General features: G+C 37.8%; 2 protein-coding genes across 2 annotated transcripts; both read left to right on the top strand.

The window, feature by feature from the left end:
- Nucleotides 1–38,062: 38,062 nt before the first annotated feature.
- Nucleotides 38,063–126,834, top strand: LOC131044075 (dehydrogenase/reductase SDR family member FEY). Its single transcript, XM_057977346.2, has 8 exons — nucleotides 38,063–38,509; nucleotides 38,657–38,777; nucleotides 42,823–42,940; nucleotides 71,070–71,206; nucleotides 125,339–125,440; nucleotides 125,619–125,711; nucleotides 125,806–125,878; nucleotides 126,159–126,834. Exons 1-8 carry the CDS (start codon nucleotides 38,280–38,282, stop codon nucleotides 126,437–126,439), a joined length of 1,155 nt encoding a protein of 384 aa, XP_057833329.2. The 5' UTR covers nucleotides 38,063–38,279; the 3' UTR covers nucleotides 126,440–126,834.
- Nucleotides 82,365–91,196, top strand: LOC131874570 (uncharacterized). Its single transcript, XM_059218076.1, has 2 exons — nucleotides 82,365–90,939; nucleotides 91,042–91,196. Exon 1 carries the CDS (start codon nucleotides 86,422–86,424, stop codon nucleotides 87,367–87,369), a length of 948 nt encoding a protein of 315 aa, XP_059074059.1. The 5' UTR covers nucleotides 82,365–86,421; the 3' UTR covers nucleotides 87,370–90,939; nucleotides 91,042–91,196.
- Nucleotides 126,835–144,179: the final 17,345 nt, after the last annotated feature.

Raw genomic sequence — 144,179 nt, 5'->3', positions numbered from 1 at the left:
GACAAGACAGACCAATAAATGCAACCTCGTTTATTTAAAATAGCTAAAAGCCACGTTGCTCGAAAGGACAAGCCATTTAAAATTTATGATTATTATAACACTAAGATATAATAATTAAATAAATAAAATATTTATTTATATGAACATGACATTCTTAGCCGTCTACAATTGATAGTATCTTTTGATATAAATTAGATCTTTGTTCCTATTTCATATCAAAGATGTCACATGTGTTCAGAGCTATGTTCAAAGAAGTTACTGCTACTACTTCACCTCTCTCTGAACCGGATGACACACCAAGAGTTGGTCACATTGCCCGGTTGGTTGTGCCATATGACACCTGCTTGAATGTAAGTGCAACAAATTCAATTGATGAGTCAACATGTATTTTTTCTTGATTTTTTCATCATTTTTAAGTCTTGTGATTGGGAGGTCACATTTGTATACTTATGAGGGAGCTAAGGCTTCAAATCTGAAGCAGGTGCCAGTTGGTCGTTCGATTTTGAAGCCATCAACAGGTGGTCTTAAAATTGACAGCACGGCCATATCAATAATCATGTCTCTTGTTTGTATTACAATTTATTTCCACATGTGTGTGTTGTGATTACTGGAAGTAGGGCTTCATAAATGGAAAAAATAGATTATTGTGTGGAGTTAAAAGCATTGTTAATGTCTTCTTTTTTATTCAATAGGAGCATGATAGTGTGTCTGTTGGTGGGGAAGATGAGGCCATTGAGAATGTAGAGGAGTACGAGAATATGGTTGAGGATCGTGGTGATAGTGAAAAAGAGGATGTCTGTAGCAATTACGAGGCTACAACTAAGGACAACGAAGGGCAGGGTGTTGATGGTCATGAACAGGGACAACGAGGGTGCAGTATTGTGGTGTATTATTTGTTATTATATTTTGTATCATCTCTATAATACTTTATTCCAGCAAAATTGAACATTATGTTTTATCATGTACGGTCTGTGTAGCAAAAGTCCAACCACAAAAGAGATTATGTCAATGGCAGGTTGCTCTACTTTTGTCTCTTCGGTGAATGTTCGTATAATGGAGGTCGTAGATTTTGGGATCTAGGGAGGTTGAACCTGCATAGATTGTCAATGCACAACCTCCCGTTATTGGAGGCCCTAAGATGCGGTCGTGCACTACGTGCTACCAATAGATGTAGCCAGTGTCGCATAGAGACAACACGAAGATGCATGAATAAGAAGGTGGGCGATATCGGGTACCATATGACAGTATGGTAAATATGCAAAAAAAGTGTCATTGATCGGGTGTGCATAGATTACGGGACGGAAACATTTGATGAGCTTCTTGTCGAAGGGAAGGAAGACATAAACGAAGCAATGTGGGTGTACAATAGCAGTCCATTAAGGGAGGAGAGATTGAAGAAGGTTTTGCATTAATGAAAAGAAATAAACTTGGAAGAGAGGTAATTCCTAGTGATTGTTTTATTTTATACTTCACTATAATGGATGCAATTTTCCAAAGTACGTATAATTCAGCTATCCTAGGCTACTGGGTAGGTGGTTTATAATAGCGGAGGTGATATTGAAGTGAATATGGGATTGTATGCACTTCTTGCAACAAATATGCGACTGAACGACCATGCACCTTCTTCATTGGGTAGGCAAAAGAAGATGAAGGCTGCCACGAAAAAAAGGATGACTTCAATTGAGGTCAAATATTTGTCATCAAAGGTGAATGTTTGTTCATATATGTGTTTGAATTGCATATTATTTTTTCTACTCCATAGGCTTTTGTGTTGATTGTTCCATCCCTATGATGTTAGGCTGATGTTAACGGGGTTAGTGGAGGGAGCCCGCAGTTGTCCGGAGCTCTGGCTGACACTGTATGTAGTGGGCCAGAAAAAGTATCCCACAAACCTCGGACGTCCATTAGGAAGAAGTGATAGAAGGAGATGATGAATGAAAAGTTGAGTGCACTCAGAGATGAGAAGAATGAAGGGTAGTCTCCTGATTTGGGGCAGACGTTGGAGGATACCAACAAACATCAACAAGTAATACAGGCAGTTTTACGTGGCTAAACCGGTTGCAAAAGGAGTTATAAATCTCTTGTTATTCACTTTTCCAAAAAAATTCAAAAAAAAAAAGTCGTTAAATTTTCCCATCTCGATCAAGGATCTCTAATTTTTGAATTTTTTTGTGTTTTTGAATTTTTCGTGTTCTTGATGGGCAGTTTTGCAGCCAGTTTTCCCTCATATGGTTTAATTTTGTAGTTACACTCCTTTTGAATGTGCACTCTTTTGCAGCATACTATCGCAAAAGGAAACGTTGATGGGAAGAAACGTTCCACGGGAAACAGTAGTGACTTTGCCACTACAAACCGCAATGGAGATGAAGGGGATAATGTGTGTTAGCCACCTATTTTGGTATTGTTCTATTGCATTGATGTGAATTGATTTAGTTATGTTGATGGCCAGCTATACAAAAATGTTATTTATGCTAGCACATGGATACGTTACTCATGCAACCAACTGTGCAAGACGAGGAAGATTGTATCGATGAAGATGGGCATGCTCTTGCTATTGGAGATGAAGTACACCTTCGACTCGATGGGAAAGTTGTCGGTAAAGGTATTGTTGATGGGGTTGGGAGGAGTGTGTGATGTCACGACAATCAGCTCCCACAAGGTTGTGCTAAAGTCTGAATCGTGGATGTCTTTGATGGCAATGCCTCGCTGCCTTATCTGCATTCCTTCTCTGAGTCATTATCGGGCTCCCTTAAGTCATGGGAGGTGGGGGATATCAAAGACCTCATCTATGTCCCATCTACAGTAAGATTGCAAGATCCTTTCCTTTGTTCTCTCATGCAACCATTTAACTTTTTTGAATGCAACAATATTGGTAGCATTCATTTGATGTCATTTTTTATGTGATAGGTTATAGTTGTTGAAACTGTTGAGCAAGAAAATTGGGATACTAAATGCAATACTGCGATCAGACAGACAAGTGTGAGGCAAGGAACACTTGGCATCACCCCTCCTGAGTTACATAAGAACCCGAAGAAGCGTCAAGTCTTCTACTCTAGTGTCAACTCCATTGCGCAAAATAGGCAGAGGAGGCGATAAATATATTTTTGTTGTGTTTGTCCCCCTTATGGGAGTCAAAATAGAAGCTTGAAAGCTCAGACAAAAGACAGTAATAATTATAGTCAGATACTCTAGTGGAAGGATACTCTTCATAAACCATTTGCACCCTATCTCACCTGCTTGGAAGCTAAAATTTGTTTAAACATTGTGTGTATCTGTGAATAATTATTTCTGCATTTATTCTTTGTTTGTGTGTACATGCGAATAATTATTTGTGCATTTTTTCATTGTTTGTGTGTATATTGTAATGCATCCCAGGGGATACCGTGTTGCAGCATCCTAATCTTCCTTGTAATATAATGCAACATAGCCTTTTTCTCAATTTATCGTACTTGACAAATTTCTCTATGTTGCTATAATTTGTTTTCATATATGTTACTGCCATGTTTTCTATGTCTCTTCTTTTATCCAAGTGTATGCTGAATTTATTTGTTATAATTGTCGAACATGTTCCGTTTCCATTGTAAGTTATGATAGTTGAATAAAATTTTCTTGTCAACTGTTTATTAAACATACCATCTAAAATGAATTAATAATTTAAAAATAATATAAACACACAAAATTATGATACCAACACAAAACTTTCGTGAAAAAGATGTTTAATGATTCGATTGAAAACAATGGGTGGAGGAATAGTGAGTGATGGGGTTAGTTTCTGTATAAGTGTATTCCCAATTGCAAGGTACCATACACTGCCCCCTCCCCCCGACAACTATTCTACATCTAAAATGTTAAAATCTTACATCGTGTTATTGACATTTTCGCGCGTTATTACCAGTTGATTTTGTGTGTAAGTATTGTGATTTTCCAAAATTCCAATAACACAATGTACGATTTTAAGATTTTGGAGACAGAGTAGCTGCAACCCCGATTGTTGGGCCACTAAGCATCACATCTTTAGTTCAGAATTGTAGTTTCTCATTTTCAGACAAAAATGAAAGACAAACTTGGTCATTTCATGTTCGTCTACACTTTTATTTCATGCATCTTTCATTGTCTTTTACATTTTCTTTCTTTGTTGTCTACTAATATGCCTTCTTTTGTTAATGTTTGCAGGGATGACAATGGGAAAAGCAAGGGTGGGCAAAAGAAAGGTCATTGAAACACATCTTGAGGTGGATGGAAATCCTACAAAGAGTTCACCCAAGCTCGGGGCCTTGGATGTTTGCACCTCTGACGGGAAAGGGAAGACGACAACAAAAGCAACACCCAAGCATGGGGCCTCCAATGTTCTCACCTCTCACGGCTTAGGGAAGATGACAACAAAAGCAACACTCCCTCGCCAGAGTCAAAGGATCACCAGAGCCCTCATTGCATGGCCAATCTGAAGTTTGACGCCCTGCATGTATAACTGCTAATGGACAAGGTTCAAATTACCGAGGCTGAAAGCGAAAGGCTGAAAAAACTGGTTACTGATCTCGAAAGAAGATGCAGTGAACTCACAAAGAATCTCATGGAGTTGACCAATAGCAATGTCGAGTTGGAGATGGAAGTGCATAAACACCAGATGTTGATGGAGAAAGTGGAGGTAGCGGGTGAGGCGATAATGAAACAAAACAAATTTTTGGCTGATCAATTTAATAACATGTTCGATGCATGTGAGACAAACATTGAACACTGGAAACGGAGGTTCAAGGAGGTAGTTGGTCTAGAATGCGATGAAGTTGATGAAAAGGGTGTGCCTCCCGTTACAACAAGGGGTGGGGGACTAAATTTTTTTTATTAATTAGTTGTCGTTTGCCTTCATAAGAGGCTTGTTCTGCTATAAAACTTATCTAGATTATATGGTTGGCTTCTCTTCAATAAGATGTTAGAAATGATGCAGACTATTTTTCAAAAAATAAAAAGATGTTTTGAATTGAAATGGGAATGTTATATTTTAATAATTCCCATGTTTATTGTATCATGTATGGTTATTCTATGTAAATCACATTGAAGTTAACTTAAACAAATTGAATGGTTATTTTCAACATCACAGATTGATTTCATTCAAACACATTCAACGGTAATTTTGAATAAATCAGATTGAGTTCTTTTGAACTCCTTAACTGGTGTTCTATATGCTTATTTTCAATAAAACAGATTGTTTGATTTGAACATTTTCAATTGTTAAAAATAAATATGATAGATTGCATTTACACATCTTCACTAGTTACAAATCTGATTGAGTTCATTTAAACACCTTGAATGGCTACAATATTCAATGCATCAAATTGAGTTGATTTATACATTTTGAATGTTTTATCGTATTCAGGAAATTTAAACATCTTTCATGGATATTTATACTTCCTTTTTATATTACATCATGATGCAGATCATCCACACACAGTGATCATCTGACACACACGTTGACACCAAACCCTCTCAACATTGCTCTTTCACTGACTGAGAGATGAAACGATCATCTAATATCTTCAAACCCATGTGCAATCTATTTGCAACACCCCTGCAATGTTATTGACTCATAATGTTATTGACTCGTCGAGTTATTGACACATCATGTTATTAATCCATCATGTTATTGACTCGTCGAGTTATTGACACGTCATGTTATTGACACATCATGTTTTTGACTCGTCGAGTTATTGACACGTCATGTTATTGACTCGTCGAGTTATTGACACGTCATGTTTGTTGGTGTTGAAATCAGCAGGTTCCTCTACTCTAGAGAAATAGCCACTGACTCATGGTTAAGCAATAGGACTGGATTTGGCCAATGAACAAAGTGTAGCGCCCTGACTACAACTTTCTACTCTTTAGGCTCTGCAAAACCTAGGCGGGTATCCCTATAACAGTGTTGCTTTGATATTCTCACTCTTTTGACAAGACATTGTACTTTAAGCAAATATTTCAATAAAAATATACCAAGGAAAGAACAAAAAAATCATACTCTTCACTCAGACCTTAGCTTATGTTATCTTTTGGTACATTACAACTAGTTCTAATCTATGCTACTCCTAAACTAATCCTTATACTGAAAGCAAATACATTTTAATGATTGATTCTGAAACTTGGGAAACATGATCGGTGCTTATGTCTTAGGGATTATAGAGTCAGAGCAAGGTCACTACACTCACAACAATGTGCACTTTAGCTTTTAAGATTTAGATCTTTGAACATAAATGCCTTATGTAAACATTCAACTTGAAAAACACACTCTCAACTCATCTTGTACCAACTCATACTATGTTACTGTACTCCTGATAGAATTTAATTCATTTGCTGCAAATGAAACCTATCAAAATATACACATTCTCACTTTGAGAAGACAAGCTTAAAACACACTTAGTTTTTAAAACTCATATAATACATGAACCAACAGTATGAGATCATATCAGAAAATGTATTCTTATTGATCTTTAAAGTAAAATAAGTACCTTCACAAAATTGTAGTGCAACTTTCTACGATAACTATGTCTTTCTATTAAGCTCTTCTCCTAGTACATATGATCACAAAAATTTCAGAACAATACTCAAGGCCCTGAATTCCCTTTTATAACACAAGGGAGAAAAACAAGCTTCAGGCCAATGAGTAGACAAAAATGAAACCCTAACTAGGAAGAAGTACAATCAAAAAGTGTCCTTGTAGGCATGCCCTTCTCTTGTTGAGTCATTCATCCCTTGTTGTTGGGAAGTCCTTGTTTGAGGTTGCAGGGCTATAGATGACTGTTACTAGCGGTCCTTGTGTGTTGTATCCTCCTCAGCCGCATTTCTCAATTTCTCTTTGATCCAAAAATATTTGAATTCAGGGGAGTTCACAAAATTGTCATCAAACATGAACTCCCTTAAGGCAGCCATTCTTTCATCATCCACCTCATGTGTAGGGACGACACTGAATACCAAAGCTCTGTCTATGTCATCCAGTTGCTCTGCTGCTTCATCCTCACTGAAAAAATCTCTAGGAGGGGAAGGAGGGGGCACATTGGGGTCGTCAATCTCAGGGATGTCTACAAATTTGAGATCTTTTTTTTCCTCTCTCCACCCTTCTTATTTCTCCCACCACTGGCCCTTTATCTTTGGTTGTTGATTTGGAAGACTTAAGTTCCCCTTCTTATATGATAATCACCCCTTTTTTGGAGAATGTGGGGATATCAACAACAGGCTTCTTCTATTAAAAAAATCCCTTATCCCCAACTTCCTTCCTCCGAATGTCATTCTTGATTATATCATCAGCATGCAAGAGGCGAATGATCATTTTGGCAAAGTCATATTGGAATTCCTCTCTGAGAAGCCCTTTGTAGTTTTTGTCTTTTGACATTCTCTCCTGCTTTATCTTTTTCAGCAACTGCCACTTCTTCTTCCTTTGGATGGCTTCACCTAGCAGAGCATTGCTCAACAGGTCTTCTATCTCATAGAATTGATGTTGGTAGCTTCTTTCTTTGAGCTTATTCAACCTTAAGTCCCCTATGTACCCCTCGGGATCATAATTTTTGGCTATAGCCACCTTAAACATGTAGTTTTTTATTAAAATATCTTGTATCTTCTCCAAATTATCACATCAAATGGTGAATTCTTTGAAGCTAGGGCCTTTGGGGAGATGCTTCCCCTTTCTTTCTGGGATTTGGTCATTATCTACCCACATCATTTGCCAAATGAATTCCAAGAATGAAAGCCTAGGAGATACAAAAATTCGTAGCCTATGAGGAGCCTTCTCAAAACCATAACACCTTATAATTGTTTAGTCATCATAATAGAAGAAGTCTCCAAAGTTATGGCTAGAATCCCCCTCTGCATACTGTACATATGGAGCTTTGTAGGCTTTTATTCTTAATACCTTAATTATATTTGTAGGTAGCCTTGTTATCACTACACCCAGCATATCCAAAACCCTTTTGACAAAATAATCAAATAATAAACAATAATCCCCAAAGTGAGAGCCCTTATCCCATAGTTGTGTCCATCTTTGAACAGGCCATGGTAACCCTGTCTGTGGATCTAGCATTATGATGTTTAGCTTTGGTGACCATGTTAACCTGTTATTTTGGCCTTTTGACAAAATAATCAAATAATAAACAATAATCCCCAAAGTGAGAGCCCTTATCCCATAGTTGTGTCCATCTCTGAACAGGCCATGGTAACCCTGTTTGTGGATCTAGCATTCTGATGTTTAGCTTTGGTGACCATGTTAACCTGTTCTGATACAAAATGAGATGGCACACCAAAGAATAGTGCTTGAAATCCAATGGAATTATTTCAACCTTTTCCTTTATTAGGCTCTCCTGTAACTTGGCTTGGAGAATTGTAGCAAAATCAAAAAGTTCATTGGTGGCAGGGTGTTGAATGGATACTGTCAGCATCATGTTATCTACTGGCAACAGAGTACGCCCACAATCTTCTCCTAAGAATAGGCACGGGGCATAGTATGTCCTTATAAAATAAGTCTCAAACTTATCTAATGCAAAAGGATTAGTCTCAGAGGGCAAGATGGGCTGGATATACCTTGGGGCAAACTTGGAGAGCTTTCTAAAAAACATGGGCAGATAGTCCCTCTTGATTTTCATTTTGTTCTTTTCATACATCCTCAACAAGGCCTGCTTGTTGATCCCCTTAATGGCTGACCCATCCAGCCCAAAGCATTGATTGATAGCCTTCTGAGAGATATCCAAAATAACTCATCCTTGAAGGTCTTTGATAGCAAAGCTTGGGGGGTCAAATTTATTGGGCAATTCCCTAATTAACATTAGTTCAATAAATACATTTGGGACCACTAGTCTTCCTAAGTTTAATTTCAAGGGGTTGGATATTGGGCTAGGTTGGTCCCTATTTCCATAAACAATGTGGAAGATATCCCAGCCCCTATGTCCCATGATGGCATCCTTGCATCCAGCCTTTGTGTCGCCCCACACTTTCCTGATCAAACCCAATGAGATTGAGCCAGGGAATAGGTCTAGTAAATCCTAGCTCAAGACTCGGGTTGCTCTGGTTTGCCTCCTGGCCAATTTGTCCAATTTAATCACTATTTCCCTATCCACTTTAGCAGCTATCTTCGGATCTCAGCTGGTGCTATTGGTTTCTCTCAAGTTTATGGGGATTCCTCTGCAATGGAGGAAGACTCAACCTTCCTTTTGGGAGGGGTTCTCTTCTTTGCTTCCCTATTTTTTGGTGGCTCCTTTGCATTTTCTGTAACTTCTTCCAATTCAATCATAGGAGGGGTCTATTGGGCAGGTATTTCTTCTGCAGGAGCTCTAGACTCTCCATCCTTCTTTGATTTCCTTTTCTTGGGAGTGGGCTTCCTTGTGTTTGGGGTCGAGGCTTCCTCCTTTGTTTTCTCCTCTGAAACCATAGTTGCAACCTTCTTTGCTTCCCTCTTCCTCTTTTTTTTCTTGGGGGAGCATTAGCTTTAGCGTCCTCAGTTTGTGTAGGAGTTGATTTAGGGTTTAGCTCAATAGCAGGGGCATCCTATAATTCTTGTAATGGGGCTACCATGCTCAAAGGGATGACATAGGTAACACTAGGGACACTTGAGCTAGTTTCGGTTTCTTGGGTTTTCTCACCAGCAGGGCTTGTGGTTTTTTGAATGGGGGAGGCCATAGCTAATTTACGAAGAGCGGGAAATAAAAAACCTAGGGCTCTGAAACACCTACAACTTTACACAGGCAATTCAACCAAATTTACACAGAGGGTGCTTAAAGTTTACTTACTGTGTTGTTGCTTGTGTTTGGACGCCTTAATATTGCTTGAATTCACTTTCTTTTCGCTCTGCAACTGCTCTTCAATCGCCTGAAAGCTTGGTAAAGATGAACGTAGCAGAGTTTCTTCATTTATTGTCATGCAAAGAAAACCCTCTCTATTTCTTTGTAAAATTATCCCAGGGTTGTTCAAAGCCAACTTGAAACCTCCCCGAGGTAACTTTTCTATAGTGATTTAACTCTTCGGAAGTTACCTCAAGATACAACTTTATCCCCTTCCAACTCTTTGTTAGGAGTTATCCCAAGCGGCCTTTGGATGCTGCCTTGTGCTTCCCAGGATAACTCTTCGTCCTTTTTCTCCACCGTTTATATTATTGGGACGTCATGTTATTGACTTGTCAAGTTATGGACACATCATGTTATTGACATGTCATGTTATTGACACGTCATGTTATTGACATGTCATGTTATTGACCCGTCATGTTATTGACACTAATAGCTTTAAAAATTGATTGCATGAAAATTTCAAATTTTGAGCTCAAAACATTAATTTTCAGGTTTTACTTGTATCCTATGTGAACGATCCAAGGTCCAGGGTTTAGGGTTTAACAAAATTTCTTATATTTTGTGAAGAAAACCCTAGCAATGATATATTTTGTTGTTCATTTTTCCCACTTAAGGTCGAGGGTACCCTTTCTATGAGTGGGGTCATCCTATTCCCTAAACATTAAGTGATGATAAACCGAGTTGTGAAATAATGATTTCCTTAAGTCATGCACATAACATTCCTATTACCGGTCTCCTTTTAAATATTTATGCCCACGCTTGTACTTTCTTAAGTCCGAAGAGTCCCAAGTACTCTGACTATTTGCTAAATACAAGACAGATCCAATGGTTAGCGCTTCCCTGTGATCAAAGATGCGAGGATTTCAATGACAGTGACATCGCGAGATTGTGTCGCGTGATATCGAGGGAAACCGATAGGGTTAGCAGTGTAACTGGTCGAAAGCATTGTGTTACAGTTCGCATGCGGTAAAGGTCGTTCTACTAACAGTCCCATCAATTTGCACGTGCTCAGAATGAACGAGGATATTTTATCCTAAGGTAAAAGGTGCTCAACTTTTAAATCCTGGAAGAGTTAACAGACAGTATGCAAAGCGGCAAAGATTGAACAAATTAGACGACCCTCATATTCCCGCGATGGAAGTTGTAGGTAAATTACGAACTGCGGCATCATGAGATGATGCCACGTGTCCTAGGCTGATCAGGAAGACCTACGGTGAGGTCGCTGACAAAGTTTGGTCAAAGGATGATATGGCACTATTTATTCAGGATTTTGTGGGTCCATGGATACAGATGGAAAGTCAAAGTGCTAAGTCAGAAAGAAATGACCGTTAGATTTGCCAAGCTGGATGAGATCTACGGTTGAGTTTCAAATGAGAAGTTAGGAGGGATTTTGAAGGCACCGGTCGCAGCTCACGGGAAAAGGCAGAATGAATGGGATTCAGACTTGTCGATTTAGGATTGATTAGACAGTCAAACATGATAGCCCGAAGATGTGAAAAGATTTGGATAAGCTTCCAGTTCAAGTGTGATGAATCACGAGTTCTCTAATGAATTCTGAGGTTTGTCTGTTGGCAGATATCCCAAAGCAAGAGACTGTACGCTGAGAAAGGAATAAGATCAGAATAAAATCATTCGCGTAAGGTGAACACATGCAGGTGGTAATGGAGTGATTACCTAGAAGATGGCGGTGTATTGAGTTATAGGCATGATTGCTTAAATCCATAGCTGACAAGATGAGCAGAAGATATCAGGATGATAATTTTTCACATGGATTAGCACCGCCATATTAAAAGGAATTCTGATTATAAATTCACTAGGTAGATGATAAAATGGGTAGAGACAGATACAAGCTTTTTTATTTTCTGAAAGCAATTCTTCATTAGTGAGAGGATGTTGTTCGAATAGATTTATGAATAGAGTCGTTGCATATTTTGTGACACTAGATGGATGATCTTTCTCTGGTATGATGTTGTTCATTTCTAGAGGGGTTGTGAAAGATCAAGGGATTGCCAAAGGGGGTGTGAAATCATTTTCTTTTCAAGAAAAGTCACCCTGGGCATATTCCCCGCTCTTACTCTGCATTTCATTGGCAAAGTGTTCCAAGAGGGAGCTCATGGGGGACTAAAAGAAGGATTTGTTCGAGGGAGGATTGGTAACCAGTCATCTTTGCAGCAACATGGAATTTGCAATGCCTTCTCAACAAATCATGTTTACCCCCGAGTTCCTCTTTCCATTTTCTCTTATTCGGGGCATAAAGGCTAGAGATTTTCCTCCATCTTGGTGTGAAAATTTTGTTTCATGACAAGATCTATTTTCCATTTCAGGAAGAGAAATTCTATGGAACAGACTGAGCATCTAAGGGTCCATCAGGACGTGTCAGGGTGATATCAATGCGGCTCAAGTGTTTTTGTTTCTACCAATAATCCGTTGAAGATTTTGGTTCCACCTCATCACGAGCACCAACATGTGGATAAGGAGTATTTTGTAACAGAATTGTGTACAACCTCTAAGGATTGGTTTTGATGACAAGTGCCTTTTGGCCTAAAGCTTATTGCTCCTTTACTTTCTATATAAGGGAATTCAAGGCCATTTGTTAGGGTTCTGAATTTTCTAAGAAGGATCTCTGTAAAATAAAACTTTTCTGCAAGGTTAGGTTCCAGGTAGTTCTGGAGAGTCATAGGAAATAACAAGGACTGTAATGTTATTTTGCATAGCATAAAAGTAATAGAACAGTTGCAAGTTCTCTTTTTCAAGTAGGTTATTCTATATTTGAATTTGTTGGCTATCATCTGATAAAAGATAGCTTATGATGTTAATGCAAATATGTTTTTCCTAATCTTTACTCTCTTGTGTGCAATTTTATCTTCTTTTAAGCAAATGGGATCAAGGGTTTCATTTATTTGTTGTATTGTTATGATGTATGTATTGTTCCATTCAATGCTTTAGTACCAAGGGGTTAATTAAAATGCTTGAATGAGATTACAGAGAAAATAAGGCTTGCCATAGGATTTGATAAGTAGTTCAGGTGAAGGATTGTAAGCAGAACAATATTGTAAGGCAATATTGTTTTAGGCTAGACCAACTGTTAGATGAATTTTTATCAGATTTTCAATAAAAAATTTCATAGACTTTGTAACCCAAATGAATAATGCACTAGTATTTGCTAGCAAATGTCATTAGGTTTTAAGTTTCTAGTTTATCTTCTTTATGATTTCTTAGAACGAATCTTATAAATATCAGAATATCATTTGTTAAGTTTTATGTTTTTTTTGAAAGTCGCCCACCCTCTCTCATACTCCAGCTTAAGGTTGAGGATCACTAGAGGATTTTCCATCCTTGATCATTCTCCCTTTTTGTTGAGTCTTTTCATGAGAAAATCTGCTTTGTTTTCAGTACGTTCCTGAATATCATTGCAGAGAGCAGGATATCTTACTGAAGGGATCGCCCTCCCTGGTTTTGCAGAACCTAAAGTGCAGAAGGACTTTTTGTCCTTGTTATTGTTGGTCCAAGCCTAACATATATTGATAGTTAGAGGTGGCTCTCCATAGATACTCGAAGGAAATCATCTTGGTCTCTACCCTGTAGTAGTGTAAACCCGTCGTCCATTTTGGGAACCAACAAAAATTGGTGACTCTGTTGGGGAATAATATGAATTGTAAATAATCTCTAGTTAGGAAAGATTTACCAAATATATAGTGGAGATTTTTCCAATAGAGTGAAAAAGCTTCTTAAACTTTCCCTTGTTGGTTTGAGTCAATTCTCATAAATGTCACTGAGAAACCTGTTTTAGTTCTTTTTCTATAAAGAGTTTGGTCCAGATCTGTTCGTTTTTCAAGATTATATGTAATACCTCGTAGCTGTGAGTGGCGACTCTGAGACTTTGAGATCTATGCACCAGTGTGTCTCTGCTTGAAGAAGAACCAAGAAATTTGCAGGAGAGAAGTAGATTTGAGCTCTTATGATGAAGTACCCTGACAAGTTGAGGATAGAATCAATAATGCCATTTGATGATAAGGAAGTGTTCTAGTGCTATGTCGAAACAAATCCGACTTGTGAATAAATTCCAGTTGTTTGAGTCTTTGTCCTCTGCAAGGAGGTGGAGACTCTGTCAAAAGATTAGTGTTAAAGATTTGAAGGATTGAAGGTGAGTTTGCAAGTCTGAGGTTAAAGAAGGCAGCAGCAGCTTCAGCATTTCCAGGTATTTAGATTTTCATGAGTCAAGTGTATTTTCATGAAAATTGTAAAAAAAATGTTCCCTAAAGAGTGAAATAAGCACTAAGGAAGGGAATGGTAGTGATTATTTTACATGCTCCTGTGATTCAGTTTCCATTTTCTGTATAAGATTAGATGGAGTATGTTTTGGGCTTTACAATGTAATAATTTAAAGTTTTGTGGAAAAGGGAAAGAAATAGGGAAATGAATGAAAATATGTATCATGTGCCTATGTTTCCTTCTAAAATGTCAAATACAAATGTGCAACCTATGTCGAGTCATCATAAATATTTCTTTAGGGAAAGATATAAGCCATTGAATTTTGACGGTATCCAAGGTTTCCCAAATCCTATTCCTGTAGGGGTTAGGGATCAATTACCAGGACTCAATGGGAAAAGGTCAGAATTATCACGACAACATTTGCAGGAGTTTTCTGAATTAATGAAAGATTTTGAAATAAATCAGGAAGATGTTTTCATGAAGTTGTTTGTTTAGTCTTTGAAGGAAAATGCCAGAGACTAGTTCTCCTACGTGCCAGTATGCTCTATTTCATCATGGGATGAGTTGAAGGTGGCATTCATGGAACAGTTTGGTGAAACAATTAATCCAAGCTCTATTATGAAAACATTCATGAACATTTGGAAAAAAGAAGATGAGTTAGTACCTGCTTTTAATCTCAGGTTTGTTAGGGCATTGGATGACATTCCTAGCAGTTATAGACCAAATGATGCAGTATGCTTAGTTGTTTATTTGGCTGCATTTGAAGAGGAAGAGAGTTATTTGCTAAGAGATAAGGATCCTTAAACCTTACATCAGGCTTATAGGATAGCAATGGATATTGAGAACAACTTGAAGTATGGAATCTCTAGGGGTTATCTATCTACAAGGGTATATTTGTTGGATACAATTGTTTAATTGTGTATTGTCTTTGACGTTACACAAATGTCATATCAGTCTACCGAGTTCAGAATGTTCGGCAAAGCAGTTAGACAGAGTCTACCGAGTTCAGAATGTTCGGCAAAGCAATTAGACAGAGTCTACCGAGTTCAGAATGTTCGGCAAAGCAGTTAGACAGAGTCTACCAAGTTCAGACGGTAAGAGAAGCAAGTTACAGAGTCTACCTAGCACTCCAGTATGCTATACCGAGTTCACAGTATTTACCGAGTTAAGTCGGTCTTCGAAGAATATGTGAAGGAAAGTCAGTCTATACCGAGTTCGCAGTACTTACCGAGTTCAGTCGGTTACCGAAGAATCAGCAATGTTCACCGAGCATCAGTGAAATGTTTATGCAGCCGACTGAAGCAATATTTATTTATTGAAATTTGTATATGTAGCCGACCTATGTAATATTCATCTTAACTTGTAATTGGGCTGACTTGGTAACCTGAATGGTATATATGAGAGAACAAGTTGCGATTTCGAAGTGTGGAAAAATATGAAAAGTATGGAAATGTGAAGGAGCAGAAATGTGCGAATTCTGATGAAGGATCAGTGTTATCCTTGAGGTGCAGAAAAGATATATGTGATCAGTAAGGATCTGTTGGCGCAGAACAGAGATCTGTATCAGCAAGATAAGTTGTATTTAATTCAGATCACTTCATTGTTTCTTTCTAACCATTGTAGCAGTGATACCGAAATCTCTTAACAGAGTTGGTCTAACAACCATTTTGTAAATCCTCTGACAAGGTGACAATTCGGTTGAATTGTTCTTAAGACCTTTCACAAGGCCACTCCTAGCAGGGTGATCAAATCCTCTAACAGGGTCACACCTAACAGTGTGTTTTGTAACCTTTAACAGGGTTGGCTCCTAACAGGGCTCACTTCAGAAGAGTGAAAATAAGTAACTAGTTACATTGGTGGTTTTCCCAAAATTGGGTTTCCATGTTATATCTGGTGTTACTTGTGTTCATGTTACTTGTTTTATGCATGTTAATGTTTAATAAACACTAATAAGTTAATTTACTGAGTTTCAGCAGTTTATATTTAAGACATCTAAGGGACTTGTGGATTTATTTTTGTGGTAACTGATTCACCCCTCCCCTCTCAGTTACTCCATCCATATTTCCAACAATACATCAGGCTCCTTAAACCTTACATCAGGCTTATAGGATAGCAATGGATATTGAGAACAACTTGAAGTATGGAATCTCTAGGGGTTATCTATCTACAAGGGTATATTATCCTAAGATGTTAGGGTTAGAAGCAAAGCATGAACCTAAAACTAAAGAACCATGTCAAGACCCTTATATCCCTACTGATTACATTAGCCCTGTTGTTGATTATGATTTGAAAAAAAGTATGAGTGAAGAGAACTTGTCCCAGACAGTGGTTATTCCTCATATTGATGAAGAAGAGGCTAATGAGAAAGTACTTGACATATTAGATGTAGAGATAGATATGGTGTCAATCACTTTACTGAAAAACAACAACAATGATTTCTCCAGGAAGAATACCTCGCAGGAAATTGGTTTGCAGTCTTGTGTTTTAGATAGATCTGATAGTGAGTATGAAGAATTAGAAAGTTTTATGTCTGAAATGGATGTAAAGTCTGCATGATTTTGATGATATGAATTCAGTCTCCCAGGAAATAGTTGTATATGACAATGAAAACTCAGATAATGAGATACCATCAGTTTTAGTTGATGAGATCAGTGAGAGACAATTGTGTGGTATGTGTAAATAATAAGGAAGTCATATTAAACCAGTTTAGGGATTAGCCTTATAATGAACTGGTTTTATGCAAAGAGTTAACCTCATTTGAAGAGTGGGAGTTTGAAAAAGATGAAAAATATTATGCAAAAAGCAGTTGTCTTGATCTTCTGAGGGATTTCTATGAAATGGACATGGAAACATTTATTACTAGTATATGTGAGGATGATTTCCTCTTTGATGATACAAATACCATCATTGAATATGAGAGTGTGGAGTTTGTTGATATTGACCAAGGTTCTGAAATAAATGAAGGAGATTGTTGTCTTGTTGCTCCACATGAAATTTTGATGTCAGAATTGGAATGTTTTATGTTACATGAAGATACCATTATTGAAAGGGTAAATGATGATGTTTTTTCATCATGTAATGATCTGAATGTACACAAAGTTGATCAAGACACACTGGCCGCAACAATAAAAAATGGAAATGAATTAGAATGGTTTTCAGGTATTGACAGTTCTGGTATGGATGTTTGTAAAATTGTTACTATATTGGATGAGCCAACATATGAGAGATTTCCTTTTGACCTTTGCAATAAGTTTGCACCATGTTCGCAAATTTTTTTTAATAATAAGTATGATATAAGGGTGCAGGCAGATGAAGAAAGCGATTTCTATGATGGCAGTTGCATAATAGAGTATGAAGTTTTTAACTTCTCTTTTCAGCTTATTGAGGCAGACATGAGACATGTTGAATGTTGTTATCAACTCATCTCTATTTTGGATAATGAGTTTGGATTATGTATATGTCATGCAAAGCTAGATGGCAAGGTTCGGGTGAATGGACATTGTACTCAAATTCAGGTTTTTTATAATATGTAGAGTAAGAAAAAATATAGTTATGATATCTCTAAATTGTTCAAAATGCAGCGTGATCATAACTATATTTTTTACAGAGGAAAATATTGATTGACATTGGCTGATGGCATTGGGCCATCATATGTGGTTTGATCATGTAGCCCACAAACATTTTGGGGTAAAGTTTTTTTGACTCTATGCCCAATGGAATTTAAATAAATCCCCTCTTAAATTGCTTGTTCATAGACAATTTTTGAGGTTCTACTTTTCTTAAAGTAGTTGTTATCCATGAGCATTAGTTAGGTTTGCTTTGTTAGTGTAGTTTCCTTTCTATTGAAGTTACCTTGTCCAGGTAATTTCTTTTTGGTCTGCCCTATAGTTGGTCTGCTTCGCTCAAAGATTCTAGTCTCTCGCTTCATTCTTGTGAAATGAGCGTCCCCAACTAGAGCCACTGATAGCTATAAAAATTGATTGCATGAAATTTTCAAATTTTGAGCTCAAAACATTGATTTTCAGGTTTTACTTGTATCCTCTGTGAACGATCCAAGGTCTAGGGTTTAGGGTATATCAAAATTTCTTACATTTTGTGAATAAAACCCTAGCAATGATATATTTTGTTGTTCCTTTTTCCCACTTAAGGTCGAGGGTACCCTTTCCATGAGCGGGGTCATCCTATTCCCTAAACATTATGTGATGATCAACCGGGTTGTGAAATAATGATTTGCTTAAGTCATACACATAACATTCCTATTATTGGTCTCCTTTTAAATATTTATGTTCACGCTTGTATTTTCTTAAGTCTGAAGAGTCCCAAGTACTCCGACCGTTTGTTAAAGACAGGATGGATCCAATGGTTAGCACTTCCCTATGATCAAAGATGCGAGGATTTTAATGACAATGACATTGTGAGATTGTGTCGCGTGTTATCAATGGAAACCGGTAGGGTTAGCAGTGTAACCGGTCAAAAGCATTGTGTTACCGGTTTGTAGGTGGTAAAGGTAAATCTACTAACAGTCTCATCAATTTACACGTGCTCAGAATGAACGGGGATGTTTTATCCTGAGGTAAAAGGTGCTCGACTTTTAAATCCTAGAAGAGTTAACAGGCAGTATGCAAAGCAATAAAGATTGAACAGATCAGATGACCCTTATATTCCCGCAATGGAAGTCACAGGGAGATTATAGACTGTGACATCACAAGATGATGCCACGTGTCCAAGGCTGATCAGGAAGACCTACGGTGAGGTCGTTGATGGAGTTTGGTCGAAGGATGATATGGCACTATTCAGTCAGGATTTTATGGGTTCACAAATACAGATGGAAAGTCAAAGTGCTCAGTTGGCAAGAAATGACCGTTAGATTTGCCAAGTTGGATGAGATCTGCGATTGAGTTTCAAATGAGAAGTTGGGAGGGATTTTGAAGGCACTGGTCGCAGCTCGAGGGAAAAGGCAGAATGAATGGGATTCAAGATTGATTAGAAAGTCAAAGATGATAGCTCGAAGATGTGAAAGGATTTGGATAAGCTTCCAGTTCAAGTGTGATGGATCACAAGTTCTCTGATGAATTCAGAGATTTGTTTGTTGGCAGAGATCCTAAAGCAGGAGACTGTACACTGAGAAAGGAATAAGATTAGAATAAAATTATTCACGTAAGGTGAACACATGCAGGTGGCAATGGAGTGATGGCCTAGAAGATGGCGACATATTGAGTTATAGGTATGATTGCTTAAATCCATAGCTAACAAGATGAGAAGAAGATATCAAGATGATGATTTTTGACATGGATTAGCACCGCCATATTTAAAGGAATTCTAATTATAAATTCACTAGGTAGATGATAAAATAGGTAGAAACAAATACAAGCTTTTTCATTTTCTGAGAGCAATTCTTCATCAGTGAGAGGATGTTGTTGGAACATATTTATGAATGGAGTTGTTGCATATTTTGTGACACTGGATGGATGATCTTTCTCTGGTATGATGTTGTTCATTTCTAGAGGGGTTGTGAAAGATCAAGGGATTGCTAGAGGGGGTGTGAAATCCTTTTCTTTTCAAGAAAATTCACCCTGGGCATATTCCTTGCTCTTACTCTGCATTTTGTTGGCAGAGTGTTCCAACAGGGAGCTCACGAGGGACTGAAAGAAGGATTTATTTGAGGGAGGATTGGCAACCAGTCATCTCTGCAGCAACATGGAAGTTGCAATGCCTTCTCAACAAATCATGTTTACCCCCAAGTTCCTCTTTCCATTTTCTTTGGTCCAGGGCATAAAGGCTGGAGATTTTCCTCCATTTTGGTGGGAAAATTTTGTTTCATGTCGGGATCTATTTTCCTTTTCAGGAAGAGAAATGCTATGGAACAAACTGAGCATCTAAGTGTCCATCCGAAAGTGTCAGGGTGATATCGACGTGACTCGAGTGTTTTTTTTTCTACCAATAATTGGTTGAAGATTTTGGTTCCACCTCATCACGAGCACCAACATGTGGATAAGGAATATTTTGTAACAAAATTGCATACAACCTCTAAGGCTTGGTTTTGATGACAAGTGTCTTTTGGCCTGAAGCTTGTTGCTCCCTTACTTTCTATAAAAGGGAATTCAAGGCCATTAGTTAGGGTTCCAAATTTTCAGAGAAGGATCTCTGTAAAATAGATTTTTTTTGTAGGGTTAGGCTCCAGGTAGTTCTGGAGAGTCATAGGAAATAACAAGGATTGTAATGTTATTTTGCATAGCATAAAAGTAATAGAATAGTTGCAAGTTCTCTTTTTCAAGTGGGTTATTCTATCTTTGAATTTGTTGGCTATCATCTGATAAAAGATAGCTTATGATGTTAATGCAAATATGTTTCTCCTAATCTTTACAAAACAATATTGTAAGTAGTTCAGGTGAAGGATTGTAAGCATAACAATATTGTAAGGCAGTATTGTTTTAGGCTAGAACAACTGTTAGACAAATTTTTATCAGATTTTCAGTAACACTTTTCATAGACTCTATAACCCAAATGAATAAGGCACTGGTATTTGCTAGAAAATGTCATTAGGTTTTTAGTTTCTGGTTTATCTTCTTTATGATTTCTTAGGAACAAATCTTATAAATATCATAATATAATTTGTTAAGTTTTATGTTTTTTTTTAAAAGTTGCCCACCCTCTCTCATACTCCAGCTTAAGGTTGAGGATCACTTAATGATTTGTCATCCTTGAGCATTCTCCCTTTTTGTTGAGTCTTTTCATGAGAAAATCTGCTTTGTTTTCAATAAGTTCCTGAATATCATTGCAAAGAGAAGGATATCTTACTAAAGGGATCACCCTCCCTGGTTTTGTAGAGCCTAAAGTGTAGAAGGACTTTCTATCCTTGTTATTGTTGGTCCAAGCTTGATAGATATTGATAGTTGGAGGTGGCTCTCCATAGATATTTGGAGGAAATCAGCTTGGTGTCTGCCCTGTAGCAGTGTAAACTCATCGCCCATTTTGGGAACCAACAGACACGTCATGTTATTGACTCATCATGTTATTGACTCATCTTGCTATTGACTAGTCGAGCTATGGACACGTCATGTTATTGAATCGTCATGTTATTGACACGTCGTGTTATTGATCCATCATGTTATTGATGCGTCATGTTATTGACGCGTTATGTTATTGACTCGTCGAGTTATGGACACGTCATATATTTGAGTCGTCATGTTATTGACCTGTCATGTTATTGACTCATCATGTTATTGACTTGTCAAGTTATTGACACGTCATGTTATTGACACATTGATTTTTACAAAGAGATGTTGAGTGCTTTCCTTGCCCTGGGCGACTTTTCAAGGATAAAGATTGTGCTTTGGGCGATCTTTCAAAGGATAAGGACTTGCCCTGGGATAAGAAAATATAAAGGGAAGAGTTATCCCGGAAGGTTCCAGAGGAAAAGAAAGCGGGGTGCGAGGTAAAAAATGTAAAGCGAGAGACAAGGAGAATTTTATCCCAGAGTGGTTAGCAAAGCATTTCTGGTGGACCCGAGATAATAATATAAAGGAAAACCAAGCAAAAGTTACCCCGAAGAGAGAGAGAATACACAGAGCCAAACTTTGGATTTTAGTGAGAATATGCATATGGTAATTGGGGCTCCAGGATAAGAGAGTTAGTAAATAAGCAGTGAAATCTTTATCCCAGAGGGTAGCGTAGATCAAAGAAAGATGGCCCGGGATAAAGAAGTGAAGAGAAATACAAAAGGAGGCTTATCTTGGGGGGCAGAGAAAGGCTTCATGAGAAGCTCAGGGATAAAAATAACAAACAGAAGCGAAGTGAAAATTTATCTCGAGAGGCACAAGGTGTAGCGGCGATTGGATTTTAGGTTTCAGTGAGAATAAATAAAAGAAAGACAAAGCTCTACTCCACGAGAAGAAACTAATGAAACTCAATATAAATTTTATCCTGGAGAGATGCAAAAGACAAAGAGAAGAGCCGCAGGATTAAAAAACAAAGTCGGAGATAGTGAAATTTTATCCCGAAGCAATGAGTAAAGTTGCAAAAGATCGCACAGGATAAGTAAACACAATAATTTCAAGGCTTTTATTGCCCCACGTGGTGATTGACACGACATGAAAAGGTGGTGAAAGAGGATGGGGGAAACTCCATAGTATAGAGGGAGTCAAGGGATGATCGTGGTCGTTCGATTGATCATCAACGGTGGAAATTCAAACTTATGAGCTAACGACTACTTTGCTTCGCAAGGAGGAATTAAATGGCGCCGCAATAAAATAAATAACTTTGTCGCATTCGTATTTGTGAAGCATTCAGGTGATCAGAGAGAATTTTCAGAGTGAGTAGAGGGAGAATTCAACCAATTCAAAGGCGTCCAATCATGAGAAACAAACCAGTAAGTGCAATTCAAGCTTTTTCTCTGTGTGTTTTTAGTTGAAGTACTTGTAGGAATTGCAAGTGTTTTCAGAGTCTTAGGTTTTATTTTCTGCTCTCTACAAGTTTAAACATAGCCTCCCCAATTGGGAAAGCCGCTAGCCCCATTACTAAGAAAGCCTAGGAAGATGAAGCTAGTTCTAGTGACCCAAAAATTACCCCGATCGTTCCTATAAGAATGGTTGCCCCGTTGTAAGAGTTGCAAGATACCCCCACTGTAGAATCAAACCCTGAGCCCAATCTTGAAGCAACTCCTACCCAAACTAAGGAGGGTGAGGCTAGTGCTCCCCCAAATCAAGCCAAAAGGAAGAGGGGTTCGAGGAAGGTGATAATTGAGGTGTCGGAGGGATCAGAGGAGGAAACACCAAAGAAAAAGGATGTGAAGAAGAAGACCCCTCCCAAAAAGAAGGCAGAGTCTACCTCCGTTGCAGAGGAAACCCTAGCCTCAAAGGTAAGAAACCAACTCCAAAGAAGAGAAAATCAAATAAAGATGGTGAGGCAAAGGCTCCAATTATTGAGAAGGAGGAAGTTGCAGAGAAGCCAACTAAGGTGGTGGAGAAGGCAGAAGAAACACTAAAGAGAAAGGAGGTGAAGAAGAAGACCCCTCCCAAAAAGAAGGCCGAGTCTACCTCTATTGCAAAAGAAACCTCGTAGTCCCATGAAGAAACAATTGCCTTAGTTGAGCCTCCCAAAACAATTGTTGAGGTTGAGAGGGACACTGTGATAAGATCAGAGGAATTAGCCCGGAAGCAAACCAGAGAAACCCAGGTCTTAAGCTAAGATTTGCTGGAGTTGTTCCCCGACTTGAGCATATTAGAGTCGACAAAGATAAGATGGGGAGACAAGGAGACTGGGTGCAAAGATGCCATCATAGGGCACAAGGGGTAGGATGTTTTTCATGCCTTCTATGAAAATAAAGACCAACCAAGCCCAATCTGCAACCCATGGAAGCTAAACATAGGGAGGCTGGTGGTCCCAAATGTGTTTATGAAGCTAATGATGATCAGGTAATTGGCCAAGAAGTTTGACACCCCAAGCCTCTCTGTTAGAAACCTCTAGGGGTAGATTATTTTGGACATATCTCAGAAAGCTATCACAAAATGTTTTGGACTGGATGGGACAACCATTAAGGGGATCAACAAGCAGGTCTTGTTGAAAATGTATGAAAAGAGAAAGGGAAGGATAAGAAGAAAATATCTGCCAATTTTTTTAAGAAAGCTCTCCAAGTTCACACCTAGCTAAATTTTGCGATCCGAGATAGAGCCATTTGCACAGGATAAATTTGAAACATATTTTATAAGAACATATTATGCCCTGTGCCAAGTCTTGGGAGAGGATTGCAGGCTCACATTGTTGCCAGTAGATTACATGATGCTAGCAGTATTCATTCAACACTCGGCTACTAATGTGCTTTATGACTTTGCAACCATTCTTTAGACCAAGTTATGTGAGAGACTGGTTAAAGCAAAAGATGAAAACACTGCACTAAATTTCAAGCACTATTCTTTGGTGTGCCATCTCGTTTTGTATCGAACCAACCCTCATTCTGGTCCCCAAAGTTGAACATCAGGATGTTGGATCCACAGACAAGGTTGCCATGGTTGGTTTAGAGATGGACACAAGTGCCAGGACAAGGGCGCTAAAGTGTTGAGAATTTAGGCATGTAGAGCTCCAAATGTACACACCATCATTAGGTGCTATGGTTTTGAAAAGGCTCCCCACAGGTTGCTCATTTTCATTTCTCCTAGGGTTGCATTCTTAAAATTCATGTGGCAAATAATGTGGGTTGACAAGGATCAAATCCTGGAGAGGAAGGGGAGGCATCTCCCTAAAGCCATTGTATTCAGAGAATTTGAAATTGGTTGTGATAACTTGGAAAAGATCCAAGATTTTTTGGTCACAAATTACAGATTCAAGGTGGGAATTGCCAGGAATTATGACCCTGAGGGGTATATAGGGGACTTAAGGATAAATAAGTTCAAGGAGAGGAACTATCATCATTAATTTTATGAAATTAAAGATTTTTTGAGGAATGCTCTACCTAGGGAAGTCGTCCAAAGAAAGAAAAAATGGTATGTGCTAAAGAAAATTGAAACAGAGAGGATGGAAGAAGATAAGAATTACATAGGGCTACTCAGGACATAGTTCCAATCTGATATTACAAGGATGATTATCCTTCTCTGGTCTACATATAAGATCATCGAAGATGAAATCAAAAGGAGAGAGACCAAAGTAAAAGGGTAGAAATTTGAAGAGCGTCCTATTGAAGACATCCCCATATTTTTCAAGAAGGGGGTGGTCATCAGGGAAGAGGTGCAACCTAATTCTTCAAAGATAATAGCTAAGGGTAAAGGGTCAGTGGTGGGAGAATAGGGATAAAAGATAGAGGGGCAACCAAAGGCTTCAAGGTCAAGCGCCAAGGGTAAAGGAATGGAGGTGGGAGAGATCAGAAGGGTGGAGAAAGGTAAAAATAGGATCTTAGATTTTGTTGATATCCTTGAGACCGATGATCCAAATGTGCCCCCTCCTTCCCCTCCAAAGGATTTTTTTCTTGAAGAGGCACCTGCCGAGCAATTGGATGAAAATGACAAATCTCTAGTCCCAAGTGTTATTCTGTTTGAGGAAGTGGATGATGAAAGGGCGACTCCTGCAAGGGAATTCATGTTAGGTGACAATTTTGTGAATTCCCCAGAGTTTAAGTCTTTTTGGCTTAAAGAAAAACTAAAAAATGCAACTACGGGGGAAGAAGTAAATATTGACCCCAATAACATTCAATGCACCCTCGAGGAAGTCAGAGAAATGGTGGCCAATAGTGGCATGATTCTAGTTCCTGGATGGGATCATCTGAAACTTTTTTTATTAGACCAAGTTGTTAGGCATAATGACCCAAGGTATGTGAAAGAATATGAAAACTATGGGTCCGAAGTTAATGTAAATATAAAAGCCTTTGTTGTTTGGGCCAGGGGATCAAGTGTAAATAGGCTAATTATTCCTTTTGGGCTAGAGCAACAATGGGGAGAAGCAATCCTAATGACAACCAATGACACCACAACAGGAGAGGTTGTTTCTCTGAGTTCCCATGCAATACAATTTGCTTAGTTGGTAGTCAAGGACTTAGAAGCAAAACATAATGCTTTGAGGAATAGTTTGGCCAAGAAGTATCATGATTATAATTTGTTATTCATTGAGAATTATAAACTAAAGGAGAAATTGAATAAAGTAGAGGTAGGGACCTCGGGGGGAATAAGGCCTGAGGAATTGGAAAGGACAACCAAAGAGCTTCAGGAGGCTAAGGAAGAAGCCTCCAGGACATATTTTAAAATCAGGAGAGATACAATTTTGAAGGTATCTGGCAGAGTCATGGATAGATTAGAGGAGGTCCATGCCAGTTATTCCTCCCTAGGAAAAATTGACATTGATTTATATTTCATTCTTTCATTCTTTTTGCCCATTAAAGCTACTTGGATTCTTAAAGGGCAATAGCTAAAGGAGGTTCTCTTGGCTACTTCACAAAGGAAAGGGAGTGAAGCTAAAGAGATAAAAGTCATATGGAAGAATTATAATACATTAATCAAAGATCTCCCTGTCATTGAGAAAGAGAAGCAAGTAATGAATGATAGATTTGAATCATTCAAAGGATTGCACCGATGGGATATCCCTTCAATTTTGACACCCATGCAACACATTAAGGACTTGGTCTCCTGGTGTGTAGAATTTGAAAAGGCTATTTCAGGGGTTTTAGAAGCCTTGGAATCAGACCCGAACTAGGAGGACTCATAAAGTATAGTTTTGGATAGAATCATGGATGTTGAGGGGTTGTACCACAAGTTTGTTGTGGAAGCAGCAGGGGTACCAACACAGGCGACTAGGACATCTATGAATAGGCTAGAAGGCCTAAAAAAAATTGAATGGCCAATTGACAAGATGGAGGGGTGGTACAACAAGTACTGTGTTGTCCTTCAACAAGTCTTAGAAGAAGAAGAAGAAGAGGACTAGTCTTTGTTTTTGCCAAAATGTCTCCCTTCCTTGCAGGCCTGCTACACCAGATAGTGAATTCTCAAGCAACAAGGAATGAATGACTAACAAGGAGGGTACCATGCTATCAACAAGGACACCTTTTGATGTACTTCTTCCTAGTCAGGGTCTTTTGACATCTATGCTCATTGGCCTGAAGCTTGTTTCGGTCCCTTGTGTCATAAAAGGGATTTTGGGGCCTTGAGTACTGTGATCATATGTACTAAAGAAAGGCTTACAAGTAATAGAAGGACATAGTTCTGCAAGAGTATCGCACCACAATTCTGTAAATGTACTTGTTTCGACTTGAAGATCAATAAAGAATACATTCTCTCTTCTAGTTTCCTATTGTGTCCATGTGTTGTATGAGTTTCAAATGCTTGGAGTGTTCTAAACTTGTCTATTCTAAATTATTATGTGTATGATTTGATGGGTTGCATTTGCAGCAAATGAATTAAATTCTATGAAAAAATATTGCAACATAGGATGAACTAGTGTGAGATCGAGTTAAGGTTTTGTTTCTTGAGTTGAATGTTTATGCAAGGCATTTATGTTCAAAGATATTTGGGGGATTAAAACCTAAATCTAGTCCTACCACTTAACCATGAGTCAGTGGCTATTTCTCTAGAGTGTGGGAATCTGTTGATTTGAGTACCAACACTCAGTTTATTGAAGATCAATAAAAGATATCATTTTTTGTTCTGATCTCATTTTGTTGTCCATTTGTTATGAGTTTCATATGCTTACAACATTTTCAACTTGTCTTTTCAAATGAAAATGTATGTGTGTTGATGGGTTTGATTTGCAATAAATGAACTAAATTTTGTTAATAACATAGAAACATAATGTAAATGAATAAATGCAACATAATGTGTATGAGTTAATTAATCATTCTATTGATAAATTGAATTGTTTTAACACTTAATTATTGTTGCAATATCAATTGTATAAGAAAATGATTATTACTTCTATGTTTAATTAACTTTTCCTTCTTTGTGTATGAGTTTAATGTTCATTTGTCTGAAACCCAATATCCTCCCGAGAAGAAGTCATGGTCTTATAGATTCATACATGTAACATCTGACATTTTCAATGAGTTTTGTTATGGTTACAATGAACGTACTTTGCAAGTCAGTGGGCATTCAAATTTTTAAGAACAAAGCATCCTCATTTTTATTAATTAATATGCATTAGTAATGGCATTGTATCACATACATAAAATCTTATTTCAAGGATATCAATGTCTCATCAAGTTTGTTGACGACACCACACTTCATCAAAATTTTCATTATAACATGTTGGTGTAAAGGAAAGATAGAAAGAAATAATATAACATGTCACGTTATTGTGATTTATGTAGTTTAACATATCGTGTTAGTGTAATGTATGTAATATAGCATATTGTGTTACTCTGATGTATGCAATATAGGGACCAGTGATGTGGTCTCTCTATTGATATTATTTTTGATATACATGGAGTGATTTTTAAATTCTTATTAATAATGCAGGAAACATTGAAGTTTGATATGTAGGTTGCACATGCAAGAAAACAAAATAAAAATGGACCAATCTCACTATAAATAAATATTCATTCACAAAAAATGTAGGAGGATACCAAAAATATAATTTTTGTCCACGAAAATATACCATCATGTCCCTCTGTAAACATAAATTTCAATGGTTTTATTAAAAACCACAGTCATATAACCAAGAAAGACAATACAATTTTATGGGAGAGACCTCTGTGATGATAATCTTCTTTCAATCCTTGCAAACCTCATCGGTGGGCGGGGACTATTATGTCCTGTGAAGAGGTGCGTATAATCTAGAACCACCAGATTGGTGGGAAAAAGGGCATTGGCGGCAGCAACGTCATCATCAGGGTGTGGCAGTCAGACCCGCCCCCTCCGTGGATCTGAATCTTTGCTAACGGTACACATTATGTGCACCCTCGAGAGAGCCACGAGCTAGTTGACAAAAGGCCTAAAAACGGGCCATAGCACCCTATATATTTCAATTTGTCTCCAAAGATGGAACAAAAAATAAGAGGTATGTTATGTGGATAGTACAATATGTTTGGCCATTGTCATTTCCATGTACGTCGAACCACCATCCAATGCTAAGGCGAGCACACATCCTCAACCATGTAGCCTCTTGGGTGCACTCTTCCATATATCGGTGTAACCTGCACATTCATCCAACAAGAGTGCTTGTTATTTAACAATGGAATTCAATCAATGCAACAAATATTCCTACAATAAGTGTGACATTTATTTAAATAAACCATTCAATAATTGTAAGACGTATTAATATAATAAGATTCTTACTTATTTAACCACAACATTCAATAAATGTGATTCATAAAGGCGCAATACGAAAAATAAAGTGGTTGAATCAAAATTACAACCTCCTCCTATCGTCGTTGGTGTATGTGGTTGGCATTTCTTTCTAGAAGGCGAATAAATATCTAAAAGGCACATGCTGAGAAAGATACGATGTGTAAAAATATTGGGGACAATAATACAAAGCATTAGAACAATATCACAACAAACAAATCCAGTCCATATTACTAAACATATTGAAAGATAAAAAGCTAAACATGGAGCTAAGAAAAATGTAGTACGAAGGTAATGACTAACACATGGTTTAAAATATGATACAAATAAAATAGCGATCACCACCTCCCACGCAAAGAGAAACAAAAAAGTTTCATGATCAAAGCAGCATAACATGACGTGTTGTTCATTGAAAAAAAATATACCGAGTGACCTCTATAACATATCTTAGTTGTTGACACGAATGTGAAAACATCATGTAGTTACCCATAGATATGGAAGTTATACATAAACAATGTATATCCAAATTTGAACCAATAATACCAATGTTGTGTTAGCGAGGGACATCTTATGATCCTTGTCCGGATTGAGCAAAGTCAAAAGCCAATCGTCAGCGAGGACTCCTCTGCCCAAATGTTGAGGGTGTAGTGAACATTGTCATGCCTGTTTGTGGTCCACTTTCACCAATTGTGAAACAAAACTACTAAGTAAGCATGCACACCATTGACATGTTTTGAAACCACTTAAATGTGACACACTTGTGTACCAGCCTATATTGACCATTTTTTCTTAAACATCGCAGATTATTGACCATTTTATCTTTAACATGGTAGATTGTTGAACTTTTTCGTCTTAAACATGGAAGATTATTGACCATTTTGTGTTTAACATGGTAAATTATTGACCATTTTCGTATTAAACATGGTAGATTATTAACCTTTTCGTCTTCAACATAGCAAATTATTGACCATTTTGTCTTACACATGGAAGATTATTGACATGTTTGGAAACCACTTAAATGTGACACAGTTGTGTACCAGCCTGTATTAGATACTACAAAAAATCTTGTGGCAAGGGCGTGCGGTTCCGGTGCTTCGTCGAATAGCCTCTTGCCCTTCCGCTTCCTATTAGTCTCTGAGGGGAACTCAAAGGCCTCATTCGAATAGTACTTGTAGCGACTGGATCGATATGGGGACTGAAATCAAATGCCATGGCACCTGAATTGTCAAGATCAACCATGACCCTCTCCACACAACCTACAAATACCATTATTTTTTCACGTGATTGTGGCATTATTCGCGACACCATATTCAACTTTGTGCTCACTTCATTCCACGTCATGATGTCAGCATCCTCTATATGTGCTTCTGCACTGGAAATGGTATTGACAACCAGTAGAGGTGTTGGGTGTTCATTAATGTTATTATATGTTGCAGTTGACATAGGAATAGGTTCTGTATGAAACAATATCTTAGAGTGAAGTGCAAATCTTTTAAGTCACCATACATAAACATTGACAAACCAAACAAGTTGAGTTGCACTTGACATCGACTTACCTGGGATATGTGAATCATTAAATGAGTTGTCCACCATTGCAACAACCTTCAAAGCATGCTTGCATGTGTTTCCTTGCAAACTCCATGGATAGTCACATATGTACAAGTGATCACCACATTTTGTAACTAGGTACCAATTGCAAGAGGACCGACTTTTCACTTGGTACGAACCAGGATTTGTGTGATTTGGAATAAAATCAGCATCAAGAATTTCCTTTACCCTCTCCATCCCAGTCTGCAAATGTGACAACCTATAGTTTCTAATGAATCCATAATGTAGAAACAATCGCTTTTTCTTGTAGAATGGTTCCACTTTATAGGCAAGCTTGTGATACAGATTGTCCATCCTCCTTGTGCACATCTTCTTATTATCTCTTAGGTGCAACACTTTCAATTTTCCATGGTATGATTCGATGGCATTATTTGTGTCCTGGTTAGTGTGAGGGAAATTCCTGAAGTTTTTCGCCCACATTGCTATCCAAAAGACGAAAAAAAAGGAAGATGTCAATGAACAAACGAATGCAACAACTGCCGCAACGAAAGACTTAACAAGTTGGGGAGGGCAAATCTAAGGTAATGCAAAACTCACTAATGCAGCCATCTCGACACCATGTGTTGTAGAAGTACTCTAGAAAACATTGTTGATCAACAAATTCAACAAAGAAATTGTGCACTTGCTGAGTAGTGCACTCTTCACTTTCATGCATTGCCATCATTATCTACCCTAAACGGCAAAAAAAATTCCATTGCTCTTTCCTTTGTCACATACTTGTAGACATTCTTCAACCATTCTCGGTGCACGTGCTAAATACAAAGTATCACACGACATTGAAAAACGGTCCTGTTTTGAAGTCAACAATTAATCGTGCCTAACGAATATACAAAAAATGATAGAGCAACATATCTTATTGTTTAATTTGAAGTAGACTAACAATTGAAACATGCACGCACTGTATCACTTGAATCTTTGCACTCGCATCATCTGTGATGAATGCATTGATCCTCCAATTAGGCCTTTTTTTCCTTTGCTCATCTTTGCAACTCCACAAACCACACCTCAAGGGCGTTAATGTCACTGTCCATGCAAAGGACACCTCTAATTGCTCCTCATTAAACACGAGCAACGAATACAGTTGATACTGTTTTCAACAACAAACGCAATAATTATTTCCATCTATAATTAAATGCAATAGGCAACTTCAAAATATAAGGAAGACTCATTACAAGGAGTTTAAGGAGACTCACCCTATATTTATTCGTTGCAAATGTGGAATCCATCAGGATGATTGACTCGTGTGAGTGCCAAACCATTATGTCGAGCATCCAAGGTGTTTGTATTCCCATAATGAAAGGTGTGTCGGAACCTTCTAGCTGTTTGTTTTTTCCATTTTAATATGCTCATGGCATCATTCGTGTGAGATTTTGCCAAGATCAAGAGCTCAATGAAAAGTACAAAATAGAGAGACAAAATATAGGACAAGAATAAACTGTATTCTCATCAATAGATAGATCATCAAAAGTTCTTACATACAATGTTGGATAAGCCTGCTTATAAAGACAAGGCTAAGAGACAAGAGAGCATACAATGATGACATGTGGCTCAATTAGATGCAAGGGTAGGTAGGGGTAGGTAGAAGAAATAGTAAAATATTCCACATGAGGTGGATCACCTACCAAAGGTGGAATTATCACTCCACAATAAGTGGATACGATAAAGTAATAACAAGATCACACCATAAAAGGTGGAAATTCTCCTACACACACACTCCCAATCTATGCAAATCTCCCCAAGTCTCATATGAAAACTACTATAATATGCATGTGCCTAAGTAAACTTAAGTAAGGTGCAATAATATCCAACATGAATAAATAATTACACCAACAGTTCGCATGCTTTCGTGATGGAATGGAGCAGACACTTGCCGCTGCATTCATAACGTCCTTTTGTGTTAGGAATGAATCTCTCTTCCTCAACATGCTACAAAAAATAGGATCATCAAGGTGTTTGTCCATTATAGAGTCGGCACTGACGTCCATCACCAACAAGCTCTCTATATACGCTTTGCATTTGTCGGACATATTTGGTGCAAATTGCGAGCGCAACTCTTTGCTGGTATCATGCACACCATGACAATATGCACCATTGCTGTCTACATACAACATTTGCTTGTATATCAAGATGGCCAATGAAATGGCACGTACAACCTCATTTTTTCTAATGCACATGATTCTGCTTCGGAGGCGACGACTTATTCCTATTGTCTTTTGGTCCGTAAGAACACCAATACCTCAAACATAACAAACTGTCATATTTTTAACAAGAGTCGATATGTCATTAAACATAGACAAAGAAAACCAAAGAATGTGACTACTAACCGACTGTACATCTTTGTCGTATGGTTGTTGTGCACACTACCATTATCATCTTTAGTATGCCTCTTTCAGAAAAAACTTGGTTTCAAAACCTTCAACCAGTGATTCCCCCTTGAGGAATGCATCCAATCTAGCAAGTGGAATCGCCGCACAAAATTCTTTAGTCGAATCATCATCAACGCAAATTTCGGTCCACCAAATATCCCGTGAAGAGAAGTGATGGAGACCTTCACTGCCATCTTGCACTTCCAATCCCAACATCTGCTGCCATTTTCGGTGAATCGACATCCTAGTGAACTACATATCGACCAATATCGTTGAATTACACACCAATTGCCAAATAATTGCAAGTACACAAAGCATACAAATAGTCGGTTCATACTCAGAGTCATAGACACCGTAACAACTGTAAAGAGCCAAATTTGGTCCATGGCAACATACAACATGGATGCACATACAATGCAAACAAAAACCTCTCAAAATAATATTGAATTTTGATGTCGACATCATTGTGTTTGTGACTAATCACAAACCATTTATACACAAATAATTCATGCAAAGTCTTTCAGTTTATAAGAGGCTTGGGGGATAAAGCACGATGGACAATATAGTAAAAAAAAAGCACAATTTTCTCCTAATTTACGCTTCTATCAACATAACTTTGAATGAGATAATTGTAATTTGTTGAATTTTAGGATCAGATTAGGGTAAGCATATAATTTTTTTTTTTTATTTCACTATTTGCACTTAGATATAACTTAGATATTAACTCAATTATGAGAGGTATGAATTCAATCTGCAGTGTGTATATTGAATTCACAGTGAGTGTATATAATGAATTGTTGTATGTTTATTTAGTATGCCATAAAATACATAGATGATCTAATCTGCAGAGTTCATGTATGTCCACGACTTCTTCATTAAGACAGACCGTTGTATTTAATTGACTTCCTCCAAGTTTGTGGTAATCAACTAACTGCTATATGTGCACAGACTGTAGTATATTTTTCTCTATCTTATTATATCTACCGACTGCTGTATATACTTGCCAATCCTTCCCAATTTGTAATAATTATGGATTCCTTATACACAAATTGCTATACATAAATTTCCTATATTATCACTATTACTTATCAACCTTCCAAGAGATGCACATTGCTAATATACAACAACCAATAGCAAAGTATACAACGTGACTCTAGATAACCGAAAGGTGTCTTATAACCTTAATCGGTCACAAACCGATTCATAGCACAAATTGTATTATAAGCAAAATGAAAACAATATGATTGGTTATGTAGAACTGATAAACTAAATCAATCATGCCATAATAGTCAATGATTAATACAATCAGTTTCATAACCGATATTAACAAATCATATTTAGTTGTTCATGAAGCGACTCAAATATAAACGAACGAACCGAAAAGAAAATACTATCTGATGCACTGCATAAAGGACTCGAGAAACACAAGATTCAAACGTTAGTGCTGTTAGTATCAATCAGAAACGAAATAGAAATGAAACTACAATCCTAAGCATGCATATCAAGAGAGATATCAAACAGATTATAGAAAACATACAAAAATGGAGGAAAGACACTAAACCCTCCCAAATGCTCTCAAAAATGCTCATAGTTGTTCCTCCCTTGTCCCTCTCCTCTCCAAGTTCCACATGAGTGTAGCCCTCAACTTTTTGCACTATTATGGATGTCTTATGGAGATTCAAGATTATGAAAATGTAACAAGCTAAATATGAAAAAGCCTAATTAATCTATGTTAATTTTATCCAAAATAACAAAGAAAATTGCTTCTAAATGCTCTCTCAAATTTGGTATAAGTTTGATGCATACAAGATTTCTGGATTTGGATTAAGAAGGAATGGGCTCTATTTATAGGAAAAATAGAGAAATGGATGGTTGAGATTGAGGAATCTCAACAAGGGCCAGGATTGAGGGGTTTATGATCCATGTGGGGGCTTTCAACCCAATCCCAGGATGACAAATGTGAACATGAGATGGCTTGAGAGGAGAGGGAAGAAGCATTAAATGCTTGAAATGACTTGAAGGTTACCTTAGGAGGTAAGGTTAGTGTTGAGTTGAATGAATAAAACTTTTATCCAATGAATAATGCCTTTATCCAATGGACAAACTCTTTTGCAAGAGTTAGTGGGGATAACCATGGTCAAAGCAATAAATGCTTGAAGAGACCCATGAGTTAAATGGGGGTTGAGTTGGAGGGAAACCCTCTGACCATGTGGGCAAGTTGAATTAACCATTAATGGTTATGCAAGAGCCATTAATGGTTTGGAAGACTTTAGGGGTTAACTTGTTGAAGACATAAAGCTTTTAATGCTTTTCAAAGACTTTGAGGCTTTGTGAAGTGACTCAAAGTTGCTTAGGAATGTGACAATAATTAGGGGATGGGATTAGGCTAATTTAGAATGGTTTAGAAGAATCTAGAATGGGTTAGAAGAGTCTAGTGGGTTTGGTGGGTGAGAGAAAATATGATTTTAATTAAAATAAAATTCATTATTTCAACTAAATAGATGCAACTTGCATTTGCAGGAGAATGCAAGTGGGGGGTAGTTTAGGGATTTAAATAAATATTTTATTATTTATTTAAAGGAGGAAAGGGGGTTAAATTAAATAAATGTGCTTTATTCATTTAATTGATTTAGAGTGTAGCTTAATGAATTAATTTAAATAAATTGAATAATTTATTTAGTTATCAGGAGAAGAGGTTGAGGATGAAATTAATTAAATATTAAATTTAATTAACTATTATTGATGGTTAATCAAATAAATAGTAAATATTCATTTAATTAAGTGGACAGATTTGTGTGACTACACTATTGATTATGTATAATCAATGATAACAAACAAACATTAACATATCAAAATACAGATGTTAACGTTGGGTATAAAAAATGTTATAATTAATAACCATGACAAGTACTCTGCTTCGATTTCAGTAAATAACATGCAATCCAAAAAGGTGCTATAAAACACGTGTTATTGAGTTTTCCAATTTTTTTTGAAAAATCACATTTGTAGCTAAATCTGGGTTGTAGCTAAAGTGGTTCCCAAAAGGTGCGTCAATAACATACAAAGTCAATAAACACAAAAAATTTCAAAAATTACAGATCACTGATCATGACCATCAGATTTAGCTGTGGCTTTGATTTTTATCACGATCTGTAATTTTTGAAAAATTATTGACATTGCGTGCATTTTGTGTTATTGACATACCTTTATGGAGCCACTTTGCGTGTAGCTGTTATTGACTATGCGTGTTATTTCGTGTTATTGAGTTTGCATGTATTTCATGTTATTGCATTTGTTTATCTGTTGACATCTTCTTGTTTTTTTTCAATAATGCCATTAACCAAATGGAAGACGGGAATTTGGTTAATGGCAACTAGTGCTCTAGTTTTGGTAGCCATTCATTTGTTTCAATGATCCAAAAGCGTTCCTTGCAAGTATTGTATGATGATTGGCTTTTGAAATCAGTGATCATTCAATTCTTTTATGTTAATACCAACCTATTAACTTAATTTTAATAGATTATAACATAAATACGTCAAAACACACACTATCTAATCCAAGCTGTACGCGGCATAGACAATGCCTGTTAATCACAGACGCATCTAAACTAGCTCCAAATCATAACCCATGTTATTGACTTTCAATAACACGAGTTTCATAACCCCATTTTGGAGCCCGTTTAGCAGCGACCATGGAAAGAAACTTGAACGACCGTGAAGAAAATAATCACAACACTTTAATTTCTTTATATTTTCACCGAAAACTGCTCCATAGAAAACTTTGAAAGATGTGGCCTCATAAAATTAACCCGAGGTTTATTAAGGTGGGGTAAAACTATTTCTTGTAGGTCGAGATGAGGAATTTGGACTTTTGGCTAGTATTAATGGTGTTTTTTAATAGTATATCTACCCCGTAATGATACATGTTATATGAAAATCCTCTAGGTAAAAGACAATAGTGTTACTGTTGTAGTAGTGAGAACAATAAGAGTATGGGAATTTAACCATTTTTCTACCAAAATTCAACCAAGAATAGACAAAAACTAGAGCCGACCATGAGAACACATAACTTTCACAGATCCAACACAACCCTAGCTCGCGTTGCTGTCGTCGCTCCTATAATTGAGGTTTTTAACTTCCTCTTCAGACCCTCCCCCTTGCTCCTGCCGCTCCTATAACACACGTCTAGTCTTTGATTTCCAACCCTCTACAAGAAAAAGCCAAAGGAAAAATGTATGAACAAAAGTTGCAAAGGAAAATCGTATGAACACATAAGGAAAAGGAAAATCCTATGAACAATTCTCTTAGCATACCTGGCAACTTCAATAGCATCCAAGTCCTCACCCACGCTGCTGCTGCTGATCACAATCGTATAACGCGCGTTTAACCTTCCCAGATATCTGCTCTGCTCCTGTTTTTCTCTTCCTTGCCTTGCAAGTTAATGACTTTGCATGTTATTGACCACAATTATATGACTGCTCTTTCTTGTGTTCCGAGTTAATGGCTTGGCATGCTATTGACCACAACATATGAAGAGATATATTAAATGCATTGTTATTGACCTGACCTAGCTCTCTAAGTTAATTACCTGCCTGTTATAGTATGATATCAGCCGTGGGAGACAACTGTCTCCCACTACTTTCCTACCTGCCCAACAAAGCACTCTGCGGTCTCCTGGTGGTTTGACCAATTGTGTGTTATACGCCCCTCCAAAGTCGACGACATGACGTGCTCTGTGGATGTCCTTTCCGACGAGTCCACGTCGTCACAACCCCAACCCATGCGATGCCCCGCTATGTCCACATCGTCATAGCCCGTGTGAGGGCCTACTTGCAACTGGGCATGGGTATGCATGTATGTTATGCATGCCATCGATACGATGCTAACGTTTTGGAGCCACAATAGCTACGTCCCTACTAATTGACCTCATGCACTACATAAACATATGCAAAAAAATAAACTAATTTTCTCCCTAATTGACCTTCAACACCTTTTTGATGTACCCAATGCACACCAAAATGCAAATGCTAGTTTTAGTAATGTTTGGATCTCTAAAATGGATGCGTAGTTGATTTAAAGCTATCACTTCCCTACTAAGACTTTTGTTGCACATATAAAGATCATTTGTTAAATGACCAACCAATTTAAATCATATATGACACAAAAATGTGTAAAAAAATATACCAAATTTTTTCATAATTGCCTTCGACGGCTCTTCGGTATACCAATTGTACACCAAGGTGTAGTTTATGTCACGTGATAGATAGTGCAGGGGAGCATAAGTCACGGCCATGGTGCAGGATAGCGTAAGTCACGGCAACCGTCGATTACAGGAAAAAGAACAAATCACAGTCAAAAGAAAAAGGAAAAAAAAACCGTGGGAAAAAGACAATTTTATGAACACTGAAGCTGTTCTGAGTCATTCGTCATATACTCCCATTAAAATAAGCGCTCTACTATATTGGTAGAGTTTATTGATGGATTGATCGATTCATTTGCATATCTGGGTTTATATTTGTATTGTATATGCAGTCTAGCAAGGAGTTAAAGAGAGATTTAGTTCATATGGCAATAAAGAAGCAGAGCTCGCTGGGATGGATCGAATGGATAAGGGGTCTGCTTGTTGTTTTATATGATATTATTTTTCAGAGAATTTTGGCGTGCCACCTTAAAAACCCTTTGCAATTACCACCTATGAATGGTCTAACCTGCATTGTAACTGGTGCTACAAGTGGAATAGGTTTAGAAATGGCAAAGTAAGCTATACCACTTTTATGTGCAGTAAGATTTTATTTATTTATTTAGTTAGATCCATGTACCTAAAAGAAAGCGCACACCTTGGTCAGAATCTAACATTTTTTTTGGATTTTTACTGTTGTTATGGTGAATTGTTGTTGTTATAGGCAACTGGCAGAAGCAGGGGCACATGTTGTAATGGGATGCAGGAATACTAAGGCTGCACATGATTTGATACAGAAATGGCAGAAGGACTGGTGTGGGATGGGAAGTCCTCTTGATATAGAAGTGTGTATACTTTTCCCTTGTAGATTTTCAAAGTTGGCTCTTTTTTGGCTTGGATATCATGTTTTCAGTGAGAAGATTTGGGTTGGATTGATGGTTCCTCCTGATTAAAGAATTAAATTGGTGGAAAATATTCTTCTCTTAATTTCCCAACATGATGTAAAAACAGCATAACCATTTTTTCTAGAAGCTTCATCTCTTATACAATGGTCTGATCTGTTAAAACATTTTTTTTCTGAAGTTTTAAGTAGAGTAAAGTTTCCAACATACCATTTTGGACATACGACATCGTCTACTACCTTTTTTTTTCTCCCCTTCCTTGAAAACCGTTGTGATCCTTTTAAAGCGACAGTTAATAATTTCGAGCGGATCCAAATTCTTTAGATGCCAAACTTTACCACTTGTTTGCTGGGGTTAGTGGCCACCTTACCCAGTAAGAGGATTTTGGACCCGACTCATGCTCTTATGAGTATTTCATCATTATGAATGCACCGGAAACCCTTAGACATGAGGACTAGCACTAAGCCAGAGAGTTCCCTTTTATCAACTAAGCTGTTGTTTCTGTTAGAATTTTAATTGTTGTAAATCCAACTGAAAAAATCAAATTTTTGTGCTATTTTTTTGATGGAGCAGTTATTTCTCAGGGGTCTCACTTGATTGGAAAGTGACTAATGGTCCGCTACAGACTCCACAACGCTACTAGGGTCAATACAACAACAAACTAACATTCAGATTAGTAGCTATGGATTCCCCTAAAGGCACGAAAGGGTCAACTACCCACAAACGTCAGTTTCACATTGAGCTTAGGAATTCCACGACATGGTGTTTACAAAACCAAATGTGGGTATGGTGCCACAGTAGATTGATCTATGGAATAGATCTTAATTATAGCTAAACCAGTCACTGAAATAACTAGCAAAAGTTTACAAAAGGGATTTGTTAGTGATGCAATATATGAGGTGAAGTGGTAGCATTATCACTATGCATAGCGTGGGGAAGGAAGAATAAATTTCATAAGATTATTTAATAGAGGAGTACAATAAAACCCTAGACATAATAATCAATACATTGTCAAGTGAAGGGTACGTACAGCATACACTATTATAATATAATGGGTTTAGTTAGGCACATTATGAGGGATTGAAAAATCATTTGATTCTAATCGTCACTTGATTTGGCAATCCAAACATGTGCCTTGGTACTGGAAGAGCACAATTTATGATGGGTTGAAGTATGCTGGAGATGAAGAGTTAGTGTTGCATGGCTTTGTAAATTTAGACTGGACAGGTAATGATAGTGCAAGGAAGAGCACTTCAAATTTTTGTTTCAGCTTGGGGTTAGGAATAATGTCGTGGTTAGGCAGGAAATAGGTAGTGGTAACATTAAGTTTATTTGAAGCAAATTACATATCAGATTCTTTGCTAGTTGTGAAACTATTTGGTTTCTCAAGTTGATAGCAGAACTTACTGATCAAATTTTGGAGCTTTCATTAATGTACTGCAACAAAAATAGTTTCATCAAGCTCTTTAAAAATCCAGGGTGTTATGATTGCTCCCAGCATATTGATATTTGTTATCATTTTCATAGAGAGTTCAAAAGGGAACTACAATTCTTCAGCATTTTCCTTTAGATGAGCAGGTTATAGACATTTTGACAAAGCCTCTATCGAATGGGAAGTTTAAACTATTGAAAGTAAAGTTGGGGTATATGGAAAACACCTTCCTCATAAAAATGGATTGTTAGATTTTATAGGGCTCACTCAGAAGGCATTCTAGTGGCACATAAGTTAGGAGAAATCAGACCTTAATGTTGGTGATTAATTGTGCCTATTGGGTGCTAGAAAATCAAATCCATTTGTCAGTTTTTTGTAACTGTTGTTTTTGGTGCAGATTTTGTTCTAACTTAGGTGCTTTTGTTAGTTTACTTGAGGCATTGATTTAAGACCATTCTTAGGTGCTGCTTCTTTATTTTAGGCAGACAACGGTCATATATTTTTATTTTTCTGCGTTTTCCCGGGTGGATAACAGATATACTTTTAGTTTTCTGATTTACTCTGGGGAACAGCAAACATACATTTGCAGTGTTCTTTTGGATAAAGACATTGTCTTTGGTAATTTGATCGATGAAGTTGGAGCCTATTTAAATTTTAGGACTCTGGGCATTTGCTAGTTTGTATTAGAACTGCAAAATTAAAACTCAAAAAATATAAAATATTCAGACAACAAGTGTTACATGTTGATTTCAGTTTTTTTCTTGTAATTTTTCTGTATGCAGTTTATAGCACTCAGAATTGCAGGTTTGATTGAATTTTAATTGAGAGAATTATGTAAATCCCTAGAGTATAGAACCTGCATACCATGTGTTGAATTTGAATAGGAATGATCTAAATCCAGAGAGATATTAACTTTACTCTTATATTCCTAAGTAGTTCATGCAAGAATGTTCATTTGGGGCTGAAGTTTAAGGGGTTTGAAGAGAATGGACAGCTGGGCGTGCTGGATGAGTGAATAGATTGGTAGAGTTTGGGAGCCTTTCCATATGATCAGTTGGACCCACATGTTGTCGAGTCATATCTGAAGTTTTGGAAGGGTTGTTAGATGATCATTGCCATAGGGCTGAAAGCTGCAGCAAATAGGCTGATTTCAGCACACAATAACGACAAAATCTTTGTAAAGTTGAGGCATTCTTTTCTTCTAGTGTAATGCTACGAAGGTCCTACTTTTTAAGGTAAGACACATGAAACGACTTTCTGCAGTTGATTAATGAGACTGCACATCAATACCTAGACCCACTTCACAGGATTGCACCTGATTGGAGCAAGGACACAAAAATGAGTTAACAAATATATCATTCCACTTGGTTTGAGGATTAATCGACTCAAGGAGAGAGTTAATCACGATTCTCATACTCAATTACAATTTTATCTTATGCTATTTTATATGGTCAGGTCTGGCTGAAATGTTTCAGAGAAGTTGAATGCTTTATGTTGCTTGAAACATTGAATGTTGTGTTGAAATCGGGTTATGAATGATTTACCGTATTTTGATTTTTTCATCTTCCTTTAGGCTTAGAGTTCTTATCTGGCAAGAACCGTACTTCATGTTCAATATGGAAAGTCTATCATAACATATTTTGTCAAATATCAAAATTTATGGAAACTGTGGCTGTAGATTGGATAGATATTTAAAAATTCTTTCTTAGATCCATTCATTGGAGAGCAATCCTTAATTATGTTGCAATGGTTTGTACTTCATCTTACAACACCTCTTTTCAGAAGGTAAGATGTAAAGATGTTCTTGAAGGAGCTAAAAAGAATTTGGTAAAATGGATTTCCATATCTGTTTGGATGACTTAGCGATTTGGTTTGCTCTAAAGCTCCAGCTTCATAGAAAATGTATTAGCGCTGCCAATGCTGGAGCCCAGCATGGTACATTAGCTTGTCTTTCATGGGAAGCAGAATCACAACTAGTTAGGCATTGTATGTACTCGATTTTCTTGCATGTAGAATGATTGAAAGTATGTTGCTATCTGATTTCACACCAGAAATGTTTTTACTTTCAATGCTAAAGGGTAGAGTGCATGGGAAATTTAATCAACTTAGGCTTCTCTGAGAGCATTTTTGAAGAACATCATACTGTATAACATTTGTTTTCTATTCATCAACATTACTCACTGGTATCCAAAGAACAGTTATATCATCTCTTACAATGATATTATTTGAAGACCATTCATTTGTATTCATGTTTTCTTTGTGCACGTGTTATGTTCCTTGTTCTCACTCGATTGTAGCTTTTTATGAATTTTGACTTGATGGATTTTCTGTTGTCTTTTTTGTCAACATGGCTTTCTGTCTGATCCTACCCGAGTAATATATTTTACGTACATTTTCCGCCAATTATCTACAACTTACTGGTGTTTTTGAAATTTTCTTTGGTCCTCTCATTTCGAGTTCTTACTTTTCACTATGTTTTGTGTTTTCAGCTATCAAAGACTCACATAAATTGACATTTTATCTGATTTACTGATTTTATTAACTGCGTTTGTACAGGTGATGGAATTGGATCTCCTTTCCCTTGAATCTGTTAGGAAGTTTGCATCGTCATGGAATGCTCAACAAGGTAGTTTAAATGTTCTCATCAACAATGCCGGCATTTTCTCTATTGGAGGTAATTATCTATAACATTTTCCAACTGCTAAAGTTATGTTTTTCTTCTTGGTGCATTGTCCAATCTGTAATGTCCCCTTTTGGGATTACCCTAGAATTTGCTCTAGAATCACAAATTCCATTCAAATAAGAAATGTAAGATAGTCAGGGTTACAACTTTACCCTAAAAAATGCCCTTTTAATAAGATAAACCCTGATTAAGTCCTGAAATCATATCAAACAATATTTTATATATATATTTACATATTCATAAATCTTGATTATTTCCATTAAGGTTAGTAATCACATACATAAGTATAAATACATATAAATTTATAATTACCATAATTCATTAGCTAGGTCTAATCGCAATAGAGTTTGAATGAAGGAGCATGATGGGATTAGCTCGAAGCACTCTTCACACTAAGCCCAAGAGTGGACATTCACCCTTTTGGCTCCAAGTGGTAGGCACATTGGAACATTCAACATGGAGTGGTCTACCTAGTGGAACGCTTGTATCTGCACCCCCTATCCATGTTTCCTTATTCATCCTCTTATGACTGCGAGCATGAGGATTTCAATAAGACTTTTCCTAACAACCCATCCACATTATGGAGTCCCTTGGGAGATCATACAAGGCGCCTTGAGCCTATCCATCAAGCCCAGGAGCATAGAATCACAAAAAATAAATTCAGAGTTAATATATACAATTTCTCCAATTCTGTAGTAGGGCTTATATCATTTATCAACTTCATTGTAGTAAAAGTAATTATCTTAACATGCATTGGTTACAAATCAGACATTATGTATGTACTTACTGCATAGGGAGACGTGCATGGAAAGATATTACTAGGCCAAAATTATACATTTAGTTCAAGCTTATTTTTCAAGATGTATTAATGTGATTCTTCTCTAACTTCTCACACAAACCTGTCAGCAAACCAAGGAACAGGAAGCTGCCGGACAGCAGCAAATCAGCCTACAGATTTGTCATATTTTCCGTAGACTAAAAGTGGATCAGTTAGTGCCTGTTTGAATTTTGTGGATTAGTTTGGGGGTTTTGCATTTTATACACAGAATGTCTACATGACATGCAAAATGAAAGGATAAATGGTCAAAACTGGGTACATAAACCAGTGGTTGGCAGTGGCAGTCGAAGTGCGATATTCAAAGTGAATAAACAATCCAATTCTGATAAATATGTTAATTTCAAAAGTTTACTTTGTAGGTCCTTTTGGCCACTTTTAGGCAGATAGAGTATTGGAACTCTGTTTTTCCAAGAAGAAAAATGCCGGTGTTACAGGTTCCTGTTGATGTGAGTTTTATGCACATACGAACACATGATAAAATACTAAAGTATTTTACCCTCTCTTGAACAAAATCACCTCAGATGCTAAATATCTGATCAACTAAGACGATTCCAAGGTTTCTACGGTCAGTTCTTGACATGTGGCTAACTCAATGGCTTGATGTGATATGCTGTTTTCACTTGGGGACTTACATAATTGTTCGGGTTTGCTGAGCTTATCATGGATTTAGAATAGGTTATGCCTATGACTTAGGATTTTGCAATATAGCTCTTGATCTAATCTATCAAAGATTTTAAAAAAAATGACAAAAGGAATAAGGGTTTTAGGAATTCTAATCTAAAACCTAGAATGCAAGAGGCAATGAACAATTCAATGGAATCTTACTAGGCGAGGTCTCATCATCAATGAACAATTTGACACAAGCTTAGTGCAATCATGTAAGGTTAATTTCATAGATGTTCAAATTATCACCATCAACATCAATACCATCAAGGCAATGCATACCAATGGATGTGCAACATTTGAAGTTAAGTTCAATTCTAAATTCCAGTTGACCACGCAAGGCAAACAGCAAGAAGCTAGTGGTATGGATTAAATGGATTCCACACATATGCACTCAACACTTCTTTCATTCAATCTAAGAAACTTGAAACAAATTCTAATCTAACTTGGAGGCAATGAGAACTACATATGCATACAACACTTAAACAAAATCACCAAACTTCAATGATTGTATTCAAATCTGCAGCATATAGGTGACAATTCTCAAAAATCTCTCTCTTACAAATGAGAGGCAATGGGGTATACATAGTCTCAAAAGGAATGAATGGCCAAGATTCATTTAGAATCAAGGGCCAAGATTATGCCAACACAACCCTAAATTTGCCCTAATAGGGTTTACATCAAAATTTGGAATCACCAACATGTGATCCAATGGAATGATGCTTAGTCATCAAATAAGGAATCTTCTAGAAGATTTTGGCCTGCATTCCTCTCTCTAGCAGCATATTCCAATAATCTAGCTCTTGCATGGCGATGCTTGGCAAAGCCTCCTGTTGTGCATCCATTACATCCAATGCATCCGAACAAGCATCCAAAACATTCTCCCATCTTTTCTAAATCATCAATCTGATTATTCTTCAAATAATCCAACTGGCTGAAGTACATGAACTTCATCTTTTATCTCAACTCTTCTAAGTGTAGACCGCTGAAAGCACTGACATCTACCCCTAACAATTCTTCAATGGATGAAAGGATTTTGGGTTGAATCTCATGGATTGATCCTTCCATCTCTGCACAATCTTTCCTAGCATGCTCATATGAGACTGTAAATGTTTTTCAAATTCCAATTCAATGATCAAGGTATATATATAATGTTGTTGTATTTAAATGTAAATGTTTATCACAATATAATTGTTCTGGTGATTAATTATATTCTGTGTATTGCAGGTGGAGATAGAGCATTAATATATTAATGCTCTATCTCCACCTGCAATATAAAAAAATAGGGACGATCAAGTGACACCTCGATCGGACATGTCTATTAGACATGGCCGATCAAGATGCCACTTGATCGTGCCTTTTTGTTTGCAATACGTAACCAATCTAATGCTGATATTAATCGGTGTCAATGCGTAACAATGAAGTCCGATAACTAATCGGTGACATTAACAATGAAGCCCGATAACAATTGGGATATCAAGGTTACTGTTTATTGTTAGATTGCAATGTTTATATATTAACACAGATCGTGAAATACGATCCTAGCATGATCGTAAATTTAACATCAGTTTGTATGATTATAATCGGTAAAACCGATAGTGCACCATATGTATAAGGAGAGCAATTATAATATTAATATCAGATGATAGAACAAAGGAATTATAAGTGAAGTCTATTATAGTCTATCGATGAGATAGATGATTGAATGAGAGACTTCATTTATCGCTCATTCAATCATTTATCTTACCGAAGCTATCATGTATCAACAGAGACTTCCGCATGGCCAATGAACAATACCATCCATGGAATTCATAAATATACCCCTCGCGTACAACTCCCTCATGGATCAATTTGGGCATCAGAATTCGCTTCAACACCTTGAGGCAGGGAATTGTCTTCTATTGTATCGGTTGGAAATCATCCCAATCTCCTTCCAAATATTGTATCCTAAATGTGAGCATAGACGATTTGTCAAATGCTTGGACAAGTTGAGGTAGGAAATCATCCACCTGTTTTGTAACATCTTCAATCCACTTTCCAAATTTTGTATGCGTATTCCTCGCTGCCTCATGATCAAAGTGAAATCCACGATCAACTGCAATAGGTGAGACAAAAGTGGGATCCTCATGCCTATGGGAACTCATCCCTGCAATATATTCCTTAAGTCTCCTATTCTCATCCTTATACATATTCTTCTTCTCAATCGCCCTATCCAATCATGCTCTGATTGCCTGGACCGTGTCATCAAGTTCTTGGAACTCCTGCTTCTTTGTGGTTCGTCCAAGGTCAATTGTAGTGATTTGATAATCCATGGGAGTGGCCGCATCCTTGGTCACATCACCCATTGGGATAGCCACTTGTGCAATTCGCACACTTGTTTCATCTTTAGCCACATTGGAAAATATCTTATTCTTCTTTTGCTCTTTCTCTTTGTTTGTCCTTGCTAAGACATCATCAATATTCTCAATAGGCTGCGTCCCTATCATCTTGCTTTTCTCCATGCTCTGTAGTAACCAATCGGGAATGGTGGAAATGCCCATCCCATCATCAAGGCACATCTCTCGATCTAGTCCTCTTAGTGCTAAGATGACATCATCATCTTCCTCCCTATCCCTAGTCAAATCAAATACATTGTTGCCCAAACTAACATTCAAATGGACTGTGGGAGATTTGGGTTGCTCTTCATCCTCATTCAACGGTGCCGACTGTGCTGTAGCTTGTAATTCTTGATTATTTTTCGGCAAGATCTCCATATTGGAACATTGTTCAACTCTTTGCTCCTCTTTGGCATTCCTACTTCTTTCACCGATGAAGAACTGGTGGTGGATAAAGGAGCGATAGGCTTATGCTTCTTCTTCTTTGATTGTTGATTGGCTGTCTCCTTGCCCTTCATTTTAGATTCTCCAGGCATAGCCTTCCTTCTTTTGGGAGCATGACTCTCCTCATCTGCATGTATCCTTATATTTGTAGGTGTTCTTTCATCATCATCAAGAGAAGGCTCTACTTGTCTCATTTTTTCATAGTTGAGGGTGACACCCATTTCTATCAATTTGTTCACATTTTTGTCCACCCATTCCCTGGAGAAATCATTAACTTCTCTCATAAGTTCATTCAAGTCCACACCTTAGGCTGCGTCCAACTAGGCAATAAGATAGGCTGGCTTACTTCATTTTCATACCGCTGATGAGTATGATCACTATCATCAACTACCTGATTAGGAATGGAAAAGAGTTCACATTTCCTTATGAAATCCATTGACGGGACTACATTCTTTTCTTTATTGCTTGCTCATCCATGAGATTAGCATAGTAATCCTCAATGTCAATCTTATGTATGAACTTTTCTCCTCTAATCTTCACAACATTATTATGCGGATCAAATCGATCCTTGCTCTTGTAAGTTCCAAGGCGATAAAACTCAAGTTCCTCAATGATTGAATTAGCTGCAGCCGCATTGTGGCACACCTACAAAGTCTTTCCTAATGCAATAGGGAGAGTTATCCCTATTCTGTGCTTCTCCTTTCGGATAAAATCAAACTCCAAAAGTTGTCTCACCACCTCGAGTATGATCATTCTATTTGTCGGATACCTAGGAAGTTTGTAAGGTTTGGATCTGAATCCCTGAATCCATAGGTATGTGAAGGTGGGAAACTGAATGTACCACGATCCATGTTGTTCAATAAGATCTGTCGCCGCCTTGGACAATCGTTTGTGGACTCCGCCTTGTAGCAGTCTTGTGACGTACATGGTGAAAGCATCATTCACCCTTTTATAGTGTTCAATCTTGTACGTATGTTGTTGTGGATAGCATTCGTAAGCTTTGTACTGTCTCGGTCCATTTTCGACTTCACCTTTGCATATCAATCCCTTGTATGTGACAAATCTTGCAAGTAAGTACACAAAGTAGGAAGTCATTCCAAATGACTTTGTTTTCTCCGCATTTCTCAACCAAAAGTCGAGGTTATCACTTATAATCTTGGCCCGATTGACCACTATCTCTCTTATAAAATCCTGGATAAAGTAGAACATTGTTGTGACCATTTCACACATCGCCCCATCGCAAATGGGGACCCCCTCTTTTCGCTTGTTTTTCGCTCGTTTTCGCTTTCGTTTTTTTTAGGGTTTTGTTAGTCAGTTAGTTGTCTGGATTTAGGGCCAAGCCTTAGGGTTTTAAATTTTGCCTTTTCAAGCCAAAATCCAGTCGTTTTTGAGAGCTTTTGAGCTTCTTTTCTAGAATGCAAATTTTGAATGCAATGAATTCGCCAAATTGGTCTAATTTTCAATTAGAATGTTCATGCAGAGCTTAAACTTGTCTAAGTGTTGACCGTCAATATGAATTTTTGTCTGATTGAATATTTTGACCAAATTTTGACTTTTTTGAATTTTGATCTTGGGCATTGAAATTGATTTGTTTTCGCCTCGTGAAGTGTTAAAATGTGAAAAATCTTGTTATTTTGGCCTGTAGGAGCAAAATCGCTCTTGTCCCTCAGTGAAGGACGGGAGCTCATTTTCAAATATCTCATCATCCTTGCAGAGTCCAGACAAATTTTACGTTTGAAGTGATGGAGAACGACGAGATCTTTCCATTGAATATAAATTGAAGATTTTCATGAGCACAGAAAGGACTCCAGGAGGAAAATCGCTCCTGTCCCTCAGTGAAGGACCGGAGCTACGATTCAAATTTCGTTTCGTCCTTGCAAGATTTTGATAACTTAACAATTTGAGGACGTCCAAGGGAAGATGCTTTGCCAAATGAATATAATTTGAGATGCAAAAACGAAGGAAAATGACCTATATTGACTAAATCGCTCCTGTCCCTCTCCAAGGGACCAGGGCGAAGTACCTTGTAGCTCTCGTCCCTCTCCCAGGGACCAGAGCGATTTCCTTCATTTTGCAAAATCCAGACAAGGGTCAAGGCAAGTTTACGTTCAAAAACGAAGGAGAACATGAGATGAATGCATTGAATATAAATTGAAGATTTTTGGGACGTCCATAACAGTATTAAATGCCTAGTTCGCTCCTGTCCCTCAGGAAGGGACCAGAGCGATTTTCGATATAATTGCTTTTCTTGCAAAGTTACAAATGATGTCAAGGCATGGACGGATAGAGTGAAGAAGGACGAGCCCGTTGAATATGAATTTGGAAGGTAACAAAGTGAAATGAAGGCCACAAGAGCAAGTTCGCTCCTGTCCCTCAGGAAGGGACCAGGGCGATACAATGATTATTTTGCTCCTCACTCAAGTTAAAACCGATCTAAGTCAAGACAAAGGGTGGCGAAGACATTTTAGGGCATTTCCATCAAGCGCAAGGTTGTAAAGGTCATCACATGGAAGGAATGTGCACTCTAAGACCCATATCGCTCCTGTCCCTCTCCAAGGGACCAGAGCGATATTTCTATTAAAGCATCGATTTCAAAAGACAAGCAAGTGTTAAGCTACCAAGAGGATCGAAAGGACGTTATTACACGCATTGAAGATAATTGTAAGTTGAAATAAACAAGAACAAGCTCGCAATGATAAACTTCGCTCCTGTCCCTCTCCAAGGGACCAGAGCGATATTGGATATATTGGCCAATTCATGCGAGATTTACGTAAGGTCAAGGTTTCGCAACGTCTTGGAGGATCCATGGTATGATAGGAAGATGATACACGAAGATTTCAAACGTAAAATAATCACCAAAATGAACATAGAGCTCACATCGCTCCTGTCCTTTGGACAAGGACCAAGGCGATCTCATCAAAGGCACTCATGTTCCTTCAAAACGAGGCAAGGCGAGGACAAGCAAGGCAAGGGACGACGTTTTGAAGGACATTGCAAAGGAGATCGAAGTTTAAAAGTCGCCAAGATCAAGGAGAAATAATGGATCGCTCCTGTCCCTCTCCAAGGGACAAGGGCGATGATCCTTATAACATCGAAGGTACCTTGCAAAAGCGAGTGGGACGTGCGCAAAGGACACAAGCAATGATATTATTCGCCTTACAATGGAGGTACGAAGGTCAAAGATACAAGATGAACATGAAGACATGGAGATCGCTCCTGTCCCTCTCCAAGGGACAAGGGCGATGTTAGACAAAACACATGACATTCTTTGAAAGTCACGTTAAGACAAGGACGCACAAGGTTTTAAATGGCATCTGGAAGATGACACAAGGAAAGGATCGTACCAAAATGGAGAATTTCAAGCAAAAACCTTAGGATCGCTCCTGTCCCTCTCCAAGGGACCAGGGCGATGATGGTCATAAGATGCACTTGCTCGCACAAGAAAGAGATTCAAATTCGAAGGACCACCATATGATCGATTTGGGACGTGGAAATGAAGGAGTTGAACGTTGAAAACGCAAGAATCATGCCAAAGATGGTGAATCGCTCCTGTCCCTCTCCAAGGGACCAGAGCGATGAGGTACGTCCCTTTCATTTTCATAATTTTGGCGCCAAATTAAACAATTCGAATTTCTTTAAATGCTAAATCAATTTAAAAAATTGAAAATTCATTTCTATTTGGCATTTAATATGGCGTTATCTCTTATTAATTATTTTTTGCCTTTATTTAAAATCGAAATTTGCAAATTAAAAAACGCAAGGCATTAATAGTTAATTAATTACTTAATGAAAATCGATTTCAAGCGCTCATATATGGAAGTCGGCCTTGTTATGTCATTGCAAATCATTTAAAAATCGTTTGAAATTGTTATATTTTATCAAGTCGGCTTAAGGGATAAATCGATGAGAGCGCTATATATATAGGGGGGGTGAAAACTATTATTTTCACATCATTATTTTACCTCTCTACATGCGAATTAAGGAAGACGAAGGAAAGTGTTAAGTGTGTTCAAAGATAGTGCGAATATTATCCAAGGTGGCGCGAGTTTCATTCATCCAAAGGTGGCGCTAGTATCATCTTGTGTGGAGTGCGAAGTGTGTTTGAAGAGGTGCGATTTCATACCAAAGGTGGCGCTAATATAGAGTGCGAATTACATTGAAGACAAAGGGTGGTGCGAACTTGAAGACCACGCCAAAGTACGAATTTGAAGACCCATTTGAGACCACGTCCAAGGCGATAATTGAAGATCACGTTCTATCCAGAGGTGGCGAAGTCAATTTTGAGGGGATCATATTGAAGATTACTTCATACCTCAAATTTTGCCTAGGCAAATTTTGTTTTTGCATTCTAGAGTTAGCTCTCTATCGAGGTATGGCGATTTAATTATTATTGTTTTATTTATTCATCGTCATATTTCAAATTTTGAAATTTTGATCCTTGAATTTCTCTTAGCTCAATCGTTGTATTTTAGGAAATGATAACTCTAGAGACTTATCATGAGGTTTCCTAAAATTTATCTCTCTTATTTACGTAATTTATTGCAAAATCTATTTCTTATAATGAAATGTTGTGTAGGTATGGCGACCCCAAAGGCGGGAGCATCCACCAGTCGCTCGGCTCTCATGAAAGAAGATCAGAAGACCGAAGAAGTGGAGACCAAGATCGTGTCCAAGTGGAGCAACATTGGAGATACCAACTTGGGGAACTTTAGTACGAAGAAGTTCCGAGAGGTCCCTTACATCGGCAAGCCATCACCTGTCGCCCGGAGAATAATAGAGAGTGGCATCATTAAGGCGGCCGGTTTTCCTCCAGCCATTCAGTGCCACGAGTTGATGATCGAGTGTGCCCGTCATTACAATCCACAGTCCAGGACAATTGTGTCCAACGAAGGAAACACTTTGGCGTACCTTTCAGAGGAAGCCATAAGTGAAGCCTTCCATCTTCCAGAGCACAGGGACATGATATACAAGAGCATTGAAGGAGCCAGATCAGTGTACGATGATGATCCAGATGCTTGCCTAAGCATAATCAACAAGAACTGGCTACTTAAGAGTCGTCCCCGTCTGAGCAAAGTACCGAACACACCACACAGGATTGATTTCCAAGAGGAGTACAGAGATTTGATCACCATGCTCAACAGAGTTACAGGAGCACCTCATGCCTTCTATTTTGAGAAATGGATGTTTTACTTCATCCAGGTGATTGTTCAAGGAAAAGGTACAATACATTGGGCTAGGATAATTAGCCATTGCTTAGACGTACAGTTGAGAAGACTCAGGGCTACTAAGTCCTTCCACATGAGTTCATACGTCATCTATGCCTTAATCAGGAGCGTTGAGTACGCAGGACTACCTCACAGAGGAGTGATTGGAAGAGGACCCGGCGAGGTCAGAGTTTGTGAATCCTATACCTACTTGCATCATCCACCAGGGAAGAACTACAAGTTAATCAATGATACTTTCACGATGAACATCACAAGGACGTTGCAAGGAGGGATTCACAACAGATTATCTCAAGATGCCCAGGAGTTGATCAAGAGGTACGGTGCTTGGTTCATTCAGTTTCCCAAGTTCACTTACATTAGAGTGTATGGATGTCCTTTACCTTCATACATTTTGCCGAGGTACCCGACAGACAGAATTGTGTTACTTGAAGTAACAAGGCAGTTGGCAGCATATGTGAAGGCATTCAGACACAGACATCAGAATGGAGTTCAGGTACCTATTATTTTGGGTAATTCAGTTGAGGTATGTCCTAATGTCTTAGCCATGGATGACGCAGAGAAGGAATTAGCCTTGTATCCTTTTTCATCTTTTGCTTGGAGGAATAGTTTTGATCCACATGGACATTTAGAGGAGACGGTCGGTAGAAGATTTAGACATGAGTACCAGATTGAAGATTTTATGATGAATCTCCTAGATGATCTCGAAGTGAAACGTAAGATACATTCTAGATTGCCTTTGGATTTCATCAGGAAATGTAAGATTTACAGAGTGGCCGACTGTTGACGTGTATTTTGTACACAATCATACACAGAATAAAATACCATTAGGCATCTTATCCTCTCTTGAGAAAATAGTCTCTAACTGCTGAAGATCTGCAAAAAGGATCAGTTAGGTGGACTCCAAGGTTCTTTTAGTGGGGTCTCCACGTGTGGACAAGCTTTTTTAGTGGTATGATGTGATTTGCTGTTTCCTTCAAGGCTTCTTACGGATTCAATAGTTCGAAGGTTTTACTAATCTAAAAGGAACTTTCAAAAAAAAAGGAAAAAGGACAGGGTTTGAGTAAATCTAATCTAGTTTAATCCTATGAACGACTTAGCATGAATGAGACTTGGCAAGACTCAACCAATTTCAATTTTGCCATAAGATAACAACTCAACTGAAATTAGTGCGATCTTCTAAGGTAATAATGGTGTTCAATGCATCAAAGACCAAGGACACTACTACGAAGGTACATATCCTAGATGCGAAAATGCTTGAAGGTTAAGGACTCAAAACGTTTTCCAGTCGACCACGCAAGGCGTTCCTACAATCAGCAAGAAGCTAGTGGTTTGGATAGCGAATCCTACCAAATATCAAACCTCACACTTAGCCTTTCAAATTAACAAACTACTTTGATTGAGCATGATTCAAGTACATCCAACAACCATGAAGATAACTCAAGAAACTTGCAACAAAACACCATAACTTCAATATTTTATTGATTTCCAAGTCATCATATACAACAATTGCTTGAACTTCTCTCTTCAAGACTCAATCTTGCTACAAAATAAAAATTGCTTACAATTCTAATCTCTCAACTCTATTCTCTATTTTCTATTGACTATTCTATATCAATGAAATGAAAAATGGGGGTATAAATAGCATCCCCAATTACAATGAAAGGTCCAGATTGAAAGTAAATCAACGGACAAGATCATGACACCTAAACCCTAATTAGGGTTTGTTACAAATGACCTCCTTTTTACTGAACAACATTAAATACATAGCCAAATATTAAATTTGGCACAAAAATCTAGGAGGTATCAGCCAATGAGAAATAAGATGTCATGTCATCTGTAACAACCTTTCATCTAGAATCTTATTCCCTTTCCAATTCTCTTTCTTAGCATATGCAATGAATTTTGTCACAATTCCTTCGATTTCTGTGCTTGGAATCTCGGGAAGATTCTTGATACTCTCTTCTAAGTGGATAACCTGATCAAATGCATCTAGAAGAGCTGTGTCCCAAGTGGGTTCAAGTTCCTTAGTTCTATCAATTAGGAGCATGGTGGCATACATCTGATCATACTGCTCATCTGTAACATCTGCGTCCTTGCGAAAGATGATCTTGATTCTATCTTCAAATTCTTGTAAATCCACATCTGTCTCGACCTCGATCCTTCTGCCAAGAATGGTACGAAGTACCTCAAATACTCTGTCCTGGATCGGATTGATCACCTCCTCAACTTGACCACATCTAATACTGATGTCCTCAAAGAGAACACTCTTTATATGGAGTAAGGTTGACCACTGAAACAAACTGTGAGAATCGCCTTCCAAGATCTTCTCTTGTGCTAAGATTCTTCTGGATGTATGTCTTATAACCTTCAAGACAGGAATGACAACGTCCTTGGTATGGGCAAATGCAGCTACTGTTGCCATCAGTCTGTGGATTATCTCAAGGACTTGGATAGCCTGGTGGGTGATCTTCGACATCCTTGTAATAAACTCAATGGCCACCGTGTGAGATCTATCCATCCAATTACATGTACGCTGGACCATATTCCTGAATCTTTCCGCTTCATTGATTGATTGAAGGGGCAATGCCTGCAATGGTGATCTAACTGGATCCTGACGTCCCAAAGGTTCATTGATGTGACTGAAATATGTCCTCCATGCACCGACCTCTTTCTCAAGCTTTCTATTCTTTTCTACTTCTTCTCTGAACTTGTCCTTCAATGCCTCAAATGTGTCGGTGGCATCATCTAAAGTCTGCTCTGCTGTGGATGGTCCTAACTCAATAGTCTGTATATGATAGTCCTCTGCTAGGATCTCACCCTCATATTTGTCTGCTGCCGGTGTAGCTATCTGCAGTTTTCTAGATCCAGTCTCATCTCGAATCATCTTGGACATCTTTGTAGCCTTCTTCTTCTCTGTTGTCATATGTGAACGTCCAACAAGGCTCTCTAGATCGATTTCACTGTCCTCGTCCTCAATTACGATCACCTTAGTCAATCTTTCCTTCAACCAATCTGGGATATTTGATCTTGTCTCTTGAACTTGAATTTCTTTGTGTACTACTTCTTCTTGTCTGGGAGGAGACGTTACTTCATTATCATTATCTAAATCATAGTCTTGGAGAGATCCATCGGATGAAACATGCTGTGCCTGTTCTTCCTCCTGTCTGTCATTCTGTACCATCGATTCCATGGATTCTTCCACTCGAACTGTTCTATCTTCTGGCCTGGAAGAAGTACCTGGTGTTTGATCTTTGTTAGCACCTTGCTTTTTCTTGGAAGGCTCTTTCTTTTCTGATCTTTCCTTTCTCTTTGAACCTCTCGAATGGAGATTGCCCTCACTGGCACATCGAAGGTTACCTTCACCTGAATTCCTAGGATTAGGATTGCCTTCACTAACACTGGCTCCTCCTTCGGCTGGCTTTTCTTCCAAAGTAAAAGACATGGCTATGCCTTGTTCTCTCAACTTCTGATGTTGAATGTCTACCCATTTGCGAGTACAAGACAAGACTGGTGCCATCAATTCATCTAAATCCACGGCCTCGGGCTCATTCCAATTCAAACTTATTGTTTTGCTTTCTCTATCATATGAAGATTGGATGTGCCTGCCGTTGTCCTAAGCTTGGTCGGCCACTCTGTAAATCTTACATTTCCTGATGAAATCCAAAGGCAATCTAGAATGTATCTTACGTTTCACTTCGAGATCATCTAGGAGATTCATCATAAAATCTTCAATCTGGTACTCATGTCTAAATCTTCTACCGACTGTCTCCTCTAAATGTCCATGAGGATCAAAACTATTCCTCCAAGCAAAAGATGAAAAAGGATACAAGGCTAACTCCCTCTCTGCATCATCCATGGCTGAGACATTGGGACATACCTCAACTGAATTACCCAAAATAATAGGTACCTGAACTCCATTCTGATGTCTGTGTCTGAATGCCTTCACATATGCTGCCAACTGCCTTGTTACTTCAAGTAACACAATTCTGTCTGTCGGGTATCTCGGCAACATGTATGGAGGTAAAGGACATCCATACACTCTAATGTAAGTGAACTTGGGAAACTGAATGAACCAAGCACCGTACCTCTTGATCAACTCCTGGGCATCTTGAGATAATCTGTTGTGAATCCCTCCTTGCAACGTCCTTGTGATGTTCATCGTGAAAGTATCATTGATTAACTTGTAGTTCTTCCCTGGTGGATGATGCAAGTAGGTATAGGATTCGCAAACTCTGACCTCACCGGGTCCTCTTCCAATCACTCCTCTGTGAGGTAGTCCTGCGTACTCAACGCTCCTGATTAAGGCATAGATGACATATGAACTCATGTGGAAGGACTTAGTAGCCCTGAGTCTTCTCAACTGTACGTCTAAGCAATGGCTAATTATCCTAGCCCAATGTATTGTACCCTTCCCTTGAACAATCACCTGGATGAAATAAAACATCCATTTTTCAAAATAGAAGGCATGAGGTGCTCCTGTAACTCTGTTGAGCATGGTAATCAAATCTCTGTACTCTTCTTGGAAATCGATCCGGTGTGGTGTGTTCGGTACTTTGCTCAGACGGGGACGACTCTTGAGTAGCCAGTTCTTGTTGATTATGCTTAGACAAGCATCTGGATCATCATCGTACACTGATCTGGCTCCTTCAATGCTCTTGTATATCATGTCCCTGTGCTCTGGAAGATGGAAGGCTTCACTTATGGCCTCCTCTGAAAGGTACGCCAAAATGTTTCCCTCATTGGACACAATTGTCCTGGACTGTGGATTGTAATGACGGGCACACTCGATCATCAACTCGTGACACTGAATGGCTGGAGGAAAACCGGCCGCCTTAATGATGCCACTTTCTATTATTCTCCGGGCGACAGGTGATGGCTTGCCGATGTAAGGGACCTCTCGGAACTTCCTCGTGCTAAAGTTCCCCAAGTTTGTATCTCTAATGTTGCTCCACTTGGACACGATCTTGGTCTCCACTTCTTCAGTCTTCTGATCTTCTTTCATGAGGGCCGAGCGACTGGTGGATGCTCCCGCCTTTGGGGTCGCCATACCTACACAACATTTCATTATAAGAAATAGATTTTGCAATAAATAACGTAGATAAGAGAGATAGATTTTAGGAAACCTCATGATAAGTCCCTAGAGTTATCATTTCCTAAAATACAACGATTGAGCTAAGAGATTTAAAATTCAAAATTTGAAATATGACGATGAATGAATAAAACAATAAAAATTAAATCGCCATACCTCGATAAAGCGCTAACTCTAGAATGCAAAAAACAAAATTTGCCTAGGCAAAATTGAGGTATAAAGATAATCTTCAATACGATCCCCTCAAATTTGATTTCGCCACCTCTGGAGAGAATGTGATCTTCAATTTCGCACTTGGTGTGGTCTTCAAATTCGCACCTCTTTTGATCTTCAATGCAATTCGCAACTCTTTAAACACACCTCGCACGCCTCACACCACCTTGGGAATGTCTTCGCCACCTTTGGTTTGAAGTCGCACCACCTTTGGAATGTCTAAGCGCGCCACCCTTGATCTTCAATGCAATTCGCACCACCTTTGGAGTGTCTTCGCCACCTTGGATAGATGAAACTCGCACTATATTCGCCTCTTGTCAACTCGCATAAAGGAAGGTAAAATAATGATGTAGAAAATGATAATTCCACCCCCCTTATATAGCGCTTGCATCCTTTACCCCTTAGGCCGACTTAATAAAAAATAAAATCATTTTTTAAATGATTTGCAATGAAATGACAAGGCCGACCCCCATATATGAGCGCTCAAATCGATTTTTTTATTAATTAATTAATTAATTATTAATGCCTTGCGTTTTTAAATTGCAAATTTCGATTTTTAAATAAGGCAAAAATAATTAATAAATGTTAACGCCATATTAAATGCCAATAAAAATGGATTTTCAATTTTTTAAATTGATTTAGCATTTAAGGAAAATTTGAATTGTTTAATTTGGCGCCAAAACTGGAAAACAAAGGGACGTACCTCATCGCTCTGGTCCCTTGGAGAGGGACAGGAGCGATCCATTATTTTGTCTTGGTTTTGCATTTTTTCACGATCAACTTCTTCATCTCCACGTTAAAAATCGATCATCTTGATAGGTTCTTTGCATTTGATCCTCTTGCATGTGTGTTTAAGTGCCTTTTGAGTGTACATCGCCCTGGTCCTTGTACAAAGGACAGGAGCGATCTTCTTGTTTCCATGTCCATCTTGCATCTTTTAACTTCGATCTTTTATTGTGGGCGAATAACATCCTTTGTTCGTGTCTTTTGCGCTTATTCCATTTGCTCGCATGAAGTTTTGAGCGTATTAAAGGGATCATCGCCCTTGTCCCTTGGAGAGGGACAGGAGCGATCCATGTCCTTTCCTTGACCTTGTCAACTTTGCACTTCGATCTTCATTGTAATGTCCTTCAAACGTCGTCCTTCACCTTACCTAACCTTGCTTCGCTTTGATCTTGAAGGAACGTGCGTGCTTTTGATGATATCGCCTTGGTCCTTGTCCAAAGGACAGGAGCGATGTGAGGCTTTTACATTATTTGGCGATGTTTGGACGTTCAAAACCCTTGCGAATTATCTTCAAACGATGCCTTGGACCATATGCTATCTTAAGACGTTTTGACTTAGCCTAATCTTGAAGCAAAACAAGGAATCCAAAGCAAATCGCCCTGGTCCCTTGGAAAGGGACAGGAGCGATCTAGTCTCCATGCTCAAAATAATGATCATTTCACGTTCAAAACTCTCATTTATCATCTTTTACCATACCATGGACCCTCTAAAACATTGCAATGTCTTGTCCTTACGTAAATTTTGCATGAAATGGCCAATGCATCTAACATCGCCCTGGTCCCTTCCTGAGGGACAGGAGCGATCTATGTTATAGGGTGTCAATTTCTTTATTTTAACGTCCTTTAAGTGTTTGCGCATGATGAAAGCGCCTTGAAATGTCCTCGCCACCTTTTGTCCTGGCTTGGATCGGCCTTGAACCTTGGAGGGACGACCTTGAACTTGAGAGGGACGTATCTTCACCATTGTATCGCCCTGGTCCCTTGGAGAGGGACAGGAGCGATCCTTCCCTTGTGGCTTTCATCTTACTTTGCCATGTGCTAAGTTTATATTCAACGGATTCGTCCTTCTTTACTCTATCCGTCCATGCCTTGACATTGTTTGGAATTTTGCAAAAAAGGCAATTATATCAAAAATCGCTCTGGTCCCTTCCTAAGGGACAGGAGCGAACTAGGCATTTAGCATTGGTATGGACGTCCCAAAAATCTTCAATTTATATTCAATGCATTCATCTCATGTTCTCCTTCGTTTTTGAACGTAAACTTGCCTTGACCCCTGTCTGGATTTTGCAAAATGGAGGAAATCGCTCTGGTCCCTGGGAGAGGGACGAGGGCTACAAGGTACCTCGCCCTGGTCCCTGGGAGAGGGACAGGAGCGATTTAGTCAATATAGGTCATTTTCCTTCATTTTTTGCATCTCAAATTATATTCATTTGGCAAAGTATCTTCCTTCGGACGTCCTCCAATTGCTAAGTCATCAAAATCTTACACGGACAAGGTGAAATTTGAATTGTAGCTCCGGTCCTTCACTGAGGGACAGGAGCGATTTTGCTCCTACAGGCCAAAATATCAAGATTTTTCACATTTTAACACTTCACGAGGCGAAAACAAATCAATTCCAATGCCCAGGATCAAACTTCAAAAATTTGGTCAAAATATTCAATCAGACAAAAATTCACATTGACGGTCATCATTTAGACAAGTTTAAGCTCTGCATGAACATTCCAATTGAAAATTAGACCATTTTGGCGAATTCATTGCATTCAAAATTTGCATTCTAGAAAAGAAGCTCAAAAAGCTCTCAAAAGTGACTGGATTTTGGCTTGAAAAGGCAAAATTTAAAACCCTAAGGCTTGGCCCTAAATCCAGACAACTAACTAACTAACAAAACCCTAAAAACGAAAGCGAAAACGAACGAAAAACAAGCAAAAAGAGGGGGTCCCCATTTGCGATGGGGCGATGTGTGAAATGGTCACAACATCTGGCGACACCACTGAGAAATGTTGCAAAACATTTGGGAATCAATCTTTCTAAAAGAAGACCCAGAAAACCTCTCTCAACAAATCCAGGAGTTAAGAAACACTTACAAGAAGAGACCATCATATTGAGACAAAGTATCAAGTCCACAGTTACCCATGTGTGTGCAAATGCGTTAATTCCCCTCAACAAGACAATCATGATCTTCAGGTTCCCCTGTGATAAGCTACGTAGTTGGTCTAAACTCCAAAAGCATCCTGGATAGAGCCTCGCTGCCAGTCAGACGTCTATAGTCCCGACGAGGTTATCGCCACAAGCTCACGAATATTGCTCCATTGCCAGTCAGGCGTCTATAGCCCCGATGGAGTTATTCGCATATTCCCTTTAGCCAATTTGATATTTCCTCTTAGCTCATTTCTTTTCTTTTGATTTTTTCATTTTTCTATCTTTTCTTTTGATACTGCTTTTCAGTTCTGTCGATTCTTTGGCTCGTGAGTAATGAAACTCACTAGGGTTTGAGGATTGTGGTGGCGCTGAAGCTAGACTTTAGATTTTTCACTGATCACAGCTTCGCCTGTAAACCATAATGACTCGGAGATTATAAGTATGTGAAAATATAATAACTGAAGGACAGAATACGTGAGTTCAATAAGCTAACCTACTTCAATGCAAATACGTCCTGACTCAAAGCTTCATTAAAAGAAACTCCCTTAGTAATTCCAAAAGACCTCATGATTTTCCAAATGCATCCAACAATCCAGCAGGAAGTCAGAGCGTTATATAACAAAATCACCCAATGTCAAATGGATACCCCTCAGGACAAAACAAACTAACCTAAAAGCAAAAGCACCTAAACTACAACAAAACGGGAACAAAACAAAACAAAAAACAACGAAAGCGAACTAAACTAACTATGTACAAGGGAAGGCCTTGGCATTTTAGGATTGAAAATAATGTTTGAGATATCTCCCATTGACAGGCAACGGGATGTCCTCTCCAGTTAAAGTCTGCAATCTAAATGCGTTTTCTCCCAAGTCTGCAATCTAAATGCGTTTTCTCCCAATATCTCTGAAATTTGATAAGGACCTTTCCAAAGCTTATCAAACTTATCATGTTCTCCCCTTTTCTCATGAGCTTTGTCCCAATACAGGACGAGATCCGAAATTCGGAACGCCTTGACTCTTGCTTGTCGATCAAACCATCTCTTCACCACTCCTTGGTGTTTAGCAAAGTTATCCAGTGCTTGATCTCTTTTCTCTTCTAGGTTCATCAACTGTGTCAACCTGGCCTGCACTGCATCAGTGTCTTCCATGTACTCCTGAATGAATCTCAAGGTTGGAATCCTGAGTTGCATGGGGAAGACTGGGTCCTGACCATAGACTAGAAAATAAGGCGAAATGCCTAATGCGTTCTTTGTTCTGATTCTGTCTGCCCATAAAGCAAATCTCAACTGGGTGTGCCATTCTCTGGGGCTTCTCTCTATTAATTTCTTGATAACACTGAGCAAATTTTTGTTTGTAGATTCTGCTAATCCATTACCCTGAGGATAATAGTTTGATGAAAACTTGAGGGTTATCCCGTACTCAAAAGCCCAATTTGAGAATCTCAATGATGTGAATGCCGATCCATTGTCGCAAACCAACGCATAGGGACATCCAAACCTTGTGATTATGTTCTCCTCTAGAAACTTGATTACAACTTCAGTTGAACAAACCTTAAGTGCCTGTGCCTCTGACCATCTGGTACAATAATCTGTAGCTGTAATGATGTACTTGTGTTGTGCTGAGGATGCGGGGTTGATAACACCAATAAAGTCCATTCCCCATTTCGCAAATGGTCTGGCTTCAATCACGGGATTCAGTGGCATGGCCGGATTTCTCTCTCTTATAGCTGCGACTTGACATGTGTGGCAAGTCTTAATGTGATTGAATGTATCTTTAAAAAGCGTAGGCCAGTAATATCCTGCTCTTAGGATCTGGTGAGCTGTGGCGAGGTTGGCTCCATGTCCGGTTCCAAACTTGGAATTGAGGAAAGCCAACCACCTGGTATATGTCACTTCATAATATATCGGAAAGTGTGGAAGGAAGTTGATTCTTCACTCCGAACATCCGTTGCCGCATCCGCTCCATGTCCAGGAATTCCATGTTTGTGTCCATAATTTTCTTCCATTGAGATGGCAACTGTGAATTTGGATAGAAACCTTCTTGCACAATCCTTAATTGTTCCTTCCTCGCAGCGATCCCGGCCTTTGACATGGTACTTGTATGAAACTTGAAGTCAATATCATGGAAAAATACTTAAAACAATGTGTTTCCAGAATTATCTAAGTTCTGATTTTTAATGATTTTGACAAATTTAGCATCAAAAATCAGAAATTCTAACAATGTTTATCACGAATTATAGAAACAGCATAAGATTTGATCAAAAGTAGGGTCTAAAATCCTCATAAATTTTACATTTTCAGATTTGCATAAAGTCTGATCATAAAAACAAAGTCTGAAGACAAGCTGGTATACTCAAAAAGTTGACAAAAATGAGGTCCGGAAGTATACCACAAGTCTGAATACACTTGGAAAAAGGTGTGTGTAAGTCTGATTTTCAGTTCCAAAGTCTGAATACACCTTCCAAGGTCAAAATTTTGACTCCAAAAGTTTGAAGACAATCTGCATATGACGAAAATCAGTGACTGAAAGTAGTCACAGCCATGTAAAGTGTTTGCATTTGAATGGTTTTACTTCTCCAAGGTAAAAAATGGCTATTTTTGGGCAAGACTATGTGGCTGGAATTGAAAAATCAGTCTGAAGACAACTCAGAAAACTAAAGCTTCAGACTGTAACAACAATGGCTTCCACACAAAGTTCCCCAAAAATCTCCAAAATTGACATCCAAATGAAATCGCCTAAGTGTGAGGATGACTAGAGATGAAAATCAAGTCTGAAGATACGAAGTTCCAGCCAACCATGGTGTCAAAACAACCTCCAGCTATGATGCCAAACTCAGATCAGAATGTAGTTGCAGCCCCTTGTCAACAATGGCGCCCAAAATTAGTCACAAAATTAGCCCAAATGTGGGGCGATCAGCCACACACAAAGTTCTGGCTTCCCCAACAATGACGCCACACCTCCAAATGGCCTAATGTGGCTCAATCAGCAACAAAAGTGGCTGTAGCTTCCTCTCTAAGGGTGGCACCCAGGTCTAATTGGACAGATAACTCTCTTCAATTTGCAATTTCAACTTCAACTTCAATGATGGTGTCAATAATGACATGTAGACAAATTCGCCCAGCTGGGAACTCCAATCAGCCTCCAATGGTGTCTTCAATCAGTCACATCAGCGAAATATAATAATATTATATTGCTGGCTGGGTCTCTTTATTCATGTTTTCACCTTGAAACTTCACCGCACAAGCAATGTGGAATTAAAAAACTTGCTTTTATACTTGCCTGGGGAAAATCGATTTGCCTTGGGATAATTGATTTGTCATTAAATAAATGTTTCCAAACATTAAATAATTTGCAATAAGGCAACAATAATTAAATGGGAGCACACTTGTCATTAGAATTATCCACTTTCATTAAATTTGAGCCAGTTGGGGAAAATCGATCCATGTTTGGATAACTTTTTGCATTAAAATTCCTCATAACCCATCACAAATGGTCATTTGGGGAAAATCGATCTCCATCAGGAACATTAAATTGTTTCATTTCATTCACTAAGTCCCAAAAAATCCACTTTGGGGGAAAACGACCCCCATTCGGACAATTAAATTTTGTCATTTTACTTGCATTGTCTGGAAAAAATCACCTTGGGCAAAACGTAGGTCATTTGGACACTAAAATCATGTTCATTTCGTCATTTTTGTCCATATAAATCACCTTGGGGAAAATCGATCCCCATTTGGACACTTTATTCTCATCAATTTCCTTAAATTTGTCCAGAAATTGGATTCGGGGAAAATCAACCCCCATCAGGACAAGGAATTTTGTCCACATTTGAGTTCATCATTCATACTTGGGGAAATTTGCACCTCATCGGGAAAGTTTCCAACACTTAGTGAAATTTTAGGCCTCCCAGTGGAAAAACGTGGTCCATTAGGACAATTATTAGGATACTTGGGGAAAAACACCCCTCATTAGGAAAATGAGTGGGGAAAATCATGACTCATCAGGAAAAAGTCTATTCATGCCTTAAAACTCAGGAAGAGATGTCCTTTCATTTGGAAAACTCATTTTTAGACCTTGATTTCATGTTTCCCATCAGGACTTTGATGATTTTCGCACCACTAAGTATCCAGACATGCCAATTTTCATCGTAATGCATCATGACATGCACCATTTAACTAGATTTTGAGCAAGAAAATTAGGATTCCATTGGGACAAAGTGCAAAAATGACTTAATTTACCTATTAGGAGTGAAAAACAACTCCTAAAGGATTTGTTGACGCTTAGGCACAAAAATATCACCGACTTAGATTCATCTAAACTCATTGACGCTCAAAATCTAGACTTAGGCAAAATCAAGATCACATTAACAATTTGACATTTTAAACACCTGATCCTACTCAAAAGTCAAAAACCTGATGACACCTTAGGCATGATCATATCAAAACTTGAGACTCGATTGAAAAGCTCAAAATTTGCCACCTGATTGCCAAAACCCTAGACTAACACGATGCATAAAGAGGAAAGAGGGGGTCCTCGTTTGCAATGGGGTGATGTGTGAAAAGGTCGCAACAGGTCCATGATGGAACAATAACACTACAATGCACGCATTGTTAATTCCATTGTGGTACAAAAATAATAAAGCATAACTCTTCTCTGCTGCTGTCATGTGAGGTTCTTCTATAGGGTGTATTTGGTTTTCTTGCGTGGATGCCATTGTTATGTCTTTACAGTCCTTTACCATTTCTATCATTTTCATCTTTTCATCTTGAAATGATATTCTAATTGGATCTTCTACCATGGTAATAAAACAAGTACTTTCTGTTTGTGGTGGCACAGAACATATTTTCAGTATGCATAGCTTGTAAGATACTCACCTTTGCATAGAGTTCTTTTCAGCATAGAGCTATAGATTATCTGATTTTTGGAAGTGAAGTGATGCATTGATTCATGAACATTGGATTTGATCATGGGGATGTAGAAATCAGCATGCAGCTATAGATATATTTAATTTTCAGTTGATTTGTTTGTTGATCACCAGTAACTTTTAAATTGGATAAGCAACATAACCATATCGGCACATGTATGAGGGATTGTAGCAGTTAGAAGTTGTGCTATTATATATCAGTTATCACTTGTTTATTATATTTCTTAAATATTTGTCATGTCCCCTTTTGTTGAAAATTGGATTTTGGCCAATATCAACCCATTTTATTCTTCCATGGGTTAATTGGACAAGTTTAGGGAAAATAATTAATTTAATATTTATGAATGTCCAAATATTTTCAAATATCAAAAGGACATTTAAATATTAAAATTAAAATATTTGAAAACACTTAGTGGGTGTTGGATTTTGTGCCATAATGGCAAGTTTGAAATATTTCTAATTAATGAATTTCCCACCAAGAATGGAGTGGGAATTGACATATTTCTAATTAATGAATTTACCACCAAGAGAAAATTTGGCAAGATTGGAGTGGGAAATTGAAATATTTCTAATTAATAACTTTCCCACCAAGAGAAAATTTTGCAAGAGTGGTAGGAAATTGAAGTATTTCTAATTAATGATTTTACCACCAAGAGCAAATTTGGCAAGCAAGAGTGTGTTGAGACATTTTCACACTTCGCCCCATTGCAAATGGGGGACCCCCACTTATTTCACTTTCTAGGGTGGGTGTCTTAGCTTAGTTGTTGGTAGTTTTAGCCTTTTGCTGTTAGCCCTTTGCTTGAGAAAGTACAGTATCTCAGGTTGGTGGGAGGTAATTAAGTCTCTCTCTTTGAGTTGGAGTGAGGTCAGTTAGCTCTCAAAATTTAGGAAATGAATGATTTCATGATGATCATCCCATTTGATCATCTTCATTGGCTTGCAAAATCAGAGATGAGGTGCTGAAATTTGGCTAAGGCAAATTGTTTTAGAGTGAAAGGATAGGCTGAGGTCCAAGTAATCATGAAGAGGCTTGGGGCAAGGTGATTGAGTAAGCAAAATGGGCATTTTAAGGTCACTTCCTTTGATCCCCCAAAGTTGCGATCTAGCTTGAGTCATTTCCTTTGACCCCCCAAAGTTGCAATCTAGCTTGGAGAGCTCTAATTTTGACTGAGGTGGAGCATTTGATGTACTTTTAGTGATTCGGGAAGATGACAAACTCAAGCTTGACGCCTTTGAGGCATTTCCTTTGCCTCCGAAAATCAGCAAACTGCATGAGTCACTTCCTTTGCTCCACTCAACCTGTGACCTGCATTGGAGTCACTTCCTTTGAACCCCAAGATTCATTATCTGCCTTGAGACATTTCCTTTGGGGTGTCAAAACTGCGATCTTTCTCTCAAGCTCTTCCTTTGACACCTCAAATCCGCAATCCTTTCTTAGACATTTCCTTTGCTAGGTGATGATTGTGACCATGCTAGAATGCTTCTAGGAGGCTATCAAAAGTCTGATCCATGACAAGCAAAGGGAGCGAATGGAGTAACAAGTTAATCAACAAGTGATGAATCGCTGCCAATGCTCCTTCAAACATTGACCTTAGCATTTCCTTTGGGGTCCCAAAGGTGCGAACTTCCTTTGATGCTCTAAAAGTGTGAACTTTTACCATGGAACTTCCTTTGCCTCCCCAAATCAGCGAACTTCCTTTGGGGTCTCAAAATCAGCGAACTTCCTTTGCCTCCCCAAATCAGCGAACTTCCTTTGGGGTCTCAAATCAGCGAACTTCCTTTGACCCCCTAAATCAGTGAACATCCTTTGGGGTGTCAAAATTGCGAGCTTTTACTTAGCACTTCTTTCGCTTACCTAAAAACGTGAACCTTCTCCTTCCTCTTCTAATGCCTATGCTAAAACGCAAACTTTCACTTCCTTTGACCATTTAAAAACGCGACCCATCCACCCTTCACTTCCTTTGCCTTGGCAAAAGTGCGACCTTTCCTTTGATGCTTATTACCCACGATGAAAGGGAAGACATAAGTTTTTAGCAACAGCTTGTAAGAGGGGGCCCATGTAGGAAGAGAGGTATTACATGTTAAATTTTAAAGAACAAGAACAGGTCGGCTTTTGTATGAAAATTTAATTAGATGAAGCAAGTCGTCCTTGTTACCTCTTTAGAAGCTTATAAGATTGAGTTGATGATCACTTTGATTGATCATCAACTCAAATGAATTTCGATTCTCATTCATAGCTAACGATTCTGCATTAAGCAAATTCACATCCTTTCTGTGCCTATAATCAGCGAATTTCTCCACCAGCACAGGTGAAGTTCTATCAAACATCAGGAGCAGGGTGAACTCAGCGAGCTTCCTGTCAACAAGTTATAGACCTAAAGCAACCATTTGCGTACCATAGATTCAAATCACCCGGAGATGGCATTAATGAAACTCTAAAACTGGGAATTTTATATCAAAATCAAGGGTAAAGAAAGTTAAGGTTTGATTTCCTACAGGTCTTAAGTATCTTTCCATCAATTCATAGACATAATTTAGACCAAGTATTTGCAACTTGTGCAATTCCAACATCTGATTTTCAGAATTTATCTCAGAAATTGTATTATCATTGGTCGGATTTTGAAACCTCAGCCACTGTTCAACAGAAATTTAGCCACCAGACCTGATTTTGACAAATTCCTCCAGCTAGGGCATTCTGATTTGAGTATGATTTGATCAGATCACAAGTCAAGCAGCGTCAATTTCAACTTTGGAGACTAATGACCAGTTTGAAAAGATTTTGGGAAACATAAGTTTTGTGTAATGTTGTTTTCATTTCTGGTGTTTTGATTAAAGTTGTATTCTCTTTTCAGATCTAATGCAAGAAGAAATGTGTGGAATGATCAAAGATTGAGAGAGAGAGAGAGATATCCGAGCAACTTGAAAGGTCAGGGCATTAGCATGGTCAGTGATGAGGATCAGCTCCAAGATGAAGGCTCATTAGCTCACATACAACATCAAGATTTTACGGTTACCACATAAGCAAAGACAAAAGCCTAGGGAAGACATTGCAGCACTTTAAGTCTCAAGCTCGTACAAGGCAGCTGATGGGATCATCATCATGAACTCCAAGCAATATCAATGAACTAAATCAAGCACTCAAGGAAGAAATTCGCACAATCTTGAATTTCCTTCGGAAATCCAAGAATCATTGCTAGTATAGCAAGATGGAAGCTCTAGGGTGGAGGTGATCAGGACAGTAGATAGTTTTAGAAGAGCTAATCAAAGTTAGAGGATCGACTAGAGCAAAGAGATATGCCTCCATCACCTACCTTTGTGATGAGTTACAAAGATCAAGCAAGTTAAGGTGGCACCCATTCATCACTTATCCGATCACATCATTCAAAGTTGAGGCGTCTAGGTTCAATGTACCTGACTCATCCATCAAAGAGGACAACTACCACATGGGCACAAATTTCGATGCACCTATCCTCACCATCTATCGACCGATAATTTAAAGAAATGTGTCCATTTTATTGTAAGTCTATCATTTGTCAAGCATTAAATGCTTTGTAATGGGTATAACAAACCCTAATTAGGGTTTCTATCTTTCGATCTTGGCTATTGATTGTGAATCAATCTAAGCCACTCATTGTAATGAGAGCACTATATAAGGCTCCATTTCTTCATGTGTAAAGTTTAAGGGTGAATAGTTTAGCAATAGTGAATAAAAGTTAGATAGCAAGTAGTTAGAATAGAGTAGGAGGAGAAGGCAAAGATTGTTGCGAAGACTTTGTTGTAAGCAACATATTAATTTCATTGAAGATATGGTGAACATTATGTGTTGATTCAAAATTTGCATGGTCTCTACTTCTCATTTAATTTTCATGTTGTTTAGATGAATGGAAGAACTTTGTGCATGATCAATGGTGAAATTCGTACATCCATACTACTAACACCTTGCTGATTGTAAAGTCTTGCATAGTTAATTGGATCCATCTTAGCCAAGCTTAACTTCAATTGCTACTTCTTCATTGATATGCATCATCTTGATGGTGTCCATGCTCGTGGTAGTGATTTGAACATCATACACTTACCTTAGGAGATTGCACTAAACTTTGTGGAGTTGTTGCTTTGAGCCTTTGCATGACAAAGCAGAGTCTAATTGAGTTTCACCAAAGATTGTCTATCTCTCTTACATTCCTAGGATTATACTAGCTTCCTAAATCCTTTCCATTTTTTATCATTTTTAAGCTAAGATAATTTCCACGTTCGAACGACATTCAAGCATTCAAGATTCAATGTAAGTCCACCTTGTGATTCCAGCAAAATCATATCACAATCACCGAGTCTATCCAAGAATACATCAAGACCTGACATTCAGAACCTTGGAGTCATCGCATTTGATCATGTAGTTTAGCACTTGGTAGGATTTTGTTCAAGAGAGGATAGAATACTTAGTATTTTATTCTGTGTTGCATAGTGCATAAAAAACACATCAATAGAGTGGAGCTGTAATTTGTAATGTTTCTAATTAATGATTGTCCCACCAAATTGGCCAAGGACAAGATAAATACAAAGCATATTTGGGGGAATGGATCTTTTATGCCATTTTCTACTTATCAATTTCTCATTGTATGAACTTCATGCTCTACAAAATTCCTCATCGGATGGAAACCCATTGGAGATTGGACGCTTGTGGACTGAAAACCTTGAGTTTCAGGTGGATAATGGATGAAACCCCATTGTTCATATAGAGCAACTTCATCCAAAGGTTGCATTGAAGCTTCGAGATTTCAGTAGTTTCAGCCATTTTCCATTGTTTGTGTTTGGGGCTTTATTGATGCTGTTGCAGTGATTTGAGATGTGTTTTGAGGGGTTTGTTGATGTTATTAATTTTGTATCAAATCATATGCTATGCATTTTCAATTTGGAAATCAAACAATATCAACGTGTGGTGTTACAGTGACATTGGTGGTATTCAGTTGTAATAGTTTTTTATGTGTTTTGGTTCTAAATTGGAGTTTGAAGATTCTATTTTGCTTATGTTGTAAGTCAGGTTTCAGCCCTGATAATATGCTTTTGGATATCATAAAATACATTCCAGTGGTATTCTATGACGTTTCATTCAATTTAATGTCCTTTTATGCAAGACTAGCTGACTAGTTTTGGTGTTCTAGGATAAATTTGGTATAATATTTGTGAATCTATTTTCCAGATCTGAAAGTAATATTAAATTTTGGGTTGAGGACATTACAATATTTGTACTAGTTGTTACAGATTATTCTAGTGTTATTACGCTATAAATGCCAACGAAGTTACTTTATTTCTCCTGAATGATTATGCTTACTTTTAAAAAAGTTTTCCTATCTTTTGTTATGCTCGTGGAAGATGTTTAACTGTTACAAATGAATGAGTAAAGTCTGACCTTTTGATGTATACACCAGCACCTCAGAAATTTTCTAAAGATGGCTTTGAAGAACATCTGCAAGTGAATCATCTGTCACCAGCACTACTTACGCTTTTGTTGCTACCCTCTCTAATCAGAGGTTCTCCTTCACGAGTAGTAAATGTCAACTCTAATGTAAGTTTCTCATCACCTATGCAATGTATGCTGCACTAAAAATATGAAATACAACATGTCTATATGGTTTTTTCATTTTATATTGGGGAATGGTTACAAATGTGGCTCACAACAGCATTGAAGTGTCAAATCCCAGAACAGCAAATATCCACAAAACATACAAAAATTCAGAAGCCTCATGGGCAGCAAAACAAAGCATCCTTATACAACCAAAATGCGGGACTTACCAGCCCTTCACATGGCAGCAGTTACACCATACTTAATAAAAAGAATTCCATCTTCTAAGACAGCTAGCATATATCATATCAGAGCCAATAAGGTCATAATCAACAGCATCAGTTAGACACACTAATAATGTAAGTTAACTTCAGAATTTCTGCTCGAAGAAGAATTACCAGTTTTTACAATATGTATAAGAGTGAAATTGGTTTGCACATCATTCAATTCCTGGATCGTCCATACAAAGTCATCATTATGATCATAATCCTGTACCTTGGATTTATGTAATGTCCCCTGTTGGATTACCCTATATTCTGCCCCGGAATCACAAATTCAATAAATCAGGGAACATAATATAGTTAGAGATATAACTTTACCCAAAGGATATAAAAGCAAGATAGATCCTTGTTGAGATCCTGCAAGCATGTTAGACAAATATTGAAGATACAATTCATAAGATCAACCAATACTAGGGTTAAAGAGTATATATTCATAATAATCTAATCATATACATAGCTAATTTATTACATGGGTACAATCATAACGGAGCTCAGACAAGGAAACATGATAGAGTGCTTGAAGCGATCCTCTACCCTAGGCCTAAGAGTGGATATACCATCCCTTTTGGCCTCATGTGGCCTTCTGCCATCCATATGAGGTGGTGTACCTAGTGAGGAATCCTATAGCCATTCTCCCTCATCATGTCATCCTTATTCACCCTCCTATGATTGAGACTCCCTTGAATCCATCCCAACAATCTATCAATGTAGAGGTTGGAGGAGAAACTACAATAGGGTGCAATCTATCAATGCAGAAGTTGGAGGAGAAACTACAATAGGGTGCCCAAAGCGATTCTCCACCCTAGGCCCAAGAGTGGATATATTATCCCTCTTGGCTTCTTATGGCTTTCTGCCATACATATAAGGTGGTGTACCTAGTGAGGAATCCTGTAGCCGTTCTACCTGTTGATGTGTTTTTTATGACCTCATGCAACACAAGATAAAATACTAAGTATTCTATCCTCTCTTGAACAAAGATCTCTCAAATGCTAAACTATGTGATCAAACGAGACAACTCCAAGGTTCCGATAGTCAGGTCTTGACTTTATATGTGGATAGACTCAATGATATATGATATGATATTCCTGGAATCACAAGGGGACTTACGTTATGAACTACAACTGGAACTTGAACATTGGATGCATCAATCATGTGATGCTGCTTCGCTTAAATCAACTCAAACTCAAATGGAAAAAAGGACAAAGGGGGGAAGGTTTTAGAGAATCAATACTAACTCCTAATTCCTAAGGACAATGACAATAATGAATGATGTTTTGATAGACAAATCCTTCATGAAACTACTTTCTACTTAACCAGAGATAGCTCACAATGCCATAGAAAGAGTGCAAATCTTCTAAGGTATTGAAAGATCTTCATGTTGTAAGCAATCCATTCAAATACCCAATACTAGCACAATTCAAATGAAGTATTTACAATCGAAGTTAGCCACAAATAATGATTGGGTTCAGGCTAACCATGCGCTACAACTTGCAATCAGCAAGGTGTAAATGGTATGAACCGAATGATTCATCAAATATCATCACCTTTCTCCATCACAATCAACAAACTTTATCTAATTTTGAGGATGTAGCAAGAAACCATGCAATATGTAGAAGAAACAACACTATTCACCGTAAATTCAATGAAAAAGTATGTTTATTTACATGCCTTGGAAACAATTTCTGCCTTCTTCTACTCTATATCTAGCTACTTGCTATATAATGTCTATTGATCAACTATTAATCCTTACAAATGAGGGGAGCAAGTCTTATATAGACCTCTCTTTACAAATGAATGGCCAAGATCAAATCCAAATCAACGGCCAAGATTACTAGATAAAACGCTAATTAGAGTTAGTTATAACTTTGCATTACATTTAATATTTGACCAATGATTTGATTACATATTTTGGACACATGTCCAACATTGAATTCTAATCAATAGGAATTGAGGTTAGGTAAGACAAACAATATTTGATGAAGTGACATGTGTCATTTGCTCCATTGTTGGATGCATTAGGTTCAATGTATCTGGACTTGTTGACCTTGATTGATGAATGAAGGCGAGTTGTTGCCACCTCAGCTACTTGCACGTCTTTTAACTCATCACAAGTGTTTGTGGTTGAGTGATATCTCTTGATACTCAACATTTCAAATTGCTCCTTGATGAATTTGATGATAGTGGGAGATATTCCCGGATTGCATCATCTTATCTGATTTGATCACTTTCACCTACCTTCATACTTGGGAATTCACCTTATGCTGTGTCTCACCTTTCAACCTTGGAATCCTTCACCTTGACTTCTCTTGACCTTGATCCTTGTATTGATGTAAGGATATCTCCATGGTGTACTAGCCTTGAATCTTGGGTTTCTAGAGGAAATTCAAGATAATTGCGAAATTTCCTCTTCTTCATTGCTCTATCTTGATTTTGCAAGTCTTCCATTGCATTATTGTGAAGTGCTCTCCATGCTGTCTGTGAAGATAGATGATATTGTATCTTGCACATCTCATCCTTCATGCTTGTGAATCTCGACCCCTTCGCCATCTTGCTGAGTCTTGCATCCGATCATGAGCTGCACCTCTTCATTGACTACACTGATATCCTTCCTTGAAGCTTGACCTCCGCAAGCTGCTGAGATATCCTTCTTCACCATCATTCAATCATCTCGTGCTTCTCTCCTTGCAATCTGTTGTTTGCAGATGAAGTTATCTCTGGATTTTCCTCCTTTGCCTTGCTGGTTATCATCCCTATGCATCGCTTGAGCGCTTTCACTTGCATCCGCCTTCATTCCATGCATTGCCTTTTGCATCAGACTTGAAAGACAGAGAAAACACCTAATTATGATTGTGAATGGATAACAAACACATAAATTTATCCCTGTTTCCATAAAAGTGAATCTTAACAAGTTCTGATTTCATTTTTAATAATCTGGAAATGTGCATTTTCAGATGTAGAAATTGTTTAAAATCAGGACATATATCTCCTTCAACTTCTACCGACTGGTATCTTAAGTTTGATTTATCTTGTTATTGGATCGGTTATGATGGAACTCATCTCAGGTTGCCACAAATCGCCTTAAAATTTGATAAAAAAGTCGTGGATTAAAGAGGGTCGTGGATAGTCATCATCATCGTTCAAGCTTGTAAACTCCAACACTTAGTCAATTAAGTCACCTTCATCATGTTGTTGATCTTCATTCTCCAAGTCAAAGATTAAGTGAGTTCATTGTTTCTCCACTTCATGGATCAATCTTGCCATTTTCATGCTTGAGTTGTGGATTTTAGCACCTCATGGATGTGCTCAAGTCATGGATTGATCATCATCATTCATCCTCATCATCAAGATTTCTTCATTCAACCTACCTCAAGACAAGCTTAGCATTACTCATCAAGACATAGGGATAGCACAACTCCTACTCATTATTATTGCCTTCAAAGATCCTCAAGTCATGGACTCCCTTAGGTTGTGGATTTTAGCAACTCAAGAACAAACTTGCTCACCTACCCTCTTAGGTTGTGGATTTTCATGAGGCCTGGATTTTCATGTCGTGGATTTTCATGATTCATGGACAAACATGTTGATTGCCACCTCAATTTGATTGCTTTGCTTGCACACTTAGAGGATTCAATGATGAATTCACCCTTCGCCGCCTTCACTTAGCATCATCTTCAAGGTTATCAAGGTCGTGGATTTAGGTGAGTCAAGGACAACTCACTTCGACCTCTTCACTCATTGATTTCACCAAGTATAAAGTGACTTCTTCACAGGGTTAACTTGGTATTTACCTTCTTCATCCTTTCTTAGACTTTGAATCACCTTCATTAAGCACTCAATTTTAGTTGATTGATCATCACCTCTTGATTGTGGATCTGGAGGGCAAACACTACAATTCGCCACCTTCATTCATCTTGACCTAGTGAACATCCAAGTCGTGGATTTTGGCATGTTGAGGATAAAAGTTACTACCTCACTTCATAGTCCTGTATTCCACCAAGTCGTGGATTTTCTCCAGTCGTGGATTTCTTGAAGTTGTGGATTCCAGCTAGTTGTGGATTTGATGAGGTTGTGGATTTCTCCACCTCATGGAATTTTCAATTGTGTCCACACTTTGTCTCATCATGATGTCGATTTCATCCTAGGTGAGGGTTTCATACTTGAATTTCCTCTCGGAAATCCAAGGAAAACAATTTATACTCTTTTTCATACTTCCCTCATCTTCACTCATAATCCTCTTGAAATCTATTGTCTATCCACTTAGACTTGATTGATCCTTGTCTCCTCATCCTGTCCTTAAGGCACTAGACTTGCTTGATTGCTCGTCTATCATGGAACTCATGCCTTGACCTAAATATTGCATTGTGAATCTTTTGCTCAATGAACATCTTGACTCTTGTCAATACTTGAGCATTTTTGACAAACAAAAGCTGAAGGCTATTTGGTCATCTTAGTCCAAGACATGGATATCTTGTCTTGATCACATACTGACAATCAAGACACTGCATCTTCTCACAAGCAAAAGGTTAATGACTAAAGAAACTACCGCCAAGATAAGCAAACTAAGCAAAAGAACTATCCTACGAGCAAAAACTATGGGAGTCCCCATTTGCAATGGGGCAATGTGTGAAAACGTCACAACACTACCCTAGGTCCAAGATTGGATATACCATCCCTCTTGGCCTCATGTGGTCATCTTCCATCCATATGAGGTGATGTACCTAGTGAGGACTCCAATAGCTGTTCTCCCTCCTTGTATTATAAGGTGCCTAAAGCAATCCTCTACCCTAGGCCCAAGAGTGGATATACCATCACTCTTGGCCTCATGTGGACTTCCGCCATCCATATGAGGTGGTGTACCTAGTGAGGAAGCTTATAGCAGTTCTCCCTTTTTGTATTCCCTTCTTCACCTTGCCATGATTGATTGTTTCTATTTGGAAATCCACATGGTTGCTTATATCTATATTATTTGAATTATTACTTGAATTAATATGTAAGGAATTGTGCATTCAATCATTATCATGTTGCATACATCAGGCATATATTGAACATATATTCATGCATACCACAGATGTATGAGAACACTATTTCTTGCAATAAATAATGATTTCTGATTCTGATCTGATCGCTGGTGTATAATGTATTGATCTGCTCTTACTAATGCTTTCGACTGCCTTTCTTGATGCCTTCCCTATCTGCTCTTGGAATAGGCATAATGTGCAATGAATCCATGCCTGAATGATCCACAAACACCTCTTCATCAAACGTTGTAACCTTTCTAAACAGGCCGGCTAACAAGCAGGTTTAATTATATAATTTTTTATTATTTCCAAACCCTTGCCCAAAGCCGGGTGCTCCATACTGGAGGTCGGCCCTAGCAAAATACATTTAATTAACCCAAACACCAAACAGGTGGGCTAGCAAAGAGAAGAAACTCAGTCGACCCTTTTTAATTTCCATTAATTATCTTGCCTAGGGTTATTTGTAAGGTTGGCCTCCTTTGAGTTTCCATTAATTTATTGCATTAATGTCATCTATTTATCCTGTGATCTGTCTTCCAAGGCAGGGGCATGATAATTTACCACCTCTTAAAACACCTTTGGCTGGACCTGGCAAACTAGCAACAGTACTTGGTGTGCAACCTCGAGCTATACTAACCAGTTTTCCTGATCCTTGATTAGCATTACCTGGGATGCTGGCATCTGCATTGTCTTCTTTCACCAGTTCAGAAAAAAAGAGCATTTCTGGACAGCATAAACTGTAATGGGCCATCCATCACAGTTGTGTTCAATGTCTTCAGAGACACCCTGTCTTCAAAATCATTCTTGATTCCTTCTCAAAACCCTGCTGCATAATATTTATGACCTTTTCTTGTCTCTTGTTAACCTGTGTTGTGACCTGCAAGACAATTAAATGAATTGTGACTTCTCTTGAGAAGTGTGTGAGATTCCTTTCGATGTTTTCAAAAAAGTGCTTATTCCTCGCATTACATAGGAACTAGAAGACTCATGTTGACAACACCAACCAAAATTTTGCCTTAAGCTTTTACTATTTCACACTACGTGAAATAAACCCAAACAGGATGTCAAACTAATCAATTTGATTTTTCTTGGACAGGTTCACTCACATAGGAAGGAAGCAACTCCAAACACATTCAGCATAGGGACATGTTGTGACCTAATCACACATCATCCCATTGCAAATGGGGACCCCTTACTTTTTAGGCCCTCTCGGTCTTTTGGTTTTGGTTTTTTGGTCTTTTCGCGGCAATCTGGTCAGTTTGCAAGTGTTTGGGGGTCAATTTGATCAAGTTTGCAGCGTGTTTGAGCAAATTTGGCCAACTCTGGAGTATGTTTTGTTGTTTTAGGGTTTTGACCTTCAGACTTGAATTTGAGGCCTTTCCTTTAGGGTTTTGGAAAAACTGAGTGTTGCATTGGAATCAGGATCCTTTAAGGAACCTACACGTGAAATTTGGGCGAATTCTGAGCAACTTCTATTTTTAGAAAGTTCCTATTTTTAGGGATTTCATTGCCTCCCGGATTGGTCTAATTTTGCCATAAATCAAACTTACTATTTTTAGTGTCTTTGCGTCCTGTTTTGCCCTAACTCTGACATTTCGAAACACTTTATATTTTTGGAAAGTCTATTTGTGGCAGGTTCTTTGCAGGCAGACATTGAAGACTGAGCATTCCTGAACACTCATAAATCCGGAAAAGTCAAAAAGCAGGCTAATGGATCAAAAAAAGGGCGAAGTAAGGACATCCATTCCAGAAGTGGAAAACGTGGAAAATCTTCTAAGTCTAGCACATGAAATTGTTTCAATTCCCAAAATGGTATTTTAATCTGGAAACATTCAAATTGACTTAGTTTGGAGAGAAAGAAGTCAAAGTTCACTGCATAGTGAAAGTGACGCTTAGTCTAGAAGTAGGACTCTAAAGTGGGGTGGAGGAGCCCCCCAAATTCCTTCTCATGGTATTTTAGCGCCCAAGTGCAAGTATGGGCGCTCAAGCAAGGGGGCCATGGAAAAGCAACAAATTTCAAAATTCCTTCATAATGATGAAATAGCACCCAAGATGAAAGCAAAGCGCTAAATGGAGGATAGCAAGGAAAGTCAAGCAAAAACAAAATTCCACCACTGCAGTGAAATAGCGCCCAAGTGCAAGGATGGGCGCCAAAACCATGGCACTAAGGAAAAAGCATTCAAAGGTTGAATTCCTTCATCAAGGTGAATCAACGCCCAAGGAGAGGCTAGAGTGCTAATTCCAAGGAGTCAAGGAAAGTTGAAGGAAGAAAGAATTCCTCCATGAAGGTCAGACAGCGACCAGGCTTGTGCTAGGGCGCCAAATGGAGGATGCCATGGAAAAGATGAATCAAGAGGAATTTCCTCCACTGTTGCAAATTAGTGCCCAAGACCAAAGCAAGGCGCCAAGGAAAAGATAGAAGACTTTGAAATTCCTCCACTAAGGTGTTTTAGCGCCCAAGTTTGTGCAAGGGCACCAAAATCAAGGTGCTAAGGAAAAGCTATCAAATGAAAAGACTCCTCCATGATGTGCAAATAGAGCCCAAGTCAGGAGATGGGCGCTAGTCCCAAGGGGTCAAGGAAAGTCAATGATAAATCAAAATTCCTCCATAAGTGAATTCCACGTCCAAGAATGAATTAGAAATAAAAAAATTCCAAGGCAAGGAAGGAATCGAGGATGAACTGAACAAGAAAATTCCCCTCGGGAAATTTTTTGAAAAATCCATTTATGGGCATTAGAATTCATAAGAATTTCAAAAAAAATTCAGATTTGGATTTGCGAGAGGATTTTCTCTCTCTTGGACACCCTAGAACCCTAATTTTGAAAAATCCCTAAAAATAGGAGTTGTTGAAAAATCATAGAAAATCTCCTTCAGAGCAAGGAAAATTCAAAAACTTCAAGAAAATTCTTCCTGAGTCAAAGTTTCTCTCTCTTAGGGTTTTTTCCACCAAGTGGATGGATATTAAGAATTTTAAGTTAATCTTTCAAAAAATCCCTCCAAAATTAAAAAGAATGGAATGTTGGTGAGTTGGTGACACAAGAATAAAGAATATTCCAAATTATGATGCACAACTTAAGGTATTAAAGAAAAATTCCATTTTGGAACTCAACTATGAAGGTGGGATCCGTTTGCATGGCGTCTTAGAGAGGAAAGTATGACGCATCATTAAAACAACTACCAAATTTGATCCTTGCCAACTTAGCAGCATGTTGGAGAAATTCTATATAAACGTGCAAGTACAATTCATTTCTCACGTGCAAATTTGGAGAAAGTAAAAGTTGGAGAGAAAGTGCACAAGGTCAGACTCGAAGAATTTTCATTCCTTTCAAGAAGCTTTGTTCACAGAGAAATGGCCGAATCAAGTAAAGCAACAACTATTACCAGGCATGCACAGATAAAAGCGGAATCCAAGATGGTGTCCTCGTGGAAAGAAATCAGCGACACAAATCTAGGGACATTCAACTTGGTTGCTTTCTAGATTAGAATGTTTGGGACAGCCAGGCATACTCCATCACCTATCGCTACCAGAATTGTCAAAAGTGGAATTGTTGCGGCAACTGGTTTCCCCCCTTCTATCCAATGTCTAGAGCTGATCTTGGAATGTGCGAAATACTATAATCTAGAGAGAAGAACTATTTCAACAAGTGGCAAGCTTTTGGCCAACTTGACTTTGGAGGCTATTGGTGAAACCTTTGGGATTCCATCGCATCATTCCATGACCTACAGGACTATGAATGGAGCTAAGGCAGTGTATGATGCAGGTCCTGATAGATGTGCCAAAATCATCAACAAGAGCTGGTTGCAGAAGCCAAGGCTTCACATTTCCAAGATGTCCAAACATCTTACCATGTTCGAATTCAAGCAAGAGTATGTGGACTTGATAATGATGTTGAGCAAATTATGGGATGTCCACATGCCATAAATTTTGAAACATGGATGTTTTTCTACATTGGCGAAGTCATGAATGTCAATGGAATGGTAGACTGGGCTAGATTAATCAACCTTTATGTGCATGAGCAGCTGAAATATTTGAAGGAGAAGAAGACCCAATCCTTCTATATGAGTTCTTACCTGATTTATTCACTTGCGAGGATGAGTGGCTTTGATGGCTTGCCGGGAAAGGGGCCCATGGGACGTGGGCCAGCACGGTTGAAAGTTTGTATATGCTATCCTCAACTACACCTATACAACACTAGTTCTTTCAAACTGGTAAATGACACTTTTACTATGTACCTAACTAGATTTATGCAGAATGAACTTCACACAAGAGTGTCGCCAGAAGCTAGGGCCTTGGAACAGAAATTTGGGGACATGTTCTTGCAGTTTCCAAAGTTCACTTATATCAAGACGCAAGGATTCTCGTACCAACCACATTAATTTCCGAGGTATCCATTTGATAAACTGGTGTTGTTGGAGCTTATGAGGCAATTGACAGTCTACAACCTGGGAAACCCGGGGGCGCGTCCCCTACCTGAAAACCCCTGTCCCAGTCCCGGGGACGTTTCGGGGACTTGGGGACGGCTAGGGGATGTCCCCCCCCTCCCCCAAATTGTCAGATTTTTTAGGGGACGTCCCCGAAACGGGGGGACGACTTCCCTAGCCGTGGGGGACGTCGGTACGTCCCGGGGACGGTTGGGGACGAATTGGGGACGGCTAGACGTCCCCCACATCTAGGGCTAGGGAAAAATATTAATATAATTTAAAAAAAGTCTTATTTTCAATTGTTTTTTTAATTTTTCTAACATGGCCCTCTATCAATTCAATTTTTTCAAAATAGTTATAAAAAATTATTGAAAATATGACTATCTATATTTATTATTTTTCAAACATTGACCCTCTATATTGAAAAATTAAAAAATTTAAAAAACGACTATTAATTTTTTCATTATTAAATTTGAATAGTTATGAAATCAAAATACGACTATCTATATTTATTATTTTAATTTTTATATTTTATTATTTTTCTTACATGGGCCCTCTATCAAAAATTAAAAGGCAACATTAAATTTATTAATTCATATCAAATATTTATAAATATAAATTAATTCATATTATAACTTTTAAAATTTATAAATAGAAAATAAATTAAATTAAATTATTAAAATAATAAAATATTAAATAATAAATTGTTAAATGTTAATGGTTTTGAATTTTTGTATCTATGTTTTATCGTTTCATAATTCATATCAAACATTAAAAAAATTAAAATTAATAAATAATAAATTTTAAAATTATAAATAGAAAATAAAAATAATAAAATAAAAATATTCATAATTTAATAAATTTATAAATTTAATACATAAGTCTTAAAGACTTAGAGTAACTTATTACTCATATGATTATACCATACAATATATGATTATATCGTATGATATAATCACATACGATAAAATCATATATCGTATATGATTATATCATACGATATAATCATATATCGTGTATTACTATTCATCGCTGCGGACATTGGGGCGTGATTACGCAGGAAAAAAAGAAAACGCAAGGAGGTGATTTGCAGCCTGCAGGGCACCAAAAACATTGCAGCTGGTCGATTTTGTGTTTGGAAGGCGAGTCTGAGATTCCGTGGTTGCATCGCCTAGGGTTAAGGAGGATTTCAACATTCTTTTTGGTCTTCAGGTTGCTGCAAATCGGCAACGTTCGGCAAGGTATGTAATTTTTTTTAAGGCTTTTAGTTTTAAGTTTTCTGTCTATTCACCATTGTCATTCCCAGTGGATAAAGAGTTGAAATTTTAAATTTATTATTTTTATTTATAGTTTTAACTTTTAAGTTTTATGATTATCTATTTTTAATTTTTAATAAAACAGTAAACTTAAAAAATTTCTGAGAATCTTTTAGCATCTGATATATTATCATTATGAGATAAATGTCTGATTTTATTTTATTTTATCAGTTCATTCAAAGAATCAAAATAAAAAACAATGAGCAGCAGTGGGACTGACAGTAGTAGTGACAATGAAGTGGAAGTGGTTGGTGGAAATACAGGGGGAAGTGCTGAGACTGAGAGAAGTAGTGGGCAGCAACCTAACATATTTAAATGCCCTTCAATAACTATGAGCACATATGCAAAGGGCCCTTTTAATAAAGACAAACCTCTTCTCCAATTTGCTACACCTAGGCCTAGTGGTGAAGGGAAAAAAAAATCTGGAGGGAGTAGGGTGTGGGGTTCTCATGTTTGTTTGAAAGAATTTAGGGGCAGCTACACAAGGGTAAAGTCTCACTTCTTGGGTGTTTCAGGTCATGGGGTCATAGCTTGTCCAAAGTTAACAGATGAAGAGAGGATAGAGTGTCATAGATTGCATATGGAGACAGAAATGGGGAAACAAAGTGGGGCAGCTCTAACACCTTCTTTTGCATCTTCACAAGCATCTGGGCCTACGACATCCACTATTGGCAGTAGTGAAACTGAGACAAGAGGAAAGAGGAAGGTGAGTAGTGATAAGGGAAGGTCGGTAGAAGCTTTGTTTAATATAAAAGGACGTGAAGCTACAGAGTCATCAGTTGGTAGATTCTTTTATGCTAATGCCATCCCATTTCATGTGGCACGTTCCTTTTACTTCAAACAAATGGTCATGGATATAGCCTCTTTCGGTCCTACATTCACACCCCCTGGAGATCATAAGCTACAGACTACTCTCTTAGACAAAGAGTATTCCAAGGTTAATGTGTTTGTTGGCGGCAATATTGTACATGAAAATAAAACTAGTTAATTAAGTTGTAATTGTCTTGGTTAGTTGGCAACCGAGGGGTGGCAGTTGCGGTGCGACGGTTGGCGCTCGCACCCCCTCGGTATCTTTATATACTTTCGAATGTAACTTGGGAATTACGATTATGAATGGAATAACATCTCTTATATTTTATTTGAGATCTATGACATTATTATTCTGCATTACGTGTTTTATCTGTATGTTTTAAGTTATTCACCCGAGAGGGCAAACGTTTGGCACCGTTGCCTAGACATACTTGGGAACAAAAGAAGTGGATGGTGCACGTACACGATGGGCCTACCCGTTGGTGAGATAAACCTAGAGGCCGACGACGTGCAAACAGAGCTCTACAACGGAGAAGACACTGCGACGAGGGAATTTTCAATCATGCTCCAGGTAGCCATCGAGACCTACGTCCGACGAGAGGCCACGGAGGCTGAAATCCCATCAAGTGCCGTGTGGACAGCACTGGAAGTTAGCCCGACAGTAAATCGATTGATGAACCACCTCCCCCGGTTGCTTGCATAGGCATCGCTGACACAACAAGCTCGCCTGGAGGAGATTGCCCGAGAAGAGCGACACCAACAAATCCGCCAACAGTATGAAGAAAGCAGCCGTCGGGAAGCAGAGCGGGATGGCATGAGGCCAGGAAGGAATTGAACCCTGAATCCCATAGGGATAAAGGAACATTCTATATTCAAATAAAGGTGTCATAATATTGACACAAGTTGTATCTGATGAAATGAATTAATAAAGGAGTGTTCTGGTTTTATGTGTTGTTATTTATGGAAATGTACGACAATTAGTGCCCAACCTATTAAACAAAGATAGAAATAAGAAAGCAGAAACAGACGAGTGGGAGGCCGCACAGAGGGCCTTGATTCTGGAACAAGTAGAACGTAGACGGAGGCTGAAGCAACTTGCCGAAGGACGACCTGCCGAAGGGTGGCCCGAAGGGAACCAAGGAGGTGTCACAGAGGGTGCAGAAGCCGAGGGAAATTTCTACGTGTCGCCAGAACACCGTAGGGTGAGAAGCCAGTTTCTCGAGAAAACAAGGTTACGGAGGAATCTAGTCGAAGAGACTCGAGATCAGTTTAGAAACTTATCCCTTACACCACGAAGTGAGGATCACCAAAGGGAGTCAGGAGTGGGTGCGGGTGAGAACGAAGGGGAGGACAACCGTACGGCTGTAGGTGCGACACACGGCAGGCAAAACACCGTACCCCCAGTCACCCACGCAGGACACACCACCGACGTCGGAGGAAGTGGCGCAGGGGCTTAGACACAGCCATAGCCACCTTCGAGGAGACGACCCCCATCAATGGTGAGTAAACAGAAACTGCCGAAGTTCAACGGCGACGGGAAGGAAGATCCCGTCCGCCATTGCCACACGTGCGAAACCATATGGTCAGCAAATAGTGTTACCGACCAAGACGAATGGGTAACACAATTCGCAACAACCTTGAGGGGAGTGGCCATAGACTGGTACTCAGATATGGATAAGGCCAAAGTCGGCACATGGCCCGACCTGAAGGAGTTCGAGATAGAGTTCCGCCTCCTGAGAGACGACAACGAAATAGTCGCCGAAATTTATGGCACAAAGCAGAACAAGAACGAGACTGTCCGAGCCTATAGTCGGCGGCTGAAGGAACTGTTGGGGAAAATGGAGAGTCAACCAGCGGATGGGTTGAAAAAGAGATGGTTCGTGGAGGGACTGAAACATTCCCTCCGGAAGAAGATGAAAATTGTTCCACCAACATCGTACGAAGACGCATACAATAGAGCGATGGATCTCGAGAGCGAGACCAAGACATCGAAGGAAAAAAGAAGGATAGCTCGTCCGAGGAAAGCAGCAGCGATGGTGAGGCTAGCAAAAAGGTGCAAGTGCTCCAGAAAGACATGGAGCGAATGAGGAGGGAATTCACAACAATGAGAAGCATTGGTCGGACCGAAGGGGACATATGGTGCATTGAGTGCAAAGAGGAGGGACATACAAAGGGTACTTGCCCGAAGAAGGCATTTTGCGAGATTTGCCAAGTGATGGGACACTCCACCAAGGAGTGCCCATACAACATGAAGACCCGAAGTACGCAAATGAACCAGGTGTTGTTCACGGAGCAGGCCACAACATTCGCACCAGCGGGTACGGGCCAACAAACTAACACAACGACATCATTTGGAGGATACCAGGATAACAGACGCGGCGGCGGAAGAAATAACAACAATAACAATAATAGAAACCGGATCCAGTATGATGCCAAGGGCCGGCCAATGATCTAGTGTAGGGCCTGCAATCAGTGGGGACACTTCGCCCGCGATTGCACAAAGGAAGCCACCCCTCAGCACCTCTGCCGATGGTGTGGGCCAGGCGACCATGAGGACGCAAATTGCCTGAAGCTTGGTGTAAACCTTCTAAACATAGAACCCACAAAGGCAGAAGTGTTGGCAATCACAAGGGCACGGGCCAAAAAGGTTGCATACCCAGATCCCCACACGGAGACCGAGAGAGTGCGGGAAGCAAGAGACGAGATCACAAAGGAAATGGCTGCACAAGGACAAGACAGCCACGAGGCCGCAAGTCCGCCACGGACGAGGGGAGAAGAGAAAATCTTACGGCAAATATTGCATATGGAGGTACTAGTGAGGATTCAAGACCTCCTTGAGACCATGCCGCAGTTAAAAACAACTATCTTAAACTCCGTACCCCCACAAGTGAAAATGAGGGAGGTCGTGAGCCCCACAACCGACCCCATGTTAAGGGAGGTCGTAAGCCCCACGGTCGACCCCATGTTGTTGGTAGTCAACAGCGGACGCCAACCGACGGTGGTAGAAATGGGCATACTGGGGACTACCTTGACAGACACTATTGTGGACGAAGGGTCAGGAGTAAATGTGCTCCCAGAAGCGACATGGAAAAAACTGGGAAAGCCTACGTTGTGGCCCCCCACGTTCAACCTACTAGGGGCAGATCAACACGGGATTAAACCCCTTGGTACCCTCATGGGCCAACAGGTGATGATTGGCACGTAGCCATTCGTGCTGGATTTTGTAGTAATTCCCCTGAAGCAGAAAGGGTATGACGCCATTCTCGAGTGTGGGTGGCTCATTGCAGCAAAAGCGAACCATAACTGGAAGCGGAATACTCTTTCCTTGGAAAACGTGGGGAGGAAGTACGTGATCAATCTCCGTACGCAGATGGTGAGTGAGGAGTTAGCATCCTCCTCCGACTCGGAATCTGAGGGAGACCAGTTGGGGGAGGGTGGAGACGGACGCCGCATGGAGCCTAGTGACGAAGGGGTGTTAGAATTTGAGGCACGCTCAGGGGACGACAGGGACTTCTTGAATGGCCTCTTCCATTGGCAAATGGGAGATTATGAACTATTTACATCCTCGTGCAATGTATTGAGCATCAAGGAAGAACCAGATATATTTCCCCCAGAATATGGAGAGTACAAGGAAAGGGAGGCCTTGGTGAATGAGACGTCGGCACACCGATTCTCGAAGGGGGAGCCCATTAAATATCAGGAAGCCAATTTAAAGAAGACAAATCTTGGGGGGACGAGTGACCCCAAGATCATCCTTGTCGGAGATGACTGGAATCCAGTGCTGAAGGCCGCAGCCTTCAAAATTTTCCTTGAATACAAGGATGTCTTTGCATGGATGTACAAGGACCTGAAGGGCGTGCCCCCAGAGTTATGTGTACACCGCATAACATTGGTATTGGGAGCCCAACCGATAAGGAAGCGGCCTTACCGTATGAACAAAAATTATGCCGCACGGGTGAACGACAAAATTGAGCGGATGTTGGAAGCGAGCATAATCTTCAAAGTGCAGACAAGCGAATGGGTGTCTCCCATTGTGATTTCCCTCAAGAAAGAGGCCAATCAGATCCGGATCTGTGTAGACTTCCGGTGTCTGAACACTGTCACTATTAAAGACCCGTTTCCCATACCCTTCACCGACAACATCTTGGAGGTAGTAGCTGGACATGAAATCTATTCCTTCATGGATGGGTTCTCTAGGTACAACCAGATATCCATCGCGGAGGAAGATAAGTTGAAAACAACCTTCGTGGTGGAGGACGGTGTGTATGCATACAACCGAATGCCCTTTGGTCTATGCAATGCACCCGTCACCTTTTAGCGCATCATCTTGCACATCTTCGACAAGATGTCGGTGGGGAACTTCAAAGCCTTCCTGGACGATTGGTCTATTTACAGCGGACAGGACATCCACCTAAAAACCCTCGAGGAGTGCCTAGAGAGATGTCAAAGGGCACGGTTGGCCCTCAATCCGAAGAAATGTAGATTCATAGTACCACAGGGAAGATTGCTTGGACACATTGTGTGTAAAGAAGGATTGAAAACGGACCCGGACAAGATTCGGGTAATAGTAGAAATGGAACCTCCTACGGACGTCATTGGGATAAAGTCCTTCCTTGGTCATGTGGGGTACTACAGGAGGTTCATCAAGAACTTCGTTGAGGTGTCCCACCCATTGGATAGGTTGACACGAAAAGGGGAACCATACATCTGGACAGAGCCACAAAGCAAGGCCTTTGAAGAGATGAAGACGAGGTTGATGGGAGCACCCATACTGGCATACCCGAATTGGGATAAGGAATTCCATGTTCACGTGGATGCCTCAAATTATGCCATCGGGGCTACATTAGCCCAGAGAGGAGGACGGAGCAAGTGTATGAGCTCCGTGGGCGCTTGGCATCCACCGCTACACCACCACCGACGCCTTCTTCATCAGGGACGCCCTCTGCACCCCCTTAGTTTTTTGATTTTGGGTTCTGTAGTCCCCATGTATTCTCCATTTTGTTGTAAGTCGCCTAGAGACGACTTTTCTTTTGAGGGGGATGATGTTGGCGGCAATATTGTACACGAAAATAAAACTAGTTAATTAAGTTGTAATTGTCTTGGTTAGTTGGCAACCAAGGGGTGGCAGTTGCGGTGCGACGGTTGCTCTATTGTGATGGATGGGTGGACTGATGTTAGACATCGACCACTCATCAATGTCATTGTCACATGCCTTGCTGGTTCTTATTTTTTGAAAGTTGTGGATTGTTCAGGGAAGCGTAAGGATGCAGAGTTCCAGTTTGGCATTTTGAGAGATGCCATAGAGGAGGTTGGGGCTGCTAATGTTGTACAGGTGATCACTGATTCAGCATGTGTGTGCAAAACAACAGGTTTGATGGTGGAGGGTGCTTACAAACACATCTTTTGGACCCCATGTTGTGTTCATGCATTGAACAATGCATTAAAAGACATAGGGAAAATAGATTGGGTGAAGCAAGTGGTGGCAGAAGCTAGAGACATTCAAATGTTCATTTGCAACCACCACACCTCACTTGCTCTCTTTAGATCATTTTCAAAGAAAGAGTTCCTTAAACCCGTTGAAACAAGGTATGCTAAATTGCTAATGCCACTTAATTTTGTATCAAACTTCCAATTTTTTTATTTAATTCTCATTGAATAAAATATAGATATGCCACCTTAATTTTTTTATTATTTTAATGAATGTAGGTATGCCACTTACTTCATCTTGTTGGAGAGGATGCTTGAGGTGCATGATCCTCTATAGTTGATGGTGGTGAATCCTGAGTGGGGTAGATGGTGGGAATCAAACTCTACTGAAGGAAAATCTGCCAAACAAAAGATTCTTGGTGACAATTGGTGGTTCACTGTGAGGTAAGACATCAATGATTTTATTATCAAATTGTTGATTGTTTTAAAATTTTTAATTAAATATTAGATTGTTGATTTTCATATTCTAATTTTAATATTTTGAACTTTGCACTTGCAGATATGTTTGCTCTGTCATCTCACCTATTGTAGATGTCATTAGATATGCTGATACAGACTCTCCTAGTCTTGGAGAGATGTATGAGACATTTGACAGTATGCTTGGGAAGATTAAGCAAACAATTTTGGCCAAGGATCCTACTTTGGGGTTCTATGAGCAACATATTAGGCCCATTGTGACACGAAGGTGGAACATAATGAACACCTAGCTTCATATGGCAGCCTATGCATTGAATCCCAAATGGTATGCACCAAAGGATGGAAGGGTGCCTCCATGTGACGATGATGAGGTTTTAAATGGGTTCACATGAGCCATTGATAAGATATATACAGAGGAGCAGGCTTCCATACTTCGTGCATAATTCCTTGACTTCACAAATCTTCGTGGTCCTATATTGAGTAAACCACAGGCTAGGTTGGACATAGCTATATTAGCCCAGAGAGACCCTATTGGATGGTGGACATGGCATGGGAGGGATACACCACAGTTGAAGTTGCTTGCCACTCGCCTACTTTCACAGGTTGCTAGTTCTTCTATTGCAGAGAGGATTTGGTCCACATATGGCTTTATCCACTCTATCAAGAGGAATAGACTTACCTCTAGATGAACGGAGAAGCTAGTGGTCGTGCATAGTGCTCTTCGGCTTCGGGATCGTCAAACTGCAGAGTATCGACAGACTCTAGCTTTACGATGGGATGTCGATCCCGAAGATGTGGCCCAGGTTGATGAGGAGGAGACATCACAGGGATTGGTTGGGATTCAATTGGACGAGGTGGACATTGACCAGGACAGTGGCATAGACTCAGAGGACTCTGATTTTGATGCAATGTTAGGAGATGCAGATTAGGGGCAGCATTATACTTTGCTTTTTAGTTTTTAGTATTTACTTAGTACTATTTTGATTTCCATATCGCAATTGACAATGAAACAATATGGCAGCAGTGTAGCCTTTGGGCATTTTGTATGTTATTTCTTTAATATCTATTAGGATATGCATATTGACAATGTGAATGAATTGAAATTCTGAATTATGAGTGCATATTGAGTATTGACTATTGAGTCTATTGATAATGTTGTATGTTCGATGTTTGTATTCTAAAATGTTTTCACAGTATCATACACATGCTATATCCATTTTTTCATATGAATATAATGTATAGATGCATGCTTTATCCATGTTTTCATATGAACATTTAGAATTTTCCTATATATTTTAAATTTTCCCTATATTTTATATAGCCATCCCCTTTGCCGTCCCCCCCCGTCCCCCCGTCCCGGAAACTTGGGGTAACGTAGTCTACAACCAAATTCAAAAGAAGAAAAGAAAGTTGTCTATTGAATTCCCTATTGTCCTCGGTGACTATGGAAGTGTGCCCAAACTTGGCAGCAGTTGAAAAGACAATAGAGGAATTGGCGTTCTACCGCTTGACATTCTACACATCCATATCTCACTATGATCCATATCATAAAATCAGGAAGGTTGTTGGATTAAAATTTGTGCACAAGTTTCACCTAGAAGATTATTGGGTAGGTGCCAAGGATGATCTTGAAGTCAGGAAGAAAATGTTTTTCAAGCTACCCCTTGACACAATTAGGATAGTTTAAATAATTCAAGTGTTGGATTAGGTAAAAGAGGATTCGGACTTAATGCAACCAGAATTTGAAAAGGTGAAGGATCAGTCCATTCAACGTCCAGATTGGTTAGAACCTGAAATTGATTATCTGGACATTTTGGCCAGACCTATTCTGAAATTCACTAGACATTGGATTGAGCATGGTAGGAAGCTGAAAGAAGGAAATGTTCGCTTGAGCTACTAGTTAATGGGCTGGAAATGTTCACCACGCCTCACTTGCTCTCCTTAGATCATTTTCAAAGGAGTTCCTCAAACCCATTGAAACAAGGTATGCCACTTAATTTTGTATCAAACTTCCATTTTTTTATTTTAATGAACAATGAATATAGGTAATGCCACTAATTTTTTTTAATTCTTTTAATGAATGTAGGTATGCCACTTCATCTTGTTGGAGAGGATGCTTGAGGTGCATGATCCTCTACAGTTGATGGTGGTGAAACCTGAGTGGGCTAGATGGCAAGAATCAAATTCTACTGAAGGAAAATCTTCCAAACAAAAAATCCTTGATGACAATTGGTGGTCCACTGTGAGGTAAGACATCGCTGATTTTATTATTAAATTGTTGATTGTTTTAAAAATTAAATATTAGATTGTTGATTTTTCATATTTTGATTTTAATATTTTTAACTTTGCACTTGCAGATATGTTTGTTCTATCATCTCATTTATTGTAGATGTCATCAGATATGCTGATATAGACTCTTCTAGTCTTGGAGAGATATATGAGACATTTGACAGTATGCTTGGGAAGATTAAGCAGACAATTTTGGCAAAGGATCCTACTTTGGGGTTCTATGAGCATCATATTAGGTCCATTGTGACACGGAGGTGGAACATAATGAACACTTCGCTTCATATGACAGCCTATGCAGTGAATCCCGAATAGTATGTACCAAGGGATGGAAGGATGCCTCCATGTGATGATGATGAGATTTTAGATGGGTTCACACAGGCCATTGATAAGATATATATAGAGGAGGAGGCTTCCATACTTTGCCCACAATTCCTTGATTTCATAAATCTTCATGGTCCTACATTGAGTAAACCACAGGAAAGGTTGGACATAGCTATATCAGCCCAAAGAGACCCTATTGGATAGTGGACATGGCATGGGAGGGATACACCACAGTTGAAGTTGCTTGCCACTCGCCTACTTTCACAGGTTGCTAGTTCTTCTATTGCAGAGAGGATTTGGTCCACATATGGCTTTATCCACTCTATCAAGAGGAATAGACTTACCTCTAGATGAACGGAGAAGCTAGTGGTCGTGCATAGTGCTCTTCGGCTTCGGGATCGTCAAACTGCAGAGTATCGACAGACTCTAGCTTTACGATGGGATGTTGATCTCGAAGATGTGGCACAAGTTGATGAGGAGGCACCAAAGGGATTGGTTGGGATTTTGTTGGATGAGGTGGACGTGGACCATGACAGTGGTAGAGACTCAAAGGACTCTAATTTTGATTCAATGTCAGGAGATGCAAATTAGGGGCAGCATTGTACTTTGTTTTTTTGTATTTACTGTTTTGATTTTCATATCGTAATTGACAATGTAACTGACATTACCACTTAGATTTTTTTTTCTAGAATTTTATGCGTTTTTCAACTCTGCAATTTTTTAAAGAAGGGTTTAATGCAAAGGGGGACACCTAAGTGCAGATGAAGCTCAGCAATACAAATCAAGACTTTTATCCAATCTACCAAATTCTCCTCTTCAATGACTAGGAAATGTGAAGTATTATTTGCAATTTGCAGCTTAATAAGTATGTTCATATTTGGAAGTTAAGTCCCTTAACAGATGTCCCAAGGAGCTCTCCCTCAAAAAATAATGAATAGCCACAGCTGAAGTAGCATCATAAATCTCTGCAACATAAAGGGATTAGAAAGTGCACCATGTATGCTTACTTGTGCAGTAGTATCAACAAATGGAACTAGAACATGCCTGCATAATTTTTCACCAATTCCAAGAGCCCTCATCATCATCATCATTAAAAAACCAAATTCAATTCTGTCATATGCATCATCAAAATCAGAGAGTGCCATACACCAATGTCTTGCTGAGATTATTGTTGGTGCGTGTTTTATGACACACCGAACACATAATAAAAATGCCCAAAAGACACTATTGTTGAGACATGGACCAGCTAGGACTCGAACCTAGGACCTTCCATACGCTGCTGGAGTGCTCTACCACTGAGCTACTGGCCCCTCTTGGACCAGTCCATCGTCGGTCCGGGTGTGGCTTATTTCCAACACCAACACCCCCCCTTAAGCCACACCTCTTGTGTGCTTGTTTTCCTAGCCTGGATCTAGCTCTGATACCATGTTGAGACATGGACCAGCTAGGACTCGAACCTAGGACCTTCCATACGCTGCTGGAGTGCTCTACCACTGAGCTACTGGCCCCTCTTGGACCAGTCCATCGTTGGTCCGGGTGTGGCTTATTTCCAACACCAACAACTATCCTCTCTTGAATAAAATCACCGCTTATGCTAAGATTGCAAAGAAGATCATATGGCGATTCCAATGTTTGCACTTCGAACTATTGAATTTAATGTTGGATATAGCTCATTTGGTGATGTTTATTGGTAATCCAAAGGGGACTTGCAAATTTCATTCACAATGAAGGCTTTCAGCTATAAAACTCTTTATTTTTTTGGGGCGATTTTCTCGATTTTAAATTTTCAAAAAAAAGGTAAAAAGGAAAAGGTTTCGAGGATTCTATACTATTCCTAGGAATTTAAGAGACGATAGTGATTGGGTGAAACTAAACCAACCTTTGGTTTGCCAACTTAAACAACTAAACAAAGTGGGTGCAATCTTCAAGGCTTGTGCTTAAAATTTTCATACCATGGATAGTACCATCAGAATGAACAATCCTTATCCGAAGGAAGAAGTTAAACATCCACAAAATACGCTCAAGCTAACTTTGCACAATGAACAAAAATCATTTGTTCATCAAATGTATGAGAAACGATTTCACCAATCAATACTATCAAATCTTGCATTCATTTAATAATTTTCATAAAACAAATTCTATTCTATGTTGAAGAAAATATGAAACCATGCAACTATGAGATAACAAAGAGATTCAAAGCAATGCAAATGAACTTTAATATCTTAATAGTCTTAAGCAACAATTTCACAATCTCTCCCATACAAATGAGAGAAGAGGGGTTTATGTAGAGTCTTAAAATGAGTGAAAGGCCGAGATCAAACAAAGATCAACGACTGAGATTAAAACACATACTCTAATTAGGGTTTACAATTGTTATCCAACAAGAGCCAAAAAAAGAAAGACACGTGTCACATGGAGCTTTCTTCTAGAAGAATGCATCCCTTATCCCCTTTTTATGGAAGCATATTCGATGAACCTGGACACAAGAGGATTAACCTCTTCCATTGGGATGCTTGGCGAAATATCCACCTCATCTTCACATGTGGCAAAAGTGGTTATCCAATCTGTTTCCAGTTTTCGAAAACCATCCTCAATGGATGGAAATGAGGACGCCTTGTTAAAATGTTACTTCTGAATTGGATTTGTAAAAGTGAAGAAGTTACTCTGAACTTTGGCTTTCTATATCCATCTCCTTGTTTTGGACTACTTGGATTGTTTCTTCTTTTCCTCTTTCCTTGAAGTCTCTGAGGTCCACATGGCGAAGGTTGGTATCCCCAACTCTCTTCCATTTCGTCACGATCTCGGACTCCAACTTTGAACTTCGTGTGTGTCTTTCTAGAAATCCCTCCTTGAGTTGACATCTACCACCTGAAAATCAAGAAAATTTTAAAAAAAGCAATAAGGGGTTTGATGTTGATTTCCAACCTAGAGTGCAAAGTTTGAAAGAATTTTCAAAGGATAAATCTTATCGAACTCGTGAAATTCCAAGAATTAGACTTAGTAAAATTTTGGAAATTGAACATTTGCTCCTAAAAGCATAAAAAAACAAGATGATTTTGAATAAAACTTGAAGAATTTGAAGTGAAATTTCTCTTGGAAGTCTAGAAATTTAGAAACTCCGACTGAAAGTCTAAAATAAATTTGGAATTTTGAATGAAAATCTACCTTCAACCCTTAGTAAACTTTGGAATCTTGATGAAATCCCTCAAATTGCTTAAGGAATCACTTTCAGCTTTGTCTTCAAGTGTGGAAATTGGCTTTGAAATTCTCTGGGAAGTTGTCTTGGAAATTTGTAATTTCGAACTTTTCAACACTTAGCCAAATTTTATAGAGTTTTGAACCTTTTGAACACTTAGCCACAATTTATAGAGTTTTTAACCTTTTCAACACTTAGGCATTCCATATGCTTGAGCGGACTTGATGTTGGGTCAAAGGATTTTTCTTATTCCCAAGGTGGAATTAACATTTGGACAAGGAATTTTGACTATCCTTGGGCAATCTTGGCACTTGATTTTCACTTTTCTTTCAATCTACCAACACTTGGCCATAATTTCGAGTTTTTCTTCCCAAGGTACTAACTCTTAGTCACTTTCTGATCTTTTCTTTTATACTTAGGCGAATTCCTTTTGATTCCAACCTTTGCCTTTTTTCACCTATACTTAGTCAAATTTCAAAGCTCCTTCGCATAGGCGAATTTCTTTGTGCCTTTAGATTTTTTTTTTGCTTTAATTCACCTTTCTTCAACGCTAAGGTGAATTTTATGTTGGTTCAAACTCCTCTTTTTGCTTTCTTCATCTTCACTTTGTCAAGAATTTTTTAACTCTTTTCTTCCTATGACTTGTGCGAATTTCCTTGTGCTTTATTTCTTTTTATTTTTTTATTTTCTTGTTTTAATCCACCAAATTTTCCTTCTCAACTAGGACAAATTTCTCTTTGCTTTCCACACTTGCTTTTATCTTTAGCTAAACTTCTTCTTTGCCCACCAAGGGCGGACTTCATGATAGCACAAAGAACTTTTTTTACCAAGGGGGGTGGACTTTATGTGTTGATAAGGAATTTCCTCACACCTTAGGGCGGACTTGGTCATTCCACAAGAAATTTTACCCCCTGACTAGGGCGGACTTGCTACTTGGACAAGGAATTTCCATCATGTTGGAGCGGACTTCATATGAGATCAAGGAAAATTCTCAATACTTAGCCATTTTCTTGAATTTCTCCTTGAGTGGACTTTGCATGTTGTTGAGGAACATTTCCTTAGCATAGGGCGGACTTCATGATGGCACAAGGATTTTCCTTTCTTTCCTAGGTAGGAGTTGGGTGTTAATAAAGGAAGTTCTTTGATTCCTAGGTAGGAGTTGGGCTTTGATCAAGGAACTTTCTTGATTCCTAGGTAGGAAGGAGTTCATGTCTTTTCAAGGATAATTTCTTCTTGATAGGGTGCACTTCGCCATTGAATAAGAATATTTCTTCATTCTTGTTTGAACACTTAGTAAATTTTCTTGATCACCACCATGGATTTCTAGCATCTTCATTCTGGAACTTCTGGATCAACGCCTTTCTTTAGATGAACTTCTTGTCTGGAGAATTTTCTTGCTTTTTCATCTTGGAGATACAAACTTTTCTTTTCGAAAACAACAACCTCATTGTCATGACCTAGGTGACCTAATCCTAGGTCAACTTTCCAAAAAAGCCTAAAAAAAGAAAAAAACAAAAAGCAAAAAAATAGGTGAAAAAGTTGCTTCCCTGATTGGTTCGAAAGTGCTGAAAATGAAAAAGCAAAAAAAGCAAAAAAGTAGATTCCCACAAAAATAGGAAGTTGTCAAAATTGACCTCAAGCAGTTGCATTTTTCGTCCTTTGGCTTGTCTAAACACATTTTTGATATCAAAAAGCCCATTTGGTCATGATTGGTCCTATTGACCTGAGGACGTAGAAAAAACTCTTGAAAACCCCTAACTTTAGACTCACAAAGATTGGTGACTCAAAAATTCCTAAAAAGCGAAAACAAGGGGGTCCCCATTTACAATGGGGCGATGTGTGAAAATGTCACAACAAGTATCTCGCCTAATGCATCCCTCACCAAATGCCTCGCCAATGCGAAATCGAATTTTCTAGACTAACTCTCCCTTCACAAAACCTGTTTGAGTTCAGTCTTAAGGCAAGAACTTTAGCAAAGATCTTATCTGAAACATTAAGTAGAGTTATTGATCTCTAGTTTTTAAAATCTGAGTTATATCACCATCCTTAGGCAGCAGTTTGATGACCCCTCTATTAATGTTTGATCTTAGAGAGCCAACAAAAGTAGCCTCATTATAAACTTTTAAAAGAATATGGCTGATCCAATTGATATTATTTTTATAGAATCAAGTTGGGAGACAATCATTGCCTAGAGTTTCTTCATTCTTGAAGTATTGGATAACTGTGTTTATCTCCTCAAATACAAATGTTTTTTTCAAGGCTGTTGGCCCTGTCCCTGTCCAATCTGCAAGGATCAATCCTTGAAACAACCCTTCTAGCATGCAAACAGTCACTCCCATGTTTCTTTGATGGGAAAAGCTTACAATCAAAATCCTGAAAAGCTGACCTGATTTGTGTCTCATCTTTTACTAGATTCGCATCCACCTCAATGGTCTCTATCTTTTTCTTCACGTGTTTCAGGAGCTTGAAAAATAATTTGTTCCTTCATCACCAATTTTTAACAAGTTAGTCTAGATCTAAATTTGGCTTCCCTACCTTTATAGTTCAAGTTATATCTTAATTGATGCTTGGCATCCATAACCCTTTTTTGAAACCATACATCATTTGGAAAGCTTTTAAGCTGCTTCTCAATATGGATTAGATTCATTTGAATGCACCTGTCATTCTGAGCTATCAATTTGGCCTTATTTATCTCATACGGTCTTAATAAAAACTGTGTAGCCTCTACAACTCTGTCCCAATTATCAATTTTAGAACATGAACCCCCAAAGCATGCAGAGAGGTGTAATATCCCCTGTCCAAATGGTGACTGAAAACAAGGGATATTTGCTGCTAAATCTGTGCGTTATGCTATTTACTACTGTGCGTGTTATGCGAACTGCTGTCTCAGTAGTTTCAGATTGGTATGGAGGTGAACCTTTCACATATTTCCCATGAAAATTCAACTACAAATGACTGTAAGTGAAAGTTCAATAGCCAAGAATGCATATTCAATCAAATTATGAAGTTCTAACACCAAATTGGACTTGAAATCAGGATGTATAGGTTGCTGGTATTATGTCAAACAGTTGGCATGTTTCCTCAGAAAAATACATGCAATGGGATGTTGACTCAAAAAACTCCTAGCTCTCTTATTCACATGATGAATCACATTACATTTCAATTGACAGCTATGATTAAGACTGTTAATCAATGTATACATTGACCGTCATAAATCAGATTTCTGAATACATAAGAGACTGCAGAAATACTCATACCAACATACTGAAAATAGAATGAGAGCAATTTGTAATGAACCTGGTAAGGGGTGCCTTGAACGAGTAAATAATATCCTTGTCCAATCAAGCTGATCTCTGATAGCCTTCCCTGCTGCTATACTTTCAGACTGAGTTCTCTGAAGATGGTAGCTGAAACTTCTACGAATACACCAGAAATAGACGCCAAAGGATGCAGGTGTAAATCGCTTTGCTAGTTGTGGAATTTGGGAGTCAAGGGCCTAGGCAAAGTGTCTCATCATACCATCTGGGTGTGCCGCCTTTACTGCTGTAAGTGGTAAGTTTGTAATGTCACTGAGTCTGCATGCAAAGGACCCCAATTTGCCTCCAAAACTAATCAGATCCCTCACCAATGACAGCGCTTTACTCCACAAGGAAGCCACGAAGTCAAGAATGAACCATCAACTCAAAATTAAGGGTTAGGAGCCCACGAACCTGCCTCAGATCAGACTCACAATATAATCCAAATTGTCACCAAATTGCCATGCAAACTATCCAAATGATATGGCTTTCTTCTCCAATTGATTTTGGAATCATCAAATGTCAAAATCGATGCATAATGATGGAGGCATGAACAAAATCGTGGGAACACAGTCTGAAGTCAGTTTGTTATCAGATTTGCAAACTGATCAATCCTCATGCAATTCGTCCTCCAACCGTCCTTCAATAATATCGCCTATCTCTTTCAATTCCAATGCTGTCCTTTTACTGATGTAAGATGCCTCAATGGTGATGTTTGAATAAGATCGAGGGTTTTGGATGACTGACCTTCAATCTGATTCAACCTTCAATTAATTCCATTTCCAAAGATATTTAAACAAACATCTTTATTTGACTTCTACAAAATCTGTCTTAGCAATTTGGCCTTTGGCCACAAATTAAGCTCAAATAGGAAGACTAGAGTATCCTCCTTTCAACTGTAAATTTGTCTTCGAAAGAAGACTTCACAAATTTAGTGCTGATGTAGACTCCGTCACGAATCTACTCCCAAGAGGAAGAACCAAGGTTTCGTCCAGCCCTTCTATCAATCTACTAAAGGTTTGCGTCCTCAGAGATTTCACCACTGCCACGCATTAGTCATTTCTTCATATCCAAATCTCCAACCTCTCCTTGATCCTCCAACATCCTGTTCTATTTATCCTTTTTCATCACCCTTCACGAGGTTCCTTCTAGAAGAGGGTAGGTACACTTTATTATTTAATATTATTTAAGTGACTTTTAATTATTTTTAATTTTTATACTCAAGAAGTCATTTTTTAATTAAATTAGTTAAATATAAAGTCACCTTTCAATAAATAATTTATTTTAATGACTTTATAAGAAATTAATTTAATTAATTCCTCCTTATATCACCTATTAGCCTAGTGGCTAAAATTGGGGACATTATAAGAGGCTGCATATATTGCTAAAGACTAATAGTATTAACATAGGCTGGATCCTGTAGGTGTGAAACATTTATTTTGAATGAACCTTTATAGTTATGCTTAAGCCTAGGAGCAGTGGATTGAAAAAACTCCATTTCAATGGGGGTGATGATCAAATAGGAATAAGGGACGAATTGATGTTGGAATCGTTTGCCATTGTGCCAAAAGCTCGAACTATCAACACTCGATACAAATGCCAGATTTAACCTGATCCATGGGAGGTGGTTAAGCCATGTCATGAGTTGTGCTGGCCACCAAGTCAACGATCTCCCCCTCAACACCGATTCAGCCTTCAACACCCATTGAATGGAGGCTCAACCCTGTGACCCAAGGCTCTGATACCAATTGTTGGAATCGTTTGACATTGCTCCAAAAGCTCAACGACAATCTGATTAGTACCTAATTGGTGTTGCAATGGGCACCAATTGTTGGCTTTGTTAATCTTGAATAAATGGGCACCAACTCACTGAAGAACTCTTCCTCCAAAATGAAGCACCCACTTCACCTTATTGAGGCACCAACATCAAAGCACCAACTCAAAAACAATAGAATTTAGGACACACAACTCCTCACTATCACATAGGCTCTTTCAATATCATTACATTCAGAAACACACGCTAAGTTTTTGCTAATATCAACGCATCCTGGTAGCATCACTTAAAAAAACTTTCAGCTATGTCGTTCCACCCTTATGGAAAACGATTTTTTTTTAGAATTCGTTCAAAGCATCCCACACCAAAAGCAATAATTTTTTTGATCTCTACAACTCCACCTTTGAAAGTTGCATACATAATTTTTAGAGAGTGCCACCACGTTTTTTTCGTTTTTCATCATTAGATAGGCTCATAAAGAAACTCTCTTGAATAACAAAGTCACCTATTATTTAAACAATGGCATCAACAAAAAATTTTTGAGCATCGAATCCACTAATATATTTGAGGCACATAAATAAGCTGCTGCATTTTCTCACTTTTTAATCTTTTTCAAATCACAGTATTTGACTTTTTGCATTTTTAGGGTTTAAAAATTCACTGTCCCCCTTCCACAATATTGGCAAACTTATTAAGTTTCGTTTTTTAAGAAAAACGACTCCTAACAAAACCGTTCCAAACTAAGGCGGTTTTATTCCTAGAAAATTCTCACTTCAGACATCATATCGATTAGTATCCTCACATCTTGGTCATCTCTTTCGATTTGCAACACATGATCTTGTTTAATACATCAGTTTATTTTTTGTAACCATAGGCATCACTACATCTGTTTTTTGAAAAACCATCAAATGTATTTCATTAAATCTCTCATTTAAAAACACCTTTTTGTATCATCATCCCACACGAAAATAAAAAAATGAAGCATATTTATTTATGAATACATTTTTTTCTTTTTTTGAAGAAATAGCTCCTCTCCACTTGCTGCTGTTACACATAGCTCACCCATCCGCCTTATTTCCATAGAAACATAATAAATGTCTCTGCTTATTTACAAGAGTTAAAGAAATGCTCCACTCTCCCTTTGAATGCACATACACAAGACAGCATTAATATGAGTACCCACAAAAACTTTACTTGCCGTCACACACTAAACATGATAAACAAATAATTCAATTCGATTCTAAGGAACCAAAATAGAATTATAGTCATATTTGAACCAAAGAAACGGGACTCGGACTCGGCAAGACCGACTCGGACTCGGACTCGAGACTCAGCGTTAGACTCGATTGGACTCGGAAAAGTGTAAAACTCAAGAAATTTAGAGATTTTTAAAGATTTAAAACTTGTTTCAGACACCCTTTATTGAATACACCTTAAAGACACAAAAACATCATCAAACTTGGCTCATTTGATTACATACACAAGTATACATCAATCACATAAGCATAAAGGCAAATTGTAGCTGAAGAAAATAACAAACATAGATATATAAATATTGTCAAATGTATACAATATTACAAAACTCATGGAATAAAAAATCCATGTCATCATCAAATGTTTCATAAAAATACCAAAGGTAAATAGTAAATACTAAATACAGCTACAAGTGTACAAGCCTATGGCTCAGAGGGTTGTGCACCCTCTTGCCTTGGCCCCCTGCGAAGGCGTTTAAAGTAGGTCTTGGATGATTCAACAACCATAGTCGCTCCCCGTGACACCATGCCATGCTCACCAACATCAGGAACAACTGTGTCACTCCGAGTCTCAGTATTTCCTGTCTCCACTCGTGCTCTCTGCTCCTCCTCTGCCATGGCTACAGCCTCAACCTCTATATCTACCTGGTCGATCCAATCAATGTCATCATCACTAAAGACAACTGTAGGAGTCCCAAGAGCTGTCTGATTCTCATTGGCCCACTCTGCTTCAAGATAACCTCATCTAGAATGATAGGAGAGATGTCAACTAATGCATTCTTTCTCATTCTCAGGCGGAGGTTGTAGTGAACAAAGATGAGATCATTCATCTTCTCCACAGATAATCTATTGCGCCTCTTGGAGTGTATGTGCTCAAACATACTCCAATTGCGCTCACAACCTGATGCGCTGCATGGTTGGCTCAAGATGCGAATGGCCAATTTCTGACTATTTGGTGTCTCTAGGCCAAAAAAGCTCCACCAATGATCTGAGTTTGAAATGAGAAAAATAAATAAAATCAGTCTCACTCATGAACTCATTTAACAAGTTACAATATAGTATTGAATAAAACTAAAATTAAGCCTTACAATTTATTTTTACCTAGCATCAGAGTTGTCCTGCTGTCTTTGGCGACAGGACGAGAGAAGGTCTCACCTTGTGCACCTGAGAACAACTGTAGCTCTCGAAAAAGGTCTATGTGAGAAGTACCAGCAGGTCCCATCTTCTCCATGATTGCGTATAGCCCATTAAGGACCTCCACATCAGCCTTGAAAGAAGGGATAAAACGGAATGCCGGATTCAGATAATAGGCTGCCGCATGGATGGGCCTATGAAGCTGATGATGCCATCTCCTATCAATGATCTCCCAAATGGGACCATACTTGCTCTCATCTCCTCCATAGACGAATTTGATGGCCTCCTTCGCCCTATCCATGCCCTCATATATATAGCCCATTGCAGGCTTATCTCCGTCCACAACTCGCAACAAAACCACCAAGGGCTTAACAAACTGCAAAATTGAAAATATTGTGTAATTTAGAAAAATGAGCAAATAAGAGAATACATATAATAAGTTATAAAACATGAAGTTAAAATTTAAATTGTAGAATTTATATTTAAATTACCTTCACTATCTCATCACAAGGGACCCAAAAGCCTTGCTCATAAAAAATGCAGTTTGCCATATCTTTCCCTGCAGGGGTGGTAGCATAGGATGAGGAAGACCACTCCTCAGAGGAAGTTTGTGGCAAATCTTGTGATTCCTGGACGAGCTAACTCCTTCTGCTCTGTGTATTGTCTCATAAGAGCCAACACCCATGAATGATTATATACAAATTTGTAGACATTTCTTGCCCTTTCTACACATCTCTTGACCCATGGGATTTTTCCAATATCCTCCAACATGAGGTCAATGCAATGAGCAGCACATGGAGTCCAAACTATAGATGGGTGCCTCTCTATCAATAGTCTACCTGCAGCAACATAATTTGTTGCATTGTAAATTGTAATTAATGGAGGTACAAACTACAAGATAGTAATTAATTTGCAAACAAAATTAGTTTGTAATCAAAATTTTACCCGCAACAACATAATTTGCTGCATTGTCGGTCACCACCTGTACCACGTTCTCCTCACCCACATCTTAAATCACCTCCTCTATCTGCTCCAATAGGTAGGTGGCGTTCTTGCAATGGGCGGAGGCATCAATGAAACGGTGCCCCCTGAAATAAAAAAATAAAGCTAGGTCAATGATCATTCAATAAACCATTAGATAAAAAATAAAAAATTAAAGACTATATGAAATTAAAATTAATCAATCACCTACGGAAGAAACAAGAAAATTAAGGAGAGTTCTATTTCTCCTATCCGTCCAACCATCAGTCATGATGGTGCAACCTTTAGTCCTCCATATTTGACGTTGTTCATCTAAATCCTTCTTCACATCATCCACCATTTGAGACAAAATGGGTCCCCTCAAATCACTCTCACTAGGGGCTTTGAACCCTGCCGCGCATATGGTAATGACATCAACCATTTGTTGCCAATAAGGAGACCCGTCGCAAAGAAACTCAATGAGATAAATTAAGTATAAAAATTCAATGAGATAAGTATAAAAATTAAAACAATCAAAGTTATCAAACATAAAAGTTAGTAAAACATTCACCTGGCTACAAAGAATGGAATACAACTGTATCTCCAAAACCTGCTAACTGCCATTTTAGCAGCATCATGGACCTCCTTGTTCCAACCCATGCCCTCAAGCGATGGTTGGGACCCAGGAGTAGTGCGAGGCACAAAGAAGGAATCCAACCTAGATTTACGAATCCTAGGTCCAATGGTAACACTCCCACTACAACTACTAGTGCTAGGAGCATGAGAAGTGGCTGTGGCATTGCCACTTATAGAAGCAAAAGCAGAAATAGAAGCACCAACAGTAGCAAACTGAGTGGGACGATATGGAGGTAAGGAAGAAGGGCCTCCAACACAACTTAATTGTGTCCCTCTTCCTAAAACTGTCTCTCTCCCAATGGCCGCTCGATCCTCCTTTTGTACGGCCTCAGGGACTGCTTTTAAGCATGGTTCGGCATCATGTCCATGGACACCAACAATATGGTATTTCAGCCTATATATACCTCCATGGAATATTGTTTTGCAAAACATACATTTTGTTTGCCCCTTTCCTTGCCCTGGAAAATCCTCATGATATTTCCAAGCAGGGTCCTTTCTAATGGGGGGTCTAGAAGCTGAAGTAGACATTTTAGGATAGTTTTGTGAAACTTGAAGTTGAGGCAAATAATAAAGTGAAGTTTGCTGCAATAAAACATTACAAATACAAAATAAAATTAATACATATTACATACATTAAAAAAAACTAAAGTAGGGTTTGTCAAACCCTACTTTAAAAAAAAAGAAATTTACAAACCCTACATAGTACAACATTACAACTACATACTACATGCTACATACAAATATACAAAAGATTTTGAAAGAAAATGTAAAACTTTCAAAATAAATGAATAGAAAATGGAATTTTTGCATACAATAAACAAACTAATCTTGAGAAAAACAATCTTACCTCTTACAACAAGCTTGAAATGAGCTGCAAAGTCTTCCTATCCAACTCTTGATGCACCAAATCGAAACACAATGCAACTCCAATGTGACAAATTGAAGAAAACTTGAGCTTCCTCCTTGCCGGTTTTTCTTCTATGCACCCTTGTTTTTCTTCCCAACTCACTTTACTCCTTTTTTTGCAAGTGAATGAAATGAAAGTCACTTTTAGGGATAGAAGATAATTAACAAAAAAAAACGAACTTAAAAAACATTGCAAAATAATTTTTTTTTGTGTTTTTGTTTTGGCTTGACGCCGGCCGAGTCTGGGGCTCGGGACTCGCCGAGTTTGGCAAGTTTGGGCCAAACTTGCCAACTCGGTGAGTTTGGCGATTTTACTCGCCAGACTCAGACGAGTCCTAGTCCGAGTCCCTGGGACTTGCCGGGCCTGACTCGTCGAGTTTGGGCGAGTCCCGTTTCTATGATTTGTACACTCAACTGATGATGTGGCATAAGGTCTCATTGAGAAGCTGACAAGAAGACAGGTAGGCACCCACACTTCTTAATCAGACACAAAGCAGGTGAAGCAGACACACACATAGCTCAAGCTGACAGCCAAGCACCTCAAGCAACCAAGCAAGCATCTGAAGCAAACAGGCAAGGAGCTCAAGCAACTCAACCAAGAAAGTGGACACCTCAACCAAAAAGGCAACCAACTCAATTAAACAATAATGAATAATCAGCAACTTGCGAAGCTCAATTAAACCTTGACATCAATGACAAAAATTCCAACAAACTCCCCCTTTGTCATTGATGGCAACTCCATCTCCTTCTACAGTCTCTTGAAACCAAGAAAACAATACTTGTTCCCCTGAGATCTTGCTCCCCCTTTGATATCAATGACTGATACAAAGTTGCAATTAACCAATAATTAATACAATTCTGCAATTAAACTTGCAAAGGGGCATAAAATAATGCAATAGATACTCCCCCTGAGCAATACAACTCTTCAAGGATGGAGTGAAACCACTCCTAACTTCTGTCTCAGCTTTTCAAATATATCTCTTGGCAAGGCCTTATCAAACACATCTGCAATCTGATCTTTAGTAGAAACATGTTCAAGTTTAACTTGCTGATCACTAACTTGTTCCCGCAAGAAATGATACTTGATAGGAATATGCTTGGTTCTAGAGTACAAAACAAAATTTTTAGATATGTTAATGACACTCGTATTATCACAAAAGATAGAAATAGGATGATTGAAATCTACCTTAATGTCTTTCAATGTCTGCTTCATCCAAAGAACCTGTGTGCAACAGGACACTGCTACAATGTATTTTGCTTCAACTGTTGAGAGAGAAATTGATGCTTGCTTTTTTCTATGCCATGATACTAAACACCTCCCAAGGAAGAAAGCACCTCCACTTGTGCTCTTCCTATCATCAACTGAGCCACCCCAGTCTGCATCTGTATAGGCTGTAAGTGAGAAATCATTTCAACTAGGATACCAAAGCCCATACTCCATAGTACCTTTGAGGTATTTGAAAATTCTTTTAATTGCTTGAACACGAGTGTTCTTAGGAGTAGCCTAGAATCTAGCAACACATCCTACAACCTGCATTATATCAGGTCTAGTAGCTGTAACATACAACAAACTTCCTATCATAGATTTGTAAAGAGTTTGATTAGCATCTGAAGACTCATCATCCTTACTAAGTTTGCAGCCTGCTACCATAGGCGTGCTTACAGGAATACAATCTTCCATTTTAAATCTCTTCAACATCTCTCAAATGTATTTAGTTTGGGAAATAAAAATACCTTCCTTAGATTGATGAATTTGCAGTCCAAGGAAGAAAGATAACTTTCCCAACATTGACATTTCAAACTCCATCTTGATGTTGGTAGCAAAAACTTCACACATCTGTTCACAATCACTACCAAAAATTAGATCATCAACATAAACAACTACTATTAGCATATGTTTACCTTCGTCTTTAATGTACAAGTAGTTGTTTGCTATGCGTCTTTTGAGTCCTTGTTGTTGCAAATAACAATCCAGCTTGTCATACCAAGCACGTGGTGCTTGTTTGAGGCCATAAAGAGCCTTCTTCAGCTTGCATACGTAATCCTGATTTGTATCAGATTTTGTGGAGCAATCGAATACCTCATTTGCATTATGGAAAGATATTTATACATGAGTATGATTGCGACCATGTGCTTTATCTGGCACTCATGGGTTTAACAAATCACTAACCAAATAACAAATAGAACCATATGTTACTAATAAATAGTAACAAACTAAAACAAACAAATTATACGGGTGAATAATGATGGATATTCCAACATTCCCCCTTATTGCATCATTGTTTTCAAGTACTAACAAGAGAACTTTGAAATGTTTCAAACTTAACACATGCAAGAGGCTTTGTGAATATGCTTGGAGCAAAATTGGAGTTGTATGTTGTTTTGTTGAACATGCTTTCGAATGAAGTGACAATCAACTTCAATATGCTTCACCTGTTCACGAAACATTGGATTACGAACTAGCTTGAGAACACTCTGATTGTCACAAAAGAGGACCGTAGGTTGATTTTGATGTACCCCCAATCCTTCTAATATGCGACGTGGCCAAACTACTTCACAAACTACTGCACTTGCTGCATGATATTCTACTTCTATGGAGGAACAAACAATTGTGGGTTGCTTCTTACTTCCCCATGAAATAGGTCTTGAACCTAGGAAGAAAACAAATCCAGATGTGGATTTTCTATCATCAACTGAACTTGCATGGTCTGCATCTGTATATCCTGTCAACAAGAATTGATCATTCTTTTTATATTCCAAAACATGATCCATTGTACCATGTATATACCTTAAGACCCTTTTTGCTACATTTCAATGGGACATTTTTGGTTCTTGCATGAATCTTGATGGATAATTAACAACAAAAATAATGTCCGGTCTTGTATAATTCAGGTAAATCAAACCTCCAATCATTTGACGATAGAGAGTTGCATTCACCTGAGAAGATGTATCAGTTGTAGATAACTGCAAACCTGATTTCATAGGTGTAGACATGGGTTTGGAATCCATATTTCTAAATTTCTCAAGCAGTGTTTTGACATACTTCCTTTGTGACACAAAGATATGGTGATTTATTTGCCATACCTCTAAGCCTAGACAATAGTGTAGTAGATCGAGATGTGTCATATCAAAAGCTTTCTTGAGATCATTCTTGGTTGTTTCAACCATTGCTTCTAAGCTGCCCGTGATAACCAATTCATCAACATATACATTAATGATCACAATATTCCCCCCCTTGATCCCTGAGGTAGAGATTTGGATCATATGGATGCCTATTGAAACCATGTTATAGCAAATGCTCATCAATTTTGATATACTAGGCTATATGAGCCTGTTTGAGACCATATAGGGACTTGATTAGTTTGCACACTTTTTCTTCTTTACTAGGTGCAACATATCCCTCGAGTTGGGTCATGTAGACCTCTTCCTTAAGGTCTCCATTGAGAAACACACTTTTTACATACATTTGGTATAATTTCCAACCAAATTGGGTAGCTAAAGCAAAAATCATTCTAATGGTTTTAATCTTTGTAGTGGGAGCAAATGTTTCCTCATAGTCTATCCCTTCTTTTTGGGCATATCCCTTGGCTACAAGTTTAGCCTTATGTTTATCTATACTACCATTTTCTCTATACTTAGTTTTGAATATCCATTTACATCCAATGGCTGTCTTACCAGGTGGTAGATTGACGAGCTCCCAAGTGTTGTTTTTCATCAGAGATCAATACTCTGCATCCATAGCCTCTTTCCAAGGCTTTGACTCAAGTGCTTCTTGAATAGTGGACGACTCAAGATTATCAACAACTGAAGTCATTAGTGCAAAGTTTACCTCATTGCGAGCCATGCTGTGAGTCCTTGGACCTGAAGTGGAAGTGTTTGGGACTTCATCCAGCTTTGCATCTCGAATGGTACTAGTATACCACTTCAGTAAGGGTTTTGTGACACTAGTGGGTGTCGATTGACTGGCAACCTTCTCATCATTTTTCCCATCCATGTTGAATATAGGAGCACTTTTTGAAGTAGAAGATGTTGTGGGAGAACTTACATCATTCTTCTCATCAAAAATAATATCTCCACTACTTTGTCTTAGGATCCATAAGGCGATATGCCTTAGATTCAGTACTATATCCTAGAAGAATACATTGCAATGATTTTTCATCTAGCTTCTTCCTCTTTTGTTTAGGAATGTGCATATAGGCAGTGCATCCAAATACAAGAAGATGAGAGATAGAAGGTTTTACCCTTGTCCATGCTTCTTTTGGTGTGATGCCATCAAGGGCCTTGGTTGGTGCACGATTCAAAAGGTAAACTGCAGTGTGTACAGTGTCAGCCCAATATGCATGCTCTAGTTGAGAATATTTCAACATACTTTAGACCATTTCCACAATGATGGGATTTCTTTGTTCAACAAATCCATTTTGTTGAGGTGTGTATGTAGTAGTTAGTTGACTTCGAATTTCATTTTCCTTCAGGTACGTGGAAAATTTTGCATTGGTGTATTCCCCTCCTCAATCTGAGCAGAGGGCACGAATACAGTGATTCATATCTTTCTCCACCTGAGTGCAAAATTATTTGAAATAAGAAAGAGCTTCATCTTTATGTTGCAAGCAATATACCCACATTTTCCTTGTATGATCATCAACAAAAAGCTGAAAGTACTTGTATCCTTTATGAGTAGGTGTCAGAGGGCCGCACAGATTAGTATGCACCAGTTGCAAGGGTTGATTGACATGATGCGCTCTTGGATAGAATGGTGCTCTATGTTTTCCAGTAATACAGCTAGAACAAATAGCACTTGAGCACTTGACTTCTCAAGTGACGGAAGCCCTTTGACCATGCTTTTTTGATTGAGTTTTAGCATGTAACCAATGCTCAAATGACCAAATCTATGATGCCAAAGCAGAGTAAGATCATTGTCCTTAGTCATTAAGGCTTGATTATTAGCAGTTGTACCAAGCCTAAACATTTTGCCAATCTCAGTAGCATTGGCAACAATAGAATTATCTTTGATAAGACATCTTTTTATCCTAATTGCTATCAAACTCAATCCTAAGGTTGTGATCAAGAAATTTATTAACAAAAAGGAGATTTTTGGTAAGTCCTGGCATCTACAAGACATTGGTAATCTTGCAATGATTATTGCCAAACTTCAAAGAGATGTCACCAATACCTTTGATGTTATGGGTAGTATCATCTCCAAGAGTTACTATGCTATGATGGGGTTTCAATGTGTGAAACTGCTCTTTTGTCTAGTCATGTGCTTTGTAGCACCTGAGTCTACATACCATATAGAGGTGGATTGTGAACCATCTTCTGAAGTGTGGGCTGATAGCACATTATTCTTCGTCTGGAGAATTATCTGCTTGAGCAACACTGCTTTGTTGCTTTTGTTTGGTCTTCTACTCCCATTACGGTTTTCCACCTTGAAAGGGTTTCTTTGGATGTGTGTTGTTAGATGATCCTTTGTTGAAGGAGTTGTACCAATAATTCTTCACATCATGTCCAACTCTGTCATAGACTGGACATTGCTTCTGAGGCTTGGATGAATTTCTAGATTTGAGAGGTTTACCGAATTGCTTCATAGGCTTATTGCCTTTATGGCGTGTGGTCATTGTATGATCATCCTCATCATGTTCCCGACTTATAAACTTTGTATCTGGATGGTAATGCCTGTAAAATAATAGGCACCAAAAATGCATCATCAATTGTTTTGCCCAATGGTTGGAGGGAAGCTCTCAACTTTGCAATCCTTTTAAGGAAGGATTCTAAGTGTTCTCCATTCTTCATCTTCAGGCTGTGCAGCCGACTCTACAAATTCAAGATTTGATTCTGATTCTTTGCCTCATACACCATGTTGAGCTTGTCCCAAGCGTCTTTGGCTATGGACGAGTCTCGGATGAAAGGTTGAACTTCATCAGACATACTAAACAAGATGATCAACTTTGTCTTTCTGTCGGCTTGATCAAATTTCTTTTGGTCATCAACATCTGTCTTGTGTCTTGTTGTGGTGCCACTGACCACATCCCAAACTTCTTCAAACTCGTGTTGAGTTTTGAGTTTGGTCTTCCAGGCGGAATAATTATTTCCTCACAACAACTGAGAGTTTGGAAGTAGGAATTTTGGAGAACTACTTGCCATTGTGTTGAGAGCTTGGAACAAGTCACCACAAAGTAGAGGATTCTATAGAGAAAAAAAAAAACTCCTCTAAGAAAAGAATTCAAAGATAGACAAATTGCCTTCACAGTAATGTCATTTTCAGATTTAATGAGTCTACATGAGAAGGTCTATTCATATTGGGATCTGAACATGAACCAATGCACTTGGAGTAATGACTCAAAACCATATACACGTACACAATTTTTTATTTGTTAGGGCTCAAACTTTAGATATTCAAAACAAAAAATTCTATTTCTCAATCATGACCTATATGTATGTTCAAAAGCATGAATAAAATTCTTATCTCTAAATCAATCGGTTGAGGAGTATACTACAGGCATCGTGATTGAGACAATCTCTAGAATAAAAGTGCCTTCAAAATCAGCAACGAGTTGGGTCGTGAAACAATAACATCTCTATATCGATTGAGGCAATGAAGAAGCCTTCCAATAAATTGGAGAATGTGCTTAACCAAGCAAATAATTGCTAAGAAAACCCTCGCCAAAGAGTAGATAGTCTGAAAAGAACATTGCCAGTTCTGCGGCAAGAATATTAAACCTCACAAACGAAGCTGCAAGAGCCACAAAATATATACCATGGCTTGCAAATGGAGGAAGCCATGATCCAACATATACACGGAAGCCGTGAAAGACAGATCCAGAAGCTGGCAAAAGCTTCTAGCTCCTAAGTCACGTGTAGGAAATCAATTTGCAAAATACAGATCAATGCACTAGCTTAAAAATGTCTCTCAAAATAGAATCGTCATTGACTCCACGTGAGGTATTCGGTTCCTTAGCTGTCGACTGATCAAGAACGGAATTGCCACGGTCAATGAAGAAACAAACAACTATTGAAAGATGTCTAATCCACACTTCAATACATGGCCTCCAAGAAGCTTACAAATGCCACAGGTTGACCCAAGCCATGTAGGTTGACAATGAAGCCACCAACACTTTCACAATCAGTGTGAGCATGGTGCCATACACAACATAGTCTCCAAATGTTGGCTACAACATAGTCTTTGCAGCATGAGGGCGATTGGGAATCATTCATCATGCCATCATTTTTGAAATTCTATCACACAATTATCTTGTCTATCTCAGATGACTATCACATATCTCTGTGATCTATCTTCCATGTAGCCTACTCCTACACTTGCATGATACCATATCAAATTTTGTGGAGCAATCAAATACCTCATTTGCATTATGGAAATATATTTATACATGAGCATGACTTCAACCATGTGCTTTATCTGGCATTCACAGGTTTAACAAATCATTAACCAAATAACAAATAGAACCGTATGTTACTAATAAATAGTAACAAACAAGTTATACGGGTGAACATTGATGGATGTTCCAACAATTTGCTGATAACACAAATCCATTAGGTTGTTCGACATAAACTTCTTCATCCAGATTTTCATTCAAGAAAGCAGATTTGACATCCATTTAAAAAACTTAAAACCTTTAAAGGAAGTAAAAACTAAAAACATTCTGATTGCCTCTAAAAAAGAAAGAGGAGCAAAGGTTCCATCGAAATCAATACCTTCAACTTGGGCATTTCCCTTACACACTAACCTTGTCTTGTTTCTCACCACTTGGCCATCCTCATTCAATTTATTCCTAAAGACCCACTTTGTGTCAATCACATTCTTGTCTTTAGGTCTTGGGACAAGTTTCCAAGTTCCACTCTTTTGAATCTGATCTAACTCTTCTTTCATAGCTGCTATCCATGACTTGTCTTCTGCTGCCTCTTCAACACTCTTTGGTTCAACCATGGTTCATCTTCATAATAATTTACATTCCTTCTTGTTGCTCTAGCTCTATCCTCTTGTAAAATCTAATTAATAGGATGGTTCTTTTCGCAAATCCTATTTTGAGCATGTGAAGGTGTATGCCCAATTGATGTATCTACTGTATCAAACTAATTATCTTCCGTTCCACCTTCTAAATGTGTACCAACTCTTTCATTTTGACTGCTTTCAGAGATATTTCCAGCATGGTTACTGTTAAGTTCTTTCAAAATTCTGTGATCAAAATAGAAGAGATGGAGATATGATCTGAAAGTTGTATTTTATCTGCTATAGCGTGTTTTAAAGATGCACTTCACTTTTCAATTTCGGTGTGTGCATCCTCCTCAATGTAAGCATGCTATATAAGGGGATGAGGGGTTACGTAGTGAAGAGATATGTCTTCCCACGTGGGAAGACACATCTCTTCCCTACGTACCTCTCACCACAGTATATAAACTAGTCACCGTTTACTTACCTGATTGGAAGGAGTGCGACTTGTTTGAGAATTTCTTTACCACCCGATACCATGAACGGTGTAACCGTTGGTCAAATGCGATAAGTTAACTTTGGTTTTATTTATCATTAGTTAACGTTAACATATTAGTATATGTAATCAAATTAATATATATATATATATATATATATATATATATATATATATATATATATATATATATATAATATCGGAAGCATGAAATAGTACGACCGACATTACAAAATTAACACTCCCTCTTAACTAGGGAGGACACATTTCATGTTAGAGAAAACATCACAATTCATCCATTGATTGTGAAGAGAGGAGATATCACACCATAGTGATATTCAGAGATATGGTTCAACAATGAATATCAAGTCTCATGATACTCACCATAACTCATAGTTATCAAGTAAGGTATGTGCACTGGCATCAAGTCACATGATGCCTACCATACTGATAATGATTTCATGGCATGTCCACAACTATTATGTTCATAATATTCACCATGAAGATCTCTATCATAATTATGGTTTATTTAATGATATCAACCAACAGATATCTACCATAATGTCTCAGAGATATATATACTATCATGACATGTCCACAGATATCAGGTCACATGATATCCATCAAGATAGTTAAATTGATAATTGTAAAATCGTTACCTTACAATATCAATTTGAAACAAGTGTTCATTATTGAAAAGTCGTCACCCTTCAATAATGTTCACAGAAGGCCCATGCAGTCATGGAGTCACACACATGACAAATAAAAGAGTTTACACACTAAACATCTTTAAATATATTAGTATATCAGAATAAATGAGACTCTATCTCAAAATTAAATAACATTTTCAACCATACCAAGTTTATCTCTAAAGTGTTCAATTTTGATCCTGGAGAGAGGCTTGGTAAGAATGTTTGCAATCTGATCACCTGTACTAGTATAATTCAGTCGGATCACATTCCTTTCCACCATATCTCGAACATAGTGATAAGGAATCTCAATGTGTTTAGACCTGTCATGAAATACTGGATTCATTGAAAGCTTACTCTGATTGTCACAGTAGATGACAGTAGGATTTAAGGGCTGACCAAACAGTCCTACAAGCAATTTCCGGAGCCATACAACTTCTCTTGCTCCCACGGAGGCTGCAATGTATTCAGCTTCTGTAGAACTCTGAGCAACTGAAGACTGTTTTCTACATATCCATGAGATCATTCTTGATCCTAAACTGAAGCAACGTCCTGATGTGCTTTTCCTGTCAACTATGCTTCCAGCCCAATCAAAATCAGTGAATCCATGTAGGTCAAGTTCTACATGTTTATATTTCAAACCAAAACCAATAGTTCCTCGAAGATATCTCAGAATATGCTTTGCGGCAACAAGATGTATTTCCCTAGGTTCACACATGAACCGACTTAGTGCATTTACATCATAACATATATCAAGTCTTGTGTTTACCAAATACATCAGAGATCCAATAATCTGTCTATAGAGTGTAAGATCTGCAAACTCAGATTTTGCAGCTGTTTCCTTTAGCTTGTGCAGATTTGTCTCCATAGGTGTGGTCATGGATCTACAATCCAACATTCTAAATCTCGAGTATATCAATGGTGTATTTTCCTTGTTAAGGATTATACCATCTGCATGTTGCCAAACTTCCAATCCAAGGAAGTAGTGAAGAATTCCTAAATCTTTCATATCAAACTCAGAGGCTAATTCTTTCTTACATCGAGAAATACAATTATCCTCTCCTGTGATTAGTAGATCATCAACATAAAGAATAAGAATTAATAATTCACCATTGATTACCTTGTAGTAGAGATTTGGATCTGCTTCATTCTTGAAAAACCTTAATTCCAAGAGATAGTGATCAATTCTTTCTTACCATGCTCTGGGGGCCTGTTTCAGTCCATAAAGAGCTTTCTTTAATCTGCAGACATGTGATTCAGCCTTATGAATCACAAAACCTTCAGGTTGCTCCAAATAAACTTCTTCTTCAATCTTACCATTTAGAAAAGCAGTCTTGACATCCATTTGATGGACTTTCCATCCTTTAGATGCTGCAATAGCCAAAACTGCTCGGACATAAGTGTATTTGGCAACAAGAGCAAATGTCTCTTCATAGTCAATACCTTCTTTCTGTGAGAAACCTCTGGCAACAAACCTTACTTTGTGCTTCTCAATGCTGCCATTTGCTGCATGTTTGATTTTGAAGAGCCATTTAGAAGATACCACAAATTTGCTTTTAGGCCTAGGCACAATATCCCAGACATCATTTTTTCATAATTGACTGATACTCTTCTGACATAGCATCTTTCCAAACTTGACGCTTGAGCGCATCTCTTACACAGGAAGGTTCTGCATCAATGATCTCACTCATCAAGGCAGTATAACTGGAAAATAGGTTAAGTCTCTTACTTTCTCTGAAGGTCCCCTTTGGAGCAGCATAATTTTCAGCTTTTTGAAGCATCTTTTTAGCCCAAAGTGGTCTCTTCCTAGTTTCAGGATAATTTTCTTCTAAAGGTAAGCCTTGAACTTCATGCTCAATATCTTCAGGGGTCTCCCTCTGAATCTCAGGGGTGAAATCCTCATCCAAGCTTGTAGGAGGATCTTGGTGTTCTAATTCATTAGAGCTTTTGGACCTCCTGAATGCTATGTCTTCCTCAAAGATGACATCTCTGCTTGGTTCAATGTGTCTTTGACTAGGTATGTATATTCTATAGGCTTTAGAGGTTTCATTGTACCCAACAAATACTCCTTTCTTTCCAGAAGGTTCTAACTTTGACCTCTTTTCTTCGGGGACATGAATATAGACTGGACACCCAAAGATCTGGAAATGACTTATGTTAGGTTTGTTGCCAGTAAAGGCTTCTTCAGGGGTTTTTGTCAAGAAGAGAATGAGGACATCTATTTTGAATGTACACAGCTGTCCTAGATGCTTCAACCCAAAATGAGGTTTCTATATTTTGGTCAAACAACATAGCCCTAACAGCTTCTACTATAGTCCTATTCTTTCTTTCAGCTACCCCATTTTGTTGTGGGTTATAAGGTACAGTTAACTCCCTCTTAATCCCAACATTTATACAAAAATCTTTAAACATATCAGAAATGTATTTCCCCCCATTGTCTGTTCTTAAGGTTATGATTTTCTTACCTGTCATATTTTCTGCAAGAGCTTTGAATTCCTTAAATTTAGAAAGGATTTCTTCAGACTCTTTGTACCTCGGAAAATATATCCAGGTCTTCCTAGAATAATCATCTACAAATATTACATATATAAAATTCCCCCTAATGAGGGTACAGACATGGGTCCACATAAATTAGAATGAACTAATTCTAATACATTTTTGGATTTACTGTTGGTAGAATTAAAAGACCTTTTAGTATTCTTTCCCAAGGCACACCCTTTGTAGGCTCTTTCAAATTTTTGACTTAGCTTGGGTAAGCTGATCACCATCTTCTCTATCTTAGGTAGGGCATGGAAATGAAGGTGCCCTAATCTTCTGTGCCAAATTTCATTCGAATCTGGAGTCTCATGAATCAAAGGCTAGAGGTGGAGTGGTCCAAAGTCTGTAGAGGCTCCCTTGTCTTACTCCAATGGTGTGGGCTTTCTTGATGGTGGAGTTCTTTGGCCAAGCAAGTACCTTTCCATAAAGGTTATCTGTAACCTTTATCTTCAAGTGTAGAAATTGAGACAAGGTTTCTCTTTATACCAGGTACAAATAGAACTCCAGTCAGCTGTAGGAATATGCCTGACTTTAGGTTGATATTGCAGGTTCCTATTCCCATAACTGGAGAATTTGAGTCATCACCAATTGTTACTTCTTCATTTGATCTTTCTACAAGTGTATCTAGGTGCTCACGAAATCCAGTGATGTGTCGAGATGATCCACTGTCAATCACCCATGTGTTGAAACTGGAGGTGACTTGACTAAAGAGGGCTGAGTAGAAGACTAGCTTCTCTGAATTACTCCCTTTCTTAATTTCTGCCATTGAAGCTTGTTGTTTGATCCTGTCTGGACACTTCATTGCATAGTGCCCATATTGGTCACATATGAAACATTGTACTTCAGAAATGTCTCTCTTCTTCTTTGAAGAGCTCTTCCCATTTGAGCTGTTGTCCCTCTTTCTCTAAAGTTCTTCTTCTTTCCTTTCTTGTGGGAATTAGAGTTTAGAACTTGAATGTCTTCATTACCATTGTTTTGTTTTATTCCTCTTGTGACAAGCCGAGATTCCTCTTGAATGCAATCGGTTTTCAATCTATCAAACTTAGGAAATTTAGAACGAGCACTGGTTCCTTGAATGAACGATTCCCATGAGGTAGGAAGTACATTTAGGGCCATCATAGCAAGTTCTTTGTTGTCTACTAGATGTCCAATAGTGGATAGTTGATCCCTAAGCTCAATGATCCTCAAGAAATAGGATGTAACTGTTTCTCCTTTATTCATCTTTATATGGCGTAGTTGATTCTTTAGGGTGAGAACCCTGCTAGTGTTGTTGATTTCATAAATGTTTGCTAGTGCTTTGAACATCTGAAAGGCCGTCTCATATTTAGAAATGACTGGTACAATGTGGTCTCTTACGGAATCCACAATTATCTTAAGGGCCTTCTCACTGTCCTTGCTCCACTGAATTTTCTCTGTATCATCAGAGGGTTCAGGAATTTCACTTTTGACATGGGAGTCAATTTTATTTTCTTTCAAAACAAGCATGATCCTGAATTTCCAAGATACAAAATTTGATGCTCCATCTAATCTATCTTCAAACCTAACTCCGGTTGCCATTAGGATTATGGGAATGTGATCTTAGCAAGAGCTTGGTGAAAGTTTATGAGATCGTTACAAAATTTTAATATGATCTTCCTTAACTTCGCTCTGATACCATGTTAAGTTCTTTCAAAATTCTGTGATCAAAATAGAAGAGATGGAGATATGATTTGAAAGTTGTATTTTATCTGCTATAGCGTGTTTTAAAGATGCACTTCACTTATCAATTTCGGTGTGTGCATCCTCCTCAATGTAAGCATTCTATATAAGTGGATGAGGGGTTACGTAGTGAAGAGATATGTCTTCCCACGTGGGAAGACACATCTCTTCCCTACGTACCTCTCACCACAGTATATAAACTAGTCACCATTTACTTACCTGATCGGAAGGATTGCGACTTGTTTGAGAATCACTTTACCACCCGATACCATGAATGGTGTAACCGTTGGTCAAACGCGATAAGTTAACTTTGGTTTTATTTATCATTAGTTAACGTTAACATATTAGTATATGCTCAGTTACCGGTTCTTGCCTAAACTGGCTGGGTCCTGGTCCTGGTCCCTGCTCGGTCCTGGTCCCAGCCTGGTTCGCCCTGGGTCACACTCGGGTCTTGCCCAGGCGGCTGGGTTCCCTGTGGGTCCTGTCACGCAGGACCCACAGTGAACCCAACCGCTTGGGCAGGACCCGAGTGGGACCCAGGGCGAACCCAGGAGGACCCGGGTGAACCCAAGCCCGTGGGTTCCTAAAAACGGGGCCCACGGGTTAGAAAGCAATTAAAAACAATTAAAAAACAATTTTTTTATTTTTTTTTTACATCTAAACCCTAATCTGCCCCTCTATGATGCATTTCATGCATCAAAACATGCATTCAACCTATTCTACTTGCATTTTTGATGATTTATGATATATCAATATCAGAATATTTATTGGCATTGGCAATTATGGATTTATGATTTATGATTTATCTGTTATCATTTATGTATCATTGTATGGGAAAGTTACATTGTATGTTTCATATTTGTATGTTTGAACTGTGAACATATATAATTTTGATGTTTGAAGTTTGAACATATATATATATATATATATTAAAAAAAATTAAAAAATATATATATATATATGTACGGACGAACCCGTACCCGTACCCAATTTTTTTTTTTTTTTCCGAATCCGCGAATCCGTACTCGAATCTGAACCTGAATCCGAACCGGAACCGGTAACTTAGAGTATATGTAATCAAATTAATATATATATATATATATATATATATATATATATATATATATATATATATATATATATATATATCGGAAGCATGAAATAGTACGACCAACGTTACAAAATTAACAGTTACTTTTTGTCCCAACTTGCACACTAGTAGGGGATTTCTTATCAACTCTTTCAGCTTCATCATTTTGCAAATCATCATCATATCTTTGCAATTTTTCAGAGCAGTTAGCAATCTCATGAATTTTCACATTAGTGCTTTCAACTACCTTATGTAATCTCTTATTAAAACATTTGTAGGCTTTATTTTTTGAAGAATATCCTAAAAGTATATCCTCATCAACTCTAAGATCAAATTTGCCTAAATTATCCTCATCTTTCTTAAAATCCTTTAAAATCCTTAACAGTTATTGCCTTACCATTCCATAGTTCATATGGTGTCTTGTTGTGTCTTGTCGTAATCACTCCTCTATTCTGAATGTAGACTGTTGTATGAACTGCCCCCTTCCAAAAACAATCACTCACTTTGGAATCATTCATCATGCTCTGTGCCATCTCTTGGACTGATCTGTTCTTCCTCTCAACAACACCATTTTGTTGAGGTGTCCTTGCAACTAACAATTGTCTTTTGATTCCATACTTCTCACAAAATCTTACAAAGTCATTTGATATAAACTCACCTCCATTGTTTGAAGTTAGGCACTTGATTTTCAGACCTTTCTTATTCTCAACTAATGCGTTTAAAACTTTAAACTTCTCTAAAGCCTCTGATTTCTCCTTCAAAAAGGCAACCCAAGTCATATGTGAGTAATCATCAATCAAAAGCACAAAATATCTCGTACCTTGCATGCTTGCTGATCTTGTAGGACCACACAAATTAGTGTGTATCAGCTCTAAAGGTTTCATGCTTGAGTAATCCTTTGATTTAAAGTTCCTACGAGTTTGTTTGCCTAAATTGACAATCCTTGCACATGATGTCATATGGTTTGGTAAGTTTAGGCAAGTCTCTAACCACTTCCTTCTTGGTGATCTAAATAATACTGTCAAAATTTATATGTCCAAATCTCTTGTGCTACAACCAAGATTCATCAAGTAGACTCAAACAACAAGTTTCACTCTTAACATCATCAATAATGTACAAATTGTTTGTTGCCCTACTAGCATCAACAATATGAACACCATCTTTACTAATTTTGCAACAATCTAAACTGAAAGTTAAGCTATGTCCTTGATCACACAACTGACTAACACTAAGCAAATTGTGTTTTAAGCCTTCTACAAACAACACATTCTCAACTTTAGTCTTTCCATCATTCAACATAAGATTACCTTTTCCAGCTAATTTTGCAGATGAATTTCCACCAAACCTTACCTTGCCACCATTGGATTTTTTGAGAGTCAAGAACTTACTCTCATCTTGGGTCATGTGTTTGGAGTAGCCTCTATCCACATACCAAATATGTTTCTTATTTTGTGCAAGAAGGGTTGTTTGCACAATGAGAGACTTCATTTCAGCCTCTTTCTCTTTCTTCCTCCACACTTTGGTTTCCATAGCATTGTTCTTAACATCTTTCTTTAAGAAATCTGCCATGCCATTCTTACAAAACCTTGCATTGTGTCCAATGTTATTACATTTGTAACAAACAAGATTATAATTTCTCAAGGGGATAAAGGAGTTCTTATTCACAAATCTGAAATCATTTCTAAAAGTCAGTACAATTTATTGCCTTGTGTCCAAAGTAATTACAAGCATAACAGTATTTATGAAGGAAAGAGTTATTAGACTTGGTTAAGAGTGCTTGTCTAGTACTGGAAGGTTGCTTGAAACCATTACTTCTGATTTTTGTTGAAGAAATCTTTGAACTATCACCATTAAGAGTTTGTTGTTCTTCTTTTGAATACTTTGAGCATTGACCTTCTTCAAGGCCAACTCCACGTTTATCTGAGGACTATTTTTGAGAAACTAATAGATCATCCAATGATAGTGAACTTTTCTGATTTATCTTTTCTTGGTTCAACAAGGTTGATGATTTGCCTATCTTCCCGAGAGAGACAATTTTAGCTTCCAATCTTTCACACTTTTCTTCCTTCATCTTAATCTGATTTTTAAGATCCTCTTGAATCTTCTTAGCTTCTTCATTTTGTATTTTTTAATCAATCAGAAGCTTTTCAATTTCTTCAAGTTTGGGACTTTCTCATCTTCTCTTCACTCTCTTGTTGGAGCAGCAACTTCATATTTTGGTTCTACTTCTTTGATTTCTTGATTTCAGCTAAAACAACTATTTGTTCCATCTCAAAATCCACTCCTTCTCTTCTTCATCAGCATGTTCTTCATTTTCTAAAATTGGATTTCAACAAGTGTTTCTTCCATAGCAATAAACAAAATCTCATCACTTCCTTTAGATGAATCACTTTCCTTTTTTGAATATAGAGTCTTTTTGTATTTCAAGGTGTTCTTATTCTTTCCTTTATACTTCTTGCCATTGCTTTTTGATTTTTCTCATTACTGCTGTCCTCAACAAATGGACATTTAATAACAAAATGTCCATCCTTTGTGCAATTGAAACATTTTAGAGGCATATTTTTCTTTTGTTTGCTGAAATCCTTCTTTAGCATTTTCACGAACAAATCTTCTTCTTAGTCTGAATCAACATCCAAACTGTCACTTGAAGCTTGCTCTTTTTATTTGTCTTTCCTTGAAGCTTTGAAGGTGGTCTCCCTTTTTGAAGATTTCGTGTTTGTCCTCATCTCATATGTAGTCAATATACCATAAAGCTTGTCAAGGGACATTTTATCAAGGTCAACCATCTCCTCTATGGCTGAAATCTTTGCATCAAATCTTAAAGGTGAACACCTTAAGATTTTTTGAATAACCACACCATCTTCAACCTTCTCACCAAGACCCTTAAGAGAATTCACTATTTCATCTACCCTTAGAAAATAGGCTGCAACATTTTCTTCTTTCATTTCAGGCTTTCAAACTACATCGTGTGAATTTGAAGCTTGGCTTTATTCACCTTTTCATTTCCTTCATAGGCATTCTTGAGTTTATCCCATATGGCTAAGTAGAATCACAGTGCATGACCTTAACAAATTTAGATTCAGACAATCCACATAGTATTGCATTCACAGCCTTAGCATTGCTTTCAAAAGCTCTCTTTTCATCAGCAGTGGATGGAGGATTCCAAGGAGCTGTATAGCCTGACACAATGATGTTCCAGACAATAAAACCAAGTGACACAAGGTAGGTTTGCATTCTAATACACCAAAAGGCATAGTTGGATCCATCAAACAGAGGAGCTCTATTTGTTGCAAGACCTTCAAGAGCATTCATCCTAATGTGATAACATGATCAACTTGCAAGCTTTTAAGCTTTAATAGAAGGCGCCGGCTTTGATACCAATTGTTGGAATCATTTGCTGTTGCACCAAAAGCTCAAACTATCAACACCCAATACAAATGCCAGATTTAACTTGATCCACAGGAGGTGGTTAAGCCATGTCACGAGTCGTGCTGGCCACCAAGTCAACACTTGAATCACATTATTGTTATCTGCTAAAGAGGTACCAAATAAACATTTGTCCACATAGAACCTGTCCAACCTAGAGGATAGTCTTTTAGACCCCCTTTTAGACCCCCTTTGAAAATTACTCCCAAGTGTACCAAACTCCCTTGCTATCAAACTTGAATCCAAATAGGGGGATCACTTACATTTCTCTCTCTAAAATTTGAAACAAATAAATAACTCATTACCCTCCTAATAAACTCACACTGACCCAACTTGTCCTCATTATTTATCATATCCTCATCTCCACCAATGATCTAGAGGCTGTCTGAAAGATGGCAAGAAAGTCTGTTCCACGTGTCAGTTCTTTCCTTAAAATCATTTGCAACATGCACTGAACAAATTCCAAAAGTTCTTCCATCAACGTATAAAAGACTCCATACAAATTTATTATGGGGAGAGCATCCAAAGTCCTGAACTAAGTTGGCCCCTCTTGTATGCACAGAAATGGTTGATCCTCCCATCCTTTTATAGTGATTAGTGAAAAAGAATCTGGCCCTAGGTCAAATATATTTTATAAGCACATTCTAAACCAAAACTCACAGATTTAACCTCTTGAAGCAATAAGAAATCTAACCCCTGTTTAGACTTGTAGAAGTTTCTAATCACAAATTTCCTATCATTTGCCTCCGAGTCTCTCACATTCCAACTGACAATCTTCATTAAAAGTAAGACTGGGAGAGTTATTACAGAGAAGAAGAGCGTCCCTCTTCTCTGTACAAGTTTTGAAAACACTATAGCAATTGTTGAGGTCTATATATATTAGTAGGAGCAGGTGTCTTCAAACCCACCCCTGGCTGAATGCCAATCCCACTTTTAGCATCCAAAATAAGATTTTCACTTTCTAAAGGGCTTTGGCTGTTTTGGCAAGCATCAACCTTCTGTCTATTAACAAAAGATAGTTTCTCCTCTTTTGACCTCGTTTTCATTCTCAGTTCTAGGGGTTTTCTTATTTTGAGGTATTTGGGAAAGCATGGAATCCTAACAATCAATTGACAAGGGTTGAGGGCCCGATACACCATCAGAACGCTTTTTTATTTTGTCCACAATATTCTTTTCTCTCAAGATGTCACCATTAACCACAAGATTACTGAAGGGTTCTGACTTTGAGTGTGTTTTAACAGCTGAGGGTTTACTATTTAACAACTTGGTATTTTCTGCAGGGATAACAATATAGTATATACTCATCTTGATCCACAAGGTCTTGGGGAACATTAGATTTGTAGTCATTTGAAGGTAATTTTAATTCCAAATTATTGTGAGACATTTCGGTTTCTAGTTTTTGATTCTCCATGAGATCTTTATTTTCCTAGACATTTTTACTGTTATCTTTTTCTAACCCATGGGCAGTTTTTCCTTAAGTGGGCCATCCTTGCATAGAAAATAGGCGTTAAGGCCTCCAAGCCCCTTAATTTGACAGTCTTAATACCATAAAATATTAAATGGGCAAGCTGTGGGAAAACAGGATAGAATTTTAGAATCAGAATTCTTGCATTCATGTGTGGAAGAAAATATCTTGTATGATCAATTTTTATTGCTTCTCCCAGGTTTCAAAACCTGTCGGAGTAAAATCCACACACTCAGGACATTTACACAGTTCAATCCATTGGGGCGAGGATTGTAACACATCTTTAGGGCTTAGGATTGGGCCCTATTGCAAAACTCTAAAAACAGAGTGTAACATTCCAAAAGCTTTCATTTAAAATCTGTTTTTGCATATTATCATTCTCGAAGATAACAAACAAAATTGTTTTTTGTAGTATATGGAAAAAGGAAACATACAGACCCAATTTCTTACCCCAGACATAACCCAACCAATCATCAAATTTTTTGAGATGGTAGAGCATCTTGGTTAAGAAACAAAGAAAATACCCACTTTTTCAGCATGTGTTCTCTACTTTCAATGATTGATTTCATTACATAATTGGGATTAATTGAAAGGATGAATAAATGCTCACCTTGGCATTCTGCTTTGTTCTGTGCTTGAATGACCCTCTTATCTTTCTCTGCGCCAATGGGTATTTCCACCTTTTCATCACCTGTGAGGACATGTGTGAAGGATTTATTAAACCCTATGTTTTCCACATTTGCCATGGGAACCCATCAATTCAATCTCGCCCCCCAGCAGCTACCAGGAGGCTTGTACTACTGCTAATTTACTTTTCCAAAAAGAGGGAGTTGATAAGCTGTCTGTGGGGAAAGAGAAAAAGGAGTCTGTCAAAAGATTCCAAAAGACAAAAAAATTTCAAATGAACACCACCAAACATGCAAAAACATAACAAAAGTGACAAAAACAAACACTGCAATTTGCACAAGGACAACGAGGGGAACTAAGATCACCAAAAGCAGCAAAGCAGGCAAGAATGGAGGATAACTTTCTCTTCCTCACCAGAGCCCTTCTTGCTGCTCTTTTCTTTCTTGACAGAAAACTTGTTATCTGGCTAGAGGGCTTTTTCCCACGACACATTGCGTTTGATATGTTTATTCTTCTGTACCTTCAAGTCATTTTGGTTGTTTATGGTTCTTTAATTTAGGAGCTTTTGGGCAGCCGTTGAATGCTGTTTTTTGCAAAGGGAATTGCACCTTCATGGCCATTGACATGCTTTTCACCCCTTGTGATAGATGCATCAATTAGGATTTGTGGACCCTGAGGACTTGAATATAACATCTGGTAAGAGGAAATACAGCAGTACTGCTGGTTATTCGGGAAGCAAACTTGCAGAGGTAAGAAATTGATGCATTGAAGATTTACAAATGTCATTCTCATGGATGCATTAATTTGTAAGAGCAGTGCGGCTTCAAAATTGTTACTGTTATCCATTTGCAATATTAAGGTGTATCTTTTAAACTCCATACTTAGCTACAGTTTAATTTAAAATATGTTGTGATGCTATCCCTTCAGATTATGTTTAGCAGTGTGCTACAGAGAAAGCTACCTTCTGAAGCTGGTGTTAATGTAATGTGTGTTTCTCCGGGAGTAGTTATGACAAATGTAGTAAGTATCTTCTGGAATATGATACTCACTTTTTGGATTAGAAAATTTCAACTTCTCTGTATGTTTTTCCTAAGTGTTATTTGCTGCTTTACAGGCACGAGATTTACCATCAATAATTCAGACTGGTTATCACCTGATTCCATATTTTCTTTTTAATGCTCAAGAAGGTTAGCTGCCTTTATTATGGATGATGTAATGAAGAATCATTTTTAAAGCTCTTCCTGTTGATGAGGAAGACACTAAGCATTTTGTGGCTAGAACTAATTGGCAAATGGAGAGTGTAACTGCATGAAGTACTTTTATGACCAACATTTTAATATACATAGATGTAAATAGAGGAACACTCTGGTGACAATTCTCTTCATTAATGGTTACCTTTCTCTGGTTTCATCAGATTACATTTCCTGCTTGTTAAGTTTGCTGTGTTTTTCTGGACTTTTTTTGCAGGTGCAAGAAGTGCACTGTTTGCTGCAACTGATCCTCAGGTTCCAGAATTTTGCAGTGCTTTAAGGACTGATAATTGGCCGGTTTGTCCATATTTTTCAGGGGAGTGTCGTCCTGCAAATGCTTCAGCAGAAGCACACAATATGGATACTGCTTTGAAGATTTGGGATAAGACTTTGGAATTCATTGGTGTTCCTGCAGACTTTGTTGAAAAGTTGATAGAATGTAAGCAGGTTCCAAGTGAAAATGGGCATTCTAAAGTAACGGAAGTGGACTGTTGGTGAGATGAGAGGAGATGTGTTTAATGTGGGCTTCATCTCGTTCTCAAGTGTAAAATACTGGGTCTCCAATTAGTCAATATAGTCAGCATGTGCCATTTAACTTTCCCGATACAGTTAACAGATACTTTTGCTCAAAGATGTTGATTTTATGAGGCCATTATCATATTTGTCCAAGGAAGGGCCTTGGAAATTGGGATGAAAATATTCGAAGGAAAGTATTCATATTTGACTGTTAAAATGGAAAGGCGCAGCTCTGTCAGACTTGTTTTTCGATTACTAAGCATAATTGGAGATTTCTAATTGCATATACTTGATGTTGAATTGGATATTCACTATAATACTAGTGTATTTTCCACAGCAAAGAAGTTATAATGATTATTACTGTATTTTCATGTTAAGCATATTAAAAAATGAATGCCCAGATGCACAAATATTGACTGAGTCTGGTGTGGAACTAGGTTTTTTTGAGCCCTAGTAACTGATTTGCACTAAATTATTGTATCGTATTGAATCAATCAAGTAGTTGGTTCAGTCACAAACACATATGAAGTAATTTAAGCCCTAGGAATAAATTCGTATTTACTTAGCACACAATGGGGCCTAATTATGCACAATTTTTTACCGAATTGATCCAATTAAGGGTAAAGGTGATGCTAATTGAGCATAGAGAATTCAATTGGGTTGACTATCCCCAATTGGACACTATTGACCGGATCATGTAAGTTTTGAACATATTTAATTGAGTGTATAGTTGTGGTCGGTCTCTTTCCTCAAACCAGAAAATAAACAATAACAGAAAGTGGGGTTCAATTGGCATAAATTTAGAGCTATTTTCAACTAAATGTCCAATTGGTTAATTTAGGATAATTGATTCTTCTGAACTAGATACTAGATATCCTGTCATCTTCCATTATATCCGATGGCTGTCATGTTTGCACTTCCCAATTTTATTTGGGTGAATTTAGAGCTTGCAGGATTGCTGCAGCCTATAAATCTAATGAAATTTAACATAATTATTGACAAACTCAAGTTAAAACTTTAAATTCAAGAGTAAGGCCGATTAATTCTAGATTTGAAGTTAGAATAAATCAATCACCTAATGCTAGGGATTAGGATAAGATACTGTCAAGTTCAACATTAACCTAATGCCATTGATGTATTATAGATTTTAGGGTAATAGAAGGATTGATTTCAGTCCTTACCCAAGATGACAATGTTTTGTCAAAAAAGTCTTTTTTTAAACTTTAATTTTGACAAATGAAATGACACTTTTGGTTCAAATGTTGTAGTGTTGGTTCACTTGCTATATTAAAGGTTGCCATTCAATTTCTATTTACGATGACGAAGCTTTCTTTTGCAGTTCTAAATATTAATCTCTAGAGACAAAGTGAGCATGGAGGATTAACATATAATGGTTTTGAATTTTTTGGTAGAAGGTTGGGGTTTGAATTGTTTGACCTTTATTTTTCCATACCACATGTGCGGGATAATTTAGAGGCTTCCACATTAATTGTCTTTAAATATTGCCATGGAGTAGGGCTTAATATGGCTCTTGTCCTATTGTTGAAAATTGGCATTTGAGAGAGCTTGGAAGTTCATTCTCAAAATCTGTAACGAGACAACAAATTTGGTACCTTGATGCATATTTATCTTTCAATGGATGTAGATTATGTTCACCAATGGTGATTGTCCATAATGTTGGTCGTATCCCTTTAAAGAACTCCTTTTGACCACCCAACTCAAGTACACCTGCAAACCCCATGGTGTTAAGCTCGTTGAAGTTCATAAGCTTATCGAGGGCATCTTTTGGTTTTCCTTCTAGGATCCCTAACAAATCAAGGTAAATCATCCAAGGCTCCTAAAATCTATATATGTCAAGATCCATAAAGGCTTTATCTAGTATATTCAACATGCAAGTTTAATTGCAATGAGCCTTAGCATTGATCTCAAGAATTTATGGAGAATCATGTAGGTTTCCTCCATCTTACATAGAATATAACCTAGATCAATCTCCTACATGATCACTTCATATGTCAATCCTCTAATCATTAGATCACGAATTGTCCTCTTATACCACATACATATTCCAAGCCTTCAACTGACATGCTAACACCTTAGACTAAAGATGAGGGATGAAATATTGTGGGAGAGAAAAAAACCTTCTCCAACAAAATCTATTTAGTAAAGTAAACCTAGTGATCAAAACCCATTGGTATGTGCATAAAAAATGGCCTAGTCCTTCATGCTTGTATTTGGTCCTAGCCAAAATAACTATTGGTTGTTTATTTATATATTAAATTCAATGCTTTGGAGGTTCAATTTTTTTTCTCTGAGGGTTTTTCTAGGGTGTATCTAGTGCTATTTTGTGTTTTCAATATTCTATTATATTATTCTTCCCTTTTCTATTAGAGATAAATACTTATAATATTTTCCTTGTTAGATTAAGTATGTGATTACATGGTGAACGGTGCAACATATATTACCAAAAAATTATTTAATTTGATTAAACATGTGATTAAACCATAAAGTATATCAAGAAACATGGAGAATCATACACAATATCCACCAACCATTGAATATTAGGTATACATGGAGAAAATTGTAAAAAAAAACTCCACCACCAAAGAGACTCAACTTGTATTAATCTTAATAATGGGGTAAAATACAATCCACTTATTCATTTGATTGATACTTATACAATAATGTGGTAGTACGTGTAAAAGAACCTTTCAAACCTCTATTCTATGCCTCCATTGTACAAGAAGGTTGGGAAAACAAATTTTGAATTTTACACATTTCTTGCATATATATTCTATCATAACCATCATATCAACCAATTCCCCAAAATTCAAGTGTTTCATGAGGGTAATCAATGCCTTATCATATAACCTAAGTAAAATCTTGTATAATTCTCAATTTGACCTTTTCCATATAACCTCTCTATCCAACACCTTACGAAATATTGAAAGTATCTTAGTAAATAATGTACCTACCCCTCACATGGTTATCCCATTTTTTCCACTTCACAAAGTTTGAAGATCACACATCATTTATCATCAACATAATTAAGCATCATTAATTGACTTAGACTTTGCAAGGCGAGTGACACACTTAATACAAATATTCTCTCATTTGAATTTTACATTCCAAAGACATAATAAGACACTAAAATGATGAAGCAACCGTTAGAAGAATATCCATATACTTTCTACACTAACAGAACTTATCCATTCTTATTGGCTTAGTGAGAGAATCTACAATGTTATCCATGTGAAAAATCTATTACAATTACTGATTATTATCCTCCTATCTTTGATAGATTATTTGAGCAACAAATATTGGAAAATAACACAACTGCAATTTCACAACCTCATATAAATGCACAACACAATGAACACAATATTTTCGGACAATTGTCCCTGGAAAAACCCCGAAGGGAAAACCAGTACTGCAGATGAGGAATATATATTAACTACAACAAATCAAGAGATACAAATACTGCTTGCCTATTACTAGCAGAGCTTCGACGACCTCCCAACTTCTCCTGCTTAGATTCCACCCCGCTACTATCCCAACGCTATCACTGCGCCCTTGCTAACACTGCAAGACTACTTGCTAACACTGCAAGTTCTTCACACAATTCATTCATTGTTTTCCAAATGCCCCCTGACCCCCTTATATACTACTCTCATTGAAAAACCAACGGATGAGATTAAAAACAACTAAACCCTAACCAAATTGGTTGCTAGAAGTTTCTAAAAAGAGTCAAATAATTAATAAGAATTGTTTGAACTCTAACTACATTTGTTAGCAAACAATTATTTACTAATTATTTAGCAAATGGACAAACAACTGTCCAAGCTAACAAACTAACAAACTAACAATCCAAAGTGTCAACTTTTTATATCATAACTACCATCATCAACTATCTCATGAAAAAAAGATAGTTAAAATGAATATGCTTGGTATGAGCATGATACCTAAAAAAAATTCACTAAATAGATAGTACTCTGACTATCACAACAAATGCCAACCTTTTTGCACTCAAGGTCACTACAACACAACCTCTATAATCACATTACCTCCTTATAGGTATGTGTAGTGGCAATGTACTCCACTTGATTGTGAGTAATGTAACTATGGGTTGTCTTTATTGATCTAACTAACTACACTTCTAAATAGAGTAAATGCATAATCACTTATGGACCTCTTTCTCCCTAAATTACTAGCCCGATTTGAATCACCAAACTCTTGTATATCAAGTGTATGGTTTAACAAGAATCCCAACACAAGCCTAGATGTAGGTGAATAAAGAAAGATACAAAAAGTTAGTTGCGAATAATATATTATATAGAATACAAACAATAAATTATGCGCAATGCAAATATCAATTATAATCCAATATTGAAGATGAGAAGTTTAACTAATTACAAATGTTTGGATAGAAATGCATAGGCCTCTAGGATGCATTGATTAAGGAGGTCATGTCCACAGGTTGTGAAATTAACTTTGAATCACTCCCAATTAGGTTAACTAAGTCTAATTGTCAATCTAACCAAATCAAAGGTGTCACTGATTGGATACAATTGACATCTAGCTACCATTAATTAAGAGTTGATGAGGTGGCAGTAGTGGCACTTGTGTACCTCAAGTCAAGGTGAAGATGCCATTATTAACTACTTAAACAAGGAAAATAATTATTCCTAATATCATAAGTAAACTTATTAGATAGGTGCAATGATACGCTTAGGCTAGAGGCTACCCAAATGAAGTAAATATTATACCAATGCCTTCATAAATGTAGGCTTGAGGAAATAAAAAAATAAAAACAGATTTTGACAATAAGGCCACTTTAGATACCCATGTCCATTAAGCCCCCCTAGAAGAAGAGAATGAAGAAGCCCCCAAAGGGAGAAAAAGAAGAAATAGTCTAGGTAGCTCCTAAAATGTTCAATGCTTCTTCCTATGCCAGTGGTGGAAGATCAATACTTAATGATGAAGATGATCCATACTTGTTGAACAATATTTCTTCCCTAAGGAAGAAATAAATCCAACAACAAATGTCAAATCGTTTCTTAATCTATAAAGGGGGAATCAAATGCAAGATGAGTATCTTTGGTCACTATGTCACATTCTACATGCCAATGACAAGAGGTGCTAATAAATGATCTAGTGTTCTAGGCCTAATTGAAGACGGTATCAAATCAAACATAGTGGAAATTGAAGTACCATAAGAACCAAAAAAGATGTGATAATAGGTGTAATAGAACTGACATTAAAGAGGAAACTTAAGTCCTCAGGGTGCCCTATGAATATATAGGAAAAACTCACAAATAATAAACTCAATATTTTTTAAGTACTTGACACATTGAATTTCCCTTGAAAATCATATTGGTCATGTTGAATTGAATTGTTAGAAACACCATCAAAGAAAACATTGAACTTAATAAAGGCAGGAGATGATAACAAAGTGTCAATGCATACCATTGGAGTACATTTCTCATCCACTAATGTCATATCCACACTAGATGGATGGGTATGGGAAATTGATAAATCTATAAGTGTTGGTGTAATGGAGTTGTTAGCCTCAAAATCAATTAAGGTCTTTAGGAGTATCCCAAGAGATATCTATCATCCTATGAGTAGTATTTTCTCAAAATTAAAATGTTGCATTTTTATCATGATGATATGGCTTTAATTTGTTAAGAGGCACAATACTATCCATCACAAGATCACCAAGAATGAAGATTCATTCGAGTCTCCAAACATCTTCAGTATTTTGGACATGAGGGAAATCAATATGAGTAGTGACCATCATGGCATTGATTTTGACATTACATAAAATAATGTTAGGAAAATATGTGTTGTAAACCATGCATAATTTATAATGTAAATTCATATTATTTGTGGTGCACTAGGGGATCTAGGGATGCATGTATTTTACAGTCTTGGGGCTATTTTATGTGTTGTATGTAATATTAAGAAAATATATAATAATGGGAAAAATTAGTATAGAAAAGAAAATGAGGTTGAAATTGTTTTGTAAGCTCATGGTATTAGTCACATGGTTTATGTAATAGAACTTTGTGGTTTTGTGTAATCGTATGTCTATAAAAGCAAGGACATCTATAGTTGCTAAGGTTGGCTTGTGATAGAATCTTTTGTGGTTGCACGTGAGGATTTGAAGCATGGATAAGGTTATGTGGGTACATGATTCTCATTTTCTTGTTCACATAAAGTGCATTTAGAGAGCTTGATGCTCCAAAGGTATTCACAAAGACTCTACAAATGTATTGTAAGATTTAATACTGAATTATACATCGATGATGATTGCTTTTGGAGGCTAGGTTTTTCCTTCTTGAGAGTTTTACCAAGGTGTTAGGCCCATATAAAATTTCCATTTCATATATGTCCTTGCTCGGAGTAATGCCCTTCTAATCCATTGGTCAAGTCATTTGCTTAATTTTCCCCGTATAACTCGACCATTGTTAAGTTTCATTGCGTTGAACTTGAACCTTTTTGGTTCAAGGTTCAAAGTTCAACGAGTGTTGTTTTGAATGTTTTTCCCTTTCATGCGGTTTTTTAAGTTTTTGCGAGTCCTTGTCAGCATTTTACATTCTTTGAACCTTGAACTTGAACCTTTTTTTTTTTGGTTCAAAGTTCAAAGTTCACGATTTTTCATGTTAATTCTGTGTTATGATTGTTTTGTAATATCAAGGATTCATGTATTGGTTTCTTGGAAGACATGTGACTTGGTGTGAGGTGACGATGCACATTTCAAGAGATGATTAACGACCGCAAAAGAGAGGGATATTCTCTCTCCAATGATTTGAAATCTGTCATTTATAGCAAGTATGTGTGAGGATCTGTAGTGTCAGAAGTGAAGTGATCTAGCATTTAAGGCATGTTCCGATACAATCATTTCAGAGTAAGGCCACACGAACGAAGAGTAAGGGAGACAGTTTGTGGTAATGATGGGTAGGATTTTCTCGGCTTTAAAACTAAGTAGATGTCACGTCGATATTATTATTTTCTTGAGAAGGTTTTGAGAAGGAGTTTTCAGAGCGAGAGAAATAGACTACGATAGGGGTTTGCAGAGGACAGAGGAAGTTATGCTTGACAACTTTCTAAATTGTTGCAGTTTGTTTTAAGATCTGGCTATTTTGTTAGCTGTTTGTTTCCGTTTCCACTTTCCTTCCTTACCTGGGTTGATTTGAGAAAATCACGAGCTATGAGACCTATTTTGCCCAAATTAGTGAGCTTGTCTTCCCTAGTAAGCACCTTACCGGAGTTAGTGATACAACATTAGTCCAACTGGATTTAGACGATTTTCTAGAAAGAGTTCAGAATCCAGACATAGATCCTATGAGGAGAGATGTTGCACAGAGTGGGTTATTAGAAGCAACCGCATTTCCTCCAACTGCCCCTTGCCCTGAATTAGTTTTAGAATGTATGAATCACTATGACAAGGGTAATAGATGCATAAGGAAGAACAATGGTGAGGTTTTGTTATCCATAGATAGACAAATAGTAATGGAAGCTATGGGCATCCCACACCAGGAACCTTATGATGATTGGACGATTGGAAAATCCTATGGAATTTTCTCCGAGAAAAAGCAATATTATAGAACTGTTATTGCGTGGAATTGGCTTTTGAAATTCTAGAAAGGGGGTTCAAGGCTGCCAAGGCCTTTAACTCGTGAACATTTAATTCCTGCAATCCGGGACTTGGTAGTATTGTTGAATCGAGTAAAGGGTGATTCCCACTCCTTTCATTGGGAGGACTGGATGTATTTCTTCATCCAGGTCACTCTAGATAAGAATCAATTCATTGACTGGGGAACTGTTATAGCGGAAAGGTTGCATGAAGGTTTGAGTAATTACCCTGGGATGGTGAACTTCCATATGTCTTCGTACCTGTTATATATGCTTTCTTGTGTGAGAGAATGGTCTGGACTGTTCCATGCAAAATGGGTTCAAGGCATAAAGATTTATGAGTATCATCCTAATTTGACTTTGAAAGGGCGTGTAAATGACTATCTACGCTGGAATGATATTTTCGCTGGGAGGTTGACTTTTGAATTACAAGGTAACTTGCATAGGAGGATATCTGTAGAAGCCATTGAACTTGTTAACATTTATGGCAGTTTCTTTACACAGTTTAGTCACTTCACTTACCTAAGGGTTGGAGGATTTAAAGGTGAACCCTTTAGGCTACCCAGGTATGCTTCAAACTCCTGTATTTTGATCAAAGTTTCCAGGCAGCTTGCCTATGTTGCAAGGGATTATGGTGAGGACTCAGACACAAGTTGAATTTTTCCCATTGATTTAGGTCATTACAGCTATAGGTCTGTCTCTGATGCGTTGAACCTCGAGCTAGAATTTAAGGGATACATTTGAAGACCTTTGTAAAAAGGGATAATTTTGATAGCAAAGGTTTTATCGCCCAATATGTAAAGAAGATGGTGCTTGATCAACATGTGTCTTAGTTGGAAGATTATTGGGAAGGTTGCTCGGATGAATTTGAAGTGAGGAAGAGGAGTTGGTCCAGGTTAACCTTGAAGCAAATCCGTGGCATGAAATTGTCAATGGACACTTCAAGTGTCACCACTGATGATGAGGATATACTTGACTCTGATTTTCTGAAGCGAATGCATAATGAGCCTCTTCCAGAGGTAGATTGGAGTAAAAAGATGGAAGATAGTATTCAGACACGCACCTTCAACGTGATTCGCAGGACAAAAAAATGGCTTCGTTTAAGAAGAAAAAGTGGGAAGAAGAATGCCGCAAGTAAAACTTCCATTTTAACTAATATTCCTGTTTCTGTTGTAGGAAAAAGATAGGAAAGGATCAAAGAAGAGAAACTTGACACCAAGGTTAGGATTTCTATTGGGGGTCGAATTACCAGGTCAAGGTCCAAGAATAGTTTTCAGCTACTGGCTCCCCATCGCATTCTTGATCTAGATGCAGAGGAAGCACTGTGCGATATGGCATCCCCTGTTTCTGATGCAGACAAAGTTTCAACCGACGTAGGCACTACTTTCCAGGATTCAGGGACGCTTGATATCCAGTCTCATACAAACAGTGCCACATTGCCACCCTCGGCAGGATTTCCAACCATGTCATCTAAGGAACTGACTCTGGCACCCAAGTGGTTAAGTGATTCAATCACCAAGAAAAGGAACGTGGTTCCAATTTCAGTATCGATGGAGGATGCTGTGAGTAAATGTCTGGGAAAGTCTATAAAGCCCAAAAAGTTAAAAATGGAGGCCATGATTGATTTTGACGAAAGCACGAAGCATTGGACCGCAGACATTGCCAAACCCGTATCTGACAAAGATGTTGTTATTGCTTCAGAAGCGAACTATGCTATTGAACGAGTTGATTTGGGGGTTGGAACTAGAGTCATCGATGTGAAACATCTAGAGACTTCGACTAAATGAATTATCTCTCATACTTGAAAAGATGAAAGAGACAAGGCTGAGTTAAAACAAAATTTAATGCAAATGGCTCAGTATATTCATGCTCTGCAGAACAACCCATTGCCGTTGTCTCAAAGATCAGCACCATTTAGCCCAAAATCACCTGGTAATCAGAAATTCTTTGATGAGGTTCAACGAAACAGGATGATTGTCGAGGTCTTCTCAGAATGGCTCACCTCGATCATGCATCAAGCAACCAATTACATAACGGATTTAGTCCAGATCTTCAAAGATGCAAATGAAGTCACCAAGGTATTGGACTCCGACTTAATCTCGTGGCAGAAATAGAAAACTAAATGGGCGGTGATTTCAAAACAGATGCGTGATATTCAGCGTTATGGTATGATGAATTTTCTTGCAGAAAATCAGGTGCCAGGGTTAAATGAGGATGTAATGTATATTTGTAAAGAGAGTGTTGAATGATGCAACCAGATTATTGAACAGGGCCATAATGAATCGGCCAGTCTGCGTGGCAAATTAACAACGCTAAGGGCGACCATGTAGAAGGATTTGCACTGCGTGGATGTTCAATTGCTTAAGGAAGATAATGAAACCTTGGAAGATACCACAAAGATGATTAACCAGTTTAGCAGTCACATTAAACAAATCAAAGTGGAGAAATCCTTGGCTGTGGATGATTTCATGAGGATTTCCAAAGTGGATTTGATGCTCACAGTTTGTCTTGATCACCTAGACTCTCACAAAGACAAAGTGCAGCTGGTGAAGAGAAAGAAGGAGCTCTGGAAGCAGAGAGTAATTCACATCAGTTTGCCACATGTAACCGTAATTCAAGAATTTTCGAAGGTGCATCGAGAGTGGAGTGCGGCGAAGGCGGTGATGGTGTTTGTCCAAAACACCAACCCGAGCGATCACGCCGGGACTGAGCAGACGACATGACTAGCACTGCTGGCAGTTGTTCGCCAGTGAGTCTAGTCAGTTTCTTTAGTTTCGGTTATGCAGTTAGGGGTATTTTCTATTAACTCTTACGAGTTAATTTTACTTTGGTTAAAAACTATTGGTCTGGCGACCTATATATATGTTTTGTAATGACTTTGAAAAGGTTCACTAAGTTTTTGAAAAGACTATGTTTAAAATTAGCTATAGATGTTGTGTATGCAGAAGGTGGATGGTCATCAATGAATGCGAATCTCATTAACAGTTCTCTTTGATTTCAAATCTGTGCATTTGTTATTTTGGAATTTGATTTCTGTGAAAATCTGTTTCAAGGAAGGAACCGTTATACTTTCTATGTGTGCATAAATTATTAGCGAATTTCATCTTTAAAATCTTTTTCATTTTGTTTTAGTGTACGTGTGAAGTCCGTTGGCTTTATATAAAGAGTTATATATAAATCAGTGCTTGCACTCATTTTGTATTGACTGGTGAATGCAATTACCTTTTAGTGCTTTCTGGTGAAAAGCATCCTATTGATTATGTGTAATTTGGAGTTGATTGAATATTTATTAGAGGGAGTTGTACCTAAATTCAGAGGTTAATCAAATATAATGATTTTCCAACTGATTGGTAAAGAATTTGTCTTTCTTTACGTGAGTCGAAATATGCAAGCTTGAATAAATAAGGAAAGACTAATCTGTTTACCAACACAAGGTATGTGCCATCATTTGATGGTACATTTTATATTCTTTTGCATGTAGTTTTTGAGTGCTTGTTAGTATGAATTCTCTACTTGGGTTATGTGAAAATTGTAATATATGGCTGGAAATTTCGTTTAAATTACTCTTAAGATATAAATAATTTGTTCCTTTGATACAAATAATTTTCAAAAGTTAACGGGTTTAGGAACTAGTCCATAAAGACTTGACAAGAGTTTAACACACCTAAAATGCTTAAGAGTTTTTCTCAGTAGGACTTGTAGTTTTGTCCCAATTTGATTATTGTAGTGCAATTTTTAATACCTATTTTGGCTCCTCATATTAGATTAAGAAACTCATGCAAAACATGAGTACTCCCTACAATTGGAACTTTATATCGATTCATCAGGAACAAAATATTCAATGCATAAAAACTAGCAATAGTTACAAAGTTTTGACACTTTATCTTAGTTAACAATGAAGTGTTCTCGATGTCACTAGATTAGAGATGCCAAATTAAGCCTCAAAGTTAAATGTATAATTTTAATATAGAATGAGATGAATTACATTAAACTAAGTGAATCAATACACAAAACTATATACTTTCAAATAAATTACTTAAAAAATATTACCATATGTGCCCAAATGGAGCCTTAAAACTTTCAAAAATGAGAATTGTTCAAAATCACATGCGAAAATCTATAATTTTTTAAAACTAGACACAAAAATAAAAGACCATTTGCATCACTACAAAGTTCATAAAAAATTTCTCATATGAAAATTTCATGAAAAAAGGAGCCAATTTGAGTGCAAAAAAGAGAAGAATGAGGCCTTTGAAGTTCAACTCTAAAAATTAAAACTCATTTGGAGAGAGAGGTAATATTTGAGTGAAGGGGTTGATGAAATCACGATGACATCAATAACACTAATAAATGAAATATATTATGATTAGATGAAATATTTCTTAGATTAATAAACTAATTGTGAATTACTCAAAAATCATTGACCATAAACCTTTTGGAGGGTATAAAACAACCATTCTCAAGAAGGAAGCTATACCTAGGTGAAATAATGATTTTATGAGCAGTTTAATGCTATAGGGATGAAGCCTAGAGGGGGTGCCATTGGGTCAGCTATCCATTTTGGTGGTGGGATTACTAGCTTTGTTGCTTTGGGTTGTTGATTGGTGGTAAATATTACCATTCAAGCTAAGCTAGTGTGGGCTTCATAGGGTTTGTACAATTAGTATCTTGCGGTTACAATAATCTTGTAAGATTTTATTTATTTAATTTAAAACTTTCAATTTTTATTTTCAATTTTAAAAATAGCAGAAGTAAAAAAAATTCTCTATAAACCCACATCAAGCCTATGTTGTTAGGGTGTATGACTAAAAAATTATATACTTTTTCTATCAATTGCTCTAAATTTGACAAGTTTTGTATTGACTAATCTTCTTTTAAATTTTGTTGATATGGTCAGAATTGCTTTTTAACCTAGGAGCAACCTTTTGCCACTAATCTTTCCTTGTACCTCTACCTATCCATATTATTTGAATTTATTTTTAGTTACTTGTATCCAATAGGCTTCCTTCCTATTGGCACCTCATTTGACTATGTCCAAATTTGTGCAAGTCTATCTCCCTTTTATACGTCTTGCTACTATACCCACCAATTATAACCAATATAAGAAAAATCTAAATGAATCTCTCTTGGTCAAAATAACATAATTGTTGTTCCTCCATATCCCTTAAGTTGATATCATGTTTCAGAAGTTACAAGAATCTAAGAAAATTCTAAGTTCAAGAGTATTTCAGTACTTTCCTCCTTTCATAATGTTGTAGACTCTAGGTGTCAAACCATATAATTTCTACCTCTCCAAATATCTAGCTCCTATGTCCAATCTCGCATAAATGTTACACATGATCTTTTTTTACCTCATTCCTTTTTTTCCTATCATTTTTTAAATTTTGACGTGGATCCTCCCCTCCATTCATACATAGAATCTTTGCAAACCCCATTGGGTCTCTTTTTCCTTTGATTTTTATTCATTCTTTCTTATTTGTATGATTTTGACTATCATCTAGATATTTGCCTCATATATTGACCCCTCATCTACTTTTGCATAATTTCTTTGCAACCTTCAATTTCCTTCTTTTGTTGCATTATGAGTTCCACCAAGACATCCCCTTTTTATTTTCCTCATTTCAACCTTCCATTCTTCTTTTCTCCCAACCCACAAAAATCCTTAATCTCCTATTTCATCTAATCTTTGTATACTTTTAATGTGGATCTAGACATTTTTCTCATATCCACATCCCTTGTATAGCTTTGCAAGGTTTCCCTAGACCATGTCAAATTCCACTTCATAGAAATCTTGTTCACATCTATAAATTCAAATCCCTTTCCAATGTACAGTTCTCATCCACTTCCATATTGAATTCTTTCCTTAACCTTTTACATCTATTTCTTATTGTGGAGTTGACCCTAACTTCTAGACATTCTATTTTCTGACCTATATATCTCATCCTGATGTCTATACTTGCATTTTGTCCTCATACTTTTCCATTATGCTTCTATTTATTTTTTCACTCCTATTGTGGAGTTTCATTAGAATTCTGGATCTCCATTCCATCCCCTATAGTTTTGACCTTTAGTGTTGAACCAAAATCCTACATCTCCTATTCCATGTCTTGGTTCACCTCTAAATTTTGTAGTTCTTCTATATTGATTCTCTTACTTCCTAGAACCTCTCAGGATGTCATTAATAACATTTTTTGAATATCCAACAATCCATTCTATTTTTTCTTATCCAAAAAATATTGTTTAATTAGGTAGCCATACTACCATTAATGAGGTAGGTGATTTTTAGCTCTCAAGAATCTTAATGTTACATATTGATCATCCATCTCATAAATTTTGTCGATTTATCTTTACCCTACACTCTCTATTGTAATGGCCAATAACAAAGCAACGACAAAAGTGAAAAGGAATGCCCTCATAATCCAGTGATTGATACCAAGGCCAATCCCTAACCATCAAAACAACATCTCGATGAAGAGGTAAGGAGAGATCAATGTTGACCAAAAAAATGAGAAAAGGTAGAATTCCCACTGAAGTGGACACATCAAAATTTTAAAAATAACCAATAGAGTTTCCAATATCTTCATAACAAGTTGTAATGACCTATGTTTCATCCCAAAGGTGCAATGAGTTGTAATCTCAAAGTAACGAGTTAAATGCATCAAACCAATATCCCATGAATGTTGATGGGCTCTAGAATTGTCTTTTAATTGTCACTTTTTGCCTTGTTATTTCCAAACAATTTTTGAACTTTCATTAACACTTGCTTGAGTTTATGTTAATATGATGCACTACACATAGTTGTTAAATGTTAGATGAAATACTTATGCATGTTTACGATTATTGATTAATATTTGATGGAATAGTATGATTAATCTTAATGGATAGGTTTTTTTTATAGAAAGAATAACCTATTTTGTAGAGGAAATGAGATGGTCTTCAATAGATAACATGGGGCACCTTGCAGTCAAGGGATCTACAACAACATTGAGAGAATGAATCCCTGCAATTGAGAGAAGGTGTGATCTATAAAAACATGCATTATACAACTAATGGTATTTTGGCCTCAACTAAGGAAGATTGGGTAGTCGCATTAGACTTCTATTTCCAACAAATATAACTAAATACACAACTCTTATGTTGTAATTAATGACAATGATTTCTGTTGCATGAACTATCCTTGCATGCATCCATGATCAAATGTTCTCTTTGATTTAATAAAATTATGATAGGAGTTTATTTTTAAATCTCTAATTTGTGTTCTTCTAAAAAAATATACCTAAGTACTTAACATGAGTGAGTGACAAATATAGTGATCAATGAATCCAAGTTAGTTAGAATTAGTGAAGCTTATATATCTTCCAAAGAACAAAAGATTAGATGATCAAATATTCTATATTTTTTGTTTTCATGTAAGAAATTAAATTTCAATAATTTTATATTCATTCTTATGAAGTAATCTATAGAAAGAATTGATTGTTAGTTGATTCATTTGTGTAAAAAATGCATATTCCCAAGTAGGTCCCACTTGAAGTATAGTGTTACTTTGTATTTTATTTTGATAATACTTATGCATTTAGTTTTTAGTTAAAGATAGCTAAATGTCCATGAATAAATTGTTGATCAACATTCATTAGAGGAATTTTAGTTGAACTTCTCATTTACCTATAACTGTGATTTGTATGATGAATGCTTGTAGTACTCTTTAAACCTTTTCCTTAGTTATTTTTTAATATTAGTATTTTTTTCTTTTGATTCAATCATTTCTTTGATATATGAAAGTATTTTAGAGAACCCCAATTCCTCTTAGTGTACATACAATATAGGCCTTATCTTATGTCTACATCTTTGGTTGATAATTCAATGTATCTGTTGGCAAGAAAGATAAGCAGTTAGACACAGTTGCAAAGATCCTACTGCATCTTGTTGTGTCAGGTTTGCAAAGTGCATAATTAGGAATATAACATCTAGAATAGGGATACCATCCATGGGTCACGTCTCATCCCTTAGATATATGTATATTGCGAGATGTAAATGATAGAAGGGGGAGCTAGGAGATAAAAAACTTAGTTAACATTAGGAGAAAAGTGAAAATATATTTGGTATTAGAGCTAAAAGTTGGGCCTTTGAGTTGTTAACTGTTAAATCTCTTCTTATTTCTCTATCCTAATTAAGAGTGATAAGACTACATGGACAAACATATACGATCAATTTTAACAACCTCGCATTAAATTCAAATTTAATTTAGACTAGATTGTCCTAGTCATTTATATAAAAAATCATAGTATGACATATCACACACACACTTTAAAAATAGAACCAATATGGTTTAGGTATTGCCTATTTTGGTCTAGACTCCTTCATTTGATTAGTGCATGTGTTGGGATATGTTATCGAAGTTAGATGTATATTCCTTGGTTTGGTGATTCTGTGTGATGTATTCTTTTGGTTTAGTGTTTCTTGTTGGATATTGGTTTAGGTCCGGTTCATGTTCCACATTTTATATTTTGGTCTGGTTGTGTATCTTGGGTCGGAAATGTGTGTACACATTACAATATTTCTTTTGGCCGACTTGGTGAGAATGCTTATTTTTCCGGTTTGGTATATATGTACATGATGATTTGTTGAAAAGAAGACATATACATGAGTGAGATGCGAGTAATATTTGGTGCAAGATATGTGTGTGGAATTTGACAGTGAGTATGTGCAACTTGATGTAAGGATGTCAATGTGATTTGAGTTGTTGTGTCAGCTGGTATTGCAGTGCAGAAGTGACAGTGGATATAGATGTTGTAATCTAGAAAGATCTGGTGGTCTGATAAGGTGACACATTGTGCATTAATAGTGATTGTAATTAGCATATCAAGATACTTCTATCCATACAATTCTTTTATTGAAAGTTGTAAATCTATATCTTGCCCTATTGCAGTTAGCTTCAAGTTTACAATTCCTCTTTTATATCTTGTGCCATGAGTAGTTAGCCTTGGTATACAAGTTAGAAGCAATGAGCTCTCTCTTTTGTAAACATTTCTATATAGTGGATTATATTGTGAGTTAACACTCACTGTGGTTTTTCCCAGCTCAGGTTTTCCACGTATAAAATAATGGTGTTCTTGTGTGGTTGACTTATGATGATCTTGTTTAAAGCTCTTTGATGTGCATTAACTAGTTAATATAAGTTTGCAGTCTGAAATTTTAATTTATGTTGATTCACCCCCCTCCACCTCAACATCCTGTGTGTGTTCAACAATTGGTATTGGAGGAAGGTTCCTCTTGAGTAAGCTTAACTGCTTGAGGTAGATTTGGAGATTTGAATACTATGTTTGAAGAAGAGCTAAATGATATGGATGCATTAGATCAAGGTGATTGGGATGGTGTTGAAGGAGTTGTTGATATGGAAGATGAACTGAGATCTATGTTGGCTAATTTGGATGAGTGCAGAGACCTATATAAGAAGGTAGTTGAGAAGATTAATTTATTAAGAGGTTTAGTGGACAGGAAAGAAGGAAATTGATGACTATGAAACAAATCTTGATGAGAAGACCAAAGAATGTTAAAAATTAGAAGAAGTGACAAATATGAAAAGGGAACTCAAAGATGCTAAAGATAAGATTAGTAATAGTTTAAGTTTGAATGGTGGAAAATAGATATGGGAATTTGTCTTGCAATTTTAGAATGACGAAGATTTTGGTGAATTCTCAAAGATCAATGAAGAAAAAGACAAAGGAGTGAAGAATGATATTAAGGATAAGAAGATTTTCATGCCTAATAAAAAATTTGGGGTGTCTGTGATGGACTGGAGACCTCCTCCTATTTCTTCTAGGTATTTATCCTTCAAAAGAAATTGTTTTTTTCATGCAATCAAGACACAAAGCAAGTGAATGCAAAAATCCGATAAGGAATTACTCTTTCAATGGAAACTATCATTATTGCAATAAGTTTGATCACAAGTTTAGTAAATGTAGAAGCAAGATGAATATGACAATAGTGTCAGATCTTTCAATGGATGTTGTTATGTTTGCAATGGATACTGGCACAAAGCTATTGAATGCAGGATGAATAATAATTTTAGAAGGAATACGAATGGGAG

Source organism: Cryptomeria japonica, chromosome 3 (genome assembly GCF_030272615.1).
Source record: "Cryptomeria japonica chromosome 3, Sugi_1.0, whole genome shotgun sequence".
Taxonomy (NCBI): domain Eukaryota; kingdom Viridiplantae; phylum Streptophyta; class Pinopsida; order Cupressales; family Cupressaceae; genus Cryptomeria; species Cryptomeria japonica.
This window is presented reverse-complemented; position numbering and strand designations above follow the sequence as displayed.

Bases quoted from the DNA above. Each gene is read 5' to 3' on its own strand.
- LOC131044075 (XM_057977346.2), top strand. From the start codon at position 38,280: ATGCAGTCTAGCAAGGAGTTAAAGAGAGATTTAGTTCATATGGCAATA. The intron at 38,510-38,656 runs GTAAGCTATACC...TTGTTGTTATAG, and splicing joins ATAGGTTTAGAAATGGCAAA to GCAACTGGCAGAAGCAGGGG. The intron at 71,207-125,338 runs GTAAGTTTCTCA...CCCTTGTGATAG, and splicing joins TAGTAAATGTCAACTCTAAT to ATGCATCAATTAGGATTTGT.
- LOC131874570 (XM_059218076.1), top strand. From the start codon at position 86,422: ATGGTGAGTGAGGAGTTAGCATCCTCCTCCGACTCGGAATCTGAGGGA.